Raw genomic sequence first — 144,179 nt, forward strand, 5'->3', positions numbered from 1 at the left:
TCTTAGGATGTTTACTGTAGTTAGTTGATTAGTTAGCTAGATTTACAGAAAAATTGATTTATTCTTTTATGCAGGATTGTAACTAAAGCAAAGATTGTATAAATATAAGATAAATTTGCTTTCAATTTTTATTTCATAAGATAAAGTTTCAATCAAATATTTTGGTTGCATTTAATGTTGGTCCTACTTTAAATGAATTCCCTTGAGGATTTTGTCCAGTGCCCTAGCCCAATAATGTGAGCCTACTGGGTGTGTACACATGTCCAGGCACATTCCTATGTGCAGCCCCGGAGGCAGCAAAGCCCCTGCCTCCTAGAAACATACGCTCAAGACATGGGCCAACGTTGCCAGATACATGTTGAACAAATCAGTAAATGGAGATATTGTCTACACAATGTCCTTTCTCAGCCACCATGCCCAGAATAGTATTTTGCATTATATTTCCAGGAATGGGAAATACATTTAGGGCACACACAGCCCACCCAGTGCCCCTTGTAACAATAATGCCTTATGTTTGTACCTGTAGTTTCAGCTTTGATAAAGGGCTCTCATACCATTATCTATTTTTAACTTTCCAACAACCACCTTGTAAGAGTTTAGAGCAAGAGTTATCAGGCCCATTTAACAGGCTGAGGTCAAAAAAAGCTCTGCCCAGCACACCCTGACTGCCACCCTGAGGGCCTCTACCTCCCAAACCAAGCACCTGGTCTCTGACCTGTTGTTGCTGTACTTAAGACTGCTCTGACCCTCTCCCAGATCCATAGTGTGATATTTGGCATCCCAAAGCTTTTAGGATGGGGGCAAAGAGAACCTAACCATGCAGGAATTCTGCCAGTAGTGAATAAGAGGATATTAGGGTTCAGTACTGAATGAGAAGCCAGAAACCTGGGTTCTCATTCCAGCCTTAGTCTGCATTAGTTGTGCGACTTTAGAGGGCAGGCTACTTAAACACCTGAACCACAGTTGCATTCAAATTGATTTTTTTTTTGAAATGTATTTTTTTTTTAAGATTTTATTTATTTATTTGACAGAGAGAGACACAGCGAGAGAGGGAACACAAGCAGGGGGAGCAGCAGAGGGAGAGGGAGAAGCAGGCTTCCCGCTGAGCAGGGAGCCTGATGTGGGGCTCGATCCCAGGACCCTGGGATCATGACCTGAGCCGAAGGCAGACGCTTAACGACTGAGCCACCCAGGTGCCCCTGAAATGTATTCTTAGTTCCAGAACAGGCCTAAGGATTCAAGTCTCTTCCCTGCCTTGAATTATGCAAGAGTGTTTGAGTGGCAAAAGAGCTCATGGAAATCTTTTAAACTATGACTCTACAAAAAGTGTGATTATGGATTATTGTCATCCATAAATGTTCATCAATACCTCATTTATGACAAAATAATCAATTCTTCTTTAAGCAAATTTATGTAAGACCCAATCATTTTAATAGTAATAATGAAAATCAAATGAAAAGAAAACCTCCATAGTCCCACCAACCCAACAAATCCGTTCTTTCCTTTGTGTGTGTGTTCTGCTTTGTTCCCTGTTCATAAGCTAATCTGTCTTAATATAATTGTAATCACAGTATATATTATATTGTGACTTCTACATTTATTCATGTTGTTACATCACCCACTACCAAAAACAAAAGAAAGGCAAAATATGTCACCAGTCATTTCTCCTTTTTCACACCCTATGCCCAACCTCTTTGTACAACTGAACAGAGAATAAATGGCCTTGGAGTTAATGTCATATAAAATGAAGATACAGAGAAAGGCCTGGGTGACCTGTCAAACTTCTAATGCAGTCTATTGGCACATTCTGAAATTACAGAAATGTTCTATACCTGTCCTGACCAATTTGGTAGCCACTAACCATATGTGGCTCTAGAGCATTGAGAAGTGTTATAATGCAAACAGGAAACTAAATGTTTAATTTTATTCACTTTTAATTAATTTACATTTAAATAGTTACATGTGGCTTGTGGCTAGTGTATTTCTATAACACAGGAATGGTTAGGCTAAGTCGAGACCTGGCTGAATTTCTGTAATAAATCATAGCATGGTTCCCACTCAGTGCCAAGACCTCTGAGGCCCAGAATTCTGTCCCTAACTAAGCATGCTGGTCCTTTGTCATTTTTTTGGCCCCCCAGGGTCAATTTCCCCTCTTAAGAGCATCCTAATTTCCTACAAACCAAAACCACAATGAGATACCACTTCATAACAGTCAGAATGGCTACAATTAACAACTCAGGAAACAAGATGTTGGTGAAGATGCAGAGAAAGGGGAACCCTTTTACACATTTGGTGGGAATGCAAACTGGTGCAGCCATTCTGGAAAACAATATGGAGGTTTCTCAAAAAGTTGAAAATAGAGCTACCCTACGACCCAGCAATTGCACTACTAGGTATTTATCCAAAGGATAGAATCATAGTGATTCAAAAGGGCAGATGCACCCTGATGTTTATAGCAGCAATGTTCACAATAGCCAAACTATGGATAGAGCCCAGATATCCATCAGTGGAGAAATGGATAAAGGAGATGTGGTATATGTATACAATGGAATATTATTCAGCCATCAAGAAGAATGGAATCTTTTGCAACGTTGTGGATGGAACTAGAGGGTATTATGCTAAGTGAAATTAGTCAGTCAGAGAAAGACAAACACCAGATGATTTCACTCATATGTGGAATTTAAGAAACAAAACAGATGAACATATGGGAAGGAAGGAAAAATAAAATAAGATGAAAACAGAGAGGGAGACAAACCATAAGAAACTCTTAACTATAGGGAACAAACTGAGGGTTGCTGGAGGAGAAGTGGGTGGGGGGATGGAGTAACTGGGTGATGGACATTAAGGAGGGCACTTGATGCAATGAGCACTGGGTATTACATGCAAGTAATGAATCACTAAATTCTACCTCTGAAACTAATAATACACTGTATGTTAATTAAACTGAATTTAAATTTAAAAAATCTAAAAAAATAAAGCATCCCAATTTCCTTTGGCTACCTACTACTTCAGACAGTCTCCATGAGGCAGTAAACCCAGGATCTCATCTCCCAGTAGAGTGAAAAGGCACAACTAGAGAATGGGTATGTACTCCAAGCCCACCTAATCAGATGGCTCCTTTTAGGATTTGGAATATTTAGAATCCAGAATGACTCAAGTTGCCCATTGCAGTGGCAGCAGTGGATCAGATGTTGCTAGCCACATGGCACAGACTACAGTATTCACCTTTTTGGGCATCTCTAACTCCCCCCGTCCTGCTCATTCCCAAACCTAGTTTTCAACCTCCATCATACCTCCCATAAATTCCTTTTTGCACAAATTAGTGACACACTGTTGTTTGCAAAGTAGGAATTCTAACAGGTCATAAGGATGAGATGACAATGGGTCTGAGAGTGCTCACTATGTATGCTGAACCCAGGATGTGTTTCAAGTGCTCCCTCATTGACATTCTTCCCTTGGTATGGTCCAGTCACCCAGAAACTAATATCATAGCTATTTATGCTTGCAACCTAAAGCATATTGAAGACAAAAGGTGCCACAGCTTTTGTTCCCTTTATGTGAAATAGGGCTGTCAATTTCTAATCTTAGCATGACCATTGTCTGTCTAAGAACCTGATGTCCACGGAAGGATGTACCTGGTGTACATAGATGATCCAGGTTCAGAGAAACACATCTTGACCTCCAAAATGTTCTCACATGAACCACAACACCCCAACACTTGCATATAAACACCCTTTTCTAAATTTTTTTTCAGTCTTTTTTATTATGTTAATCACCATACATTACATCATTAGTTTTTGATGTAGTGTTCCATGATTCATTGTTTGCGTATAACACCCAGTGCTCCATGCAGAATGTGCACTCTTTAATACCCATCACCAGGCTAACTGATCCTCCCACACCCCTCCAATTTAGAACCCTCAGTTTGTTTTTCAGAGTCCATCGTCTCTCATGGTTCGTCTCCCCCTCCGATTTCCCCCCCCATTCTTCCCCTTCTGCTATCTTCTTCTCTTTTTTTTAAAACATATATTGTATTGTTTGTTTCAGAGGTACAGATCTGTGATTCAACAGTCTTGCACAATTCACAGTGCTCACCATAGCATATACCCTCCCCGATAAATCCCACTTGGTCGTGGTGAATAATCCTTTTAATGTACTGTTGGATCCTATTGGCTAGTATGTTGGTGAGAATTTTTGCATCCATGTTCGTCAGGGATATTGGTCTGTAATTCTTTTTCATGGGATCTTTGTCTGGTTTGGGGATCAAGGGAGTGGTGGCCTCATAAAACGAGTTTGGAAGTTTTCCTTCCATTTCAATTTTTTGGAACAGTTTCAGAAGAATAGGTATTAATTCTTCTTTAAATGTTTGGTAGAATTCCCCTGGGAAGCCATCTGGCCCTGGGCTTTTGTTTGCTGGGAGATTTTTGGTGACTGTTTCAATTTCCTTAGTGGTTATAGGTCTGTTCAGGTTTTCTATTTCTTTCTGGTTCAGTTTTGGTAGTTGATACATCTCTAGGAATGCATCCATTTCTTCCAGGTTATCGAATTTGCTGGCATAGAGTTGCTCATAGTATGTTCTTATAATTGTATTTCTTTGGTGTTGGTTGTGATCTCTCCTCTTTCATTCATGATTTTGTTGATTTGGGTCATTTCTCTTCTCTTCTGGATAAGTCTGGCCAAGGGTTTAACAATCTTGTTAATTCCTTCAAAGAACCAGCTCCTAGTTTCGTTGATCTGTTCTACTGTTCTTTTGGTTTCTATTTCATGGATTTCTGCTCTGATCTTTATTATTTCTCTTCTCCTGCTGGGTTTAGGCTTTATTTGCTGTTCTTTCTCCAACTCCTTTAGGGGTAGAGTTAGGTTGTGTATTTGAGACCTTTTCTTGTTTCTTGAGAAAGGCTTGTATTGCTATATACTTTCCTCTTAGGACTGCCTTTGCTGTATCCCAAAGATTTTGAACAGTTGTGTTTTCATTTTCATTGGTTTCCATGAATTTTTTTAATTCTTCTTTAATTTCCTGGTTGGCCCATTCATTCTTTAGTAGGATGCTCTTTAGCCTCCATGTATTTGAGTTCTTTCCGACTTTCCTCTTGTGATTGAGTTCTAGTTTCAAAGCATTGTGGTCCGAAAATATGCAGGGAATGATCCCAATCTTTTGGTACCGGTTGAGACCTGATTTGTGACCTAGGATGTGATCGATTCTGGAGAATGTTCCATGGGCACTAGAGAAGAATGTGTATTCTGTTGCTTTGGGATGGAATGTTCTGAATATATCTGTGAAGTCCATTTGGTCCATGTGTCCCTTAAAGTCTTTATTTCTTGTTGATCTTTTGCTTAGATGATCTGTCCATTTCAGTGAGGGGCGTCTTAAAATCCCCCACTATTATTGTATTGTTGTCGATGTGTTTCTTTGCTTTTGTTATCAATTGCCTTATATAATTGGCTGCTCCCCTGTTAGGGGCATAGATATTTACAATTGTTAGATCATCTTGTTGGATAGACCCTTTAAGTAGGATATAGTGTCCTTCCTCATCTCTTATTACAGTCTTTGGTTTAAAATCTAATTTGTCTGATAAAAGGATTGCCACCCCAGCTTTCTTTTGGTGTCCATTAGCATGGTAAATGGTTTTCCACCCCCTCACTTTAAATCTGGGGGTGTCTTTGGATCTCAAATCAGTCTCTTGCAGACAACATATCGATGGGTCTTGTTTTTTTTATCCAATCTGATAGCCTGTGTCTTTTGATTGGGGCATTTAGCCCATTTACATTCAGGGTAACTATTGAAAGATATGGATGTAGTGCCATTGTATTGCCTGTAAGGTGACTGTTACTGTATATTGTCTGTGTTCCTTTCTGGTCTATGTTGCTTTTAGGCTCTCTCTTTACTTAGAGGACCCTTTCAATATTTCTTGTAGGGCTGGTTTCGTGTTTGCAAATTCCTTTAGTTTTTGTTTGTCCTGGAAGCTTTTTATCTCTCCTTCTATTTTCAATGACAGCCTAGCTGGATATAGTATTCTTGGCTGCATATTTTTCTCGCTTAGTGCTCTGCATATATCATGCCAGTCCTTTTTGGCCTGCCAGGTCTCTGTGGATAAGTCTGTTGCCAATCTAATGTTTCTACCATTGTAGGTTACATATCTCTTCTCCCGAGCTGCTTTCAGGATTTTCTCTTTGTCTCTGAGACTTGTAAGTTTTACTATTTGATGTCAGGATGTTGACCTATTTCTATTGATTTTGAGAGGGGTTCTCTGTGCCTCCTGGATTTTGATGCCTGTTTCCTTCCCCAAATTAGGGAAGTTCTCTGCTATAATTTGCTCCAATATACCTTCTGCCCCTCTCTCTCGTTCTTCTTCTTCTGGGATCCCAATTATTCTAATATTGTTTCGTCTTATGGTATCACTTATCTCTCAAATTCTGCCCTCGTGATCCAATAGTTGTTTCTCTCTCTTTTTCTCAGCTTCTTTATTTTCCATCATTTGGTCTTCTATCTCACTGATTCTCTCTTCTGCCTCATTTATTCTAACAGTTAGAACCTCCATTTTTTATTGCACCTCATTAATAGCCTTTTTGATTTCGACTTGGTTAGATTTTAGTTCTTTTATTTCTTCAGAAAGAGTTTCTCTAATAACTTTCAGGCTTTTTTCAAGCCCAGCTAGTATGTTTAAGATCATCATTCTGAACCCTAGTTCCGACATCTTACTAATGTCCGTATTGATTAGGTCCCTGGCAGTTGGTCCTGCCTCTTGTTCTTTTTTTTGAGGTGATTTTTTCCATCTTGTCATTTTGTCTAGAGGAGAATAGATGAATGAGAGAACAAAATGCTAACAGGGTAACCATGTCCCCAGAAAATATACACTAAACAAATCAAAAAGACCTGAAACCAGGGGGAAAGAAAGGGAAAGAAAGAAAAAAGAAGAAAAAAAAAAAACAGAAAAAGATAAAAACAAACAAAAACAAAACAAAACAAAACAAAAACAGAATATGATCAAATATGATCAGGCTGGTGCATAGATCAGTGCCACACACTAGATTTTGGGCATATTTTGGTCTGTTAGAAATGCCTCCCAAAATTTTAAAGAAAGAAAAACTTATATATATACAAAAATAAGGATTAATACAATGAAGGGATGGAATATGACTGTAAAGATGAAAATTATAAAAGATTTTATAAAAGGAATTGATAAGAAGTTGGTTGAAAAAAGAAAGAAGAGGATTTAAAAAAAAAATGAGAGAATGTGATCAGGTAGGAGACTAGGAGAAAGCCATACACTAGAGATTTAGGGTATATTTTGATCCGTTAGAAGAAACTGTATCTCAAAATTTTAAAGAGAGAACAACTTATATATATATGCCAAAAATAAGGTTAACTACTATGAAGGGATAGAATATGAGTCTAAAAATGAAAAACAAAAAATGGTTTTTAAAAAGCGATTGTTAAGATGTTGGTTTAAAAGGGGAAAAAGAAAAATTAAAAAAAGAGACGGTTAAAAAAATTAACTTTGAAAGACTAAAGAATCATGGGAAAAAAGCCATGAATTCTATATGCAGTATTCCCCTAGCGCTGTAGTTCTGCCATTCTTAATGATTGGTAAACTTGGTCTTGGCTGGCTGTTCTTGCTGATCTTCTAGGGGAGGGGCCTGTTGCCACAGTTCCCAAATGTGTTTGCTGGAGGTGGAATTGCCCTGCCCTTGCCGGGTAGGGCTAAGTAATCTGCTAGGGTTTGCTCTCAGGAGCTTTCATTCCCTGCAAGCTTTCCGTACAGCTTTGGAGGACGAGAGTGAAAATGGTGGCCGACTGATCTCCACCCTAGAGGAGCCGAGAACTCAGGGCCCCACTCCTCAGTGCGCCCCCAGAAAAAAGTAGTCAATCACTCCTGTCTCCCCAGTCTCCGGCCGCACTCCCTGCTCACCCGGCCTGTGACCAAGTGTTTCTATCTCTGGCACATGACCCCATGTGGAGTCTCCAAACCCAGCAGATCCCTGTGGTGCGCTCCCGCGCTGCTCCTCCCAGGGGAGGAAGGGGAGTCTCCCCAGATCTGCTGCTTGTTGGGTCCCTGCTGGAAGAGCAGTGGCCTGACTGTGCTGCGGATCCCGGTTTATGGCAACCCTGAGCTGAGTGCCCACTCCTCGGCTCTGTCTCTCAGCCGGCTTCCCTGCTCCGATACCTGGGAGCTCTGCTACACTCAGGTACCCCCAGTCTTTCTGTGACCCCGTTGGTCCTGAGACCACACTGTCCCAGCGAGGTTTCCACCTCCCGCTTATCCACCGGAGCGACGTCCCTCAGTGGAGCAGACTTCTAAAAGTTCCGATTTTGTGCTCTGCTGCTCTATCACTTGCCAGTAGCGGCTGATGGAGGCCCCCTCTCCCGCCGTCTATTTTCCCGAATATCGCCTCGGGTTCACTTCTCCACACGTCCTACCTTCCAGAAAGTGGTCACTTTTCTGTTCACAGAGTTGTTGCTATTGTTTTCTTCAATCTCCTGTTGAATTTGTAGGTGTTCAGAATGGTTTGATCCCCATCCAGCTGAATTCCTGGGACCAGATGAAATCCAGGTCTCCTACTTCTCCGCCATCTTGCTCCTCCCACCCCCGCATATAAACATCTTAACTAGGCACAGAAACTCTATATCTGGGGCTGGCAGGAGCAATTTTTAAAATATTTTTACTCATTCATTTTATTTTTTAATTTAAATTCAATTAGTTTTTGATATAATGTTCAATGATTCATTAGTTGTGTATAACACCCAGTGCTCATGATATCACATGCCCTCCTTATTTACCCATTCATTTTAAAGATTTATTTATTTATTTATTTGAGAGAGTGGGGGGGGGACAGAAGGGGAGAATCTTCAAGCAGACTCCCCACTGAGCACAGAGCCCCACATGGGGCTCAACCCAGGGCTCCACAGGGGGCTCCACGGGGGGGGCGGGGCTTGGTCCCACAACCCATGAGATCACAACCTGAGCTGAAATCAAGAGGGTCAGTTGCTTAACTGACTGAGCCACCCAGGCACCCCGGAGGGATCTCTTAGAAAGCTTTTATGTCTGCTCAAATGCTCAAAGAATAAGCCAGAACCAAAGTACTAGCCTCAAAGTATACCCTCAAAGGACTTGAGTGATCAGAGAGGCAGAGCATTCCCAGCACTCCATTTAACTCATTTCATTAGTGTGACATAACCCAGCAAAGTGAGCAGCTTTGCTTTTGATAGTCTGACACTTTGTGCTGATTACCAACAGTGCAACCATGAAATGGCACTATGGGGAACACTTTTTAACCTATTTACCTAATTAGCCCATTATAAAGTGTAATGTGATTTCTTGCCGTATCCTGTCATTAGTTTTATGAGAATCTTTAAGAAATGACAGAGTCAGAAGGGAAAAGGAAGAGGCATATTGTGCTCAACTCCATATGCTTCCCAAGTGGCCCACACTGTCCTTGAATTTAACATGGTGCACGTGAAGCACCCCAGAGCTCAGCACAAAGCTTGACTGCTTTTCAGAATTGTGGGAGAAGGTCCCCCAAGCAATTTACATGCTCATGAAGATGATGTATAGAACCTAACCACTGCATATTCCATTCCAAAATAGCTTTGGGGAAATGAGCACTGATGTAGCTGTAAGGAATTAAGGTTTCAATCTCAGATGTGTCTTTGACTAGTGAAATGACCCATTTCACTTAACCCCTTGAGCCTCAGATGAATCTTCAGTTGCACAATGGGAATAAAAATACTCAGCAAGTCTAGTTATGGGCCTATAGCATCGTGACAAGCCCATGAGATAATGGATGTGGAAGTGTTTATTATAGTAATCACTAATATGTATTGAGTGTTTGCTGCATGCAAGACATCCTTGAGATGATTTCTCAATTACACAATTAAAATGATCAAAAACTCTCATTTATTCTGTTTTTTTCAGAGACAACTTTCTAAAAGCAACATCCTCAGAGAAGTCTTCTCTGATACCCTCCAAAATAGGTATCTTTTGCTACTTTCTCATAGCATCCCTTCTTTCTCTTTTTAGCCCTCAAAACACATATAGTTATAACTTGTGGTAAGGATCTGACTTATTTAACTCTTTTCTCCCCCATAAGACTATAAATTCCATGAGGGCAGAGACCATGTCCATTTTGTTAACCCAATTCCTTAACATAAACTCTACCACATAAACAGTGTTCCATAGCTATGGATTGTGTGGGACTGATGAATAACAGACCTGTACCCCTGACACAAATAATACATTATATGTTAATTAAAAAATTAAAAAGACATAATAAAGCACAATCACAGTTTATTAGAAAAAAAAACAAACAGTGCACCATAAATGCAGAAAGGGCAACTGCCTGCCTTTTAGAAGAGAGTACTTTCTGGAGGCCCATGTCACTGCAGATGGACTGTCTATATTTAAAAATAGAGCTGCAAAGCTATAGAGTGCCTAAACTAGCACCTTTCATTCCAGGTACTCTGTGCATTGTGGACAGAGCTTCAAAGAGGATTCACTCTATTGACTGGAGACTATACTAATAGGAAAATCAAATTAATGCTTTTAAGTTATGTTAATTATTTTATTTACTATTAACACATCTCACTATTATATATTGCAATATGTGATATTAGTCATCTTAGAATTAACACAAGGTATGGGGCACCTCGGTGGCTCAGTCAGTTAAGCGTCTGCCTTCAGCTCAGGTCATGATCTTGGGGTCCTGGGATTAAGCCCACATCAGGCTCCCTGCTCAGTGGGGAGTCTACTTCTCCCTCTCCCTCTGCCCCTCCCCCCATACATGCTTGCTCTCTCTCTCAAATAAATCAATAAAATCTTTTTTTTTTTATTTGAGAGAGAGAATGAGAGAGAGAGAGAGAGAGCACATGAGAGGGGGGAGGGTCAGAGAGAGAAGCAGACTCCCTGCTGAGAAGGGAGCTCAATGTGGGACTCGATCCTGGGACTCCAGGATCATGACCTGAGCCGAAGGCAGTCGCTTAACCAACTGAGCCACCCAGGCTCCCCAATAAAATCTTTTTTAAAAATAGAATTAACTCAAGGTATGAACAGCCTAGCATTGTCCTTCTTTCATTCACACAACACAGATTAATCAATTGCCTAGTATGTAGTAGGTGCTGTGATGGTCCCTTGTTAATATTTATAGAAAGAAGGACTAAACCTTATTCTTAGAGTTTTGAATAATAATTTGAGCACCAATACTGCATACCTCATACCATCCAATGCCAACCCCATTCTCCTAAGTGCCCTTGATAAGAGCACTAAGTACAACATTGTTCTGTAGGAGGCATAGAGCCATAATGAAGAAAGCTCTGATCTGGCATGGAGTTGGCAGGTTTGGGTTAGGTCCTGCCTCCAACACTGGCTCTCTAAATGAGTTATCTGCTCCAATAATTCCCCTCACTAGCCTCAAATTCTTCAGTCAACAATGAAGAACTTGGACTATAGTTTCTCTAAAGCCCTTTCAGCTCTAGCATCTATGACCTTCTCTCTGTCCCCTACACTCAGCATTGTGTTTGTTGCAAGGCACCTGTCATACAGGAAAGCCTGATCCCCCACAAATGGATCAGCACTCCTACCAGGATGTTAACACTGGTTACCTGAGGGGAGGAGGAGAATTAAAATTAATATTATTGTTATATTTAATCATATATGTTATAATACATAATATGTACTATAATATTATTATATATACTAGTATCATCATCATAGAAAGATAAAACATTATGCCAAACTGAAAAATACACATGGTATAATATTAAATAAAGTGCAGAAAATAAAATTGCATCAATTCCAATACCACAAAAGAGTAAATATTGCAAATAGGTGTATCAGCCTTACATTGTTGGCTATGCCATTGTGCAAGCAACAGAAACCAATCAGGCTAATTTAAAAAGAAAAACAATTAAATAAGAGAATATTGGGAAATTCATTGAAAAACTCAGGGGCTTGAAGAACTAAGATTGGAAGCAAATTAAACATTTCCCAAATCACACCACAGAATGGCTTGCCCCACCCACTGACCCTGGACACCAGACCCTGGACATCACTGCCACTGTTGCTGCCCCTGAGAACCGTTCTTGCTAAAACTGCCAAAGCTTCCACAGAGAGGGTGCCCCTGGATCCACCTCATGTGTGCGTGGGAGCGTCTGACTGGCAGAGCCCAAGACACATGGCTGTGCTCTAGCTGCAAGGGAGGTGGGAAAGGCAGAAGCTGATGTGTTCAGTTTCGATGGTAGCATGCAGGGCCTGTTTCATAAGGTGGGGGACAGCCCATACAGCAGAAGGGAGCTTAGATGTTGGCTGGGCAATGAGAATAACCAGTGTGGATTGCATAGGCATATGAGAAAGGCCAGAGGGTCAAGGGAAAAATGGCAGCATTTATTTGACTAATTAATGAGAATGGGGAAAAGAGCTTGGGAAGATGGTGGAGTAGGAGGAACCTGAGCTCACCCCATCCCATGTTTTCAACTAGATATCATCCACATCCAAGTCAATAAATCAGAGAGCTATCCAAAGACTGGCAGAACAAACTCCACAACTAAATATAGATAAGAAGCTGCATCTGAAAGTTTAGGAAGGCCAGAAAAGCAGAGGTAGGCTGCCCATAGGAGGGAGGGAGCTGGGCACACACAGAAGGCAGAGAAACAGGCTCTCACACCAGGTAGCTCACATGGGGGAGAGTAATCTCCGTAATATTTGGCTTTAAAACCAGAGGGTCTGAGTTCTGTGAGTTTAAATAACCGGTGGGACTTGGAAACTAGACCTTTAAAAGTCAGTTGACTCAGCACTGGACAAGCAAAAAGGCATGTGAGAGCTGGTTTGCCGCCCTTAAAGAGACAGCAGTCTGCAAGGAAAGGTAGCATAACCCACCTACACTGTTGGTGGGAATGTAAGCTGGTGCAGTCACTCTGGAAAACAGTATGGAGATTCCTCACAAAGTTGAAAATAGAGCTATCCTATCACCCAGCAATTGCACTATTTATCCCAAAGATACAAATGTAGTGATCCAAACGGGCATCTGCACCCCAATGTTTATAGCAGGACTGTCCATAATAGCCAAACTACGGGAAGAGTCCAGATGTCCTTTGACAGATGAATGGATAAAAAGATGTGTGTGTGTGTGTGTGTGTGTGTGTGTGTATACACACACACACATATATATACACAAACACAATGGAATTATGCAGCCATCAAAAAAATGTGAAATCTTGCCATTTGCAACATGGAACTATAGGGTATTATGCTAAGCTTAATAAGTCAATCAGAGAAAGACAATTATCATATGATCTCACTGATACGTGGAATTTAAGAAACAGGGCAGAGGATCATAGGGGAATAGAAGAAACAATGAAACAAAATGAAACCAGAGAGGGAGACAAACCATAAGAGACTCTTAATCATATGAAACAAACTGAGGGTTGCTGGAGGGGAGGAAGGTGGAGGGATGGGGCAACTCGGTGATGGACATTGGGGAGGGTATGTGTTGTAATGAGCACTGGGTATTATTTAAGATTGATGAATCACAGACCTGTATCCCTGAAACAAATAATACATTATATGTTAACTTTAAAAAATACATCCAAATATATGTTTATCCAGTTTTTGAAAGAAAGAAAGAAAGAAAGAAAATGATGACAGAGTTTGCAAAACTACTGAGCAGGGAGCTTCATCTTTCTGAATCTGATGATTATACTTTTTGACATATCATTTATGCTTTTTTTAATTCATTAAATTAATGGGTCTATTAGTAATCATAAATTTTAAATCAACAAGACTTTTATCTGTAACCATATGTGAATTTTGGTGGATTCAGAAAAATAGAATGTATACATTGGAAAAAAAAAAAAGCCCCATGTGCTTAATGAATTAATTCAATAAACAATAAATATTATTCAGATTATATATATATATATATATATATATATATATATATATATATATGTCAAGGACTTGTCCACTCCAACCCTGCTGGCCTTGGCCCTGCACTCAGGTCAAATTTTATTAAAGTCCTGAGAGTACCCTGTCCAAGCACTTGGTGCATAGCCACCCCAACCTGCACACATCCATCTTGCTGCACTCAGCTGGATGCCCCCAGCCATGTTGCAGTCTGCACACACCGCCAGGTAAAGAGCTGCCACAGCTTGCCACCTAGTAACCACACAGGGCCCAGCTGCCACTCCGCACCCAGCCACATCCCATCAGCCACCATTGCACACTGTGCCCAGCCTCATGCCCCCAGCCACCCAGGTGTACAGCCCTCAGCTGCCACAGGGCTTCTGGGATCCAGCATAAGACCCAGCACAAATTTTGATAACATAGACACTCTGCTCCCAAGTTCCCCAGTGGGCATGCCCTTCCCAGAGCTGGCCTGACTGGGTCCCACTAACTCCACAGAGAACAAGCACACCCCACAACAGTCTGTCAGAGCAGATGACTTAACTGAAAGGAAAACTGACTCGGACAAAACAGCAGGATGTAAGCAACACACAAAGGATACTGTCCTGAAGGGCCAGATCCTGGGGAACAGAGGACACTGCACTGCAAGGCAGTCCAGGACCTTTTCTTCATAAAATCACTACTTTTAAAAGCAAAGGATACAGCTGACTTTCTTTTTCTGTTTTGCTTTGTTTAGGTTTTTTTTTTTTAATCTTATGTTAGTCACCATATATTACATCATTAGTTTTTTTTCTGTTTTTCTTTTAATTTTATTATGTTATGTTAGTCACCATACAATACATTATTAGTTTTTGATGTAGTGATCCACTATCCATTGTTTTCGTATAACACCCAGTGCTCCATGCAGTACATGCCCTCCTTAATACCCATCACTGGGCTAACCAATCCCCCCTCCCCTCTAAAACCCTGTTTGTTTCTCAGGTCCGTAGTCTCTCATGGTTCATCTCTCCCTCCAATTCCCCCCCTCCCCCGCCAATTTTTCCCTTCCTTCTCCTAATGTCCTCCATGTTATTCCTTATGTTCCACAAATAAGTGAAACCATATGATAATTGACTTTCTCTGCTTGACTTATTTCACTTAGCATAATCTCCTCCAGTCCCATCCATGTTGATGTAAAAGTTGGGTATTCATCTTTTCTGATGGCTGAGTAATATTCCATTGTATATATGGACCACATCTTCTTTATCCATTCATCTGTTGAAGGGCATCTCGGCTCTTTCCACAGTTTGGCTATTGCGGACATTGCTGCTATGAAATTTGGGGTGCATATGGCCCTTCTTTTCACTACATATGTGTCTTTGGGGTAAATACCCAGGAGTGCAATTGCTGGGTCATACGGTAGCTCTATTTTTAAATTTTTGAGGAACCTCCACACTGTTTTCCAAAGTGGCTGTACCAACTTGCATTCCCACCAACAGTGTAAGAGGGTTCCCCTTTCTCCACAACCTCTCCAACATTTGTTGTTTCTTTCCCTGTCCATTTTTGCCATTCTAACTGGTATAAGGTGGTATCTCAGTGTGGTTTTGATTGGGATTTCCCTGATGGCTAATGATGATGAACATTTTTTTTTATTTTTTTATTGTTATGTTAATCCCCATACATTACATCATTAGTTTTAGATATAGTGTTCCATGATTCATTGTTTGTGCACAACACCCAGTGCTCCATGCAGAACGTGCCCTCCTCAATACCCATCACCAGGCTAACCCATCCTCCCAACCCCCTCCCCTCTAGAACCCTCAGTTTGTTTTTCAGAGTCCATTGTCTCTCATGGTTCTTCTCCCCCTCCGATTTCCCCCCCTTCATTCTTCCCCTCCTGCTACATTCTTCTTCTTTTTTTCTTTCTTAACATATATTGCATTATTTGTTTCAGAGGTACAGATTTGAGATTCAACAGTCTTGCACAATTCACAGCGCTTACCAGAACACATACCCTCCCCAGTGTCCATCACCCAGTCACCCCATCCCTCCCACCCCACCCCCCACTCCAGCAACCCTCAGTTTGTTTCCTGAGATTAAGAATTCCTCATATCAGTGAGGTCATATGATACATGTCTTTCTCTGTTTGACTTATTTCGCTCAGCATAATACCCTCCAGTTCCATCCACGTCGTTGCAAATGGCAAGATCTTATTCCTTTTGATGGCTGCATAATATTCCATTGTATATATATACCACCTCTTCTTTATCCATTCATCTGTTGATGGACATCTTGGCTCTTTCCACAGTTTGGCTATTGTGGACATTGCTGCTATAAACATCGGGGTGCACGTAGCCTTTCGGGTCCCTACTTTTGTATCTTTGGGGTAAATACCCAGTAGTGCAATTGCTGGATCATATGGTAGCTCTATTTTCAACTTTTTGAGGAACCTCCATACTGTTTTCCAGAGTGGCTGCACCAGCTTGCATTCCCACCAACAGTGTAGGAGGGTTCCCCTTTCTCCGCATCCCTGCCAACATCTGTCATTTCCTGACTTGTTAATTTGAGCCATTCTGACTGGTGTGAGGTGGTATCTCATTGAGGTTTTGATTTGGATTTCCCTGATGCCGAGCGATATTGAACACTTTTTCATGTGTCTGTTGGCCATTTGGATGTCTTCTTTGGAAAAATGTCTGTTCATGTCTTCTGCCCATTTCTTGATTGGATTCTTTGTTCTTTGGGTGTTGAGTTTGATGAGTTCTTTATAGATTTTGGATACTAGCCCTTTATCTGATATGTCATTTGCAAATATCTTCTCCCATTCTGTCAGTTGTCTTTTGGTTTTGTTGACTGTTTCCTTTGCTTTGCAAAAGCTTTTTATCTTGATGAAGTCCCAATAGTTCATTTTTGCCCTTGCTTCCCTTGCCTTTGGCGATATTTCTAGGAAGAAGTTGCTGCGGCTGAGGTCGAAGAGGTTGCTGCCTGTGTTCTCCTTTAGGATTTTGATGGAGTCCTGTCTCACATTGAGGTCTTTCAACCATTTGGAGTCTATTTTTGTGTGTGGTGTAAGGAAATGGTCCAGTTTCATTCTTCTGCATGTGGCTGTCCAATTTTCCCAACACCATTTGTTGAAGAGACTGTCTTTTTTCCATTGGACATTCTTTCCTGCTTTGTCAAAGATTAGTTGACCATAGAGTTGAGGGTCCATTTCTGGGCTCTCTATTCTGTTCCATTGATCTATGTGTCTGTTTTTGTGCCAGTACCATACTGTCTTGATGATGACAGCTTTGTAGTAGAGCTGGAAGTCTGGAATTGTGATGCCGCCAGCTTTGCTTTTCTTTTTCAACATTCCTCTGGCTATGCGGGGTCTTTTCTGGTTCCATACAAATTTTAGGATTATTTGTTCCATTTCTTTGAAGAAAGTGGATGGTATTTTGATGGGGATTGCATTGAATGTGTAGATTGCTCTAGGTAGGATTGACATCTTCACAATATTTGTTCTTCCAATCCATGAGCATGGAACGTTTTTCCATTTCTTTGTGTCTTCCTCAATTTCTTTCATGAGTATTTTATAGTTTTCTGAGTACAGATCCTTTGCCTCTTTGGTTAGATTTAGTCCTAGGTATCTTATGGTTTTGGGTGCAATTGTAAATGGGATCGACTCCTTAATTTCTCTTTCTTCTGCCTTGTTGTTGGTGTATAGGAATGCCACTGACTTCTGTGCATTGATTTTATATCCTGCTACTTTACTGAATTCCTGTATGAGTTCTAGCAGTTTTGGGGTGGAGTCTTTGGGATTTTCCACATAAAGTATCGTATCATCTGCAAAGAGTGAGAGTTTGACTTCTTCTTTGCCGATTTGGATGCCTTTGATTTTTTTTGTTGTCTGATTGCTGTGGCTAGGACTTCCAATACTATGTTGAATAGCAGTGGTGATAGTGGACATCCCTGCCGCGTTCCTGACCTTAGGGGGAAAGCTGTCAGTTTTTCCCCATTGAGAATGATATTCGCTGTAGGTTTTTCATAGATGGCTTTTATGATATTGAGGTATGTACCCTCTATGCCGATACTCTGAAGAGTTTTGATCAAGAAAGGATGCTGTACTTTGTCAAATGCTTTTTCTGCATCTATTGACAGGATCATATGATTCTTGTTCTTTCTTTTGTTAATGTATTGTATCACGTTGATTGATTTGCGGATGTTGAACCAACCTTGCAGCCCAGGGATAAATCCCACTTGGTCGTGGTGAATAATCCTTTTAATGTACTGTTGGATCCTATTGGCTAGTATTTTGGTGAGAATTTTTGCATCCATGTTCATCAGGGATATTGGTCTGTAGTTCTCCTTTTTGATGGGGTCTTTGTCTGGTTTTGGGATCAAGGTAATGGTGGCCTCATAAAATCAGTTTGGAAGTTTTCCTTCCATTTCTATTTTTTGGAACAGTTTCAGAAGAATAGGTATTCATTCTTCTTGAAATGTTTGATAGAATTCCCCTGGGAAGCCATCTGGCCCTGGGCTTTTGTTTGTTGGGAGATTTTTGATGACTGCTTCAATTTCCTTAGTGGTTATAGGTCTGTTCAGGTTTTCTATATGTTCCTGGTTCAGTTTTGGTAGTTGATACATCTCTAGGAATGCATCCATTTCTTCCAGGTTATCGAATTTGCTGGCATAGAGTTGCTCATAATAGGTTCTTATAATTGTTTGTATTTCTTTGGTGTTGGTTGTGATCTCTCCTCTTTCATTCATGATTTTGTTGATTTGGGTCATTTCTCTTTTCTTTTTGATAAGTCTGGCCAGGGGTTTATCAATCTTGTTAATTCTTTCAAAGAACCAGCTCCTAGTTTCGTTGATCTGTTCTACTGTTCTTTTGGTTTCTATTTCATGGATTTCTGCTCTGATCTTTATTATTTCTCTTCTCCTGCTGGGTTTAGGCTTTATTTGCTGTTCTTTCTCCAGCTCCTTTAGGGGTAGGGTTAGGTTGTGTACTTGAGACCTTTCTTGTTTCTTGAGAAAGGCTTGTATTGCTATATACTTTCCTCTTAGGACTGCCTTTGCTGCATCCCAAAGATTTTGAACAGTTGTGTTTTCATTTTCATTGGTTTCCATGAATTTTTTAAATTCTTCTTTAATTTCCTGGTTGACCCATTCATTCTTCAGTAGGATGCTCTTTAGCCTCCATGTATTTGAGTTCTTTCCGACTTTCCTCTTGTGATTGAATTCTAGTTTCAAAGCATTGTGGTCTGAAAATAGGCAGGGAATGATCCCAATCTTTTGGTACCGGTTGAGACCTGATTTATGACCTAGGATGTGATCGATTCTGGAGAATGTTCCATGAGCACTAGAGAAGAATGTGTATTCCGTTGCTGTGGGATGGAATGTTCTGAATATGTCTGTGAAGTCCATTTGGTCCAGTGTGTCATTTAAAGTCTTTATTTCTTTGTTGATCTTTTGCTTAGACGATCTGTCCATTTCAGTGAGGGGGGTGTTAAAGTCCCCCACTATTATTGTATTGTTGTCGATGTGTTTCTTTGCTTTTGTTATTAATTGCCTTATATAATTGGCTGCTCCCACGTTAGGGGCATAGATATTTACAATTGTTAGATCTTCTTGTTGGATAGACCCTTTAAGTAGGATATAGTGTCCTTCCTCATCTCTTATTACAGTCTTTGGTTTAAAATCTAATTTGTCTGATATAAGGATTGCCACCCCAGCTTTCTTTTGGTGTCCATTAGCAGGGTAAATGGTTTTCCACCCCCTCACTTTCAATCTGGGGGTGTCTTTGGGTCTAAAATGAGTCTCTTGCAGACAGCATATCGATGGGTCTTGTTTTTTAATCCAATCTGATAGCCTGTGTCTTTTGATTGGGGCATTTAGCCCATTTACATTCAGGGTTACTATTGAAAAATAGGAATTTAGTGCCATTGTATTGCCTGTAAGGTGACTGTTGTCTATGTTCCTTTCTAGTTTACATTGCTTTTAGGCTCTCTCTTTGCTTAGAGGACCCCTTTCAATATTTCTTGTAGGGCTGGTTTCGTGTTTGCCAATTCCTTTAGTTTTTGTTTGTCCTGGAAGCTTTTTATCTCTCCTTCTATTTTCAATGACAGCCTAGCTGGATATAGTATTCTTGGCTGCATATTTTTCTCATTTAGTGCTCTGAATATATTCTGCCAGTCCTTTCTGGCCTGCCAGGTCTCTGTGGATAGGTCTGTTGCCAATCTAATGTTTCTACCATTGTAGGTTACATATCTCTTCTCCCGAGCTGCTTTCAGGATTTTCTCTTTGTGTCTGAGACTCGTAAGTTTTACTATTAGATGTCTGGGTGTTGACCTATTTTTATTGATTTTGAGAGGGGTTCTCTGTGCTTCCTGGATTTTGATGCCTGTGTCTTTCCCCAAATTACGGAAGTTCTCTGCTATAATTTGCTCCAATATACCTTCTGCCCCTCTCTCTCTTTCTTCTTCTTCTGGGATCCCGGTTATTCTAATGTTCTTTCGTTTTATGGTATCGCTTAACTCTCGAATTCTGCCCTCGTGATCCAGTAGTTGTTTATCTCTCTATTTCTCAGCTTCTTTATTTCCCATCATTTGGTCTTCTATCTTCTGCCTCATTTATCCTAGCAATTAGTGCCCCCATTTTTTATTGCACCTCATAAATAGCCTTTTTGATTTGGACTTGGTTAGATATTAGTTCTTTTATTTCTCCAGAAAGCGTTTCTCTAATAACTTCCATGTTTTTTTCAAGCCCAGCTAGTATCTTTAAAGTGATTACTCTGAACTCTAGATCCGACGTCATACTAATGTCCGTATTGAGTAGGTCCTGGCAGTTGGTACTACCTCTTGTTCTTTTTGTTGAGGTGATTTTTTCTGTCTTGTCATTTTTTCCAGAGGAGAATGGATTAATGAGAGAACAAAATGCTAACAGTGTAACAACGTCCCCAGAAAATATACTCTAAACAAATCAGAAAAGACCTAAAGCCAGGGGAAAAGAAAGGGAAAGAGAGACAAAAGAAAAAGAACAAAAAGGAAAAAGATAAAGATAAAAACAAACAAAAACAGAACAAAAGAAAAAAAAACAGAATATGATCAAATATGATCAGGCTGGTACATAGATCCGTGCCACACACTAGATTTTGGGTGTATTTTGGTCTGTTAGAAGAAAGTGCCTCCCAAAATTTTGAAGAACGAAAAACTTATATATGTACAAAAATAAGGGTTGATATGATGAAGGGATGGAATATGATTGTAAAGATGAAAATTATAAAAAAATTTCATAAAGAATTGATAATAAGTTGTTTGAAAAAAGAAAGAAGATTTAAAAAAAGGGAAAAAAGAAAAAGGGAGAGAATGTGATCAGGCAGGCGAGTAGAACAAAACCATACACTAGAGATTTAGGGTATATTTTGATCTGGTAGAAGAAACTATCTCAAAAGTTTAAAGAGAGAACAACTTATATATATATTCCAAAAATATGGGGAACTACTATGAAGGGATAGAATATGACTCTAAAAATGAAAAATAAAAATGTTTTTTTAAAAAGGGATTGATAAGATGTTGGTTGAAAAAGGGAAAAAGAAAAATTCAAAAAAAAAGAAGACAGTTAAAAAAAATTAACTTTGAAAGACTAAAGAATCATGGTAAAAAAACCATGGATTCTATGTGCATTATTCTCCTAGCGCTAGGGTTCTGCCGTTCTCATTGATGGGTAAACTTGGTCTTGGCTGGCTGTTCTCGCTGATCTTCTGGGGGCAGGGCCTGTTGCTGTGGTTCCCAAATGTCTTTGCCGGAGGCAGAATTGCCCCACCCTTGCTGGTCCGGGCTAAGTAATCTGTTTGGGTTTGCTCTTGGGAGCTTTTTTTCCCTGCAAGCTTTCCGTACAGCTTTGGAGGCTGAGAGTGAAAATGGTGGCTTCCCAATCTCTGCCCCGGAGGAGCCGAGAACTCAGGGCCCTACTCCTCAGTGCGCCTCCAGAGAAAAGCAGTCAGTCACTCCCATCTCCCCGGTCTTCGGCTGCACTCCGTGCTCACCCAGTCTGTGACCGAGCGTTTCTATCTCTGGCACCCGACTCGGTGTGGAGTCTCTAAACCCAGCAGATCCCTGTGGTGCACTCCTGCCCTGCTCCTCCTGGGGGATGAAGGTGAGTCTCCCTGGATCTGCCGCTTGTTGGGTCCCTGCTGGAGGAGCAGTGGCCCGGCTGTGCGCCGGATCATGGTTTATGGCAACCCTAAGCTGAGAGCCCGCGCCTTGGCTCGGTCTCTGCAGCTGGCTTCCCCACTCCAATACCTGGGAGCTCTGCTGCACTCAGGCACCCCTGGTCTTCCTGTGACCCCGAGGGTCCTGAGGCCACACTGTCCCACGAGGGTTCCACCCCTCGCTTAGCCACTGGAGTGACGTCCCTCAGCGGAACAGATTTCTAAAAGTTCTGATTTTGTGCTCCGGGGCTCTATCACTTGCCGGAAGCGGCCGACGGAGGCCCCTCCCCCGCTGTCTATCCTCTCGAATATCACCTCGGATTCACTTCTCCGTATGTCCTACCTTCCAGAAAGTGGTCGCTTTTCTGTTCAGAGAGTTGTCCTTATTCTTTTCTTCGATCTCCTGTTGAGTTTGTAGGTGTTCAGAATGGTTTGATCCCTATCCAGCTGAATTCCTGGGACCAGACGAAATCCAGGTCTTCTACTCCTCTGCCATCTTGCTCCGCCCCGTAGCCTGTGTCTTTTGACTGGGGCATTTAGCCCATTTACATTCAGGGTAACTATTGAAAGATATGAATTTACTGTCATTGTATTGCCTGTAAGGTGACTGTTACTGTATAGTGTCTGTGTTCCTTTCTGGTCTATGTTGCTTTTAGGCTCTCTCTTTGCTTAGAGGACCCCTTTCAATATTTCTTGTAGGGCTGGTTTCGTGTTTGCAAATACCTCTAGTTTTTGTTTTTCCTGGAAGGTTTTTATCTCTCCTTCTATTTTCAATGACAGCCTAGCGGGATATAGTATTCTTGGCTGCATATTTTTCTCATTTAGTGCTCTGAATATATCCTGTCAGTCCTTTCTGGCCTGCCAGGTCTCTGTGGATAAGTCTGTTGCCAATCTAATGTTTCTAACATTGTAGGTTACAGATCTCTTCTCCCAAGCAGCTTCAGGGTTTCTCTTGTCTCTGAGATTCATAAGTTTTACTATTAGATGTTGGGGTGTTGATGTATTTTTATTGATTTTGAGAGGGGTTCTCTGTGTCTCCTGGATTTTGATCGGTGTTTCGTTCCCCAAATTAGGGATGTTCTCTGCTCTAATTTGCTCCAATATACCTTCTGCCCCCCTTTCTCTCTTTCTTCTTCTGGGATCCCAATTATTCTAATGTTGTTTCATCTTATGCTTTCACTTATCTCTCGAATTCTCTCCTCGTGATCCAGTAGTTGTTGATCTCTCTTTTTCTCAGCTTCTTTATTTTCCATCATTTGGTCTTCTATATCACTAATTACCTCTTCCGCCTCATATATCCTAGCAGTTAGAGCCTCCATTTTTTATTGTATCTTATTAATAGCCTTTTTGATTTTGACTTGGTTAGATTTTAGTTCTTTTATTTCTCCAGAAAGGGTTTCTCTAATATCTTCCATGCTTTTTTCAAGCCCAGCTAGTATCTTTAAAATCGTCATTCTGAACCCTTGCTCCGACATCTTACTAATGTCCGTATTGAACAGGTCCCTGGCAGTGGGTACTGCCTCTTGTTCTCTTTGTTGAGGTGATTTTTTCTGTCTTGTCATTTGTCCAGAGAAGAATAGATAAATGAGAGAAGAAAATGCTAACAGGGTAACAACAACCCCAGACAAATATACACTAAACAAATCAGAAGAGACCTGAAACTGGGAGAAAAGAAAGGGAAGGAAAGAAAAAAGAAAGAAAAAGAAAAAGAAAAATATATAACAAACAAACAAAAAACACCCCAGAATATGATCAGATATGATCAAGCTGGTGCATAGATCAGTGTCACACACTAGATTTTGTGCATATTTTGGTTTGTTAGAAGAAAGTCCCTCCCAAAATTTTAAAGTAAGAAAAGCTTATATATGTACACAAATAAGGGTAAATATGATGAATGGATGGAATATGACTGTAAAGATGAAAATTATAAAAGATTTCATAAAAGGAAATGATAAGAAGTTGGTTGAAAAAAGAAAGAAGAGGATTTAAAAAAAAGAGAGAGAATGTGATTAGGCAGGAGACTAGAACAAAGCCATACACTAGAGATTTAGGGTATATTTTGATCTGTTAGAAGAAACTGTATCCCAAAATTTTAAAGAGAGAACAACTTATATATATATATATATATACACCAAAAATAAGGGTAACTACTATGAAGGGCTAGAATATGACTCTAAAAATGAAAAATAAATAAGTTTTTTTTAAAAAGGCGATTGATAAGATGTTGGTTGAAAAAGGGAAAATTAAAAATTAAAAAAAGAAATAGAAAAAGAAAATTTTAAAAATTGACTTTGAAAGTCTAAAGAATCATGGGGAAAAAGCCATGAATTCTATGTGCAGTATTCCCCTAGTGCTGGAGCTCTGCGGTTCTCACTGATGGGTAAACTTGTTCTTGGCTGGCTGTTCTTGCTGATCTACTGGGGGAGGGGCCTGTTGCCATGGTTCTCAGATGTCTTTGCCAGAGGCGGAATTGCCCCGCCCTTGCCAGGGCCAGGGTAAGTAATCTGCTCAGGTTTGTTCTCCGTAGCTTTTGTTCCCTGCAAGCTTTCCATACAGCTTTGGAGGAAGAGAGTGAAAATGGCGGCCTCCCAATCTTCGCTCCAAAGGAGCTGAGAATTCGGGGCCCCACTCCTCAGTGAGCCCCCAGAGAAGAACAGTCAATCACTCCCATCTCTGCTGTCTCTGGCCGCACTCCTGTGCTCACCTGGCCTGTGACCGAGCTTTTCTATCTCTGGTACACGACCCCGTGTGGAGTCTCCAAACCCAGCAGATTCCTGCGGTGCACTCTGGTGCCGCTCCTTCTGGGGGAGGAAGGGGAGTCTCCCCGGATCTGCTGCTTTTTCAGTCCCTGCTGGAAGAACAGTGGCCCGACTGTGCCATGGATCATGGTTTATGGCAACCGCGAGCTGAAAGCCCACTCCTCGGCTCTGTCTCTGCAGCCGGCTTCCCCACCCCATACCTGGGAGCTCTGCTACACTCAGGCACCCCCGGTCTTTCTGTGACCCTGAGGGTCCTGAGACCACACTGTCCCATAGAGGGTTCCACCCTTGCTTAGCCACTGGAGCGATGTCCCTCAGCAGAGCGGACTTCTCAAAGTTCCGATTTTGTGCTCCACTGCTCTGTCACTTGCCAGTAGCGGCTGACAGAGGCCCCCTTCCCCGCCGTCTATTTTCCCAAATATTGCCTTGGATTCACTTCTCCACACGTCCTACCTTCCAGAAAGTGGTTGCTTTTCTGTTCAGAGAGTTGCTGCTATTCTTTTCTTCGATCTCCTGTTGAGTTCATAGGTGTTCAGAATGGTTTGATACCTATCTAGCTGAATTCCTGGGACCAGACAAAATTTAGGTCTCCTACTCCTCCACCGTCTTGCTCCTCCCCCATCTAAATGGATAAAATCTTAAAAAAAAAAAAGAAAAAGAAAAATGATGCCCCTTTCCTGTGAAATATTGAAAGTTGTTTGGGAGGAATGGCAGAGAATAGTAGTCTCTCCATTTTGCCATCGCCAAGAAGGGTCTCTTTTTTTTAAATTTATTTTTATTTTTTATTTTATTATGTTATGTTAGTCACCATACAGTACATCATTAGTTTTTGATGTAGTGTTCCATGATTCATCGTTTGTGTATAACACCCAGTGCTCCATTCAGTACGTGCCCTCCTTAATACCCATCACCTGGGTAACCCATCCCCCACCGCCCTCCCCTCTGAAACCTTCAGTTTGTTTCCTGTAGTCGATAGTCTCTCATGGTTCATCTCCCCTTCTGATTCCCCCCCTTCTTTTTTCCCTTCCTTCTCCTAATGTCCTCCATGCTATTCCTTATGTTCCACATATAAGTGAAACCATATGATAATTGTCTTTCTCTGCTTGACTTATTTCACTTAGCATAATCCCCTCCAGTTCCATCCATGTCAATGCAAATGGTGGGTATTCGTCCTTTCTGATGGTTGAATAATATTCCATTGTATATATGGACCACATCTTTATCCATTCGTCTGTTGAAGGGCATCTCAGCTCCTTCCACAGTTTGGTTATCATGGACATAGCTGCTATGAACATTGAGGTGCAGGTGCCCATTCTTTTCACTGCATCTGTATCTTTGGGGTAAATACTCAGTGTAATTGCTGGGTCCTAGGGTTGCTCTATTTTTAACTGTTTGAAGCACCTCCACACTGTTTTCCAAAGTGGCTGTACCAACTTGCATTCCCACCAACAGTGTAAGAGGGTTCCCTTTCTCCACATCCTCTCCAACATTTGTTGTTTCCTGCCTTGTCAATTTTAGCCATTCTAAGTGGTGTAATTTGGTATCTCAATGTGGTTTGATTTGAATTTCCCTGATTGCTAATGGGACTCTTCATTTCTACAACCTTCCAGGCCCATTGAGGCAGAGAATGCCAAATGACTATGTAACCAGAAATTCAGTTTCAATAAATGCTTTCCTTTCCTCAGGGTTTTTGGTTTCATGAGAAGTTGGTCTTAGTTATGGCTTATGTGGAGGACTTGGAATATATGAAATAGTATCAGTTCTGAAGTTAATCTAAAGTTAATCTTCCAACAAAACTCTACTAAGAAGTCATGGTGGCCAACATTTATAGACCAGAATGAACCAATTTCATATGTGACACTTAATGAAGATTGCTAGGGATAGTGCAATTGGGATTTTATATGGAGTGTTAATATTTTATGTACTTACAAGAACAGCTGATAATTAGCATACAAGTAGATCCAAAACTGTGTGTGTTGAGGCTGATCCAGGAGATTGCTTATGTGGGAGTCAGGTCACCCTGTGTTGTGCCCTGATTATTTTCCAAATCCAAATAACCCTCATTGTGCAGATGTGTTGGACATGTCACTTGGCCTTGTCTGTGTCATAAAAGAGTTTATGAAACACATTGAAAAGATGGCACTATGTTGCTGTGTTGTAGATATATTGCATAGGTATGGGCAGGGTGATGGGGAAGGATTACCATTACCGATCAGTTTATGAAGGAAAGCCGGCCTCTGACATGTTCTACAATTTCCTGTAATTAGGGAATATGTGGGGTGTTGATCAACTTTGTCTTTTTAAGTAAAATATAGATGTGTGGGCCTTGTGCCCAGAAAATACAGCTGGTCTCAATATAATACAGGACAATTTCCTATTAACATGGACAACCTGCATTTGAATATGCAGATATAATCTTAATAATAATAATTACAGTTTTTGTTCTACCCATCTATTAGTTCATTCATTAATTCAATATTAGATATTTACTAAATACTAAACTAGCAAATGGTAGTTAGATGTATGCATCAGTCAGCATAGGCTAAGTTAATGCTACAGTAAAAAAAATGGTCCCTAAAATTTCAGTTCATTTTAAGTTCATGTCCATCATGGGCTGACTGTGGCTCTCCTGCATCATCTTCATTCAAGGACCAAGGCAGAAAGAGCAGCTTTTATCTGATACATGCTGGCTTCATGAACTATGACAAACCATGTTATGACACTCAAAGTTCTGTTCAGAAGTTGGTACTGTCATATCACTAGTCAAAATAAATCACAATGCCCCCAGATGTCAGTGGAGTGAGATGTATAATCTCCTATAATTCCCTCTCTTTGGTAATAGAAGCATGAATATTTCGAACAGACAATACAATTTACATTACTGTAAGCGGCAGGAGTTTGGACAAAGAATCCCCAATGACAGAAAGATTAGTTTTGGTTTGGCTTATTTCGCAAGGATACTTCATGGAATGAGAAGAACTTAAATGGATCAGCTAAGAAGTGAGTTTTATCAGAAGCATTGCTCTGATTTTTTTTTTTTTTTTTTTTTTTTTGCCAAAATAGTGGCTACTCCCAGCTCTGATTCTTCCCAGCCCTGATTTCCAGGGTTTACCAGGACTGGGCTTTGTGGAAGCACAAATATTTTGTTCTTATTGCACAGCAGCAGATGGGGAGCTGAAAACTTTTGAAAACAATTTTTTTTTTTCCTGACATTTGCAAGTCAGATGCTGAGTTTGCTACTCTACTGGGACTGTATCTTTTGATTTCATTTATGCAAAGTTTTCGTACTTGCAAGCAATTCACTACTAAAGGAAGTCATGAATTCTTATACTACCAAATTTAATTAAAGTTGTTCATTGCTGATATCCAGTGTAAAAATGGCAAACTTTATTAGTCGTCCTATAGAAAAAGTGATGACAGCACTTTTTTTTTTTTTATAGCATGAATGGGATTTTATTTATACTTCATGTAAAACAAAGTAGCCAGTATAATTAGACAGTAATTTGTAACTTCCAATGCAGACATTTTAGGAGCAGTAGTATCAAAAGTGAGTGCTAATTAGAGAGCTGTTAGAGAAAATATATAAGTGGTAACAGATTGACAAACTATACCAAACAGCAGGCTATTTATAACTCCATGCTGTTTTTAAATTCTATTTTGTTTAATAGTCTTTGGACAACTCATAAGAGGGGAGAGATTCACAACTTGACTTGCAGTTTAATTTCTGTAAATACAACTAAACCTTGCAGACATGATTGCAATGCAGCTAGCTGTGATAATTGAAAAGGTATTATTAACTAGATGACTTTCTGACTGTGTCATTTGAGATTCTAATATCTTTTGTGCTTCATCTCCCCAAGAGAGGATAAATGCAAGCATTATTTAATTATGTTTTTTTACAATAAAGGGCACTTTAATCAGCAACCTCTCAGGAGCTCTTGCCGTGTAGTCATTTATTCAAACAATGAAAAATCAAGAAATATTCATGTGAAAGGGAATGGATAGTGAGTCACAGGCACTCACTTGGGTTGCTGTTGACACTGTGGACACTTGACCTCTGGTTTCATTAGCAAAGCTGAAAATGATTTGTTGCCAACTATATAGACTTTTTTTGGATTTCTTAGCAAAAACAAGAAAAAAAATAGTCCTTATTGGGAAAGGAATCATAATTTGAAATAGTTAATCTCTTCTCCCATGGTCATCTCCCATGAAAACAACTGCCAGGATCCATGGGGTAGTGGAGAGAAGTGAATATGTGTAAGAAGGGAGAAAGCCATGTATGATAATTGCTTTTTAAAAAATTGAGATAAATGTCTGTTCATATCTTCTGCCCATTTCTTGACTAGATTATTTGGTTTTTGGGTGTTCAGTATGGTAAGTTCTTAATAGATTTTGGATACTAGCCCTTTATCTGATATGTCATTTGAAAATATCTTCTCCCATTCCATAGGCTGCCTTTTAGTTTTGTTGACTGTTTCCTTTGCTGTGCAAAAGTTTTTATCCTGATGAAGTCCCAATATTTCATTTTTGTTTTGGTTTCCCTTGCCTTTGGAGATGTGTCTAGAAGAAGTTGCTGTGGCCAAAGTCAAAGAGATAGCTGCCTGTGTTCTCCTCTAGGATTTTGATGGATTGCTGTCTCACATTTGGGTCTTTCATCGATTTTGAGTTGATCTTTGTGTATGGTGTAAGAGAATGATACAGTTTAATTCTTTTGCATGTGGCTGTCCAATTTTCCCAGCACCATTTACTGAAGAGTCTGTCCTTTTTCTTTTTCTTAAAATTTTTTATTGTTATGTTAATCACCACAAATTACATCATTGGTTTTTGTTTTGTTTTTTAAATTTTTTATTGTTATGTTAATCACATACATCACATAGTTTTTTTGTTGTTGTTGTTTGTTTGTTTGCTTTAAGATTTTATTCCTTTATTTGACAGAGAGACACAGCGAGAGAGGGAACACAAGCGGGGGAGTGGGAGTGAGAGAAGCAGGCTTCCTGCCAAACAGGGAGCCCGACGCGGGGCTCAATCCCAGGATCCTGGGATCATGACCTGAGCAGAAGGCAGACGCTTAATGACTGAGCCACACAGGCACCCCAAGATGTAGTGTTCCATGATTCATTGTTTGTGCATAACACCCAGTGCTCCATACAGAACGTGCCCTCTTTAATACCCATCACCAGGCTAACCCATCTGCCTACCCCCATCCCCTCTAGAACCCTCAGTTTTTTTTTCAGAGTCCATCGTCTCTCATGGTTCATCTCCCACTCCGATTTCCCCCCTTCATCCTTCCCCTCCTGCTATCTTCTTCTTTTTTTTCCTTAACATATATTGCATCATTTGTTTCTGAAGTACAGATCTGTGATTCAACAGTCTTGCACAATACACAGCACTCACCATAGCACATACGCTCCCCAATGTCTATCACCCAGCCACCCTATCCCTCCCACGCCCCCCAACTCTAGCAACCCTCAGTTTGTTTCCTGAGATTAAGAATTCCTCATATCTGTGAGGTGATATGATACATGTCTTCCTCTCATTGACTTATTTCACTCAGCAAAACACCCTCCAGTTCCATCCACGTCATTGCAAATGGCAAGATCACATTCCTTTTGATGGCTGCATAATATTCCATTGTATATATATACCACCTCTTCTTTATCCACTCATCTGTCGATGGACATCTTGGCTCTTTCCACAGTTTGGCTATTGTGGACATTGCTGCTATAAACATTGGGGTACACGTACCCCTTCAGAACCCTACATTTGTGTCTTTGGGGTCAATACTTAGTAGTGCAATTGCTGGATCATAGGGTAGCTCTATCTTCAACTTTTTGAGGAACCTCCATACTGTTTTCCAGAGTGGCTGCACCAGCTTGCATTCCCACCAACAGTGTAGGAGGGTTCCCCTTTCTCTGCATCCCCGCCAACATCTGTCGTTTCCTGACTTGTTAATTTTAGCCATTCTGACTGGTGTGAGGTGATACCTCATTGAACTTTTGATTTGGATTTCCCTGATGCCGAGTGATGTTGAGCACTTTTTCATGTGTCTGTTGGCCATTTGGATGTCTTCTTTGGAAAAGTGTCTGTTCATATCTTCTGCCCATTTCTTGATTGGATTCTTTGTTCTTTGGGTGTTGAGTTTGATAAGTTCTTTATAGATTTTGGATACTAACCCTTTATCTGATATGTCATTTGCAAATATCTTCTCCCATTCTGTTGGTTGTCTTTTGGTTTTGTGGACTGTTTCTTTTGCTGTGCAAAAGCTTTTTATCTTGATGAAGTCCCAATAGTTCATTTTTGCCCTTGCTTCCCTTGCCTTTGGTGATGTTTCTAGGAAGAAGTTGCTGTGGCTGAGGTCAGAGAGGTTGCTGCCTGTGCTCTCCTTTAGGATTTTGATGGAGTCCTGTCTCACATTGAGGTCTTTCAACCATTTGGAGTCTATTTTTGTGTGTGGTGTAAGGAAATGGTCCAGTTTCATTCTTCTGCATGTGGCTGTCCAATTTTCCCAACACCATTTCTTGAAGAGACTGTCTTTTTCCATTGGACATTCTTTCCTGCTTTGTCTAAGATTAGATGACCCTAGAGTTGAGGGTCCATTTCTGGGCTCTCTATTCTGTTCCATTGATCTATGTGTCTGTTTTTGTGCCAGTACCATACTGTCGTGATGATGACAGCTTTGTAATAGAGCTGGAAGTCCGGAATTATGATGCCGCCAGCTTTGCTTTTCTTTTTCAACATTCCTCTGGCTATGTGGGGTCTTGTCTGGTTCTATACAAATTTTAGGATTCTTTGTTCCATTTCTTTGAAAAAAGTGGATGGTATTTCGATAGGATTGCATTGAATGTGTAGATTGCTCTAGGTAGCATTGACATCTTCACAATATCTGTTCTTCCAATCCATGAGCATGGAACGTTTTTCCATTTCTTTGTGTCTTCCTCAATTTCTTTCATGAGTATTTTATAGTTTTCTGAGTACAGATTCTTTGCCTCTTTGGTTAGATTTTTCCTAGGTATGTTATGCTTTTGGGTGCAATTGTAAATGGGATCGACTCCTTAATGTCTCTTTCTTCTGTCTTGCTGTTGGTGTATAGGAATGCCACTGACTTCTGTGCATTGATTTTATATCCTGCCACTTGACTGAATTCCTGTATGAGTTCCTGCAGTTTTGGGGTGGAGTCTTTTGGGTTTTCCACATAAAGTATCATATCATCTGCAAAGAGTGAGAGTTTGACTTCTTCTTTGCCGATTTGGATGCCTTTTGTTTCTTTTTGTTGTCTGATTGCTGTGGCTAGGACTTCTAATACTATGTTGAATAGCAGTGGTAATAGTGGACATCCCTGCCGCGTTCCTGACCTTAGGGGGAAAGCTCTAAGGTTTTCCCATTGAGAATGGTATTCGCTGTGGGTTTTTCATAGATGGCTTTATGATATTGAGGTATGTACCCTCTATGCCTATACTCTGAAGAGTTTTGATCAAGAAAGGATGCTGTACTTTGTCAAATGCTTTTTCTGCATCTATTGAGAGGATCATATGTTTCTTGTTCTTTCTTTTGTTAATATATTGTTTCACATTGTTTGATTTGTGGAGGTTTACAAACCATGCAGCCCAGGGATAAATCCCACTTCCTCTTGGTGAATAATCCTTTTAATGTACTGTTGGATCCTATTGGCTAGTATTTTGGTGAGAATTTTTGCATCCATGTTCATCAGGGATATTGGTCTGTAGTTCTCCTTTTTGATGGGGTCTTTTTCTGGTTTGGGGATCAAGGTAATGGTGGCCTCATAAAATCAGTTTGGAAGTTTTCCTTCCATTTCTATTTTTTGGAACAGTTTCAGAAGAATAGGTATTCATTCCTCTTTAAATGTTTGGTAGAATTCCCCTGGGAAGACATCTGGCCCTGGGCTTTTGTGTTTTGGGAGATATTTGATGACTGCTTCAATTTTCTTCGTGGTTATAGGTCTGTTCAGGTTTTCTATTTCTTCTTGGTTCAGTTTTGGTAGTTGATACATCTCTAGGAATGCATCCATTTCTTCCAGGTTATCTAATTTGCTGGCATAAAGTTGCTCCTAATACGTTCTTATAATCGTTTGTATTTCTTTGGTGTTGGTTGTGATCTCTCCTCTTTCATTCATGATTTTGTTGATTTGGGTCATTTCTCTTTTCTTTTTGGTAATTCTGGCCAGGGGTTTATCAATCTTGTTAATTCTTTCAAAGAACCACCTCCTAGTTTCGTTGATCTCTTCTATTGTTCTTTTAGTTTCTATTTCATTGATTTCTGCTCTGATCTTTATTATTTCTCTTCTCCTGCTGGGTTTAGGCTTTATTTGCTGTTCTTTCTCCAGCTCCTTTAGGGGTAGGGTTAGGTTGTATACTTGAGACCTTTCTTGTTTCTTGAGAAAGGCTTGTATTGCTATATACTTTCCTCTTAGGACTGCTTTTGCTGCATCCCAAAGATTTTGAACAGTTGTGTTTTCATTTTCATTGGTTTCCATGAATTTTTTTAATTCTTCTTTAATTTCCTGGTTGGCCCATTCATTCTTCAGTAGGATGCTCTTTAGCCTCCATGTATTTGAGTTCTTTCCGACTTTCCTCTTGTGATTGAGTTCTGGTTTCAAAGCATTGTGGTCTGAAAATAGGCAGGGAATGATCCCAATCTTTTGGTACCGGTTGAGACCTGATTTATGACCTAGGATGTGATCGATTCTGGAGAATGTTCCATGGGCACTAGAGAAGAATGTGTATTCCATTGCTTTTGGATGGAATGTTCTGAATATGTCTGTGAAGTCCATTTGGTCCACTGTATCATTTAAAGTCTTTATTTCCATGTTGATCTTTTGCTTAGACGATCTGTCCATTTCAGTGAGGGGGGTGTTAAAGTCCCCCACTATTATTGTATTGTTGTCGATGTGTTTCTTTGCTTTTGTTATTAATTGCCTTATATAATTGGCTGCTCCCATGTTAGGGGCATAGATATTTACAGTTGTTAGATCTTCTTGTTGGATAGACCCTTTAAGTAGGATATAGTGTCATTCCTCATCTCTTATTACAGTCTTTGATTTAAAATCTAATTTGTCTGATATAAGGATTGCCACCTCAGCTTTCTTTTGGTGTCCATTAGCATGGTAAATGGTTTTCCACCCCCTCACTTTCAATCTGGGGGTGTCTTTGGGTCTAAAATGAGTCTCTTGCAGACAGCATATCGATGGGTCTTGTTTTTTAATCCAATCTGATAGCCTGTGTCTTTTGATTGAGGCATTTAGCCCATTTACATTCAGGGTAACTATTGAAAGATAGGAATTTAGTGCCATTGTATTGCCTGTAAAGTGACTGTTACTGTATATCGTTTGTGTTCTTTTCTGGTCTATGTTGCTTTTAGGCTCTCTCTTTGATTAGAGGACTCCTTTCAATATTTCTTGTAGGGCTGGTTTTGTGTTTGCAAATTCCTTTAGTTTATGTTTGTCCTGGAAGCTTTTTATCTCTCCTTCTATTTTCAATGACAGCCTAGCTGGATACAGTATTCTTGGCTGCATATTTTTCTCCTTTAGTGCTCTGAATATATCCTGCCAGTCCTTTCTGGCCTGCCAGGTCTCTGTGGATAGGTCTGTTGCCAATCTCATGTTTCTACCATTGTAGGTTACATATCTCTTGTCCCGAGCTGCTTTCAGGATTTTCTCTTTGTGTCTGAGACTCGTAAGTTTTACTATTAGATGTCGGGTTGTTGACCTATTTTTATTGATTTTGAGAGGGGTTCTCTGTGCTTTCTGGATTTTGATGCCTGTTTCCTTTCCCAAATTAGGGAAGTTCTCTGCTCTAATTTGCTCCATTATACCTTCTGCCCCCCTCTCTCTTTCTTCTTCTTCTGGGATCCCAATTATTCTAATGTTGTTTTATCTTATGGAATCGCTTATCTCTCGAATTTGCCCTCATGTTCCAGTAGTTGTTTATCTCTCTTTTTCTCAGCTTCTTTATTTTCCATCATTTGGTCTTCTATCTCACTGATTCTTTCTTCTGCCTCATTTATCCTAGCAGTGAGCGCCCCCATATTTGATTTCACATCAGTAATAGCCTTTTTGATTTTGACTTGGTTAGATTTTAGTTCTTTTACTTCTCCAGAAAGGGTTTCTCTAATAACTTCCATATTTTTTTCAACCCCAGCTAGTATCTTTAAAATGATGATTCTGAACTCTAGATCTGGCATCGTACTAATGTCTGTATTGAGTAGGTCCCTGGCACTTGGTACTACCTTCTGTTCTTTTCGTTGAGGTAATTTTTTCCGTCTTGTCATTTTGCCCAGAGGAGAATAGATTAATGAGAGAACAAAATGCTAACAGGGTAACAACGTTCTCAGAAAATATACTCTAAACAAATCAGAAAAGACCTGAAGCAGTGGGAAAAGAAAGGGAAAGGGAGGAAAAAGAAAAAGAAATAAAAAAGAAAAAGAAAAAGATAAAAACAAACAAAAACAGAACAAAACAAAACAAAAAAAACAGAATATGATCAAATATGATCAGGCTGGTATATAGATCAGTGCCACATACTAGATTTTGGGTGTATTTTGGTCTGTTAGAAGAAAGTGCCTCCCAAAATTTAAGGAAAGAAAAACTTATATATGTACAAAAATAAGGGTTGATATGATGAAGGGATGGGATATGACTGTAAAGATGGAAATTATAAAAAATTTTATAAAAGGAATTGATAAGAAGTTGTTTGAAAAAAGAAAGAACATGATTTAAAAAAAAAAAGGAAAAGGAGAGAATGTGATCAGGCAGGGGAGTAGAAAAAAACCGTACACTAGAGATTTAGTGTATATTTTGATCTGTTAGAAGAAACTATCTCAAAATTTTCAGGAGAGAACAACTTATATATATATGCCAAAAATAAGGGTAACTACTATGAAGGGATAGAATATGACTCTAAAAATGAAAAATAAAAATGTTTTTAAAAATATTGATAAGATGTTGGTTGAAAAAGGGAAAAAGAAAAATTCAAAAAAAAAAAAAGACAGTTAAAAAAAAAATTATCTTTTAAAGTCTACAGAATCATGGTAAAAAAGCCATGGATTCTATGTGCAGTATTCCCCTAGTGCTGGAGTTCTGCCGTTCTCATTGTTCGGTAAACTTGGTCTTGTCTGGCTGTTCTCGCTGATCTTCTGGGGGAGTGACCTGTTGCCGTGGTTCCCAAATGTCTTTGCCGGAGGCAGAATTGCCCTGCCCTTGCCCTGTCCGGGCTAAGTAATCTGCTCGGGTTTGCTCTCAGGAGCTTTTGTTCCCTGCAAGCTTTCTGTACAGTTTTGGAGGTGGAGAGTGAAAATGGCGGCCTCCCAATCTCTGCCTCAGAGGAGCCGAGAACTCGGGGCCCCCCTCCTCAGTGAGTCCCCAGAGAAAAGCCATCAGTCACTCCCATCTCCTCAGTCTCCGTCCGCACTCCGTGCTCACCAAGACTGTGACCGCGCATTTCTATCTCTGGCACCCTACCCCGTGTGGAGTCTCCAAACCCAGCAGATCCCTGCGGTGCGCTCCTGCGCCTCTCCTCCCGGGGGAAGAAGGTGAGTCTCCCCGGATCTGCCGCTTGTTGGGTCCCTGCTGGAGGAGCAGTTGCCCGACTGTGCCGTGGATCATGGTTTATGGCAACCCCGAGCTGAGAGCCCGTGCCTCAGCTCCGTCTCTGCAGCCAGCTTCCCCGCTCCGATACCTGGGAGCTCTGCCGCACTCAGGCACCCCTGGTCTTTCTGTGACCCCGAGGGTCCCGAGACCACACTGTCCCATGAGGGTTCCACCCCCCGCTTAGCCGCCGGAGTGACATCCCTCAGCGGAGCAGACTTCTAAAAGTTCCGATTTTGTGCTCCGTGGCTCTATCACTTGCCAGAAGCAGCAGACGGAGGCCCCTCTCCCGCCGTCTATCCTCCCGAATTGCGCCTCAGATTCACTTCCCCGCATGTCCTACCTTCCCAAAAGTGGTCGCTTTTCTGTTCAGAGAGTTGTTGCTATTCTTTTCTTCGATCTCCTGTTGAGTTTGTAGGTGTTCAGAATGGTTTGATCCCTATCCAGCTGAATTCCTGAGAGGAGATGAAATCCAGGTCTCCTACTCCTCCGCCATCTTGCTCCCCTTCCTCTCTCTTGTTGTTTTTGTTGAGGTGATTTCTTCCATCTTGTCATTTTGTCCAGAGGAGAATAGATGACTGAGAGACAAAATAGTAACAGGGTAACAATGTCCCCAGAAAAATACACACTAAGTAAATCAGAAGAGCCCAGAAACTGGGGGAAATGAAAGGGAAAGAAAGAAAAAAGCTAAAAAAGAAAAAGAAAAAGATAAAAATGAAAACACGAAAACAAAACAAAACAGAATATGATCAAATACGATCAGGGTGGTGCATAGATTAGTGCCACACACTAGATTTTGGGTGTGTTTTGGTCTTTTAGAAGAACGTGCGTCCCAAAATTTTAAAGAAAGAAAAACATATATGTACAAAAATAAGGGTAAATACGATGAAGTGATGGAATATGAATGTAAAGATGAAAATTATAGAAGATTTTATAAGAGGAATTGATAAGATAAGACATTGGTTGATAAAAGAAAGAAGAGGTCTTCAAAAAAAAAAAAGGGTGGGGAGAGAATGTGATCAGGCAGGAGACTAGAACAAAGCCATACACAAGAGATTTAGGGTATATTTTGATTTGTTAGAAGAAACTGTAGCCCAAAATTTTAAATAGAGAACAACTTATATATATATACCAAAAATAAGGTTAACTTCTAGGAAGAGATAAAATATGACTCTAAAAATGAAAAATACAAAATTTTTTATAAAAGAGATTGATAAGATGTTGGTTGAAAAATGGAAAAAGAAAAATTAAAAAAAAGAAAGAAGTATAGTTAAAAAAAATTAACTTTGATGATCAAAACTCTTCAGAGTATAGGCATAGAGGGTACATACCTCAATATCATAAAAGCCATCTATGAAAAACCTACAGCGAATATCATTCTCAATGGGGAAAAACTGAGAGCTTTCCCCCTAAGGTCAGGAACGCGGCAGGGATGTCCACTATCACCACTGCTATTCAAAAGTCCTAGCCACAGCAATCAGACAACAAAAAGAAATCAAAGGCATCCAAATCGGCAAGGAAGAAGTTAAACTCTCACTCTTTGCAGATGATATGATACTTTATGTGGAAAATCCCAAAGACTCCACCCCAAAACTGCTAGAACTCATACAGGAATTCAGTAAAGTGGCAGGATATAAAATGAATGCACAGAAGTCAGTGGCATTCCTATACACCAACAACAAGACAAAAGAAAGAGAAATTAAGGAGTCGATCCCATTTACAATTGCACCCAAAACCATAAGATACCTAGGACTAAATCTAACCAAAGAGGCAAAGGATCTGTACTCAGAAAACTATAAAATACTCATGAAAGAAATTGAGGAAGACAGAAAGAAATGGAAAAACGTTCCATGCTCATGGATTGGAAGAACAAATATTGTGAAGATGTCAATCCTACCTAGAGCAATCTACACATTCAATGCAATCCCCATCAAAATACCATCCACTTTCTTCAAAGAAATGGAACAAATAATCCTAAAATTTGTATGGAACCAGAAAAGACCCCGCATAGCCAGAGGAATGTTGAAAAAGAAAAGCAAAGCTGGCGGCATCACAATTCCAGACTTCCAGCTCTACTACAAAGCTGTCATCATCAAGACAGTATGGTACTGGCACAAAAACAGACACATAGATCAATGGAACAGAATAGAGAGCCCAGAAATGGACCCTCAACTCTATGGTCAACTAATCTTTGACAAAGCAGGAAAGAATGTCCAATGGAAAAAAGACAGTCTCTTCAACAAATGGTGTTGGGAAAATTGGACAGCCACATGCAGAAGAATGAAACTGGACCATTTCCTTACACCACACACAAAAATAGACTCCAAATGGTTGAAAGACCTCAATGTGAGACAGGACTCCATCAAAATCCTAAAGGAGAACACAGGCAGCAACCTCTTCGACCTCAGCCGCAGCAACTTCTTCCTAGAAACATCTCCAAAGACAAGGGAAGCAAGGGCAAAAATGAACTATTGGGACTTCATCAAGATAAAAAGCTTTTGCAAAGCAAAGGAAACAGTCAACAAAACCAAAAGACAACTGACAGAATGGGAGAAGATATTTGCAAATGACATATCAGATAAAGGGCTAGTATCCAAAATCTATAAAGAACTCATCAAACTCAACACCCAAAGAACAAAGAATCCAATCAAGAAATGGGCAGAAGACATGAACAGACATTTTTCCAAAGAAGACATCCAAATGGCCAACAGACACAAGAAAAAGTGTTCAATATCGCTCGGCATCAGGGAAATCCAAATCAAAACCTCAATGAGATACCACCTCACACCAGTCAGAATGGCTCAAATTAACAAGTCAGGAAATGACAGATGTTGGCGGGGATGCGGAGAAAGGGGAACCCTCCTACACTGTTGGTGGGAATGCAAGCTGGTGCAGCCACTCTGGAAAACAGTATGGAGGTTCCTCAAAAAGTTGAAAATAGAGCTACCATATGATCCAGCAATTGCACTACTGGGTATTTACCCCAAAGATACAAAAGTAGGGACCCGAAAGGCTACGTGCACCCCGATGTTTATAGCAGCAATGTCCACAATAGCCAAACTGTGGAAAGAGCCAAGATGTCCATCAACAGATGAATGGATAAAGAAGAGGTGGTATATATATACAATGGAATATTATGCAGCCATCAAAAGGAATAAGATCTTGCCATTTGCAACGACGTGGATGGAACTGGAGGGTATTATGCTGAGCGAAATAAGTCAAACAGAGAAAGACATGTATCATATGACCTCACTGATATGAGGAATTCTTAATCTCAGGAAACAAACTGAGGGTTGCTGGAGTGGGGGGTGGGGTGGGAGGGATGGGGTGACTGGGTGATGGACACTGGGGAGGGTATGTGTTCTGGTAAGCGCTGTGAATTGTGCAATACTGTTCAATCTCAGATCTGTACCTCTGAAACAAATAATGCAATATATGTTAAGAAAGAAAAAAAGAAGAAGAAGAATGTAGCAGGAGGGGAAGAATGAAGGGGGGAAATCGGAGGGGGAGAAGAACCATGAGAGACAATGGACTCTGAAAAACAAACTGAGGGTTCTAGAGGGGAGGGGGTTGGGAGGATGGGTTAGCCTGGTGATGGGTATTGAGGAGGGCACGTTCTGCATGGAGCACTGGGTGTTATGCACAAACAATGAATCATGGAACACTATATCTAAAACTAATGATGTAATGTATGGGGATTAACATAACAATAAAAAAATTTAAATAAAAAAAGAAAAAAAGAAAAAAAAATGAATGCACAGAAGTCAGTGGCATTCCTATACACCAACAACAAGACAAAAGAAAGAGAAATTAAGGAGTCGATCCCATTTACAATTGCACCCAAAACCATAAGATACCTAGGACTAAATCTAACCAAAGAGGCAAAGGATCTGTACTCAGAAAACTATAAAATACTCATGAAAGAAATTGAGGAAGACACAAAGAAATTGAAAAACGTTCCATGCTCATGGATTAGAAGAACAGATATTGTGAAGATGTCAATGCTACCTAGAGCAATCTACACATTCAATGCAATCCCCATCAAATACCATCCACTTTTTTCAAAGAAATGGAACAAATAATCCTAAAATTTGTACAGAACCAGAAAAGACCCCGAATAGCCAGAGGAATGTTGAAAAAGAAAAGCAAAGCTGGCGGCATCACAATTCCGGACTTCCAGCTCTATTACAAAGCTGTCATCATCAAGACAGTATGGTACTGGCACAAAAACAGGCACATAGATCAATGGAACAGAATAGAGAGCCCAGAAATGGACCCTCAACTCTATGGTCAACTAATCTTTGACAAAGCAGGAAAGAATGTCCAATGGAAAAAACACAGTCTCTTCAACAAATGGTGTTGGGAAAATTGGACAGCCACATGCAGAAGAATGAAACTGGACCATTTCCTTACAGCACACACAAAAATAGACTCCAAATGGTTGAAAGACCTCAATGTGAGACAGTAGTCCATCAAAATCCTAAAGGACAACACAGGGAGCAACCTCTTCGAACTCAGCCGCAGCAATTTCTTCCTAGAAACATCACCAAAGGCAAGGGAAGCAAGGGCAAAAATGAACTATTGGGACTTCATCAAGATAAAAAGCTTTTGCAAAGTAAAGGAAACAGTCAACAAAACCAAAAGACAACCGACAGAATGGGAGAATATATTTGCAAATGACATATCAGATAAAGGGCTAGTATCCAAAATTTATAAAGAACTCATCAAACTCAACACCCAAAGAACAAAGAATCCAATCAAGAAATGGGCAGAAGACATGAACAGACATTTTTCCAAAGAAGACATCCAAATGGCCAACAGACACATGAAAAAGTGTTCAATATCGGTCAGCATCAGGGAAATCCAAATCAAAACCTCAATGAGATACCACCTCACACCAGTCAGAATGGCTCAAATTAACAAGTCAGGAAATGTCAGATGTTGGCGGGGATGCGGAGAAAGGGGAACCCTCCTACACTGTTGGTGGGAATGCAAGCTGGTGCAGCCACTCTGGAAAACAGTATGGAGATTCCTCAAAAAGTTGAAAATAGAGCTACCATATGATCCAGCAATTGCACTACTGGGTATTTACCCCAAAGATACAAAAGTAGGGATCCGAAAGGGTACGTGCACCCCGATGTTTGTAGCAGCAATGTCCACAATAGCCAAACTGTGGAAAGAACCAAGATGTCCATCAACAGATGAATGGATAAAGAGGATTTGGTATATATATACAATGGAATATTATGCAGCCATCAAGAGGATGAGATCTTGCCATTTGCAACGACGTGGATGACGACGTGGATGGAACTGGAGTGTATTATGCTGAGCGAAATAAGTCAAACAGAGAAAGACATGTATCATATGACCTCACTGATATGAGGAATTCTTAATCTCAGGAAACAAACTGAGGGTTGCTGGAGTGGGGGTGGTGGGAGGGATGGGGTGACTGGGTGATGAACACTGGGGAGGGTATGTGCTCTGGTAAGTGCTATGAAGTGTGCAAGACTGTTCAACCTCAGATCTGTACCTCTGATACAAATAATGCAATATATGTTAAGAAAGAAAAAAAAAAAAAAAGAATGTAGCAGGAGGGGAAGAATGAAGGGGGGAAATCGGAGGGGTAGACGAACCATGAGAGACGATGGACTCTGAAAAACAAACTGAGGGTTCTAGAGGGGAGGGGGTTGGGAGGATGGGTTAGCCTGGTGATGGGTATTGAGGAGGGCACGTTCTGCATGGAGCAGTGGGTGTTATGCATAAACAATGAATCATGGAACACTATATCTAAAACTAATGATGTAATGTATGGGGATTAACATAACAATAAAAAAATTAAAAAAAAATTAACTTTGAAAGTCTAAAGAATCATGGGAAAAAACCCATGAATTCTATGTGTAGTATTCTCCTAGCGCTGTAGTTCTGTCATTCTCTTTGATTGGTAAAATTGGCCTTGGCTGGCTGTTTTTGCTGATCTTCTGGGGGAGGGGCCTCTTGCAGTGGTTCTCATATGTCTTTGCTGGAGGTGGAATTGCCCCGCCCTTGCCAGGTCTAGGCTAAGTAATTTGCTCAGGTTTGGTCTCCATAGCTTTTGTTCCCTGAAAGCTTTCCGTACAGCTTTGGAGGATGAGAGTGAAAATGGCAGTCTCCCAATCTCCGCTCTGGAGGAGCCAAGAACTCAGGCCCTACTCCTCAGTGAGCCCCCAGAGAAAAGCAGTCAGTCACTCCTGGCTCCCCAGTCTCCGGCCGCACTGCGTGCTCACTTGGCCTGTGACTGAGCATTTCTATCTCTGTCACCCGAACCCGTGTGGAGTCTCCAAACCCAGCAGATCCCTGTGGTGTGCTCCCATGCTGCTCCTCCCAGGGGAGGAAGGGGAGTCTCCCCGAATCTGCCACTTGTTGGGTCCCTGCTGGAAGAGCAGTGGCTCGACTGTGCCCCAGATCACAGTTTATGGCAACCCCGAGCTGAGAGCCCACTCCTCAGCTCCGTCTGTGCAGCTGGCTTCCCCACTCTGATACCTGTGAGCTCTGCCACACTCAGGCACCCCCGGTCTTTCTGTGACCCTGAGGGTCCTCAGACCACACTGTCCCAGCGAGGGTTCCACCCCCTGCTTAGTCACTGGAGCGATGTCCCTCATTGGAGGTGACTTCTAAAATTTCCGATTTTGTTCTCTGCTGCTCTATCACTTGCCAGAAGCGGCTGATGGAGGCCCCCTCCCCTACCATCTATCTTCCCAAATATCACCTCGGATTCACTTCTCCGCACGTCCTACCTTCCAGAAAGGGGTCGCTTTTCTGTTCAGAGAGTTGTTGCTATTCTTTTCTTCAATCTCCTGTTGAGTTTGTAGGTGTTTAGAATGGTTTGATCCTTATCCAGCTAAATTCCTGGGACCAGACGAAATCCAGGTCTCCAACTCCTCGCCCAGGGTCTGTCTCATTTTATAGAACCCCCCTTAATATTTCTTGTAGGGCCAGCTTAGTGGTTACATATTCTTTCAGTTTATGCCGGTCCTGGAAGCTCTGTATCTCTCCATCCATTCTAAATGAAAGCCTTGCCAGATAAAGTATTCTTGGCTGCATGTTCCTCTCATTTAGTACCCTGAATATGTCTTGCCAGGCCTTTCTGGCTTGCCAGGTCTCTGTGGATAGGTCTGACGTTACTCTGATGTTCCTCCCTCTGTACGTAAGGAATCTCTTCCCCCAACTGCCCTTAAGATGGTTTCCTTGGTTTTAAGATTTGCAAGTTTTACTATTGCATGCCGGGCTGTTGGCCTGTTTTCCTTGATCTTGGGAGGGGTCCTCTCTGCCTCTAGGACACGAATGTTTGTTTCATTCCCCAGATTAGGGACATTCTCAGCTACCATTTGCTCAAATATATCTTCTAGTCCTCTCTCTCTCTCCACCCCATCAAAGACCCTAATAATTCTGACACTGGAACGTTTCATGGTCTCACTTATTTCTCTGATTCTATTTTCATGTTTTTTGAGTTGTTTTTCCCTGGCCTCCTCTTTTCCCTTTTTGCCTATTAATTGGTCTTCTAGATCACCAATTCATTCTTCTGCCTCAGTTACCTTAGCTGTTAGATTATCTAGATTAGATTGGATCTCATTGATAGGATTTTTAAGTTCTGCCAGTTCAGCTTTCATTTCTGCCCTTAGAGAGTCTATGTTGCCATTAATTGATTTCTCCATTCTAGCTATTGTCTTCACAATTGCTACCATGAATTCCATTTCTGACATCTTGGTTATATCTGTATCCATTTGTAAATGTGTGGCAGAAGTCACAGTCTCTGAGTCTTTCCTATTTTGGGGGTTCCTCCTCCTAGTCATTCTGTTGAGGGTGGTTGAGGGAATGTACAGAGTCCAAATTATTGAACAGAACCCAAGTAAGTTGCACCTGTTTTCTAGGGACCTTAGGGTTGCTGGTCTCTTGTTCTCCAGCCTGTCTTCTGGGGGTGGGGCCTGCTGGGCTGTTACCCAGGCAACCCTGTTTGGGCAGAGTTGCCCTGCCCTTTGTGGCGCGAATGGGCTCAGTGAAAATCGTTTTGGCGGGGCTTTTGTTCCTGGTGGCTTTTTGTGTCTCTTTGGAGAGTCAGAGCAGAAGAGATCATTTCCAACCCTCTGCTTCAAAGCAGAGAGATTTCAGTCTGTTCTTCAGTGAGCTCTCCAGGCCACACCATCTCCATTTCTGTTTGTGCTGCTATAAACTGCAGCGTCCTAGGTTGTGCGCCCCTTAGCTGCGCTCCCAGTCCTTGCCTCCAGGTCGGGGCACATCTCTGCCCTTTGTGCTTCTAAAACCACCAGCCACCCCCAGTTCACACAGGTGGTCCCACCACTCCAGGTTTCAGTCCAGGGGCCTGCCGTAAAGTCCTTTCCGTGTCTCTACCAGTCTGCAAGTCTGTTCTCGGTCCCCAGTGCGGTAGGCTTTTGTGCTCTTGTGTTATTTCACCTTTCAGTGCCAGCGCTTATGGCAACTCCCTCCCCCTTCTGTTTATCTTCCAATATCTGCCCATGGAATCAGGGCTCCCTGCTTCACACCTTGAAACCAACCGCCTGCGAAATTCTGTTTGTAGAGGTCCAGATCTATCTTCTTACATGTCAGGCTGATTTCTTGGGTGTTCAGAGTGGTCTGGTAGATATCCAGCTCAATTCTGGGGTCTGGTTGGTATAAGGTACCCTACTCCTCCACTCCCATTCCCAATTTCTTGTCCAGGCTACACATGCTTCTTTATCAGAACCTCTCCAAAATCTACCATTAGGTAATGCTGGACCATAAGAGGCCTCTGGATCCTGCCTGAGTCCCTTTGCTAGCATCCATCCATTCCTTTAGGTCAGTGGAAGCCCTTGCCTGATTGTTATGTATTTTGAAAATCATTCCTAGGTACAAAGAAGGTACCCAGGAAATAATTGTTGAATTAAATGTTCTATGGATAGAGGTCAACAAGGGTGGTATTTTAAGTGAAAGCATACTCTCTTTTAGCTTCCACTGGGAATATCTTCCCTCCTTTATCTCTGCAAGTCCAAATCTTACTCATTTTTTTCATAACCCAGATCAAACAGCCAAAAATAAGACCTAGATAGGATCAGCTATAATCCAGCTTCCTCATCTAAAAAATGAGGAAACTTAGTCTTGGATCCAGGAAATGACTCAGTCAAAGAGCTAGATATTCATAAGGCATTTCTGACCCTACCCACCAGCTGTATGACCAAGGGTCCTTGAAAGTGCTCCCTCTCTCCAGTCTGAACCCTTGAAGTTCCCAGTTTATTTGGTGCTTCCTATAGTGTGGGCATGTCCAGAAGAGTTTACATGGATTATAGCATCCCCACGTGGTAGGTTCTGCTATTACCCCCATAAGGAAACTGAGGCTTATGGAGTTTAAGTTATTTGCCGAACATATGTAGTGGATAATTTGTAGAACTCTTAACTGTGCTTCAGATTTTCTTTTTTAGTTATAGTTTTCCTTGTGCCATAACTCCTCTAGACTTTAAGGGCCTGGTATTCTCTCAGTATCACCTTTCTCCCCTGGCATAATAATAGGTGGATACTTAGTAGGTGCTTAGCAATATTTGTTGAGTGAAGGAATGGACACATGAATGTGAAGATGGGGTGTATTCACAGTTCACATTTACTTGGAAAGGTGGGGAGAGAATAGGCAGATGTTATAGTTTTGGATGTAAGCTAAAGAGCAATTCATGAGTGCTTACAGTGAAACCAGAATGGCTGTCACTAGATAAGAGGGTATTTCTCTAGTCCTGGGGCTAAATATCATCTTTGCAAGTTTGCACGGCTTTTCCCAAACCTTTCCTGAAAATTCTGCTTGGCAGCAAATCTAACTGAACTTTCTCTTAGTTACTGGGAGCTTTCACACAGATTTGCCATGTAATTCACCCAGAAAACTCCATCATCTTTATCTGCATCAGAGGGCAAATTTTCCCACCTGCTTATCCAGAGCTGTTGCTAAGTATCTAAGTAGAAACTTGAAGTTTTCTGCACAGTTACTATAGACTACCTGCCTGTCTTTTAAGATAGTAGTGTGACAATTTGAGGAGACACTGCACAGTTTCTTAGCAATGTCACCTCCACTGTGACCTGCCAAAGCTATTTATATGTGAATGAGAACATAATTCAACATCAACAGTTTAATTTTAGTTCTCCTGGAGGGAAAAGGCCCCTGCAAAACACTACTTCTGGCAACTTTGCCTGTAGGTTTTGATTTTATTTAAGTGGATATCCAATGTTAACAGGGTACATTGATGAGCCCACATTTGCAAATTCAATCCACAGACATAAAACATCAGCAAACTATCATGAGGGAGGCCTTTGATTCTAGAAAATTGCCATATTCAGTTGGCAAATATGCATTCTTTTTCAGTTGCAGGAGATCGTCTACATTTTAGCAGAAATGCTCTCAATTTACACAAGAAAGAATAATTTAAAGACGTCTTGTGTCAATAGCAACTTTATAAGCATAGAGGCATTTAAAGGAAAGCACAGCCTGTGTACAATACCTGGAGTAATTCTGAACCTTGGTAGAAAACCTGAGTTTTTTTAAAAGCCAAATTAACTGATTGCAGGTGTTCTCTAAATATAAGTAATACAGACTGTCCTTGCATTCAAAGTCATGAAATCTTAAAAAACAAAACGCAAATGTTGGCCATGGAATTGCGAATGAAGGTGGTATTATTTGGTCTTTCAGTGTAAAATACTTGCCTTTTTCCTTTCTCATTTGTCTGTCCTTCCTTCATCCTCCATCCATCCTTCCACTCACTTGCCTACCCATCTAACCCATTCACTTACTCATCCGTTCATCCACCCATCTGTCCATCTGCCTGTCCATCCATTTATATGTCCATCTATCCATCCATCCATCCAAGCAGCATGTGTTGCATTGAAGACTCTTCTCATCCAGGCACCATTCCACATGGTGGGTTGATGAAGACACACAAAACCCTATTCTCATGAAATTTCATTCTGGGGTATGAAGGTGTAGGGAAGGTGTGGGGTATGAAGGTATGCAGATAAGAAGCAAGCAAGTAAGTAAGTAAGTAAATAAATAAGCTAATTTCAGAGTGAAAAGGGCTATGAATAGAAATTAAACTTGTGTCTTATGAGAAAGTGACTTGTGGGTGGGGTGGCACTTTAAATGGAATGAACAGAGGAGAATATTTGGAGGAGATGGACTTTTAACCAATATCTGAGTGACAAGAATTATGCATTATTAAAAGTTCCGAGGAAAGTGCCTTCCAAGTAGAGGTCAAGCCAAGTGCAAAGGCCCTGATTTGAGATTGTGCATAGCTTCTTGAAAGAAACTGACTGAGTGATCTAAGAGTTAAAAATGTGGAGTTTATGAGGAGAGAGGAAATACAGCAGAGGAGTAGGGGACCCTATTTGAACTGGTCCCCGGAATTGAGCTGGATATCTACCAGACCACTCTGAGCACCTATGAAATCAGCCTGAGATGTAAGAAGATCTGAATCTCTACAAACAGAATATCGCAGGCTGTTGGATTTGAGGTGTGAAGCGGGGAGCCATGATTCTGAGGGCAGATATCAGAGGATAAACGGCACTGGAGGGTGCCTGGCCATGGGAATCCTAACCGCCAGTGAGCGACAACCTTGCTCGCTGGGGACGGGGCACAGACTCGCAGACCGGTAGTGGCAGGGAAAGGACTTTAGGACAGCCCCCGGGGTGGAAACCTGGAGTGGCGGGGTCACACGTGCGAACTGGGAGTGGCTGGCGGTTTTAGAAGCACAAAGGGCAGAGACGTGCCCCGACCTGGAGGCAGGACTGGGAGCGCTGTGGAGGGGCGCACAACCCAGGATGCTGCAGTTTATAGCAGCACGGACAGAAATGGAGACAGTGTGGCCTGGAGAGCTCACTGAAGAACAGACTGATATCTCTTTGCTCTGAGGCAGAGGGTTGGAAACGATCTCTTCTGCTCTGACTCTCAGAAGAGATGCGGAAAGCTGTGAAGGAAAGCCGCCAGAGAACAAAAGCCCCCAAAACTGATTCCCACTGAGCCCATCCCCTGCCACAGGGGGGCAGGGCAACTCTGCCCAAACAGGGTTGCCTGAGTAACAGCACGGCAGGCCCCTCCGCCAGAAAACAGGCTGGGAAAACAAGAGGTCAGCAACCCTAAGGTCCGTAGAAAACAGGTGCATCTTGCTTGGGTTCTGGTCAATAATTTGGACTCTGTACATTCCCTCAACCACCCATCAACAGAATGACTAGGAGGACGAACCCCCAAAATAGAAAAGACTCAGAGATTATGACTTATGCTGCAGATTTACAAATGGATACAGATATAACCAAGATGTTGGAGATGGAATTCAGGCTAGCAATTGTGAAGACAATAACTTGAATGGAGAAATCAATTAATGGCAACATAGAGTCTCTAAGGACAGAAATGAAATCTGAATAGGCAGAACTTAAAAATGCTATCAATGAGATCCAATCCAATCTAGATAATCTAACAGCTAGGGTAACTGAGGCAGAAGACCGAATAAGCGACCTGGAAGTCAATATAATAGATAAAAAGGGAAAAGAGGAGGCCAGAGAAAAACAACTCAGAATCCATGAAAATAGAATCAGAAGAATAAGTGACACCATGAAGCATTCCAATGTCAGAATAATTGGAATCCTGGAGGGAGTGGAGAGAGAGAGGGGACTAGAAGATGTATTTGAGCAAATCATAGCTGAGAACTTCGCTAATCTGGGGAATGAAACAAACATTCGAGTCCTAGAGGCAGAGAGGACCCTTCCCAAGATCAAGGAAAACAGGCCAACACCCTGGCATGTAAGAGTAAAACTTGCAAATCTTAGAACCAAGGAAACCATCTTAAGGGCAGTTAGGGGGAAGAGATTCCTTACGTACAGAGGGAGGAACATCAGAATAACGTCAGACCTATCCACAGAGACCTGGCAAGCCAGAAAGGCCTGGCAAGACATATTCAGGGTACTAAATGAGAAGAACATGCAGCCAAGAATACTTTATCCAGCAAGGCTGTCATTTAGAATGGATGGAGAGATACAGAGCTTCCACGGCAGCAGAAAGTAAAAGAATATGTGACCACTAAGCCGGCCTTGCAAGAAATATTAAGGGGGGTTCTGTAAAAGGAGAAAGACCCCAAGAGTGATATCCAACAGAAATTTACAGGGCAATCTATGAAAACAGCGTCTTCACAGGCAACATGATGACAATTAATTCATATCTTTCAATAATCACTCTCAACGTGAATGGCCTAAATGCTCCCATAAAACGGCACAGGGTTGCAGATTGGATAAAAAGACAGGACCCATCCATACGCTGCCTACAAGAGACCCACTTTGAACCTAAGGATACATCCAGACTGAAAGTGAAGGGAAGGAGATCCATCTTCCATGCCAGTGGACCTCAAAAGAAAGCTGGGGTAGCAATTCTTATATCAGACAAATTAGATTTTAAACTAAACTCTGTAATTAGAGACGCAAAAAGACACTATATCATTCTTAAAGGGTCTATCCAACAAGAAGATCTAACAATTGTAAATGTCTATGCCCCCAACATGGGAGCAGCCATCTACATAAGCCAACTGTTAACCAAAATAAAGAGTCATATTGATAACAATGCGTTAATTGTAGGAGACCTCAATACTCCACTCTCAGCAATGGACAGATCATCTAAGCAGAAAATCAACAAGGAACAAGAGCTTTGGATGACACACTGGACCAGAAGGACCTCATAGATATATACAGATCATTCCACCCTAAAACAACAGAATACTCATTCTTCTTGAGTGCACATGGAACTTTCTCCAGAATAGACCACATACTGGGTCACAAATCAGGTCTCAACCAATACCAAAAGTTTGAGGTTATTTCCTGCATATTCTCAGACCACAATGCTTTAAAACTGAAACTCAATCCCAAGAAAAAAATTGGCAGAAATTCAAACACTTGGAAGCTAAAGACCACTCTGTTCAAAAATGTTTGGGTCCACCAAGAAATCAAAGAAGAACTTAAACAATTCATGGAAACCAAGGAGAATGAAAACACATTGGTCCAAAACCTATGGGATACTGCAAAGGCGGTACTAAGGGAGAAATACATAGCCATCCAAGCCTCACTCAAAAAAATAGAAAAATCCCGAATTCACCAACTAACTCTACACCTTAAAGAACTAGAGAAAAAGCAACAAACGATGCCTAAGCCATGCATTAGAAGAGAAATAATTAAGATTAGAGCAGGATCAATGAATTAGAAACCAGAAACACAGTAGATCAGATCAACGAAACTAGAAGTTGGTTCTTTGAAAGAATTAATAAGATCGATAAACCACTGGCCAGACTTATCCAAAAGAAAAGAGAAAGGACCCAAATTAATAAAATTATGAATGAAAGGGGAGAGATCACGACTAACACCAAGGAAGTAGAAACAATTATTAGAAATTATTATCAACAACTATATGCCAATAAACTGAGCAATCTGGATGAAATGGAGACCTTCCTGGAAACCCATAAGCTGCCAAGACTGAAACAGGAAGAAATTGACAACCTGAATAGGCCAATAACCACTAACGAGATTGAAGCAGTGATCAAAAACCTCCCAAAAAATAAGGGTCTGGGGCCTGATGGATTCCCTGGGGAATTCTACCAAACATTCAAAGAAGAAATAATACCTATTCTACTGAAGCTGTTTCAAAAAATAGAAACAGAAGGAAAACTTCCAAACTCATTCTTATGAGGCCAACATGACCTTCATCCCCAAACCAGGGAAAGACCCCATCAAAAAGGAGAATTTCAGACCAATATCCCTGATGAATATGGATTCCAAAATCCTCAACAAAATCCTAGCTAATAGGATCCAACAATACATTAAAAGAATCATCCACCACGACCAAGTGGGATTTATCCCCGGGATGCAAGGGTGGTTCAACATTCGCAAATCAATCAATGTGATAGAACACATTAATAGGAGGGAGAAGAACCATATGGTCGTCTCAATTGATGCAGAAAAAACATTTGACAAAATACAACATCCTGTCCTAATTAAAACTCTTCAGAGTCTAGGGATAGAGGGAACATTCCTCAAGTTCATAAAATCCATCTATGAAATACCCACAGTGAATATCATCCTCAATGGGGAAAAGCTGAGAGCCTTTCCCTTAAGATCAGGAACACGTCAAGGATGTCCACTCTCGCTACTATTGTTCAACATAGTACTAGAAGTCCTAGCAACAGCAATCAGACAACAACAAAAAAATAAATGGTATTCAAAATGGCAAAGAAGAAGTCAAACTCTCTTTCCACAGATGTCATGATACTTTATGTGGAAAACCCAAAAGACTCCACCCCCAAATTACTAGAACTCATATAGCAATTCAGTAATGTGGCAGGATACAAAATCAATGCACAGAAATCAGTTGCTTTCTTATACACTAACAACGCAACTGTAGAAAGAGAAATTAGAGAAACTATTCCGTTTACAATAGCACCAAAAACCATAAGATACCTCGGAATAAACCTAACCAAAGAGGTAAAGGATCTATACTCTAGGAACTACAAAACACTCATGAAAGAAATGGAAGAAGACACAAAAAGATGGAAAAATATTCCATGCTCATGGATCGGAAGAATAAACATTATTAAAATGTCTATGCTACCCAGAGCAATCTATACCTTCAATGCCATCACAATTCCAATGTCATTTTTCAAAGTGCTAGAACAAATAATCCTAAAATTTGTATGGAATCAGAAAAGACCCTGAATCACCAAGGAAATGTTGAAAAAGAAAAACCAAGCTGGGGGCATCATGTTGCCCGATTTCAAGCTATATTACAAAGCTGTGATCACCAAGACAGCATGGTACTGGCACAAAAACAGACATACAGACCAATGGAACAGAATAGAGAACCCAGATATGGACCCTCAACTCTATGGTCAAATAATCTTTGACAAAGCAGGAAAAAACATGCAATGGAAAAAAGACAGTCTCGTCAATAAATGGTGCTGGGAAAATTGCCAGCCACATGCAGAAGAATGAAACTTGACCATTCTCTAATACCATACACAAAGATAAACTCAAAATGGATGAAAGACCTCAATGTGAGTCAGGTATCCATCAAAATCCTAGAGGAGAACATAGGCAGTAACCTCTTTGACATCGGCCACAGCAACTTCTTTCAAGATACATCTCCAAAACCTAGTGAAACAAAAGCAAAAATGAACTTTTGGGACTTCATCAAGATAAAAAGCTTTTGCACAGCCAAGGAAACAGTCAACAAAACAAAGAGGCAACCCACAGAATGGGAGAAGATATTTGCAAATGACACTACAGATAAAGGGCTGGTATCCAAGATCTATAAAGAACTTCTCAAACTCAACACCCAAAAATCAAATAATCAAGTCAAAAAGTGGGCAGAAGATATGAAAAGACACTTCTCTGAAGAAGACATACAAATGGCTAACAGACAATGAAAAAATGTTCATCATCATTAGCCATCAGGGAAATCCAAATCAAAACCACATTGAGATACCACCTTACCCCAGTTAGAATGGCAAAAATGGACAGGGAGAGAAACAACAAATGTTGGAGAGGTTGTGGAGAAAGGGCAACCCTCTTATACTGTTGGTGGGAATGCAAGTTGGTACAGCCACTTTGGAAAACAGTGTGGAGGTTCCTCAAAAATTTAAAAATAGAGCTCCCCTATGACCCAGCAATTGCACTCCTAGGTATTTACCCCAAAGACACAGATGTAGTGAAAAGAAGGGCCATATGCACCCCAGTGTTCATAGCAGCAATGTCTGTGGAAAGAGCCGAGATGCCCTTCAACAGATGAATGGATAAAGAAGATGTGGTCCATATATACAATGGACTATTACTCAGCCATCAGAAAGGATGAATACCCAACTTTTACATCAACACGGATGGGACTGGAGGAGATTATGCTAAGTAAATAAGTCAAGCAGAGAAAGTCAATTATCATATGGTTTCACTTATTTGTGGAACATAAGGAATAGGATGGAGGACATTAGGAGAAGGAAGGGAAAAATGAAGGGAAGGAAATCGGAGGGAGAGATGAACCATGAAAGACTATGGACTCTGAGAAACAAATAGGGTTTTAGAGGGGAAGAGGGTGGGTGGAGGGGTTAGCCGGTGATGGGTATTGAGGAGGGCATGTATTACCTGGAGCACTGGGTGTTATATGAAAACAATGGATCATGGATCACTACATCAAAAACTAATGATGTATTGTACGGTGATTAACATAACATAATAACATTTTTTTAAAAAATTTAAAAAAATGTGGAGTTTAGATATATTTACCTGGACAAAGAGGAGAATCAGGGTGGTAGGAATGACTGTCATCTAAGCTCTTTTATCCAGAATTTTACTCTTGGAAACAATTTTTTTCAGGCTTTGGCTATTTTTCTCATTTGGTCACTAGATGGCATTATTGCACCATGTAATTTTGCTAGGTTTCTGTCCATACTTGTGTTGGAGGGTAAGAATGAAATTTTGTCTTTCTGAGACTGGGACTACTATTTCTTGCCATGTTAGGCAGTTTTGCTACTGGGGAAATTCTTTTCCAATTCTTTTTCAAAAGGAAGGTTAATTTTAATTCTAAACCTAGAAGAGGGTTGCCATGGCAGGGGCCTTCAGACTCTGTGATTCTGGAACCCCCAAAACTCCCAAATTTTCTGTCTCAGTGTAGCTGCCAAGTGGCTCACCTCACCCCTATAGCAAAACAGGGTGCTCACATTGGTTTCTGGGGAATGGGAAAGGCTGGAAGGCTCTTTTCTGGGAAAGTAGGAATGGTAGCCACAAAATTAATAAGATAACTGCCTTTCCCTCAATAAACCCTGAGAAGTGGCTGCTATGGAACTTGGAAAAGATTACTTTCACTCTCTGGATTAGATAATTATCAAGTCATATTAATGTCTTTTCTTAAAATTTTTTTATTGTTATGTTAATCACCATACATTACATCATTAGTTTTAGATGTAGTGTTCCATGATTCATTGTTTGTGCATAACACCCAGTGCTCCATGCAGAACGTGCCCTCCTCAATACCCATCACCAGGCTAACCCATCCTCCCACGCCCCTTCCCCCTAGAACCCTCAGTTTGTTTTTCAGAGTCCATCGTCTCTCACGGTTCCTCTCCCCCTCTGATTTCCTCCCCTTCATTCTTCCCCTCCTGCTATCTTCTTCAATTTTTTCTTAACATATATTGCATTATTTGTTTCAGAGGTACAGATTTGTGATTCAACAGTCTTGCACAATTCACAGCACTTACCAGAGCGCATACCCTCCCCAGTGTCTATCACCCAGTCAGCCCATCCCTCCCATCCCACCCCCCACTCCAGCAACCCTCAGTTTGTTTCCTGAGATTAAGAATTCCTCCTATCAGTGAGGTCATATGATACATGTCTTTCTCTGTTTGACTTATTTCGCTCAGCATAATACCCTCCAGTTCCATCCATGTCATTGCAAATGGCAAGATCTCATTCTTTTGATGGCTGCATAATATTCCATTGTATATATATACACCACCTCTTCTTTATCCATTCATCTGTCGATGGACATCTTGGCTCTTTCCACAGTTTGGCTATTGTGGACATTGCTGCTATAAACATCGGAGTGCACGTACCCCTTCGGATCCCTACATTTGTATCTTTGGGGTAAATACCCAGTACTGCAATTGTAGGATAGTATGGTAGCTCTATTTTCAATTTTTTGAGGAACCTCCATACTGTTTTCCAGAGTGGCTGCACCAGCTTGCATTCCCACCAACAGTGTAGGAGGGTTCCCCTTTCTCCGCATCCCCGCCAACATCTGTCATTTCCTGACCTGTTAATTTTTGCCATTCTGACTGGTGTGAGGTGGTATCTCATTGAGGTTTTTAATTTTTTTAAATTTTTTATTGTTATGTTAATCACCATACATTATATCATTAGTTTTTGATGTAGTGTTCCATGATTCATTGTTTGTGCATAACACCCAGGGCTCCATGCAGAATGTGCCCTCTTTAATACCCATCACCAGGCTAACCCATCCTCCCACCCCCCTCCCCTCTAGAACCCTAAGTTGGTTTTTCAGAGTCCTTCGTCTCTCATGGTTTGTCTCCCCCTCCGATTTCCTCCCCTTCATTCTCCCCCTCCTGCTATCTTCTTCTTTTTTTATTTCTTAACATATAATGTATTATTTGTTTCAGAGGTATAGATCTGTGATTCAACAGTCTTGCACAATTCACAGCCCTCACCATAGCACATACCCTCCCCAGTGTCTATCACCCAGCCACCCCATCGCTCCCAGCCCAACCCTACTCCAGCAACCCTCAGTTTGTTTCCTGAGATTAAGAATTCCTCCTATCAGTGAGGTCATATGATATATGTCTTTCTCTGATCGAATTATTTCGCTCAGCATAACACCCTCCAGTGCCATCCACATTGTTGCAAATGGCAAGATCTCATTCCTTTTGATGGCTGCATAATATTCCAATGTATATATATATACCACCTCTTCCTTATCCATTCATCTGTCGATGGACATCTTGCCTCTTTCCACAGTTTGGCTACTGTGGACAGTGCTGCTATAACCATCGGGGTGCACGTACCCTTTCGGATCCCAACATTTGTATCCTTGGGGTAAATACCCAGTAGTGCAATTGCTGGATCATATGCTAGCTCTATCTTCAACTTTTTGAGAAACCTCCATACTGTTTTCCAGAGTGGTTGCACCAGCTTGCATTCCCACCAACAGTGTAGGAGGGTTCCGCTTTCTCTGCATCCCCGCCAACATCTGTGATTTCCTGACTTGTTAATTTTAGCAATTCTGAAGGGTGTGAGGTGGTATCTCCTTGAGGTTTTGATTTGGATTTCCCTGATGCCGAGTGATGTTGAGCACTTTTTCATGTGCCTGTTGGCCATTTGGATGTCTTCTTTGGAAAAATGTCTCTTCATGTCTTCTGCCCATTTCTTGATTGGATTCTTTGTTCTTTAGGTGTTGAGTTTAATAAGTTCTTTATAGATTTTGGATACTCGCCCTTTATCTGATATGTCATTTGCAAATATATTCTCCCATTCTGTCGGTTGTCTTTTGGTTTTGTGGACTGTTTCTTTTGCTGTGCAAAAGCTTTTTCTCTTGAGGAAGTCCCAATAGTTCATTTTTGCCCTTGCTTCCCTTGCCTTTGGCGATGTTTCTAGGAAGATGTTGCTGCGGCTGAGGTCGAAGAGGTTGCTCCCTGTGTTGTCCTTTAGGATTTTGATGGACTCCAGTCTCACACTGAGGTCTTTCAACCATTTGCAGTCTATTTTTGTGTGTGGTGTAAGGAAATGGTCCAGTTTCATTCTTCTGCATGTGGCTGTCCAATTTTCCCAACACCATTTGTTGAAGAGACTGTCTTTTTTCCATTGGACATTCTTTCCTGCTTTGTCAAAGATTAGTTGACCATAGAGTGGAGGGTCCATTTCTGGGCTCTCTATTCTGTTCCACTGATCTATGTGTCTGTTTTTATGCCAGTACCATACTGTCGTGATGATGACAGCTTTGTAATAGAGCTGGAAGTCCGGAATTGTGATGGCGCCGGCTTTGCTTTTCTTTTTCAACCTTCCTCTGGCTATGCGGGGTCTTTTCTGGTTCCACACAAATTTTAGGATTCTTTGTTCCATTTCTTTGAAAAAAGTGGATGGTATTTTGATGGGGATTGCATTGAATGTGTAGATTGCTCTAGGTAGCACTGACATCTTCAAAATATTTGTTCTTCCAATCCATGAGCATGGAACGTTTTTCAATTTCTTTGTGTCTTCCTCAATTTCTTTCATGAGTATTTTATAGTTTTCTGAGTACAGATCCTCTGCCTCTTTGGTTAGATTTATTCCTAGGTATCTGATGGTTTTGGGTGCAATTGTAAATGGGATCGACTCCTTAATTTCTCTTTCTTCTGTCTTGTTGTCGGTGTATAGGAATGCCACTGATTTCTGTGCATTGATTTTATATCCTGCCACTTGACTGAATTCCTGTATGAGTTCTAGCAGTTTTGGGGTGGAGTCTTTGGGATTTTCCACATAAAGTATCATATCATCTGCAAAGAGTGAGAGTTTGACTTCTTCTTTGCCGATTTGGATGCCTTTGATTTCTTTTTGTTGTCTGATTGCTGTGGCTAGGACTTCCAATACTATGTTGAATAGCAGTGGTGATAGTGGACATCCCTGCCGCGTTCCTGACCTTAGGGGGAAAGCTCTCAGTTTTTCCCCATTGAGAATGATATTCGCTGTAGGTTTTTCATAGATGGCTTTTATGATATTGAGGTATGTACCCTCTATGCCTATACTCTGAAGAGTTTTGATCAAGAAAGGATGCTGTACTTTGTCAAATGCTTTTTCTGCATCTATTGAGAGGATCATATGATTCTTGTTCTTTCTTTTGTTAATGTATTGTATCACGTTGATTGATTTGCGGATGTTGAACCAACCTTGCAGCCCAGGGATAAATCCCACTTGGTCGTGGGGAATAATCCTTTTAATGTACTGTTGGATCCTATTGGCTAGTATTTTGGTGAGAATTTTTGCATCCATGTTCGTCAGGGATATTGGTCTGTAATTCTCCTTTTTGATGGGGTCTTTGTCTGGTTTTGGGATCAAGGGAATGGTGGCCTCATAAAAGGAGTTTGGAAGTTTTCCTTCCATTTCTATTTTTTGGAACAGTTTCAGAAGAATAGGTATTAATTCTTGAAATGTTTGGTAGAATTCCCCTGGGAAGCCATCTGGCCCTGGGCTTTTGTGTTTTGGGAGATTTTTGATGACTGCTTCAATTTCCTTAGTGGTTATAGGTCTGTTCAGGTTTTCTATTTCTTCCTGGTTCAGTTTTGGTAGTTGATACATCTCTAGGAATGCATCCATTTCTTCCAGGTTATCTCATTTGCTGGTATAGTTGCTCATAACATGTTCTTATAATTGTTTGTATTTCTTTGGTGTTGGTTGTGATCTCTCCTCTTTCATTCATGATTTTGTTGATTTGGGTCCTTTCTCTTTTGTTTTTGATAAGTCTGGCCATGGGTTTATCAATCTTGTTAATTCTTTCAAAGAACCAGCTTCTTGTTTTGTTGATCCGTTCTACTGTTCTTTTGGTTTCTATTTCATTGATTTCTGCTCTGATCTTTATTATTTCTCTTCTCCTGCTGGGTTTAGGCTTTATTTGCTGTTCTTTCTCCAGCTCCTTTTGGTCTAGGGTTGGGTTGTGTATTTGAGACCTTTCTTGTTTCTTGAGAAAGGCTTGTATTGCTATATACTTTCCTGTTAGGACTGCCTTTGCTACATCCCAAAGATTTTGAACAGTTGTGTTTTCATTTTCATTTGTTTTCATGAATTTTTTAAATTCTTCTTTAATTTCCTGGTTGACCCATTCATTCTTTAGTAGGATGCTCTTTAGCCTCCATGTATTTGAGTTCTTTCCGACTTTCCTCTTGTGATTGAGTTCTGGTTTCAAAGCACTGTGGTCTAAAAATATGCAGGGAATGATCCCAATCTTTTGGTACCGGTTGAGACCTGATTTGTGACCTAGGATGTGATCTATTCTGGAGAATATTCCATGGGCACTAGAGAAGAATGTGTATTCTGTTGCTTTGGGATGGAATGTTCTGAATATGTCTGTGAAGTCCATTTGGTCCAGTGTGTCATTTAAAGTCTTTATTTCCTTGTTGATCTTTGCTTAGATGATCTGTCCATTTCAGTGAGGGGGGTGTTAAAGTACCCCACTCTTATTGTATTGTTGTCGATGTGTTTCTTTGCTTTTCTTATGAATTGCCTTATATAATTGGCTGCTCCCATGTTAGGGGCAGAGATATTTACAATTGTTAGATCTTCTTGTTGGATAGACCCTTTAAGTAAGATATAGTGTCCTTCCTCATCTCTTATTACAGTCTTTGGTTTAAAATCTAATTTGTCTGATATAAGGATTGCCACCTCAGCTTTCTTTTGGTGTCCATTAGCATGGTAAATGGTTTTCCACCCCCTCACTTTCAATCTGGGGGTGTCTTTGGGTTTAAATGAGTCTCTTGCAGACAGCATATCGATGGGTCTTGTTTTTTTATCCAATCTGATAGCCTGTGTCTTTTAATTGGAGCACTTAGCCCATTTACATTCAGAGTAACTGTTGAAAGATATGAATTTAGTGCCATTGTATTGCCTGTAAGGTGACTGTTACTGTATATTGTCTGTGTTCCTTTCTGGTCTATGTTGCTTTTAGGCTTTCTCTTTGCTTAGAGGACCCCTTTCAAGATTTCTTGTAGGGCTGGTTTCGTGTTTGCAAATTCCTTTAGTTTTTGTTTGTCCTGGAAGCTTTTTTATCTCTCCTTCTATTTTCAATACTATATCCGGCCTAGCTGGATATAGTATTCTTGGTTGTATATTTTTCTCATTTATTGCTCTGAATATATCGTGCCAGTCCTTTCTGGCCTGCCAGGTCTCTGTGGATAGGTCTGTTGCCAATCTCAAGTTTCTACCATTGTAGGGTAGAGATCTCTTCTCCTGAGCTGCTTTCAGGATTTTCTTTTTGTCTCTGAAACTCGTAAGTTTTACTATTAGATGTTGGGGTGTTGACCTATTTTTACTGATTTTGAGAGGGGTTCTCTGTGCCTCCTGGATTTTGATGCCTGTTTCCTTCCCCAAATTAGTAAGTTCTCTGCCATAATTTGCTCCAATATACATTCTGCCCCTCTCTTTCTTCTTCTTCTGGGATCCCTATTATTCTAATGTTGTTTCGTCTTATGGCATCGCTTATCTCTCGAATTCTGCCTTCGTGATCCAATAGTTGTTTATCTCTCTTTTTCTCAGCTTCTTTATTTTCCATCATTTGGTCTTCTATATCACTAATTCTCTCTTCTGCCTCATTTATCCTAGCATTTAGCGCCCCCATTTTTGATTGCACCTCATTAATAGCCTTTTTGATTTTGACTTGGTTAGATTTTATTTCTTGTACTTCACCAGAAAGGGTTTCTCTAATAACTTCCATGCTTTTTTCAAGCCCAGCTAGTATCTTTAAAATCATCATTCTGAACTCTACTTCTGACATCGTACTAATGTCCGTATTGAGTAGGTCCCTGGCAGTGGGTACTGCCTCTTGTTCTTTTTGTTGAGATGATTTTTTCTGCCTTGTCATTTTGTACAGTGGAGAATAGATGAATGAGAGAACAAAATTCTAACAGGGTAACAACATCCTCAGAAAATATACTCTAAACAAATCAGAAAAGACCTGAAACCAGGGGAAAAGAAAGGGAAAGAAAGAAAAAAGAAAAAGAAAAAAAGAAAAAGAAAAAGTTAAAAACAAAAAAAAACAGAACAAAACAAAAAACCAGAATATGATCAAATATGATCAGGCTGGTGCATAAATCAGCACCACATGGTAGATTTTGGCTGTATTTTGGTCTGTTAGAAGAAAGTGCCTCCCAAAATTTTAAAGAAAGAAAAACTTATATATGTAGAAAAATAAGGGTTAATACGATGAAGGGTTGGAATATGACTGTAAAGATGAAAATTATAAAAGATTTTATAAAAGGAATTGATAAGAAGTTTTTTGAAAAAAGAAAAGAGGATTTAAAAAAAAAAAGGAAAAAAAGGGAGAGAATGTGATCAGGCAGGAGAGTAGAACAAAGCCATACACTAGAGATTTAGGGTATATTTTGACCTGTTAGAAGGAACTGTATCTCAAAATTTTAAATAGAGAACAACTTATATATATATGCCAAAAATAAGGGTAACTACAATGAAGGGATAGAATATGACTCAAAAAATGAAAAATGAAAATGTTTTTTAATTAAGGGATTGATAAGATGTTGGTTGAAAAAGGGAAAAAGATAAATTCAAAAAAAAAAAATAAGACAGTTAAAAAAATTAACTTTGAAAGACTAAAGAATCATGGGAAGAAAGCCATGAATTCTATGAGCAGTATTCCCCTAGAGCTGGAGTTCTGCCATTCTCATTGATTGGTAAACTTGGTCTTGGCTGGCTGTTCTTGCTGATCTTCTGGGGGAGGGGCCTGTTGCTGTGGTTCCCAAATGTCTTTGCCGGTTGTGGAATTGCCCCGCCCTTGCTGGTCCGGGCTAAGTAATCTGCTCGGGTTTGCTCTCAGGAGCTTTTTTTCCCTGCAAGCTTTCTGTTCGGCTTTGGAGGATGAGAGTGAAAATGGCGGCCTCCCAATCTCTGCCCCAGAGGAGCCGAGAACTTGGGGCCCTGCTCCTCAGTGTGCCCGCAGAGAAAAGCAGTCTATCACTCCCGTCTCCCCGGTCTCTGGCTGCACTCCATGCTCTCCCGGCCTGTGACCAAGCATTTCTATCTCTGGCTCACGACCCATTGTGGAGTCTCCAAACCCAGCAGATCCCTGAGGTGCACTCCTGCGCCACTCCTCCTGGGGGAAGAAGGAGAGTCTCCCCAGATCTGCTACTTGTTGGGTCCCTGCTTGAAGAGCAGTGGCCCGACTGTGCTGCGGAGCACAGTTTATGGCAACTCCGAGCTGAGAGCCCACTCCTCGGTTCCATCTCTCCAGCCATCTTACCCACTCCGCTACCTGGGAGCTCTGCTGCACTGAGGCACCCCCGGTCTTTCTGTGAGCCCGTGGGTCCTGAGACCACACTGTTCCAGTGAGGGTTCCACCCCCACTTAGCCACCTCAGTGATGTCCCTCAGCGGAGCTGACTTCTAAAAGTTCTGATTTTGTCCTCCATGGCTCTGTCACTTGCCAGAAGTGGCGGACGGAGGCCCCCTCCTCCGCCATCTATCCTCCCGAATATCGCCTCAGATTCACTTCTCTGCATGTCCTACCTTCCAGAAACGGGTCACTTTTCTGTTCAGAGAGTTGTTGCTATTGTTTTCTTTGATCTCCTGTTGAGTTCGTAGGTGTTCAGAATGGTTTGATCCCTATCCAGCTGAATTCCTGGGACCAGACAAAATCCAGGTCTCCCACTCCTCTGCCACCTTGCTCCACATCCCCTCCAGTCTTTGTTTTAAAATCTATTTTGTTTCATATGAGTTTTGATACCCCTGCTTTCTTTTCATTTTCATAAAATATCTTATTCCACCCCTTCACTTTCAGTCTCTCTGTGTGTCTATAGATTTGATGTGAGTCTCTTGCAGGTAGCATATAGAAGGGTCTTGGTTGATGTTGTTGTTGTTGTTTAATTAATGCATTCAGCCACCCTATGTCTTTTGATTGGAGCATTTAGTCTATTTACATTTAAAGTAATTATTGATGGGTATGTACTCTTGCCATTTTGTGAATTGTTTTGTTTTGTTTTGTTTTGTAGTTCCTCTCTCCTTCTCTTGGTCTCTTCCTTTGTGATTTGATGGTTTTCTTTAGTGTTATGTTTGGGTTCCTTTCTTTGTATTTTTTGTGAATCTAGGTTTTTGTTTTGTGGTTACCATGAGGTTCATACATATCAACCTTGCATCTATAGCAGTCTATTTTAAGCTCTAGTTGCTTGAGTTCTAACGCACTCTAAGAGTACTACATTTTTATTCCTCCTCTCACAATGTTATGTTTTTGACATCATATTTTACATTATTTTGTTTATATCTAAACTACTTATTGTAGTTATAGTTGATTTTACTATTTTTGTCTTCAACCTTCATTGTAACCTTTTAACTGCCTGATCTTCTGCCTTTACCAAGTATTTGCTTTTACTAGTGATATTTCCTTTTTTGTGTGTTTTCTTATTTCTTGTTATGTCTTCTGTTTTCCTGCTTAAAGAAGATCCTTTACCATTTCTTGGGAAGGTGGTTTAGTGGTGATGAACAACTTTAGTTTTTGCTTTTCTAAGAAACTCTATCCCTCCGTTAATTATGAATGATAACCTTGTCAGATAAAGTATTCTTGGGTGTAAATTTCCTTTTCAACACTTTAAATATATTCTATCACTGCTTTTCAGCCTGAAAAGTTTCTGCAGAAAAAATCAGCTGATAGTTTTTTTTGGTTTCTCTTGTATGTACCTATTTGTTTTTCTCTTGCTGCCTTTAAAATTCTCTCTTTATCTTTAATTTTTGCTATTCGAGTTTAACATATCATGGTATGGATCTCCTCAGGTTCATTTTGTTTGGGACTCCCTTTGATTCCTAGATCTGGATGTTTGTTTCCTTCCCCAGGTTAGAGAAATTTTTAGCCAATATTTTTCTAAATTTTCTGCCCCTTCCTCTCTTACAGGATCCCTATAATATGAATGCTAATATGATTGATGTTGTCCCAGGGTCCCTTAAACTATCCTAATTTTTAAATATTCTCTTTTTTTGTTTGTTTTGACTGGCTGATTTCCACTGTCCTGTCTTTCAGATTATTGATTTATTCTTTTGTATTATTTAATCTGCTGCTGATTCCCTCTAGTGTGTTTTCATTTCAGTTATTGTATTCTTCAGCTCTGACTGGTTCTTTCTTTTATTTTCTAACTCTGTTGAGGTTTTCACTGTGTTCCTCCATTCTTATCTGAAGTTCAGTGAGTATCTTTATGATCATTACTTTGAATTCTTTATCAGGTAAATTATCTCTGTCTCATTAGGCTTTCACCCCCTCCTTGGGTTTTATCTTCTTTCATTTGGAACGTATTCCTTTGTTTCACCATTTTGTTTGACTTTCTGTTTTTTTTTTTTTTTTATGAATTAGGGAGAACAGTTACCTTTCTTGGTCTTGAAGGAGTGGCCTTATGTATGAGTGTCCCCTATGTAGACTGTGTGTGGCTGGTGGCTTTGGCAGGCTGGCTGGAGCTGGAGTGGGTGCAGGCCCAGGGGTGCCCAGTCTATGCCATGCTAGAGTTGCCTTGGCTGGAGCTGGAGTGGGCATGGGCCAGGGAAGTCTTGAGGTACAGCATGCTGGGGTTGTCTTGGGGGGACAACTGGAGCTGGTGTGGGTCAGGGACCTATGGTACACTGAGGTGGCCCTAGAAAGCTGGCTAGAGTACCTGGACCCTTCTCCTTTCCACGTTATTGCAATGTAGGGGGAATGTAAAAAATGGTGCTGACAGGTGCCTCCAACCCTGGAGAGCATTCCAGCAGTTTCCCACTCTTTTGGCAGACACTCTCAAATTAGTAAATATATGCCCTTCACTTATCATCTCATTGCCCTTTAAACTACTGTTTGTTTGTTTTTTGATGTGACTGAGGGCACACAAGTCTTCACATGAGCCCTTCTGTGATATCCCTCCCTACTGCAGGTCACTGTGTTGGGGGTGGGGTTCAGCCTTTACCATATCTCTGTTCTTCCTACCCTTCTTTATGTGGTCCCTCTATCACTTGTATAGTAGCTGTTCAATCAGGTCTCAGTTTTTCTTCAGGAAGAATTGGTCTATATGTGGGTATAGATTTAGTGCATTCATGGGAGGAGGGGAATTCAGGGTCTTCCTACATCACCATGTTGGACTGCCTTCTGGGCATCTTATTTTTAATGTGCACTCCTGGTGATGGTGATCGGTAGTGAGGTTCGATGTCTGTATAGCCTCAGCAGCTCTGACTTTTGAAGGAAACTTGTTTTCACTGTCTTATCTGTCAAACATGCAGTGACTGGGCTTCTGAATGCATTGGCTAGATGGTTTGGTGTCATGAAGGCTTAGCCAACAACTTATAAAATCTACTTTCACATATGATATAACTGCAATTCTTTCTGTGGTGAATGCTTTTATTTCCAGAAAATCAAGACAGACAATAACATTTCTATTTAGACTCATGGAATGCCTCTGGCTCATGACTTTGGCTTTTGGAATTTCTTGTTTAATTTTCAATGATGAGGTTGGGGCTAAAAAGCATAGTTTTCTTTAAAACCTAGTTTTCAACTTTATAAGTTGGTTAAGACTCATAATGACCTCCTTTTCCAAGGATCAGTAATAATGTGGTACATATATTTCATTAAAAGTCCATATCAGAAATGAAAACATATGTTGCTCTGCTTTCTGGTATTCCATTTAGAGGGTATTTTATGAAAGTGTCAGGGAGATGAGTAAAATGTCCTTATCTATATTCAAATTTGCCAGGAAAATCCATTGGCAAAATGGTTTCCAGTAATTTAAAGTAATTTAATATACTGTAAGCGAAAGCCCCTTTTCCCATTTGTTTTTTTAAGTGAGAGGAATATTACCCAAAGATTGCATTAATGTGATTGTTAAAAAGCTTCCATATATCTCCAGGGCGCCTGGGTGGCTCAGTTTGTTAAGCGACTGCCTTCAGCTCAGGTCATGATCCTGGAGTCCTGGGATCGAGTCCCACATCGGGCTCCCTGCTCAGCAGGGAGTCTGCTTCTCCCTCTGACCCTCCCCCCTCTCATGCTCTCTCTATCTCATTCTCTCTCTCAAATAAATAAATAAAATCTTTAAAAAAAAAAAAAGTTTCCATATATCTCCAGAAAGACCAATGGCTACTGAGGGATTTTGCCTTTGGTCCAGGGAATGCATTTGACTTTTAGTGTTTTATAAAGGTCAAGAAGATGTCTAGATGGGTTGCAAGGATCTGAAACCTGTCCATTCCAGGCTCTCTTAACTCCAGGCTGAGAAGGAGGGAAGTGGCCAATACCAGCAAAGGATGACTGGAGATGCTTCTGGTGACAACTGAAGAGTTGGTTCTTCAGTGGAAGAGAAGACTCTGGAATCAGTCTGGGTTTGGATCCTGGTACAACACATACTGAGTATGTGCCTTTGGGAAAATTATCTAACTTGCTGTGTATCCACTTTCTTATCTGTAAAATGTGCATGATGATAATATAGTACCAGTTTCTGTACGACTGTTGTGTACATTCTGTGCAAAGGTACATCAAGCTGTGTATCCAGTAACAGTCAGCTGTCACTTTTATTATGTTTGGAGCTGTCGGCCCTCTTGCCACTTCCCAGTGAACCTCACAAGTGTTCAACTCACAACTTTTACAATGTACAAATAAGTTGTTGATTTATTCAGTTTCTTTCTACACATGGGTGGCTTTTATAATAAGACAGAAAGGTAGGTTTACTTAGTGTAGAAGTAATAATAATTTAAAAGAAGCTCCTGGAGTGGGCAGGTTGGGGTGGGCATTTCATGAGGTGTCTGAGATTATGTATGTGATTTGGATAGATAGATTGGAGTGGAAACTTGATGGACAAAAGCCCCTGTAGCCAAACAACTCATCCCACCAACTATCCTGGGGATACAGTATTCCATTAAGATGTGCAGATTAGCTGAGAACATTGCAGCAGCAGGAAGCAGTCATCCTGATGAGCCAAGCACCACCTAGCAGAGTCCTGGGAGAATGTGGTGGTGGATGTGTTTTGTGGGGAAGAAGCACAGAGACACAGGTGTTGCTGAGCTCAAGGAAGCCAGTGAACTGGGTAGGGCAGTGAGGGCCATGGTCACCGCTGTAGCTCCACAGCCCACGTACTTGGCTTGCAGCAGGTACCAAGTAACCATCTGACGACAAGGCAGGGCTCCTCCACTCATCCTTTCAGCACTCCTCAGGTCTTAAGGACTCCTTTTCCTCTACTCCTGACATTTCTTTATCCTAAATATTCAGTAAGTCTCAGTTTAGCCAAAGCTTTGCCAGCCTTATAAAATAATTAGAATCTGAATGCCTTGAACATGGATATGTTGGCCTCCATTCCTGTTCTCTGGCACAGCCAGGCTTCACTCTTCCCCTCTCCTGCTCAGCCCTGTAAGAACTTAAATTTCGTCCCTTGGGAAGATATGATTTCCTTCAGGGAATCTTCTCTGTTGCATCTGAGTCAAGCATTTCTCTGTAATTCTATTTATTTATTTATTTGAGAGGGGAAGGGCAGAGGAGAGGGCAAGAGAGAATTTTTATTTTATTTTATTTATTTATTTGACAGGGAGAGAGACAGAGAGAGAGCACAAGCAGAGTGAAAGGCAGAGGGAGAGGGAGAAGCAGGGTCCCTGCTGAGCACAGAGCCTGATGCAGGGCTCGATCCCAGGACTCTGAGATCATGACCTGAGCCAAAGGCAGACACTTAACCAACTGAGCCACTCAGGTGCCCCAGGAGAGAGAGAATCTTAAGCAGGCTTTACACCCAGTGTAGAGCCCGACCCCATCCTGAGATCATGACCTGAGCTGAAATCAACAAGAGTTGGATGCTTAACCGACTGAGCCACCCAGGCACTCCAAGCATTTCTCTGTACTTCTATAGCCCTCTACATTTCCCCAACACATTGCTTCCCACCCAATATTTTTTTTTCTGTTTTATTTGGAAACAGGAATAGATTCAGAGATGTTGCAAAAATAATACAGAGGCATATGCTTCACTCAGCTTTCACCAATGATAATATTTTATATAACTATAGAACATTCTCAAAACTAGGACATTGACATTATCATATAATTAACTATTAGATTGTAGATCTCACTCAGATTTCACCAATTCTTCCATACACTCATTTGTGTGTATGTTTTTGTGCATAGTTCTATGACATTTTGTCACATGTATAGTGATAAAGATTCTCTCCTTAACCACATCCTAGTCAGGCTTCTCTGAGTTCTTTTCAACAAGGCCCCTTCTTTGGACAAAGATGTCCTCAAGAGCCCAGTTTTAACAAGAATCCTGCTAAATTAGTTTGGCCAGAATCCCCCACCCTGCATATCTGATCACCCTTGATAGCTTACCAAATTCCTTATCTCCACCGTCCCCCAGGTAATGTTTGATCATCCAGGCCTGACTTCAGCAAGAATTCCCCTTAACCATGATACTTCCTCTTAGAAATTTTCTTTTACTTTTATTATGTTATATTAATCACCATATATTGCATCATTAGTTTTTGATGTAGAGTTCCATGATTCATTGTTTGCGTATAACACCCAGTGCTCCATGCACTACGTGCCCTCTTTAATACCCATCACCAGGCTAACCCATCCACCCACCACCCTCCCCTCTAGAACCCTCAGTTTGTTTTTCAGAGTCCATACTCTCTCATGGTTTGCCTCCCCCTTCGATTGCCCCCCTTCATTTTCCCCTTCTTGCTACCTCCTCCTCCTCCTCCTCCTCCTCCTTCTTCTTCTTCTTCTTTTTTTTAACACATAATGTATTATTTGTTTCACAGGTACAGGTCTGTGATTCAACAGTCTTAAACACTTCACAGTGCTCACCATAGCACATACCTTCCCCAATGTCTATCACTCAGCCACCCTCCCACCCCCACCACTCCAGCAACCCTCAGTTTGTTTCCTGAGATTAAGAATTCCTCATATCAGTGAGGTTATATGATACATGTCTTTCTCTGATTGACTTATTTTGCTCAGCATAATACCCTCCAGTTCCATCCACGTCATTGCAAATGGCAAGATCTCATTCCTTTTGATGGCTGCATAATATTCCATTGCATATATATACCACCTCTTCTTTATCCATTCATCTGTCGTTGGACATCTTGGCTCTTTCCACAGTTTGGCTATTGTGGACATTGCTGCTATAAACGTCAGTATGCACATGCCCCTTCGGATCCCTACATTTGTATCTATGGGGTAAATACCCAGTAGCGCAATTGCTGGGTCATATGGTAGCTCTATTTTCAACTTTTTGAGGAACCTCCATACTGTTTTCCAGAGTGACTTCACCAGCTGGCATTCTCACCAACAGTGTAGGAGGGTTCCCCTTACTCCACATCCCCACCAACATCTGTCATTTCCTGACTTGTTAATTTTAGCCATTTTGACTGGTGTGAGGTGGCATTTCATTGAGGTTTTTATTTGGATTCCCCTGATGCCAAGCGATTTGAGCACTTTTTCATGTGTCTGTTGGCCATGTGGATGTCTTCTTTGGAAAAATGTCTGTCCATGTCTTCTGCCCATTTCTTGATTGGATTCTTTGTTCTTTTGGTGTTGAGTTTCATGAGTTCTTTATAGATTTTGGATACTAGCCCTTTATCTGATGTTATTTGCAAATATCTTCTCCCATTCTGTCAGTTGTTTTTTGGTTTTGTTGACTGTTTCCTTTGCTTTGCAAAAGCTTTTTATCTTGATGAAGTCCCAATAGTTCATTTTTGCCCTTCCTTCCCTTGCCTTTGGCGATGTTTCTAGGAAGATGTTGCTGTGGCTGAGGTCGAAGAGGTTGCTCCCTGTGTTGTCCTTTAGGATTTTGATGGACTACTGTCTCACATTGAGGTCTTTCAACCATTTGGAGTCTATTTTTGTGTGTGGTGTAAGGAAATGGTCCAGTTTCATTCTTCTGCATGTGGCTGTCCAATTTTCCCAACACCATTTGTGGAAGAGACTGTCTTTTTTCCACTGGACATTCTTTCCTGCTTTGTCAAAGATTAGTTGACCATAGAGTTGAGGATCCATTTCTGGGCTCTCTATTCTGTTCCATTGATCTATGTGTCTGTTTTTGTGCCAGTACCATACTGTCTTGATGATGACAGCTTTGTAATAGAGCTTGAGGTCTGGAATTGTGATGTCACCAGCTTAGCTTTTCTTTTTCAACCTTCCTCTGGCTATTCGGGGTCTTTTCTGGTTCCATACAAATTTTAGGATTCTTTGTTCCATTTCTTTGAAAAAAGTGGATGGTATTTTGATGGGGATTGCATTGAATGTGTAGATTGCTCTAGGTAGCATTGACATCTTCACAATATTTGTTCTTCCGATCCATAAGCATGGAATGTTTTTCCATTTCTTTGTGCCTTCCTCAATTTCTTTCAAGCGTATTTTATAGTTTTCTGAGTACAGATCCTTTGCCTCTTTGGTTAGATTTATTCCTAGGTATCTTATGGTTTTGGGTGCAATTTTAAATGGGATTGACTCCTTAATTTCTCTTTCTTCTGTCTTGTTGGTGTATACGAATGCCACTGATTTCTGTGCATTGATTTTATATCCTGCCACTTTACTGAATTCCTGTATGAGTTCTAGCATTTTGGGGTGGAGTCTTCTGGGTTTTCCACATAAAGTATCATATCATCTGCAAAGACTGAGAGTTTGATCTTTGCCGATTTGGATGCCTTTTACTTCTTTTTGTTGTCTGATTGCTGTGGCTAGGACTTCTAATACTATGTTGAATAGCAATGGTGATAGTGGACATCCATGCCGTGCTCCTGACCTTAGGGGGAAAGCTCTCAGTTTTTCCCCATTGTGAATGACATTCACTGTGGGTTTTTCATAGATGGCTTTTGAGACATTGAGGTATGTTCCCTCTACCTTATATTCTGAAGAGTTTTGATCAAGAAAGTATGCTGTGCTTTGTCAAATGATTTTTTTTGCATCTATTGAGAGGATCATGGTTCTTGTTCTTTCTTTTATTAATGTATTGTATCACGTTGATTGATTTGCGGATGTTGAACCAACCTTGCTGCCCAGGGATAAATCCCACTTGGTCATGGTGAATAATCATTTTAATGTACTGTTGGATCCTATTGGCTACTATTTGGTGATAATTTTTGCATCCATATTCATCAAGGATATTGGTCTATAATTCTCCTTTTTGATGGGTCTTTGGTTTGAGGATCAAGGTAATGGTGGCCTCATAAAACGAGTTTGGAAGTTTTCCTTCCATTTCTATTTTTTGGAACAGTTTCAGAAGAATGGGTATTCATTCTTCTTTCTTTTTTTTTTTAATTTTATTATGTTATGTTAGTTGCCATACAATACATCATTGGTTTTTGATGTGGTGATCCACGACCCATTGTTTCGTATAACACCCAGTGCTCCATGCAGTACGTGCCCTCCTTAATACCCATCATGGGGCTAACCAATCCCCCCTCCCCCCTCCCCTCTAAAACCCTGTTTGTTTCTCAGAGTCCATAGTCTCTCATGGTTCATCTCTCCCTCCAATTCCCCCCCCCCATTTTTCCCTTCCTTCTCCTAATGTCCTCCATGCTATTCCTTATGTTCCACAAATAAGTGAAACCATATGATAATTGACTTTCTCTGCTTGACTTATTTCACTTAGCATAATCTCCTCCAGTCCCATCCATGTTGATGTAAAAGTTGGGTATTCATCCTTTCTGATGGCTGAGTAGTATTCCATTGTATATATGGACCACATCTTCTTTATCCATTCATCTGTTGAAGGGCATCTCGGCTCTTTCCACAGTTTGGCTATTGCAGACAGAAGCTTTTTATCTTGACGAAGTCCCAAAAGTTCATTTTTGCTTTTGTTTCACTAGCTTTTGGAGATGTATCTTGAAAGAAGTTGCTGTGGCCGATGTCAGAGAGGATACTGCCTATGTTCTCATCTAGGTTTTGATGGATTCCTGTCTCACATTGAGGTCTTTCATCCACTTTGAGTTTATCTTTGTGAATGGTGTTAGAGAATGGTCGAGTTTCATTCTTCTGCATGTGGCTGTCCAATTTGCCCAGCACCATTTATTGAAGAGACTGTCTTTTTTCCTTCTTTGTCAAAGACTATTAGACCATAGAGTTGAGGGTCCATATCTAGGTTCTCTATTCTGTTCCTTTGGTCTATATGTCTGTTTTTGTGCCAGTACCATGCTGTCTTGGTGATCACAGCTTTGTAATATAGCTTGAAATCGGGCAACGTGATGCCCCCAGCTTTGTTTTTCTTTTTCAACAGTTCCTTGGCGATTTGGGGTCTTTTCTGATTCCATATAAATTTTAGGATTGTTTGTTCCAGCACTTTGAAAACTATCATTGGAATTTTGATCGGGATGGCATTGAAGGCATAGATTGCTCTGGGTAGCATAGACATTTTAACAATGTTTATTCTTCTGATCCATGAGCAAGGAATATTTTTCCATCTCTTTGTGCCTTCTTCCATTTCTTTCATGAGTGTTCTGTAGTTCCTACACTATAGATCTTTTACCTCTCTGGTTATGTTTATTCCCGGGTATCTTATGGTTTTTGGTGCTATTGTAAATGGAATCGTTTCTCTAATTTCTCTTTCTACAGTTGCGTTGTTAGTGTATAAGAAAGCAACTGATTTCTGTGCACTGATTTTGTATCCTGCCACATTACTGAATTGCTGGATGAGTTCTAGCAATTTGGGGGTGGAGTCTTTTGGGTTTTCCACATAAAGTATCATGTCATCTGCGAAAAGAGAGAGGTTGACTTCTTCTTTGCCAATTTGAATACCTTTTATTTCTTTTTGTTGTATGACTGCTGTTGCTAGGACTTCTAGTACTATGTTGAACAATAGTGGCGAGAGTGGGCATCCTTGACGTGTTCCTGATCTTAAGGGAAAGGCTCTCAGCTTTTCCCCATTAAAGATGATATTCGCTGTGGGTTTTTCATAGATGGATTTTATGAACTTGAGGAATATTCCCTCTATCCCTATACTCTGAAGACTTTTAATCACGACAGGATGTTGTATTTTGTCGAATGCCTTTTCTGCATCAATTGAGACGACCATATGGTTCTTCTCCCTCCTCTTATTAATGTGTTCTATCACATTGATTGATTTGCGAATGTTGAACCACCCTTGCATCCCGGGGATAAATCCCACTTGGTCGTGGTGGATGATCCTTTTAATGTATTGTTGGATCCTATTAGCTAGGATTTTGTTGAGGATTTTGGAATCCATATTCATCAGGGATATCGGTCTGAAATTCTCCTTTTTGAAGGGGTCTTTGCCTGGTTTGGGGATTAAGGTCATGCTGGCCTCATAGAATGAGTTTGGAAGTTTTCCTTCTGTTTCTATTTTTTGAAACAGCTTCAGTAGAATAGGTATTATTTCTTCTTTGAATGTTTGGTAGAATTCCCCAGGGAATCCATCAGGTCCTGGACTCTTGTTTTTTGGGAGGTTTTTGATCACTGCTTCAATCTCGTTAGTGGTTATTGGCCTATTCAGGTTGTCAATTTCTTCCTGTTTCAGTCTTGGCAGCTTATAGGTTTCCAGGAAGGCCTCCATTTCATCCAGATTGCTCAGTTTATTGGCATATAGTTGTTGATAATAATTTCTAATAATTGTTTCTATTTCCTTGGTGTTAGTTGTGGTCTCTCCCCATTCATTCATAATTTTATTAATTTGGGTCCTTTCTCTTTTCTTTTGGATAAGTCTGGCCAGTGGCTTATCGATCTTATTAATTCTTTCAAAGAACCGACTTCTAGTTTCATTGATCTGATCTACTGTGTTTCTGGTTTCTAATTCACTGACCTCTGCTCTAATCTTAATTATTTCTCTTCTAATGCGTGGCTTAGGCATCGTTTGTTGCTTTTTCTCTAGTTCTTTAAGGTGTCGAGTTAGTTGGTGAATTCGGGATTTTTCTATTTTTTTGAGTGAGGTTTGGATGGCTATGTATTTCCCCTTTAGGACCACCTTTGCAGTATCCATTAGGTTTTGGACCAATGTGTTTTCATTCTCATTGGTTTCCATGAGTTGTTTAAGTTCTTCTTTGATTTCCTGGTTGAGCCAGACATTCTTGAGCAGAGTGGTCTTTAGCTTCCAAGTGTTTGAATTTCTGCCAAATTTTTTCTTGTGATTGAGTTCCAGGTTTAAAGCATTGTGGTCTGAGAATATGCAGGGAATTATCTTAATCTTTTGGTATTGGTTGAGACCTGATTTGTGACCCAGTATGTGGTCTATTCTGAGAAAATTCTGTGTGCGCTTGAGATGAATGAGTATTCTGTTGTTTTAGGGTAGAATGTTCTATATATATCTATGAGGTCCATTGGTCCAGTGTGTCATTCAAAGCTCTAGTTTCTTTGTTGACTTTCTGCTTAGATGATCTGCCCATTGCTGAGAATGGAGTATTGAGGTCTCCTACAATTAATGTATTATTATCAGTATGACTCTTTATTTTGGTTAACAGTTGCCTTATGTAGATGGCTGCTCCCAAGTTGGGGGCATAGATATTTACAACTGTTAGATCTTCTTGTTGGATAGACCCTTTAAGAATGATATAGTGTCCTTCTGTGTCTCTAACTACAGTCTTTAGTTTAAAATATAATTTGTCTGATATAAGAATTGCTACCCTAGCTTTCTTTTGATGTCCATTGGCATGGAAGATGGATCTCCATTCCTTCACTTTCAGTCCGGATGTATCTTCAGTTTCAAAGTGAGTCTCTTGTAGGCAGCCTATGGATAGGTTCTGTCTTTTTATCCAATCTGCAACCTTGTGCCGTTTTAAGGGATCATTTAGGCCATTCACGTTGAGAGTGATTATTGAAAGATATGAATTAATAGTCATCATGTTGCCTGTGAAGATTTGTTTTTATAGATTGTCCCTGTAAATTTCTGTTCTATATCACTCTTGGGGTCTTTCTGCTTTTATAGAACCTCCCTTAATTCTCTTGCAAGGCTGGCTTAGTGGTCACATATTCTTTCAGTTTCTGCAGGTCTTGGAAGCTCTGCATCTCTCCATCCATTCTAAATGAGAGCCTTGCCAGATAAAGTATTCTTGGTTGCATGTTCTTTTCTTTTAGTACGCTGAATATGTCTTGCCAGGTCTTTCTGGCTTGCCAGGTCTCTGTGGATGGGTCTGACGCTTTTCTGATGTTCCTCCCTCTGTACGTAAGGAATCTCTTCCCCCTAACTGCCCTTAAGATGGTTTCCTTGTGAGTTTTACTCTTACATGCCGGGGTGTTGGCCTGTTTTCCTTGATCTTGGGAGGGGTCCTCTCTGCCTCTAGGACATGAATGTTTGTTTCATTCCCCAGATTAGGAAATTCTCAGCTACGATTTGCTCAAGTATATCTTCTAGTCTTCTCTCTCTCTCCACCCCCTCAGGGATTCCAATAATTCTGACATTGGAATGTTTCATGGTGTCACTTATTTCTCTGATTCTATTTTCATGGATTCTGAGTTGTTTTTCCCTGGCCTCCTCCTTTCCCTTCTTGTCTATTAATTGGTCTTCTATATCACTAATTCCTTCTTTAGCCTCACTTACCCTAGCTGTTAGATTATCTAAATTAGATTGGATTTCATTGATAGGATTTTTAAGTTCTGCCAGTTCAGCTTTCATTTCTGCCCTTAGAGACTCTATGTTGCCATTAATTGATTTCTCCATTCTAGCTATTATCTTCACAATTGCTAGCCTGAATTCTATCTCCAGCATCTTTGTTATATCTGAATCCATTTGTAAATCTGTGGCATAAGTCATAGTCTCTGAGTCTTTCCTATTTTGGGGGTTCATCCTCCTAGTCATTCTGTTGATGGGTGGTTGTGGGAATGTATGGAGTCCAAATTATTGACCACAACCCAAGCAAGATGCATCTGTTTTATAGGGACCTTAGGGTTGCTGGCCTCTTGTTTTCTCAGCCTGTCTTCTGGGGGAGCAGCCTGCTGTGCTGTTACTCAGGCAACCGTATTTGGACAGAGTTGCCCTGCCCCCTGTGGCAGGGAATGGGCTCAGTGAAAACTGGTTTTTGGGGGTTTTGTTCTTTGGTGGCTTTCCCTGGTGGCTTTCCACATCTCTTCTGAGAGTCAGAACAGAAGAGATCGTTTCCAACCCTCTGCCTCAGAGAAGAGAGATCGCAGTCTGTTCTTCAGTGAGCTCTCTAGGCCACACTATCTCCATTTCTGTCTGTGCTGCTATAAACTGCAGCATCCTGGGTTGTGCACCCCTCAGCAGTGCTCCCAGGACTCACCTCCAGGTCAGGCATGTCTCTGCCCTCTGCCCTAAACCACCAGCTGCGCCCAGTTTGGATGCATGGCCTCACTGCTTGGGGTTTCCGTCCAGGAGGCTGCCCTAAAGTCCTTTCTGGTAGTTACCATTCTGTGAGTCTGTGCCAGGTCCCCAGCCCAGGAGGCTATCACTCACCAGCTGTGTAGGATCCCAACAGCTTGGCTCCCTCCCTCTTCCGTTTATCCTCTGATATTTGCCCATGGAATCTCGGCTCCCTGATTTGTACCTCAAAACCAACCACCTGCAATATTCTGTTTGTAGAGATCCAGATCTATCTTCTTACATCTCAGGCTGATTTCTTGGGTGTTCAGAGTGGTCTGGTAGATATCCAGCTCAATTCAGGGGACCAGTTGGAATAAGATCCCCTACTCCTTGGCCATCTTTTCCTCCACACTTAGACTTGTATTTTGAATTTATAATAGGACAGTTAAAAGGAAAATGGACTATTTTTGAACCTATAGCCAGATGCTCTTGGTGCCCTACATTATTTCTTCTCTGAATTCCTCTCTTATGCCCAAGGCTGCTTATTACTGGTCATGTCTAGAGTAGGGCAAGTCAGAAGTGCTGGAGAATTAATTGTGCTAGAAGTGGGCCAAAGTGACAACAGAGAAGAAGTTGGGGGGCTGGTGGGATAGGAGTTCCAGCCTCCGGTTCCTCAGGTGAAATTATCTGAGGCATGCTCCATTTGGTCCAGCAGAGAGTCCCTAGCAGGTTGATCCCAGTTACCCCAGTGTTTGATAACATAACCTTTATTGGCTTTCTTCCTTTTCTATCCTACCTGCTCACTCTCTGATTTCTGTTTCTCTCATAAGTAAAGGGGGGAAAAGGAAGAAGACATAAAGGAAAGATCATGAAGACCACATGTTTCATGGGAGTGAGGCTATTTCTTAGCATATTGAAAGTGTGGGAATAGTTTTTAATTGCACAAACTGTGTTTATGTTGAAATAATATACCCACTTCACTTTACATATTTACATTATATTTTTTGTAGGCATTTGAATTTTCAAGCTGTTTTAATAGAATAATAAAGGAATGAATAAAAAAATAAAAATATCTAAATTGCTTCTCACTGTTCTTAAGCTTTCCTGTAGCTTTCTGAGCTTTAAGAATGCTTCTGGGATGGAAATACAGGCTATAATTTGGAATCCAGTTGGAACCTCCTCTTTTGTAGAATTTATACCAAGACCAGTTTTCTGTTGCATCTAAACAAATACTGAGAGAATGACCTAACAGTCACTAGAGTTTCAGGGCATGGGGTGTTTATTCATGTCTGTTGTGTTTAATTATGTCATGGTAGATGTATGAGCCTTTAGAATCATAGTCTCGCCTTATTTTCTGATCAGTGAGTTGGATGTTGAGCACTTTGAAGCCCTTCCTGGAAGGCTGCTGGATCTGGGAGAGATCATTTCATAGGGCCTGGGACTTTAGAGTTTGTGAGCTGTAGAGAATGAAAAAAAATAATAAGAAGAAAATATAGCTGTAATTCTGGACCAGAATATGTCCCCCTTTTCACTATATTTTCCTAGAGGCAATTAAATGATTTGAGATTAGCTAAAAATAAGTATCTATGTTAAAGGTACAGTCTTAAAGTAGGGAGGTGGCCTCAGATACACCTTAATGATCACAACAATTAATGTGTCTCTCTGTATTTGGATACTTAGGTGACCATGTGTATATCTGGAAACCCTTAAGAATGGCCAATATCTTTTTCTTTGATGCCTTCACCATTATTTGTTTCCCAGGCCAAGTAGGTATATGTCCAATTTGTCAGAGGGTGAAACATTAAGTTGCATCTAAGCTCAGTAAACAAGTGCTGAGATTGATTGATCATGTCTTCTATGGGTGGAAGAGTAGCCACTTGTGTACTACACATTTGCCATTTCTGCCCAGATAGAAGTGGCACATTTTGAGCAGCATCTGATACCTGATACTGTTGTTTAGTTAAGATACTCCTGGCCCACAACATGTGTGTGTTTAAGGAAATTAACTGTCAGCATTTAAACATCATAAAATTTTACATTAAAAAAAATCTAGATTTCTGGCTTCTGATGAAATTTTAGAAGATCTGGTGGGATTAAGTCCACATGGTCTGGTGGCAAAAATCGCCAAGGTTAAGGAGGAGCTGTGCCTTTCTAGTTCACCTCAGGGCTCTCTGCTCCATATGATTTTCTCAAATTTGTATTTGCTGATTCTCTGTGAGCATTTGATCTTGTGAATACAGACCCATGCTCATGCAAGGACTATTTCTAACATGTTTACTCTCCTCCAATAAAAGGCAGCATGGCCCAGCTAAGATGGCACCGACTTTGGAAACAGAAGATTTGATTTCACATTTAGGGCTGGTGTAATTTTCAGAAATTCACAGAAACTCTCAATTCCTGTCCTCTTAGTTGTAAAATGAAGAGTCATCCCTTAGACAGCTGTTTTTCCAAATTGATTTGTAAATCAATTGTAAATTGCTCTGCATAGGGTCACAGATTAGTAGTGATAACATTAAAAGCCACAATAACTTATTTTACATATAATAAAAACAGTGAAGAAAACCTAATTGTTTTCATAATTTCTTTCAACCAGAAGGGCTTTTTTTTTTTTTTTTTAATTCAGCCCCAAGAATGGAAGGAAGATAAGCAGAAAGTATACAGAAAGTATAAAAGTTTGTTAAGGAACTTGTGTATTTTTTGAAACAGGAACACAGTGGAAGGTTTTTACCTTTGCCATTAACAAGCACAAGGAGACAATAATCGGAGGCAGCTGAGGTGGGAGCCCCTCCCTGGGCCTGATGCAGGCTTTTGCCATTGTAATGTATTTACAGCATTCTGGTTGTCTGTCTGTCAATCCAACAAGCCTTGGTTACTGGGCAGTTTATTATTCAGGCAAATAAGAAAAGTGCATATAGTCTCAGGATATGTATGAAATTTCATAGACCCTAAAGGAAATCTGACTCTGGCTGAGTGAGAATGGTAACATTCAAAGAAATGGATGACATTGACACTGGTTTTGTTTTATCTATTAAAAACAAATGATTTGAAATTGTTGTTTTTGTAAGTAAAAAATGGTTGAATATTGGCAATTTCATGTTTCCAACTCAGTCTATGCAGGCTGCTGTAACAAAATGTCATAGAGTGGGTGTCTTTTAAACAAAAGAAATATATTTTTTACATTTTTAGAGCCTGGCAGATTTGGTGTCTGGTGAGAGCCCACTTCCTATTTCAAAGCAGCTGTGTTATTGCTATGTCCCCACATGGTGGAAGGAGTGAGAGATCTCTCTGGGGTGTCTTTTATAAAAGTACTAGTCCCATTCATGAGAGCTCCACCCTCATGACCTAATCACCTCCCAAAGACCCTATCTCCTAATACCATCTCATTGGGAATTAGGATTCCAACATATGAATTTTGAGGGAACACAAACATTCAGTCGATAGCACACTGAATATTAAAATAAAAACTAAGTTAAACAACCAAGGGCTGACTTTGACATATTGGGCTAGGGTGACCTGGGAAGAAATCAGTCTGAATCAGATTTGGTCTCTGCCCTCTAGATGCTGTCAGAAACAATCCTGCTCAAGGCCAGCCATGAAAAGGACCATGACTAAGCTCAGCAATCACAGTGGCAGAGAGGTTAATCTTGTCTGGGACAATCTGGGAAAGTCTGTTGGAGGAAGTGAACTTGAAAGCAGAGCAAGAGTGTGGGGTAAAGCTGGATGATGGAAAACACATATTTCTCCTTTAAATCTTATTATTGGCCACTAAATACATTCATTTCTGCTGTCTGGCTTGGCAATGCCTAAGTCCACAGGGCCTTGGGAACATCTGGAAGAAAATAGAAACAGCTTCAGTCAAATATCCTAGATGTTAAGTCTGTGTGGGAGAACATTTTAAAGTTTGTCAACATATGGACATATGGACATTTACAACTGGAAATTTTACAATTTACAACTGGAAATTGGGCAGTTGGAGTTTCCATGACCTCTGAATTGCAGTACCTCCAGGAAATGGTTCCACAGAGAAGACAACCCTTTTTTAAATGCCTCGAGGAGCCCGAGCCTGTAAAATAGGCAGACACAGACAAACTGCAGCAGAAAAAATGAAACACAAATAGGAAATGAGTATTCTATCAAGCAGCAATGCCAAGGTCTGGGGATGAATTGCCTAATATATAGGCAGCCAAACGTGGGGCTGCAGAGTCTCTAGGTCTTTGAGAAGAAAATGTTTTTTGTTTGTCTTATTGAAGTGTAATTCACATATGGTGTTTTGTTATTTTCAGGTGTACAATACAGTAAAAATTGAGGTGAACTACAATGACCAGGGAGGGGGTACAGACAGAAAAATAAATCACATTCCTCTGTCGATTATAGAGACAAGTGTATACAGAATATAAACAAATTCACATTTCCACTTGCTTCCTTTCCCCCCCAACATTTAATCTTTAGGAGCTGGCAGCATAGAAGGGAACTTAGCTTTGTTTTTATCTCACAGTCTGAGATGTGGCTGTGACTTAACTTTTTCATTTTGATTATAACTAACAATGACTCATGTTCATTTCTATCTCAGCAGCCAGGAATCACTTTGATAGTATCTTCATTTTTTTGTACGTTTTCCCTGGGCGTTGTTACCAGAACTCTAGCAAGAATGGTAATTTGTTAGAGCATGAGAAAAATGTCTATAAATCCTTAGGGACTTGTCATATTAGAAAGGATTTAACTGCATGATATGGGCAAAAAGTTGTAGAATCAATGATAAAAATAAATAAGGAACAGCAGGTGGTCTAAATTGATATTGACATTGCACAATGCCAGCTATCTCTAACCCTATTATCCCTGCCCTAACCCTAGAGGGATGCTGAGGATCACTTATATTGTGTCGAGAGAAGAGTTTGAAGAGCATCAGTTTTGAATATGTTATATATTAGTTTCTTTTGTGCATCTAGGTGGAAATAGATGTCCCCAAAGCTATAATTCTTGTTTTAGCTTCAGGTTTCTTAAAGATGTGGAGATTTTCTTTGCTTGGAAACAGAGGGGGGATTTCAGACAAAGTGAGGCTATCATTGATAATGTGCTTAGTGTCAGTCAAAATAATCTGTCATGGGAATTCTAGGCGATTGGCTTTTTTTGCAAAAAATTAAAATTTCCAGTTGTAAAGAATGATGGTGCAGAGAACCTGAGGAAGGATTTCCCTGATATTTTTAGAAAGGAATGTATAATTCTAGTCATTCATTAATACCCTCTGAAATGAAAGCCCTGACTAGATCTGCATGGGAGGATGTTGATTAGGAATCTCTGGGCCCTTTTGGGCTGGCTGTGACATCAGTATGAACTGCACAACTCCATGGCCTGGGTATGGCTTTGTGTCAGCTTTTCTGCTTTCATATGTTTAATTGAGGAGTAACCTGCTGGAAACGCAAAGATTTAGCTTGGCCATTGGGAATTTAGAAAGTATTTTTATTTCTGTGATGCCCTTCAATCCTGATCCTTTGTTGTCTGTTCAATTGTAAAGCAGACTATTTCATCTACTGGGAGCTGGAAACAAACTTGCCTGTTGCATTTGATAGCAGTTCAAAATTAGTGGCGAATTGGATTTGAAATTAGGTGGTCGTCATGTGAATGATCAGACTTCACAAACAGATTTTTCATGCAAAGTAATGAACTTTCTGTTGGATTTCCAAGATGGGGCTGAGGCAATTCATCCCCAGACCTTGGCATTGCTGCTTGATAGAATGCTCATTTCCTATTTGTGTTTCATTTGTGTCTGTGTCTGCCTATTTTACAGGCTCGGGCTCCTCGAGGCATTTAAAAAAGGGTTGTCTTCTCTGTGGAACCATTTCCTGGAGGTACTGCAATTCAGAGGTCATGGAAACTCCATTCTGTCCTTTGGATGCAAAGAAATGGACTTCAAGCATCCTGCCACAAAGAAGTCTTATGAGAAAAACAAACAGTAATATGGATGAAAATCAAAATTTCTGGAAGCACAGATCATTTAGATTCTTCTTCCTGTGCTATTTTTTTTTATTGTGATATATGGTGAATTAACCTTTCTTCTGCATTTTTACCATTACTACTTGATGCTGACACTCATTGAAGTTTAGTGTGGTTAATGGATGAGATTGTGTAAATCCTCAGAGAAGTTGTCTGTGAGCAGTTTAGGCAGCCAAACGTGGGGCTGCAGAGTCTCTAGGTCTTTGAGAAGAAAATGTTTTTTGTTTGTCTTATTGAAGTGTAATTCACATACGGTGTTTTGTTATTTTCAGATGTACAATACAATGATTCAGCAATTCTGTACATTACTCAGTGCTCATCATAATAAGTGTACTCTTAGTCTCCTTTATCTATTTCAACCATTCCTCTACCCACCTCCTCTCTGGTAACCATTAGTTTGTTCTCTGTATTTAAGAGTCTGCTTTTTTGTTTGTCTCTTATTTTCTTTCTATGTTTCTTAAATTCCACATATGAATAAAAACATGGCATTTTTCTTTCTCTGTCTGATTTATTTCACTAGCATTATAACTTTTACCCACTAGGTCCATCCATGTTGTTGCAAATGGCAAGATTTCATTCTTTTTTAAGGCTAAGTAGTAGTCCATTGTGTGTGTGTTTGTATTTATCCATTTGTCTATGGATGGACATTTGGATTGCTTCCATATTTTGGCTATTGTAAATAATGCTGCAATAAACATAGGGGTGCATAAATCTTTTTGAATTAGCATTTTTGTTTTCTTTGGGTAAATACCCAATTGTAGAATTACTGGATCTTATGGTAATTCTAATTTTAATTTTTTTAGTAAACTCCATTTTGTTTGCCACAGTGGCTGTACCAGTTTGCATTCCCACCAACAGTGCCTGAGGTTTCTTTTTTCTCCACATCCTTGGCAACACTTGTGCTTTTGATCTTAGCCATTCTGACAGTTGTGAGAAAAAAAAAATGTTTTGTTTTGTTTTGTTTTTGCAGTGTGTGTATGTATATAGAAGGAGAGGAGAAATTACAGGTATTTTTTGAAGAAGCAGGGGGAATTGCCCTCCCCAGTCTGTGAGCAGTTTCAGACCTGCTTGAGAACACACAGCACTCCTCTCTGGCTCCATGTTTATACCAGAAGTGTTAGATCAGAGTGGTTATTTTGGGGGCCCATTCTGGTCTTATTTCCTAAAAACTGAAATTAATGTTTAAGGGAAAGTGCTGGAGACTCTCAGAAGTTACTGGTGGCCAAGTCAGGCGAAGGAGAACTAGCCAATGGCAGACTCAGAAAGGATTTAAGGTAGAAGAGGAGTCAAGCACTTTGCCCCAGGGTCTGTGTCAAAGCATCAGGCTGCCCACCCCTAATCTATAACCTTAAGCCCAGAATGATGCCAGCCACACAGTATGATTTCATAACTGAAGAATAAAATATGATTAAGAAACTCATTGAGGAGATATTTTCCTTCAAGTCCTAACCAGTGTTTTGGCAATAATGATATTATTATTATTATTATTATTATTATTATTATTATTATACATTACTAAGAAACTACTCTGGGCCAGGTCCTGAGCTAAGTATTTTACCTGCATTATCTAGTTTAATCTTTATCCTCCTAAAATCTATAAAATTAGTGGAAGCCATTTTTTTCTCTCCATGATGAGATGGAAGCTTAAAAAGTTTTGAGTCACTAGCCTAAGGTCACATAACTGATATATAAAGAACTAGTAGGAACCAGGACTTCAGAGGCCATGCATGCTCCTAATTATCACACTCTACTGCCATGTCTTGAAGTTCCTACTGGCGTTGCTCATGCCCAGTGATTTCCACTTCTCTGTGATGCAACTACATGAGGGCATGTTCACTGCTATGGCCCCAGAATCTGGTGCAGTTCTGGGGACAAAGAACATATTCATTAATGCCTATTGACTGGACGTTAGGGGAATGCAGATCCCTGTTGCACAACAGGAGGCTCCCATTGACTGTGGTTGTCCTGGAAGATCCTGCCCATCTGCCTTAGTTCAGGGATATATCTCTCCCTATAAGAGACACTGTTGATGTCCCTCCCAGAACCCTTTTAATTGGCCAGCTCACCCATTCCCCATCAGCTGTGTGTGTTGGACAGTAATGGCTCACACCTACACCCCTTTCAGCGGGACTATTCTCAGCTGACAGAAGCTATCTTGCCTGATGATGTCTGGAAAGTTAGGTACTGGCCCCTCTTACCATCCCTCACAGAGTGGGACCTAGCAAACATCTGTGTTAAGACACAAGACAGAAAAAAATCACCTCAAAAAAAAAGAACAAAAGGCATACCGACTGCCAGGGACCTAATCAATATGGACATTAGTAAGATGTCGGAACTAGAATTCAGAATGACGATTACAAAGATACTAGTTGGGATTGAAAAAAGCATGGACGATATTAGAGAAACCCTTTCTGGAGAAATAAAAGAACTAAAATCTAACCAAGTCGAAATCAAAAAGGCTATTAATGAGGTGCAATCAAAATGGAGGCTCTAACTGCTGGGATAAATGAGGCAGAAGAGAGAATCAGTGAGATAGAAGACCAAATGATGGAAAATAAAGAAGCTGAGAAAAAGAGAGATAAACAATTACTGGATCACAAGGAGACAATTCAAGAGATAAGTGACACTATAAGATGAAAAAATATTAGAATAATTGGGATCCCAGAAGAAGAAGAAAGAGAGAGGGGGGCAGAAGGCATATTGGAGCAAATTATAGCAGAGAATTTCCCTAATTTGGGGAAGGAAACAGGCAACAAAATCCAGGAGGCACAGAGAACACCCCTCAAAATCAATAAAAATAGGTCAACATCCCTACATCTAATAGTAAAACTTATGAGTCTCAGAGACAAAGAGAAAATCCTGAAAGCAGCTCGGGAGAAGAGATATGTAACCTACATGGTAGAAACATTAGATTGACAACAGACCTATCCACAGAGAACTGACAGGCCAGAAAGGACTGGCATGATATATTCAGAGCACTAAATGAGAAAAATATGCAGTCAAGAATACTATATCCAGCTAGGCTGTCATTGAAAAGAGAAGGAGAGACTAAAAGCTTCCAGGACAAACAAAAACTAAAGGAATTTGCAAACACGAAACCAGCCCTACAAGAAATCTTGAAAGGGGTCCTCTAAGCAAAGAGAGAGCCTAAAAGTAACACAGACCAGAAAGGAACACAGACAATATACAGTAAGAGTCACCTTACAGGTGATGCAATGGCACTAAATTCCTATCTTTCAATAGTTACCCTGAATGTAAATGGGCTAAATGCCCCAACCAAAAGACACAGGCTATCAGATTGGATAAAAAAACAAGACCCATCGATATGCTGTCTGCAAGAGACTCATTTTAGACCAAAAGGCACCCCCAGATTGATAGTGAGGGGGTGGAAAACAATTTTTTTTAACATATAATGTTTCCTGAGATTAAGAATTCCTCATATCAGTGAGATCATATGATACATGTCTTTCTCTGATTGACTTATTTCGCTCAGCATAACACCCTCCAGTTCTATCCACGTCATTGCAAATGGCAAGATCTCATTCCTTTTGATGGCTCCATAATATTCCATTATATATATACACCACATCTTCTTTATCCATTCATCTGTTGATGGACATCTTGGCTCTATCCACAGTTTAGCTATGGTGGACGTTGCTGCTATAAACATCAGGGTGCGCGTATCCCTTCAGATCCCTACATTTGTATCTTTGGGGTAAATACCCAGTAGTGCAATTGCTGGGTCGTATGGTAGCTCTATTTTCAACTTTTTGAGGAACCTCCATACTGTTTTCCAGAACGGCTGCACCAGCTTGCCTTCCCACCAAAAGTGTAGGAGGGTTCTCCTTTCCCAAATCCCGCCAACATCTGTCGTTTCCTGACTTGTTAATTTTAGCCATTCTGACTGGAGTGAGGTGGTAACTCATTGAGGTTTTGATTTGGATTTCCCTGATGCTGAGCGATGTTGAACGCTTTTTCATGTGTGTGTTGGCCATTTCTTGATTGGATCATTTGTTCTTTGGGTGTTGAACTTAGTAAGTTCTTTATAGATTTTGGATACTAGCCCTTTATCTGATATGTCACTTGCAAATATCGTCTCCCATTCTGTCGATTGTCTTTTGGTTTTGTGGACTGTTTATTTTGCTGTGCAACAGCTTTTTATCTTGATGAAGTCCCAATAGTTCATTTTTGCCCTTGCTTCCCTTGCCTTTGGTGATGTTTCTAGGAAGAAGTTCTTGCGGCTGAGGTCGAAGAAGTTGCTGCCTGTGTTCTCCTTTAGGATTTTGATGGAGTCCTGTCTCACATTGAGTTCTTTCAACCATTTGGAGTCTATTTGTGTGTGTGGTATAAGGAAATGGTCCAGTTTCATTCTTCTGCATGTGGCTGTCCAATTTTCCCAACACCATTTGTTGAAGAGACTGTCTTTTTTCCATTGGACATTCTTTCCTGCTTTGTCAAAGATGAGTTGACCATAGAGTTGAGGGTCCATTTCTGGGCTCTCTATTCTGTTCCATTGATCTATGTGTCTGTTTTTGTGCCAGTACCATACTGTCTTGATGATGACAGCTTTGTACTAGAGCTGGATGTCCAGAATCATGATGCCTCCAGCTTTGCTTTTCTTTTTCAACATTCTTCTGGCTATGCAGGGTCTTTTCTGGTTCCATATAAATTTTAGGATTATTTGTTCCATTTCTTTGAAAAGTGGATGGTATTTTGATGGGGATTGCATTGAATGTGTAGATTGCTCTAGGTAGCATTGACATCGTCACAATATTTGTTCTTCCAATCCATGAGCATGGAACGTTTTTCCATTTCTTTGTGTCTTCCTCAAATTCTTTCAAGCGTATTTTATAGTTTTCTGGTACAAATCCTTTGCCTCTATGGTTAGATTTATTCCTAGGTATCTTATGGTTTTGGGTGCAATTGTAAATGGATCGACTCTTTAATTTCTCTTTCTTCTGTCTTGTTGTTGGTGTATAGGAATGCTACTGATTTCTGTGCATTGATTTTATATCCTGCCACTTTACTGAATTCCTGTATGAGTTCTAGCAATTTTGGGGTGGAGTCTTTTGGGTTTTCCACATAAAGTATCAGATCATCTGCAAAGAGTGAAAGTTTGACTTCTTCTTTGCCGATTTGGATGCCTTTTACTTCTTTTTGTTGCCTGATTGCTGTGGCTAGGACTTCTAATACTATGTTGAATAACAGTGGTGATAGTGGACATCCCTGTCGCGTTCCTGACCTTAGGGGGAGAGCTCTCAGGTTTTCCCCATTGAGAATGATATTCGCTGTAGGTTTTTCATAGATGGCTTTTATGATATTGAGGTATGTACCCTCTATCCCTATACTCTGAAGAATTTTGATCAAGTAAGGCTGCTGTACTTTGTCAAATGCTTTTTCTGCATCTATTGAGAGGATCATATGGTTCTTGTTCTTTCTTTTATTAATGTGTTGTATCACATTGATTGATTTGCAGATGTTGAACCAACCTTGCAGCTCAGGGATAAGTCCCACTTGATCGTGGTGAATAATCCTTTTAATGTACTACTGGATCCTATTGGCTAGTATATTAGTGAGAATTTTTGCATCCATGTTCATCAAGGATATTGGTCTGTAATTCTCCTTTTTGATGGGGTCTTCGTCTGGTTTTGGGATCAAGGTAATGGTGGCCTTGTCAATTTGTGTTAGGTAATTTTTCATCTCTCAGAATTTTGCTTTAATTGCAATTAATGTCAAACATAATTTTAGTTACTGCTTTGAGTTCTGTTGTTCCTTCCTTTATTAGTAATTTTGTTCAGGTTTTGAAAAGCCTGGGAGATTTTACTGGAAAACTCTCAATTCCTATTGGAATTTTAGAATAACTATATCATGTAATGAAGAAAGTGTCATTCACTACTATTCTTTCTAAGGAGGCAACTGGATGTGTTTGGGAGGTATACTTTGATAAACTCCTAAGAGTACAGAGGAGGTGGGACCCTGAAGTGCATGGATATGGGAAGAAGTGTTTTGTATGACTCAAGGGAAGAATTTGTTATTCTAGACATGGAGCAGGAACAGAAAAAGAGAAAAGGAAAGAGAGGCAGTGAGAAGCTGGAAGGGATATATGTGTTGTGAACTTTCCCCATAAATCTCAGAAAAGTCTACTGAAAACATGAAATACTGTGAGTGATGGTGTTTTTTGTGGAAACCAGAGGAAAGCCTGGATTTTGAAACAAATAGATCTGGGGCAAATCAGAGACAGGACACTTGGGTCAGGAGGCAGAAATATCTAGGAACAAGAGTGGCAGCATATCACATAACTCTAGGCCATGGAGTCAGGTTTGGGGGTAAAGTTACCTAGGTCAACTCATCTACATTATAGCTATAAAGTTGTTTTTGTTTCTGGAACAATATAGCTTGAGACATTGCATTCATGCATCTCTTCACTCACACATTCTATCTGATTCTATTTATAAATCACCAACTTTATGCTCAACCTTGAGCTGGATTCTGTGAGGCAGACACTAAAATAAGGGCAGTTTATGCCTCAAGAAACTTAATGTCTCATTGGGGAGGTAAGCTCATGGGAAAGTTTAAAATATTCAAAAGTCGAACCTAGCATATTTTTATACTAATGCAGTGAATTGCTCTTTCACTTCATAGTAGCTTGGATCTGGTTAAAATGCTGATCAAACCATATCTTCTCATAGACATTTTATATTTGTGCATGAAATGAAGGAGAGCATTTGTCCCTAGCCTCCATCTGTGTTGCTATATGGCTTGTATGCCCATAACAGATACAGAAAGATGTAGGGAATTTTTCTCACCAGGACATAACTAGAGACAAACACAGAGCTTCAGGTGCAGAGCTGGGGCAGACTCAGGCCTCTCTCCATTACTACAAGTTCCCATCTTTGCTTGCCAAACACTATGCTGGGCACTGAAGACACAGATGTGTTAAGGTTCATCCTGCCCTAAAGGAACTCAGAGTCTAGGGAAGACTTTTAAAATTAAGAATTTTAATTAATTTCTGGGATAGAAACCAATGCAAACTAGTTTGAGAAAAGGAGAATTTATGAGAAGACTCAAAACCAGGGAAAGGACGAGTGTGTATCAGACCTTGGGATAGCTGGACCCCAGGATTAGGTGTTGACCACATGCCCTTGGCACCTCTTAGCTGGCTGCTCTGTGTGTGGTCTTTGTTTTCATCCACCTTGCCCTGCTCTTGGCATCCTCACACTTCTCAGGTTTGCTACCATAAAATATCAGCCCTTTCTCTTGAATTCCAGTTTGAAACAACCCCAACGGGAGACCAGTGATTGCCTTGGCTTGGATTGGCTATAGATGGGGGCAGCAAGATACCATGTATGGAAGCCTCCCCTTGGTTGGAGAGGAGAAGGTCTAATTCTCCAAAACAGGAGGTGTCAGGTGCAGAAGTAAGGAGAATTTCTGGAGAGACAAAATGAGCTCCTTGCATATAGTTGAGTAGTACTGGGGATATAAAGATGAATAATACATAATCAGTGTCTTCTGGGAACTCAAAATAAGCCTGCATTACAGTATCTAATATGAAAATTGTATGCACAGGGTACAATAGGAGCTCATATGAGGGGCTCTTACCCACTGTAGTCAGGTGAAAGCAGGTTCTTTGGCAGCAGGAAGGGAAAAGAATGATGTCTTAGGTGGAGAGAAAATCTTGGGCAGTGACTCATGGAGAGGGGAAGCTGGGGCTGTTGTTGACAGACAAGAAGTTGGACAAGGCCATTGGGACAAAGTGCCATGGGTCACGTGGGTCAAGATCAGGAGCCTTTTGTTTATCCCATGGACAAAATGGATCAACATTCAAGAGATTTAAACAGGAATAACATAATGAGATTTGGATTTTAGGAAGGACTCACAGGCTGCAGACATAAAGAATAGGTCTAGAAAGAGTTGGGGTCTGGAGAAAAGTAAGGAAGACAAGCCTCTGTCCAGGTGTGGAGTGGTAGCAGCAGGGGCAGGGAGTGAGGTAGACGCATGAGTAGCTTCCAGCAGGTAGGACTGACCCAGGGATAGGGAGGGTGTGGATGAAGTCACAATAAACTCTGTGGCATAGTTTTCTAACTTGTTTGGAATTTGGCTCAACTGGATGTCTCATAAACTTGTGATATATTAAATTTTAATTTTAAATAAATAAATAAATAAATAAATAAATAAATAAATAATATTGTCTAAGTCTCACTCTATATCCATCACTCAAATGGCAGTTTGTTTTTAATCGATAGGAGGAAAATTAAAACTGAGAATATTTGGCTTAGTAACTTGTCCCTGACAACATCACAAGCCAGTGTTCAATGGGAGGATGATTTGAAAGTTACTGGATTCAATGTGACAAACTGGGGGTGGAAACAGTCCTTGAAAATAAGGCTGGGAAAGTAATTCAAAGGTAGACTAAACAGTGCGGTGTTTACTGATGTTTCTTTAACAGATTTTGCCATTTCCATGTATTCTTATTTAAATATTTGTGTTCTCACTTATTTAAATACTTAAAAACTTTTATATAAACTTTATTAAGTTTTATTTAAACTTTTTCCTTAAATATAATCACTATTTTAACTTAAATTTATTTTGAAAGGAAATTTTATAGTACTGCCATAGAAGGAAAATCAGTTTCACTTGCCAAAAACTGAGATAATATAAAATAAGTAGAACGGAAACAAACCAATGTCATCGAATTCTGGCTAAAATAACTCTTCCTTGGTAAAGCTCTGTGCCTGAGGTCCAATAGCCTGCTTTTTAGCAAAAACCTCTCTGAGATGTTAGGAGCCTTTTTTTTCTGGGCATGTAGCTTGACTGCATTTCCCAGCCTCCCTTGCAAGGCGTTGTGTTCAGGTGATTGAGTTCTAACCAGTGGAGTGGGACTGAGCGAGGAATACCTCATCAAGACTTGTCACATAACCACCTTCCACACAATCTTTCACATCCCCTTTCTTTGAATGAAAAGGAGCCAGCAAAATTCTCTAAGACCATAGGAGACAGCAGAGCCACAGGCCAGAAGGAAGCTGGGTACTGGATTCACTGTGTAGAAGGCTACCCAGTAACCATCCTCACTTATAATGACACTGAGGTTAACAGCAGTTCACCTATGTTGACTAAAATACTGCTAAAGATATGCTTGCCCAAACTGAAAATGTCCCCTTGTGTAATAAAAAAGGGCCAAATAAACCTTCAAAGCCAAAGATATTTTGACTCTGTAATTCAATGCGATTTGGTGCCATTTGCCTTTTAACACCATCTTTCATTTAATCCTCTGGAAACCATCAGAGCAGGACATATTATGCCAGACTTCAGAATTAGGACTTACCTGTTATTTTCAAATAATTGTGTACTTCCCTACTTAACATTCTTCAGAACTGACCCATAGACACTGAAGCTTTGGTCATCACAAGGTGAGGCCATATCTGAGTCAGAAGCAGGTGTGTTTGAGAAGGAAGTGGTAGCTGCTTATAACATTTCATGTGCCTTACCACTCCAGATTTTTATATGCTTTCTCCATCCCAACCTCAAAAGGGGCACTACACAATTAGATCTTTGGTTTAAAAACAAAACTCCACTGACAGCAAGATAGATTGGAAGGAGTGGGGACTGGAGTTCCTACTGCAGAGTTGAATCACATCTTTACTTCTTTTTTATTGAGAATTAAATCTAAATTTTGCTATGAAAATGGGCAGCTCATCTTTTCATGTGTCAGTGAGGGGATATTTTAATTTGAACAATATCCACCATAGTCAAATTACACTCTTCCATCACAGGTGAAGTGGTTGAAGTCCATGGATCATGAAAAGAATGTTGGAGATTAATTAGAACTACCACAGTGTGACACACATGCTATAAACTCTTTTTCAAATTACACTTAATTAACATTTGCTTACAGAATCTCCTTTCTCTGCTGAACACCTTGCATTTAAACTATTTCTCTACTCTCCCCGACCCCACTTGTCCATGTCCTTGGTTGCTTTGGAGGCTCCTGTCCAACTTCTTTTCCACTTCATACCTTTTATAGACTCAAAGATAAATGAAGGAACATCATAATTAATATTTCACTGCAGAGACTGCTGAATCCTTTGCTCTCTCACATCTCACTCCATTTTATCTTCAGGGCAGGAACTTGTTCTGGATACCAGCCCACATTTCATGGGATGACATAAAGTTCCAGCCCCACCTCCTCCAGGAAGCCCAGACGTCTCTGGTTTAACTGAGCTCACTTCAAAATCTGGCAGCACCTGCAAGAGAGAATGAATAATATTCTATCTTGTGCTGTGCTGAAATTGTGTCTGGTGTATATATCTACATTATAAGAGCACAGGCTCATGTAGGTCAGGATTGAGTCTTCTATTTTCCTTCAAAGAGTAATCATCTGCAAGAAAACATATGTACCAAACCCAACAATTTTTTTGGGGGGAGGGTTGTTGCACTTTTTTTTTTATTATGTTATGTTAATCACCATACATTACATCATTAGTTTTTGATGTAGGGTTCCATGATTCATTGTTTGCATATAACACCCAGTGCTCCATGCAGTACATGCCCTCTTTAATACCCATCACCAGGCTAACCCATCACCCCAGGCCCTCCCCTCTAGAACCCTCAGTTTGTTTCTCAGGGTCCATAGTCTCTCATGGCTCGTCTCCCCCTTCGATTTCCCCACCTTCATTCGTCCCTTCCTGCTATCTTCTTCTCCTCCTCCTCCTCCTCCTTCTTCTTCTTCTTCTTCTTCTTCTTCTTCTTCTTCTTCTTCTTCTTCTTCTTCTTCTTCTTCTTCCTCTTCTTCTTCTTCTTTCTTCTTCTTCTTCTTCTTTTTCTTTCTTCTTCTTCTTTTTAACATATAATGTATGATTTGTTTCAGAGGTACAGGTCTGTGATTCAACAGTCTTACACAATTCACAGTGCTCACCATAGCACATACCGTCCCCAATGTCTATCACCCCGCCACCCCATTCCTCCCACCCCCCACCATTCCATCAACCCTCAGTTTGTTTCCTGAGATTAAGAATTCCTCATAACAGTGAGGTCATATGATACATGTCTTTCTCTGATTGACTTATTTCGCTCAGCATAATACCCTCCAGTTCCATCCACGTCCTTGTAAATGGCAAGATTTCATTTCCTTTCATGGCTGCATAATATTCTATTGTATATATATACCACCTCTTTGTTATCCATTCATCTGTCGATGGACATCTTGGCTCCTTCCACAGTTTGGCTATTGTGGACATTGCTGCTGTAAGCATCGGGGTGCCTGTACCCCTTTGGATCCCTACATTTGTAACTTTGGGGTAAATACCCAGTAGTGCAATTGCTGGGTCGTATGGTAGCTCTATTTTCAACTTTTTGAGGAACCTCTATACTGTTTTCCAGAGTGGCTGCACCAGCTTGCATTCCCACCAACAGTGTAGGAGGGTTCCCCTTTCTCCAAATCGCTGCCAACATCTGTCGTTTCCTGACTTGTTAATTTTAACCATTCTGACTGGTGTGAGGTGATATCTCATTGAGGTTTTGATTTGGATTTCCCTGATGCTGAGTGATGTTGAGCACTTTTTCATGTGTCTGTTGGCCATTTGGATGTCTTCTTTGGAAAAATGTCTCTTCATGTCTTCTGCCCATTTCTTGATTGGATCATTTGTTCTTTGGTTGTTGAGTTTAAGAAGTTCTTTATAGATTTTGGATACTAGCCCTTTATCTGATATGTCATTTGCAAATATCTTCTCCCATTCTGTCGGTTGTCTTGGTTTTGTGGACTGTTTCTTTTGCTGTGCAAAAGCTTTTTTCTTGATAAAGTCCCAATAGTTCATTTTTGCCCTTGCTTCCTTTGCCTTTGGTGATGTTTCTAGGAAGAAGTTGCTGCAGATGAGGTCAAAGAAGTTGCTGCCTGTGTTCCCCTTTAGGATTTTGATGGACTCCTGTCTCACATTGAGGTCTTTCAACCATTTGGAGTCTATTTTTGTGTGTGATGTAAGGAAATGGTCCAGTTTCATTCTTCTGCAAGTGGCTGTCCAATTTTCCCAACACCATTTGTTGAAGAGACTGTGTTTTTTCCATTGGACATTCTTTCCTGCTTTGTCAAAGATTAGTTGACCATAGAGTTGAGGATCCATTTCTGGGCATTCTATTCTGTTCCATTGATCTATATGTCTGTTTTTGTGCTAGTACCATACTGTCTTGATTATTACAGCTTTATGATAGAGCTTGAAGTCCAGAATTGTGATGCTGCCAGCTTTGCTTTTCTTTTTCAACATTCCTCAGGCTATTCGGGGTCTTTTCTGGTTCCATACAAATTTTAGGATTATTTGTTCCATTTCTTTGAAAAGTGGATGGTATTTTGATGGGGATTGCATTGAATGTGTAGATTGCTCTAGGTAGCATTGGCATCTTCACAATATTTGTTCTTCCAATCCATGAGCATGGAACGTTTTTCCATTTCTTTGTGTTTTCCTCAATTTCTTTCAAGCATATTTTATAGTTTTCTGAGTACAGATTCTTTGCCTCTTTGGTTAGAGTTATTCCTAGGTATCTTATGGTTTTGGGTGCAATTGTAAATGGGATCGACTCCTTAATTTCTCTTTCTTCTGTCTTGTTGTTGGTGTATAGGAATGCATTTCTGTGCATTGATTTTATATCCTGCCACTTTACTGAATTCCTGTCTGAGTTCTAGCAGTTTTGGGGTGGTCTTTTGGATTTTCCACATAAAGTATCATATCATCTGCAAAGAGTGAAAGTTTTACTTCTTCTTTGCCTATTTGGATGCCTTTTATTTCTTTTTTTTTTTTTTAAAGAGTGGTATTCCTTTTATTTATTTTTATTTATTTTTATTTATTTTTAATTTTATTATGTTATGTTAGTCACCATACAATACACCATTTTTTTTTGATGTGGTGACCCACGATCCGTTGTTTTCATATAACACCCAGTGCCCCATGCAATACGTGGCCTCCTTAATACGCATCACCAGGCTATTCAATCCCCCCTCCCCCCTCCCCTCTAAAACCCTGTTTGTTTCACAGAGTCCATAGTTTCTCATGGTTCATCTCTCCCTCCAATTTCTACCCCGCCCTTCATTGTTCCCTTCCTTCTCCTAATGTCCTCCATGCTATTCCTTATGTTCCACAAATAAGTGAAACCATATGATAATTGACTTTCTCTGCTTGACTTATTTCACTTAGCATAACCTCCTCCAGTCCCATCCATGTTGATGTAAAAGTTGGGTATCCATCCTTTGTGATGGCTGAGTAATATTCCATTGTATATATGGACCACATCTTCTTTATCCATTCATCTGCTGAAGGGCATCTCGGCTCTTTTTACAGTTTGGCTATTGCGGACATTGATGCTATGAACATTGGGGTGCATATGGCCCTTCTTTTCACTACATCTGTGTCTTTGGGGTAAATACCCAGGAGTGCAATTGCTGGGGCATAGGTAGCTCTATTTTTAATTTTTTTGAGGCAACTCCACACTGTTTTCCAAAATGGCTGTACCAACTTGCATTCCCACCAACAGTGTAAGAGGGTTCCCCTTTCTCCACAACCTCTCCAACATTTGTTGTTTCTTGCCTTGTCAATTTTTGCCATTCTAACTGGTGTAAAGTGGTATCTCAATGTGGTTTTGATTTGGATTTCCCTGATGGCTAATGATGATGAACATTTTTTCATGTGTCTGTTAGCCATTTGTATGCCTTCTTCAGAGAAGTGTCTGTTCATGTCTTCTGCCCATTTTTTGACTGGATTATTTGGTTTTTGGGTATTGAGTTTGAGAAGTTCTTTATAGATCTTGGATACCAGCCCTTTATCTGTAGTATCATTTGCGAATATCTTCTCCCATTCTGTGGGTTGCCTCTTTGTTTTGTTGACTGTTTCCTTGGCTGTGCAGAAGCTTTTTATCTTGATGAAGTCCCAGAAGTTCATTTTTGCTTTTGTTTTACTAGCTTTTGGAGATCTTTCTTGAAAGAAATTGCTATGGGCGATGTCAAAGAGGATACTGCCTATGTTCTCCTCTAGGGTTCTGGTGGATTTCTGTCTCACACTGAGGTCTTTCATCCATTTTGAGTTTATCTTTGTGTATGGTGTTAGAGAATGGTCGAGTTTCATTCTTCTGCCTGTGGCTGTCCAATTTTCCCAGCACCATTTATTGAAGGGACTGTCTTTTTTCCACTGCATATTTATTCCTGCTTTGTTGAAGATTAGTTGACCATAGAGTTGAGGGTCCATATCTGGGCTCTCTATTCTGTTCCATTGGTCTATACGTCTGTTTTTGTGCCAGTACCCATGCTGTCTTGGTGATCACAGCTCTGTAATATAGCTTGAAATCGGGCAACATGATGCTCCCAGCTTTGTTTCTCTTTTTCAACATTTCCTTGGCGATTCAGGGTCTTTTCTGATTCCATACAAATTTTAGGATTGTTTGTTCCAGCACTTTGAAAAATCTCATTGGAATTTTGATCTGGATGGCATTGAAGGTAAAGATTGCTCTGGGGAGCATAGACATTTTAACAAAGTTTATTCTTCCAATCCATGAGGATGGAATATTTTTACATCTTTTGTGAGTGTTTTGTAGTTCCTAGAGTATAGATCCTTTACCTCTTTGGTTAGGTTTATTCCGAGGTATCTTATGGTTTTGGTGCTATTGTAAATGGAATCGTTTCTCTAATTTCTCTTTCTACAGTTGCGTTGTTAGTGTATAAGAAAGCAACTGATTTCTGTGCATTGATTTTGTATCCTGCCACATTACTGAATTGCTGGATGAGTTCTAGCAATTTGGGGGTGGAGTCTTTTGGGTTTTCCACATAAAGTATCATGTCGTCTGCCAAAAGAGAGAGTTTGACTTCTTCTTTGCCAATTTGAATACATTTTATTTCTTCTTGTTGTCTGATTGCCGTTGCTAGGACTTCTAGTATTATGTTGAACAACAGTGGTGAGAGTGGGCACACTTGATGTGTTCCTGATCTTAAGGGAAAGGCTCTCAGCTTTTCCCCATTGAGGATGATATTCGCTGTGGGTTTTTCATAGATGGATTTTATGAACTTGAGGAATGTTCGCTCTATCCCTATATTCTGGAGAAGTTTAATCAGGAAAGGATGTTGTATTTTGTCAAATGCCTTTTCTGCATCAATTGAGGGGACCATATGGTTCTTCTCCCTCCTCTTATTAATGTGTTTTATCACATTGATTGATTTGCGAATGTTGAACCACCCTTGCATCCCGGGGATAAATCCCACTTGGTCGTGGTGGATGATCCTTTTAATGTATTGTTGGATCCTATTAGCTAGGATTTTGTTGAGGATTTTGGAATCCATATTCATCAGGGATATTGGTCTGAAATTCTCCTTTTTGATGGGTTCTTTGCCTGGTTTGGGGATTAAGGTCATGCTGGCCTCATAGAATGAGTTTGGAAGTTTTCCTTCTGTTTCTATTTTTTGAAACAGCTTCAGTAGAATAGGTATTATTTCTTCTTTGAATGTTTGGTAGAATTCCCCAGGGAATCCATCAGGCCCTGGACTCTTGTTTTTTGGGAGGTTTTTGATCACTGCTTCAATCTCGTTAGTGGTTATTGGCCTACTCAGGTTGTCAATTTCTTCCTGTTTCAGTCTTGGCAGCTTATAGGTTTCCAGGAAGGCCTCCATTTCATCCAGATTGCTCGGTTTATAGGCATATAGTTGTTGATAATAATTTGTAATAATTGTTTCTATTTCCTTGGTGTTAGTCGTGATCTCTCCCTTTTCATTCATAATTTTATTAATTTGGGTCCTTTCTCTTTTCTTTTGGATAAGTCTGGCCAGTGGTTTATCGATCTTATTAATTCTTTCAAAGAACCGACTTCTAGTTCTGTTGATGTGATCTACCATGTTTCTGGTTTCTAATTCATTGATCCTGCTCTAATCTTAATTATTTCTCTTCTAATGCGTGGTTTAGGCATCGTTTGTTGCTTTTTCTCTAGTTCCTTAAGGTGTAGAGTTAGTTGGTGAATACGGGATTTTTCTTTTTCTTTTTCTTTTTTCTTTTTTTTTTTTTTTTTGAGTGAGGCTTGGATGGCTATGTATTTCCCCCTTAGGACCGCCTTTGCAGTATCCCATAGGTTTTGGACCAATGTGTTTTCATTCTCATTGATTTCTATGAATTGTTTAAGTTCTTCTTTGATTTCCTGGTGGACCCAAACATTCTTGAGCAGAGTGGTCTTTAGCTTCCAAGTGTTTGAATTTCTGCCAATTTTTTTCTTGAGATTGAGTTCCAGTTTTAAAGCCTTGTGGCCTGAGAATATGCAGGGAATAACCTCAATCTTTTGGTATCGGTTGAGACCTGATTTGTGACCCAGTATGTGGTCTATTCTGAGAAAATTCCGTGTGCGCTTGAGATGAATGAGTATTCTGTTGTTTTAGGGTGGAGTGTTCTGTAACACCTATGAGGACCATCTGGTCCAGGGTATCATTCAAAGCTCTTGTTTCCTTGTTGATTTTCTGCTTAGATGATCTGCCCATTGCTGAGAGTGGAGTATTGAGGTCTCCTACAATTAACATATTGTTATCAATATGACTATTTTGGTTAACAGTTGGCTTATGTAGATGGCTGCTCCCAAGTTGGGGGCATAGATATTTACAATTGTTAGATCTTCTTGTTGGATAGACCTTTTAGGAATGACGTAGTGTCCTTCTGTGTCTCTACCTACAGACTTTAGTTTAAAATCTAATTTGTCTGATATAAGAATTGCTACCCCAGCTTTCTTTTGAGGTCCGCTGGCATGGAAGATGGATCTCCTTCTCTTCACTTTCAGTCTGGATGTATCTTCAGGTTCAAAATGAGTCTCTTGTAGACAGCATATGGATGGGTCCTGTCTTTTTATCCAATCTGCAAGCCTGTGCCATTTTATGGGAGCATTTAGGCCATTCACGTTGAGAGTGATTATTGAAAGATATGAATTAATTGTCATCATGTTGCCTGTGAAGATGCTGTTTTCATAGATTGTCCCTGTAAATTTCTGTTGCATATCACTCTTGGGGTCTTTCTCCTTTTATAGAACCCCCCTTAATATTTCTTGCAGGGCCGGCTTAGTGGTCACATATTCTTTCAGTTTCTGCCGGTCTTGGAAGCTCTGCATCTCTCCATCCATTCGAAATGACAGCCTTGCCGGATAAAGTATTCTTGGCTGCATGTTCTTCTCATGTAGTATGCTGACTATGTCTTGCCAGGCCTTTCTGGCTTGCCAGGTTTCTGTGGGTGGGTCTGACGTTATTCTGATGTTCCTCCCTCTGTATGTAAGGAATCTCTTCCCCCTAACTGCCCTTAAGATGGTTTCCTTGGTTCTAAGATTTATGAGTTTTACTCTTACATGCCGGGGTGTTGGCCTGTTTTCCTTGATCTTGGGAGGGGTCCTCTCTGCCTCTAGGACATGAATGTTTGTTTCATTCCCCAGATTAAGGAAGTTCTCAGCTACGATTTGCTCAAATACATCTTCTAGTCCTCTCTCTCTCTCCACTCCCTCCGGGATTCCAATAATTCTGACACTGGAACGCTTCACGGTGTCACTTATCTCGATTCTATTTTCATGGATTCTGAGTTGTTTTTCCCTGGCCTCCTCTTTTCCCTTTTTATCTATTAAATTGTCTTCCAGGTCACTGATTCATTCTTCTGCCTCACTTACCCTTGCTGTTAGATTATCTAGATTAGATTGGATCTCACTGATAGCATTTTTAAGTTCTGCCAATTCACCTTTTATTTCTGCCCTTAGAGACTCTATGTTACCATTAATCGATTTCTCCATTCTAGCCAACGTCTTCACAATTGCTAGCTTGAATTCCATCTCTGACATCTTGGTTATATCTGCATCCATTTGTAAATCTGTAGTGTAAGTCATAATCTCTGAGTTTTTTCTATTTTGGGGGCTCCTCCTCCTAGTCATTCTGTTGATGGGTGTTTGAGGGAATGTATAGAGTCCAAATTATTGACCAGAACCCAAGCAAGATGCACCTGTTTTCTTGGGACCTTAGGGTTGTTGGCCTCTTGTTTTCCCAGACTGTCTTCTGTGGGAGGGGCCTGCTACACTGTTGCTCAGACAACCCTGTTCGGGCGGATTTGCCCTACCCCCCTGTGGCGGAGGATGGGCTCATTGGGAATCAGTTTTGGGGTCTTTTGTTCTCTGGAGGCTTTCCCTGGTGGCTTTGCACGTCTCTTCCGGGAGTCAGAGCAGAAGAGACCGTTTCCAACCCTCTGCCTCAGAGTAGAGAGATCGCAGTCTGTTCTTCAGTGAGCTCTCCAGGCCACACCATCTCCATTTCTTTCTGTGCTGTTATAAACTGCAGCGTCCTGGGTTGTGCACCCCTCCGCAGCGCTCCCAGTCCTGCCTCCAGGTCGGGGCACCTCTCTGCTTTGTGCTTCTAAAACTGCCAGCCACTCCCAGTTTGCGCGTCGCAGGTGCGACACCGCTGCTCTGGGTTTCTGCCCCGGGGACTGCCCTAAAGTCCCCTCCCCACCGCTACCTGTCTGCGAGTCTGTGCCCATCCGCAGCGTGCGAGGCTGTCACTCAGTGGCGGTGTAGGATCCCCACAGCCAGGCACCCTCCCGCTGCCATTTATCCTCCGATATCTGCCCGCGGAATCAGGGCTCCCCGCTTCATACCTCAAAACCAACCGCCTGCTATATTTTGTTTTTAGAGATCCAGATCTTCTTACAGCTCAGGCTGGTTTCGTGGATGCTCAGAGTGGTCTGGTAGATATCCAGCTCAATTCTGGGGACCAGTTGAAATAGGGTTCCCTACTCCTCCGCCATCTTTCCTCCTCCCACTGAATTTATATTTTCAAGACAGAGTTACAGCTGCTACACCTTATTATGGAAGCATCCCACCGAAGTTACCCAGATCATAGGTTTCCAGTGATGAGAAACTCAGCACCTCTTAAGGAGTAATTCTCACTTCCTGAATTTTTTTTGCATATCCATTGATTCTAGTTGTTTAACTCTTAAGACCACAAAGAACATGTCCTTCATATTTCACAGATCCCCTTCTTGACCCCACTTTTCCACTCAAGTCATCACTATCAACCTAACATATGTAGTTTTTCTACATGTTCCTAATGGGAAGGTACCTCAGGTCTTACCACCTTCTCTCCTCTGGAGATGTTCTTTGATGCGTCTCCTTATTTGTCATGTGTTTTGAAAGAGGCTGCTGGATTATCATGCTGCAGCTTAATGAAGTGGATAAGAAAATCGGCTCTGAGGCTAGACAGACTAGGTCCAAATCCATATCTTTGTCACCTTAGGCACCTTACTTGGCCTTTCTATGCCCCAGTTTCTCATCTCAAAAATGATGGTACTACTTCCCATTCCATAGAGTTGGGCCTAGAACAGTGTCTGTGATAGAGTTAGTACTGAATAAATAGTTATTATTATTGTTTTGCTGTTACTGTTGTTGTTGTTGCTATTAGCAGTAGTAATAATAGTAGTAGTGGTAGTAGTAGTAGTAGTATGTTCTTCAGTTTGTCTGTAGTATTCTAACTGTAGTTTGATGGGTATAGGTAGAAACATCTGGAATGACTGGATAGAGAAGAGATGAGATTAAAGAATGGTAGCCAATTGACCATGGAGAAGAGCAAGTTACCAAGACTTTGGAGAGCTAAGGCCACGTGGTATAATCCTATTCTGATGGGAGGGATAAGATTACCCTCAAGGAAAGTTAAGTATTTGGCAGCTGTTCATCCAGAGAATAGGTCCTTCATCCAGGGTCTAGGAGCAATTGGGCCTGGATGCTAAGGATGAAGAGATCAGAACTGGTTGTGGTGGTGGGTATGAGCTGCCTCTGGCCATGCGGATGCAGGGCTGGAACAAATTACAATACTAAACTCTGATTTTTGCTGGTGATGGTAGTGACATGGCCAGCAATGCAGAGAGGTTAGCATTTAGAACATGAACAAATAAATTCTGAGGTGTGTCTCTGTTCTGTTTCTGCTACTCTTAGACAACCTAAGCAAATTAAATTAACTTTGAGACCCTGAGCTAGAGTGAGGTCTAAATGTGTGGGCTCTCCCACTAGGAACTTTCTCTCACCAGGGGACGGGGTAATAGGGGTAATGAGTGGCGACAAAATGAGAATGAAGAGCCAATAAGCCTTGGGGGTCTATTCTGGAGAACATGGAAAGGAAAGCAGGGCGAATGATCAGGAAGAGTAGTAGCAGATGCAAGATATGGAAATGGATTAATAATCTTCAGCACAATGGGAAAGGGGCTCATGTAGTCTACTGACTCTGCTAAGTTGGTGCCATCTCATTTGTAGTTTTAGGCAGGGGAGGCCTGTGAAATTCCAAGAACATGCTTTTCCTTTCGCATTTCTATCCTCATTCCTAGTGTCTACATAATCTGTACTTTGATGTCCCAGAGTGGGGCTTGCAAATTTCTGGGCTGGAATTGACATCAGAACTTAAAACCAACAATCTGGCATAAGTCACATTCCCATTCTCTCTAGAGGTGAACCTAAGAGATAAAGATAAAACTCAGCTGCCATAGATGAAGGCTTGAGGTGGGGAGAAGTGTGGGGTGAGGCACTGGTGCTAAGAGTGTAATCGCCCTAAACACTGACATTTATAAAGCCTGGCACATCAGAGGTTCAGCTGGGTTTCGAATATAACCCCTGGTATCAAGAAGGAAATATTTATTGAAATAAACTGCAGGATGAGTTATCAGCATTCACCCCAGGGTATCCACAGGCGTACCATGTCTGGAATTACAGGACTCCTCCCTCCAGCTCCCAGTGACTGGGATGAGACCCCTATGGCTTCCAAAGTTGTGCACGTTACTAACACAAAAATCCACATCTACAGAGGCTGGGCCATTTACTTACAGAACAGGAACAGGTTTCAGAGCTGAGACATAAGGCAAGTGCCCAGCCAAATACCTAGAACCTGTTCCTAGAGCCTGGTCTTTGCAAGGCTGACTGTTGTGTTGGGCTTTCTGTATTACTGGGTCATAGGGGATTAGCACAGAGATGCCAGTGGTTGATCCTGGTGGAGCCTCACCTGGGCAGTGGAAAGAAGGAGGCTGCCTTCCCACAGTTGGGTAAAGAGATGGACATTGTCAACTGTACCATCTGTACCGGGGAGGGAGAGCAGAGGAGACATCTCCAACTCACTCACTGGATAGCAGTTTTGACATTTGCTTTGGATTTGTTCCATTGACTTATAGGACCTTCGTGATTGAAACCGAAACACCACAGACCCTCAGAGTCAAAAAGAACTGGCAAGGTCAATTTTCAATCCTCCCTCTACTATTTCCTCTTGAGTACCCCCTTTCCCTAGCAACATTCCTTGAGTATTTCCTGTAGCAGAAGATTCATCTCTTTGTGAGACAGCCCCCATTGGGAATCTGTGCTTGTTAGAAAACACTTCCTATGCTGAACTGAAATGGAGTTCTGGAGCCAGCTTTGCTAGCTTTCCTTAAAAAGTCCATGAGACTTTGAATAGGTCAGGATGGAAGGACATCAACCTTCCCTTTGCTTTAGATTCTCTGATTTAATCCATAAAATCACTCCTGAAGCTCGTTTGTGTTCTGGTTTAATGGCAATAGATGTCCCAGATGAGGAATGGGTTCTAAACACTTGGCTTTTCTCTAATGGCACATCAAGTAGTTGTTCTTTATGGGTTTCTTGTGTGTTTTATGAATTTAGTAACCATCTGCTTGTAAACCCTGGGTACAGTAAACCACATTCATGTAACTTAGAGCTGCTACAGTCAAATTCCACAGAAAAGGTAGTGTTGGTGCTGGACTTCCAGGGACTTGAACACAGCCTGCTCTCTTGTCTCTTCTTCTCTCTTCACCTTGACTTTATTCTCTTAAACCAGCCATCTTCACTCTCATGGGGAAAACTTTTGCTGACCTCATATTGCTAGACTTTGTTATCTAGGGGGTCACATCTCTTTCCACAGTTCCATTTCTAAAAGTCCTGGGGAAAGACTTTGATTGGTGTGGCTTATGTATCCATCCCCAAACCAACTGTCTGCAACCACGTAGTTTGATTTCTGACCCTGATTACTAATTACAGTTGAGGGGAAACAGTTCTCCAGAAAAGTGGAGGCAATCTACTCTGGACAGACCAAATAATTGTCCCACGCAACCCCCCCCCCCCAGGTATAATCACTGAGAGACTTGCACTTCAGTATCTATATATCTCAAAATTCTTTCTGGTTCTTGTACCCCAGCTGTCTACAAAAATGTGTGTGTATGTGTGTGTGTGTGTGTGTGTGTGTGTGTGTGTGTGTGTGTAAGACAGTCTCAAAGTCAGTGGATATCCTAATAGTTTCAAATTATTGCAAGAAAGGATAAAAGTCCGTTTTCATATACCAATTGTCCTTACTAAGTCCAAAAATAACATGTCTACCATGACTAAGATCAATAAATCACAACCAAGAGTCAGAAAAGAAGCCTAGAAAAATAGACATCATGAAGTCTGTGAACAAGTGTATTATTCTCCTAAATGCTTATTTAATAAGCTAGCTAACTCTTTTTTTAAATAATTTTTATTGTTATGTTAGTCACCATACATTACATCATTAGTTTTTAATGTAGTGTTCCATGATTCATTGTTTGTGTATAACACCCAGTGCTCTGTTCAATAAGTGCCCTCTTTAATACGCATCACCAGGCTAACCCATCCTCCCACCCCCCCTCCCCTCTACAACCCTCAGTTTGTTTTTCAGAGTCCATCGTCTCTCATGGTCCGTCTCCCCCTCCGATTTCCCCCCCTTCATTCTTCCCCTCCTGCTAGCTTCTTCTCCTTTCCTTTTTTCTTAACATATATTGCATTATTTGTTTCAGATGTACAGATCTGAGTTTCAACAGTCTTGCACAATTCACAGCGCTTACCAGAGCACATACCCTCCCCAGTGTCTATCACCCAGTCACCCCATCCCTCCCACCCCACCCCCCACTCCAGCAACCCTCAGTTTGTTTCCTGAGATTAAGAATTCCTCATATCAGTGAGGTCATATGATACATGTCTTTCTCTGTTTGACTTATTTCGCTCAGCATAATACCCTCCAGTTCCATCCACGTCATTGCAAATGGCAAGATCTCATTCCTTTTGATGGCTGCATAATATTCCATTGTATATATATACCACCTCTTCTTTATCCATTCATCTGTTGATGGACATCTTGGCTCTTTCCACAGTTTGGCTATTTTGGACAATGCTGCTATAAACATCGGGGTGCACGAACCCTTTTGGATCCCTACTTTTGTATCTTTGGGGTAAATACCCAGTAGTGCAATTGCTGGATCATATGGTAGCTCTATTTTCAACTTTTTGAGGAACCTCCATACTGTTTTCCAGAGTAGCTGCACCAGCTTGCATTCCCACCAACAGTGTAGGAGGGTTCCCCTTTCTCCGCATCCCTGCCAACATCTGTCATTTCCTGACTTGTTAATTTTAGTCATTCTGACTGGTGTGAGGCGGTATCTCATTGAGGTTTTGATTTGGATTTCCCTGATGCCAAGCGATGTTGAGCACTTTTTCATGTGTCTGTTGGCCATTTGGATGTCTTCTTTGGAAAAATAAGCTAGCTAATTCTTCAGCTCACAAGAAGGTAGTGGGCTCTATGCTAGGCAAAAAATAAATAAATAAAACAGATCTTGTATCTTGAGTGGAATAAACAGGCTAGAAAAGCACCAATAATGACAGAGTGTTACAAGTACTGTGAGATTTTGGGGAGCTAGAAGTGTTATCTGGTTCCTGGGCAAGTAGAAATGGAGAGAGGGTACACTGAGGGATTAGGAAGTGAGAGTTGGTAATACGGGAGGAGGCATAAAAACTATGGCATAAAAGGAGGCATAAAAATTATGTAAACAGGTACAAGAACTAAAATCAGAATAAAACAGTTGAGGCCATGTGTTGGTGCATTTCAAAAAATCCAGAGGATATGACTATAACCTTTTGTATGTAGCTTTCACCAGGGCTGGATTAGGAGCCAGGATATCGAGATATTAATCATAGATCTACCAGAAACCATGGTCCCTTCACGTCCGTGGGCCTCTGTTTAGCCATCTAGAAATGTAATGTCTAAGGGATTCAGATTCTTTGAGTTTGAGAAATGCTCCTAACCAAAATGAATTGATCACACATTTTCTAGCCTACTAGTGTGGAATATGACAACATAAATTCATAAATTCAACAAATATTGGGTGCTGTGTACTGCATGGGATGAGTTTGCAATGTAGGGGTGAGGTCAGACAGGCAGGCAGGCAATTATAAACCAGGGTAATGTTTTAGTGGAGGTAGAGTAGGAATAGAAAAGATGGGTGTTGGCCCATGAAATCAGGATGGATGGGAGCATCAAGGAAGACTTTCTAGGGGAGGTGGCATTTATGTGAGACCTAGCAGATTAGCTGAATTTAACCAGGCAAAGGTAGAAAGTGAGACTACAAGAATGTTCCAGGTAAAAAAGGAGCATCAAATACAATGGAGAAATGAGAGGGCATTGTGTGGTTTGGAGTAGAAGCTTGGCCCTTTGAGGGCCTTTTATTTTATGGAAGAGAGTTTAGACTTTGCCCTGGGTAATGAGGAGAAACAGAAAAAGAAAAATTTATACCCTGAGAAGCACTCCTGTTGATTTCTAATTCCCATCAGACTGTTTCCCTTGCACTCCCATCACTAATCTCCAGGTTTCCACTTGTTCTCACCTGTACCCTGAAGGTGCCTCCTCACAAGTTTCCTTTAATCTCTTCCCATCATCCTTCTCAACCATCCTCCAGAGCACAGACTCACTTTTTTCAACTCATTATTAGGTTTTCTCCATTCTTTTTTTTTATGTTATGTTAATCACCATACATTACATCATTAGTTTTTGATGTAGTGTTCCATGATTCATTCTTTGCGTATAACACCCAGTGCTCCATGCAGAATGTACCCTCTTTAATACCCATCACCAGGCCAACCCATCTTCCCACACCCCTCCCCTCTAGAAACCCAGTTTGTTTTCGGAGTCCATCATCTCTCATGGTCTGTCTCTCCCTCCGATTTCCCCCCACCCTTCATTCTTCCCCTCCTGCTATCTTCTTCTTCTTTTTTTTTTTTTTTTAACACAGAGGTACATATCTGTGATTCAACAGTCTTGCACAATTCACAGCGCTCACCATAGCACATACCCTCCCCAATGTCTATCAACCAGCATCCCATCCCTCCCACGCCCCAACACTCCAGCAACCCTCAGTTTGTTTCCTGAGATTAAGAATTCCTCCTATCAGTGAGGTCATATGATACATGTCTTTCTCTGACTGACTTATTTCGCTAAGCGTAATACCCTCCAGTTCCATCCACGTCGTTGCAAATGGCAAGATTTCATTCATTTTGATGGCTGTATAGTATTCCATTGTAAATAGATACCATATATTCTTTTTTTTTAATGTTTTTATTGTTATGTTAATCCCCATACATTACATGATACCACATTATCTTTATCCATTCATCTGTCATTGGGCATCTTGGCTCTTTCCACGGTTTGGCTATTGTAGACATTGCTGCTATAAATATCGGGGTGCACATACCCCTTCAGATCCCTACGTTTGTATCTTTGGGGTAAATACCCAGTAGTGCAACTGCTGGGTCATAAGGTAGCTCTATTTTCAACTTTTTGAGGAACCTCTATACTGTTTTCCAGAGTGGCTGCACCAGCTTGCATTCCCACCAACAGTGTAGGAGGGTTCCCCTTTCTCTGCATCCCCGTCAACATCTGTCATTTCCTGACTTGTTAATTTTAGCCATTCTGACCGGTGTGAGGTGGTAACTCATTGAGGTTTTGATTTGGATTTACCTGATGCCGCACAATGTTGAGCACTTTTTCATGTGTCTGTTGGCCATTTGGATGTCTGCTTTGGAAAAATGTCTGTTCATGCCTTCTGCCCATTTCTTGATTGGATCATTTGTTCTTTGGGTGTTGAGTTTAAGAAGTTCTTTATAGATTTTGGATACTCGCCCTTTATCTGATATGTCATTTGCAAATATCTTCTCCCATTCTGTCGGTTGTGTTTCCATTTTGTGGACTGTTTCTTTTGCTGTGCAGAAGCTTTTTCTCTTGATGAAGTCCCAATAGTTCATTTTTGCCCTTGCTTCCCTTGCCTTTGGCGATGTTTCTAGGAAGAAGTTGCTGCGGCTGAGGTCGAAGAAGTTGCTGCCTGTGTTCTCCTTTAGGATTTTGATGGACTCCTGTCTCACATTGAGGTCTTTCATCCATTTGGAGTCTATTTTTGTGTGTGGTGTAAGGAAATGGTCCAGTTTCATTCTTCTGCATGTGGCTGTCCAATTTTCCCAACACCATTTGTTGAAGAGACTGTCTTTTTGCCATTGGACATTCTTTCCTGCTTTGTCGAAGCATTAGTTGACCATAGAGTTGAGGATCCATTTCTGGGCTCTCGAGTCTGTTCCATTGATCTACGTGTCTGTTTTTATGCCAGTACCATACTGTCTTGATGATGACAGCTTTGTACTAGAGCTGGATGTCCAGAATGGTGATGCCGCCAGCTTTGCTTTTCTTTTTCAACATTCCTCTGGCTATGCGGGGTCTTTTCTGGTTCTGTACAAATTTTAGGATTATTTGTTCCATTTCTTTGAAAAAAGTGGATGGTATTTGGATAGGGATTGCATTGAATGTGTAGATTGCTCTAGGTAGCATTGACATCTTCACAATATTTGTTCTTCCAATCCATGAGCATGGAACGTTTTTCCATTTCTTTGTGTCTTCCTCAATTTCTTTCATGAGTATTTTATAGTTTTCTGAGTACAGATCCTTTGCCTCTTTGGTTAGATTTATTCCTAGGTATCTTATGGTTTTGGGTGCAATTGTAAATGGGATCGACTCCTTAATTTCTCTTTCTTCTGTCTTGTTGTTGGTGTATAGGAATGCCACTGATTTCTGTGCATTGATTTTATATCCTGCCACTTTACTGAATTCCTGTATGAGTTCTAGCAGTTTTGGGGTGGAGTCTTCCGGGTTTTCCACATAAAGTATCAGATCATCTGTAGAGTGAGAGTTTGATTTATTCTTTGCTGATTTGGATGCCTTTTATTTCTTTTTGTTGCCTGATTGCTGTGGCTAGGACTTCTAATACTATGTTGAATAGCAGTGGTGATAGTGGACATCCCTGCCGTGTTCCTGACCTTAGGGGGAGAGCTCTCAAGTTTTCCCCATTGAGAATGATATTCGCTGTAGGTTTTTCATAGATGGTTTTTATGATATTGAGGTATGTACCCTCTATCCCTATACTCTGAAGACTTTTGATCAAGAAAGGATGCTGTACTTTGTCAAATGCTTTTTCTGCATCTATTGACAGGATCATATGATTCTTGTTCTTTCTTTTTTAATGTATTGTATCACATTGATTGATTTGTGGATGTTGAACCAACCTTGCAGCCCAGGGATAAATCCCACTTGGTCGTGGTGAAAATTCCTTTTAACGTACTGTTGGATCCTATTGGCTAGTATTTTGGTAAGAATTTTTGCATCCATGTTCATCAGGGATATTGGTCTGTAGTTCTCCTTTTTGATGGGGTCTTTGTCTGGTTTGGGGATCAAGGTAATGGTGGCCTCATAAAATCAGTTTGGAAGTTTTCCTTCCATTTCTATTTTTTGGAACAGTTTCAGAAGAATAGGTATTCATTTTTCTTTAAATGTTTGGTAGAATTCCCATGGGAAGCCATCTGGCCCTGGGCTTTTGTGTTTTGGGAGATTTTTGATGACTGCTTCAATTTCCTTAGTGGTTATAGGTCTGTTCAGGTTTTCTATTTCTTCCTGGTTCAGTTTTGGTAGTTGATACATCTCTAGGAATGCATCCATTTCTTCCAGGTTATCTAATTTGCTGGCATAGAGTTGCTCCTAATATGTTCTTATAATTGTTTGTATTTCTTTGGTGTTGGTTGGTTTCATTCATGATTTTGTTGATTTGGGTCATTTCTCTTTTCTTTTTGATAAGTCTGGCCAGGGGTTTAATCAATCTTGCTAATTCTTTCAAAGAACCAGCTCCTAGTTTCGTTGATCTGTTCTACTGTTCTTTTGGTTTCTATTTCATTGATTTCTGCTCTGATCTTTATTATTTCTCTTCTCCTGCTGGGTTTAGGCTTTATTTGCTGTTCTTTTTCCAGCTCCTTTAGGTGTAGGATTAGGTTGTGTACTTGAGACCTTTCTTGTTTCTTGAGAAAGGCTTGTATTGCTATATACTTTCCTCTTGGGACTGCCTTTGCTGCATCCCAAAGATTTTGAATAGTTGTGTTTTCATTTTCATTGGTTTCCATGAATTTTTTTAATTCTTCTTTAATTTCCTGGTTGACCCCTTCATTCTTTAGTAGGATGCTCTTTAGCCTCCATGTATTTGAGTTCTTTCCGACTTTCCTCTTGTGATTGAATTCTAGTTTCAAAGCACTGTGGTCTGAAAATATGCAGGGAATGATCCCAATCTTTTGGTACTGGTTGAGACCTGATTTGTGACCTAGGATGTGATCGATTCTGGAGAATGTTCCATGGGCACTAGAGAAGAATGTGTATTCTGTTGCTTTGGGATGGAATGTTCTGAATATATCTGTGAAGTCCATTTGGTCCAGTGTGTCATTTAAAGTCTTTATTTCCTTGTTGATCTTTTGCTTAGATGATCTGTCCATTTCAGTGAGGGGGGTGTTAAAGTCCCCCACTATTATTGTATTGTTGTCGATGTGTTTCTTTGCTTTTGTTATCAATTTCCTTATATAATTGGCTGCTCCCATGTTAGGGGCATAGATATTTACAATTGTTAGATCTTCTTGTTGGATAGACCCTTTAAGTAGGATATAGTGTCCTTCCTCATCTCTTATTACAGTCTTTAGTTTAAAATCTAATTTGTCTGATATAAGGATCGCCACCCCAGCTTTCTTTTGGTGTCCATTAGCATGGTAAATTGTTTTCCACCCCCTCACTTTCAATCTGGGGCTGTCTTTGGGTCTAAAATGAGTCTCTTGCAGACAGCATATCGATGGGTCTTGTTTTTTAATCCAATCTGATAGCCTGTGTCTTTTGATTGGGGCATTTAGCCCATTTACATTCAGGGTAACTATCGAAAGATAGGAATTTAGTGCCATTTTATTGCATGTAAGGTGACTGTTACTGTATATTGTCTGTGTTCTTTTCTGGTCTATGTTGCTTTTAGGCTTTCTCTTTGCTTAGAGGACCTCTTTCAAGATATTTTGTAGGGCTGGTTTCGTGTTTGCAAATTCCCTTAGTTTTTGTTTGTCCTGGCAGCTTTTTATCTCTCCTTCTATTTTCAATGACAGCCTAGCTGGATATAGTATTCTTGGCTGCATATTTTTCTCCTTTAGTGCTCTGAATATATCGTGCCAGTCCTTTCTGGCCTGCCAGGTCTCTGTGGATAGTTCTGTTGCCAACCTAATGTTTCTACCATTGTAGGTTACATATCTCTTCTCCCGAGCTGCTTTCAGGATTTTCTCTTTGTCTCTGAGACTCGTAAGTTTTACTATTAGACTATTTTTATTGATTTTGAGAGGGGTTCTCTGTGCCTCCTGGATTTTGATGCCTGTTTCCTTCCCCAAATTAGGGAAGTTCTCTGCTATAATTTGCTCCAATATACCTTCTTCCCCCTCTCTCTTTCTTTTTCTTCTGGGATCCCAATTATTCTAATGTTGTTTTGTCTTATGGTATCGCTTATCTCTCGAATTCTGCCCTTGTGATCCAGTAGTTGTTTATCTCTCTTTTTCTCAGCTTCTTTATTTTCCATCATTTGGTCTTCTATCTCACTGATTCTCTCTTCTGCCTCATTTATCCTTGCAGTTAGCACCCCCATATTTGATTGCACCTCATTAATAGCCTTTTTGGTTTCAACTTGGTTAGATTTTAGTTCTTTTACTTCTCCAGAAAGGGTTTCTCTAATAACATCCATGTTTTTTTCAAGCCCACTTTAAAGTGATGATTCTGAACTCTAGATCTGACATCGTACTAATGTCCATATTGAGTAGGTCCCTGGCAGTCGGTACTACCTCTTGTTCTTTTTGTTGAGGTGATTTTTTCCGTCTTGTCATTTTGTCCAGAGGAGAATAGATTAATGAGAGAACAAAATGCTAGCAGGGTAACAACATCCTCAGAAAATATACTCTAAACAAATCAGAAAAGACCTGAAGCAGTGGGAAAAGAAAGGGAAAGAGAGAAAAAAGAAAAGAAAAGAAAAGAAAAAGATAAAGATAAAAACAGAACAAAACAAAACAAAACAAAACAAAAAACAGTATATGATCAAATATGATCAGGCCGATTTACACCCAAAGATCAGTGCCACACACTAGATTTTGGGTGTATTTTGGTCTGTTAGAAGAAAGTGCCTCCCAAAATTTTAAAGAAAGAAAAACTTATATATGTACAAAAATAAGGGATGGAATATGACTGTAAAGATGGAAAGTATAAAAAATTTTATAAAAGGAATTGATAAAAAGTTGTTTGAAAAAAGAAAGAAGTGGATTTAAAAAAAAAAGAAAAAGAAAAAGAAAAGAAAAAAAAAGGGAGAGAATGTGATCAAGCAGGGGAGTAGAAAAAAAACCATACACTAGAGATTTAGGGTATATTTTGATCTGTTAGAAGAAACTATCTCAAAAGTTTAAAGAGAGAACAACTATATGCCAAAAATACGGGTAAGTATTATGAAGGGATAGAATATGACTCTAAAAATGAAAAATAAAAATGTTTTTTTAAAAAAGGGATTGATAAGATGTTGGTTGAAAAAGGGAAAAAGAAAAATTCAAAAAAAAAAAAAAGAGTTAAAAAAAATTAACTTTGAAAAACTAAAGAATCATGGTAAAAAAGCCATGAATTCTATGTGCAGTATTCCCCTAGCACTGGAGTTCTGCCGTTCTCATTGATCGGTAAACTTGGTCTTGGCTGGCTGTTCTGGCTGATCTTCTGAGGGAGGGGCCTTTTGCCATGGTTCCCAAATGTCTTTGCCAGAGGCAGAATTTCCCCGCCCTTGCCCGGTCTGGGCTAAGTAATCTGCTCAGGTTTGCTCTCAGGAGCTTTTGTTCCCTGCAAGCTTTCCCTACAGCTTTGGAGGCATAGAGTGAAAATGGCGGCCTCCCAATCTCTGCCTCGGAGGAGCGGAGAACTCGGGGCGCTCCTCCTCAGTGAGCTCCCAGAGAAAAGCTGTCAGTCACTCCTGTCTCCCCGGTCTCCGGCCGCACTCCATGCTCACCCGGCCTGTGACTGCGCGTTTCTATCTCTGGCACCCAACGCCGTGTGGAGTCTCCAAACCCAGCAGATCCCTGCGGTGCGCTCCCGCACCTCTCCTCCCGGGGGAAGAAGGTGAGTCTCCCCGGATCTGCCGCTTGTTGGGTCCCTGCTGGAGGAACAGTGGCCCGACTGTGCCGCGGATCAGGGTTTATGGCAACCCCGAGCTCAGAGCCTGCGCCTGGGCTCTGTCTCTGCAGCCGGCTTCCCCGCTCCGATACCTGGGAGCTCTGCTGCACTCAGGCACCCCCTGTCTTTCTGTGATCCCGAGGGTCCTGAGACCACACTGTCCCACGAGGATTCCACCCCCCGCTTAGCCACCAGAGTGACGTCCCTCAGTGGAGCAGACTTCTAAAAGTTCCGATTTTGTGCTCCACGGCTCTATCACTTGCCAGAAGCGGCCTATGGAGGCCCCTCCCCCGCCATCTATCCTCCTGAATATCGCCTCGGATTCACTTCTCCGCACGTCCTACCTTCCAGAAAGGGGTCGCTTTTCTGTTCAGAGAGTTGTTGCTATTCTTTTCTTCGATCTCCTGTTGAGTTTGTAGGTGTTCAGAATGGTTTGATCCCTATCCAGCTGAATTCCTGAGACCAGATGAAATCCAGATCTCCTACTCCTCCGCCATTTTGCTCCGCCCTGCCAAGAGTGGGCATCCTTGACGTGTTCCTGATCTTAAGGGAAAGGCTCTCAGCTTTTCCCCATTGAGGATGATATTCCCTGTGGGTTTTTCATAGATGGATGTTATGAACTTGAGGAATGTTCCCTCTATCCATATAGAAGAGTTTTAATCAGGAAAGGATGCTGTATTTTGTCAAATGCTTTTTCTGCATCAATTGAGAGGACCTTATGGTTCTTCTCCCTCCTCTTATTGAAGTGTTCTATCACATTGATTGATTTGCGAATGTTGAACCACCCTTGCATCCTGGGGAAAAACAAACCTGGGGGCATCACGTTGCCTAGTTTCAAGCTATATTACAAAGCTGTGATCACCAAGACAGCATGGGTACTGGCACAAAAACAGACATATAGACCAATGGAACAGAATAGAGAACCAGATATGGACCCTCAACTCTATGGTCAAATAATCTTTGACAAAGCAGGAAAAAACTTGCAATGGAAAAAAGACAGTCTCTTCAATAAATGGTGCTGGGAAAATTGGACAGCCACCTGCAGAAGAATGAAACTCGACCATTCTCTAACACCATATACAAAGATAAACTCAAAATGGATGAAAGACCTCAGTGTGAGACAGAAATCCACCAAAACCCTAGAGGAGAACATAGGCAGTAACCTCTTTGACATCGCCCACAGCAACTAGAACATAGTTCTGAAACTAAATTTTAAGAGTAGGGGGTCTGTGTCCCACCCTTCTACACAGTTACAAGGAATCCTCCAGAATTCCCAGTTTAAGGAAAAGGATATGGCTCTGAGACACTGGATCTGAATGGCCCACAGGGTGAACCTAGACTGAAAAAGAGCAAAAGGATGGAAATGCCTGGGTGAAATGTGTTTATCAGAGGTGGGAGGAGACATTGTTTTGATTGAAGTGATTAGGACAATCTCCTAGCAACCCAATTCTCATTCCCAGGAATGAGAAAAAAACTGTGGGCTTGGGTGAAGGGAAATCGTCATTACCCACACCTGGGAGCCCTGTCAGCAAGAACTCTGCATTCTTCCATTCTAACGGAACATAATTAAAAAAATAAATTTAAAAGGACAAAAACCTCTGAGATATAAATCTGTGCTGAAAACATATTTCACAATTTTCAACCAACATCTTGTTTCATGAATGTAGAAAATTTTCAATATATGAGTGAAGCATTAGGAAAGTGCCATACTCTTACCTGAAAAATAAACCTGTACTGAAAACATCTTTCAGCTAACATCTTGTTTCATAAAGGTAGAAACTTTTTCAAATGTGTGTGTGGAAGCATAAGGAATGTGCTGTATACTTAGAATTAGGGGTTAAACACAGCTAATAAGTCTTTGAACACTACATCAAAAACTAATGTGCTAACTGAACATAATAAAAATAAATTTTAAAAGGACAAAAAAACTCTGAGAAATAAATATGTGCTGAAAACATGTTTCACATAGTTCAACCAACATCTTGTTTCATGAATGTAGAAACCTTTTCAAATGTATGCGTGGAAGTCTAAGAAGAGTGCCATGTACTTAACTCTGAGAAACAACTGCATGCTGACAGGATTTTCAACTAACGTCTTCCTCCATGAAGGTAGCGGTGTTGTGAAATTCTGCGGGCAGATATCGGAAGATAAACAGAAGGGAGAGGGAGCCGCTATAAGCTGGTGCTGAGAAGGTAATGTAACACCGGAGTGCAAAAACGTCCTGCATTGTAGACCTGGCACAGACTCAAAGACCGGTAGCAGCGGGAAAAGGACTTTAGTGCAGCCCCCAGGAGCTGTGGGTGTGCGCGTGTGAACCGGGGGCGGCTTGCGCTTTTAGAAGCACAAAGCCCAGAGAAGCCCCGACCCTGGGATTGACCTCTGAGAGAGTTGCTGTGGGGCGCACCACGGGGGAGGCTTTGGTTTTTAGCAACACAGACATAAACGGAGACTTGTGTGTCCTGGAGAACTCAGTGAAGAGCTGACTACAATTTCTCTGCTCTGGGTCAGAGGTTTGGGTGTCGTCATTTCTGCCCTGACTCTTGGAAGAGATGGAAGAGACGCGGAAAGCCACCGGGGCGGGGGGAAGGCTCAAGAAAACCCAGTTTCTGACAGGAGGCATGGCAACTGCCCAAGCAGGTTGTGTGAGTAACAGCGTGGCATACCCCTCCCCCAGAAGACAGGCTGGAAGAACAACAGGACGACAACCCTAGGGTCCCTATAAAATGGGTGCATCTTTCTTGGGTGATGGTGAATACTTTGGATTCTGTACATTGCCTCAACCACCCCTCAAGAGAGTGACTAAGAGGAGGAACCCCCAACAAAGAAAAGAATCAGAGACTATGGCCTCTGGCAGAGACCTAATGGATATTCATAATAAGATACATATAGTATTATATATACCATATATACATAATAATATCCACCATAATAATAATAATGATGAACATAAAGCAAGATATCAGAGATAGACTTCAGCATAGCAATTATGAAGTCGATATCTAGGGTTGGGAAAAGAACTGGAGACAAAACAGACTCTCTAAAGGCAGAAATGAGATCTAATCAGACCGAACTTAAAAATGCTATGAATGAGATGTAGTTTAAGCTGGATACTCTGACTGCCAGGGTAAATGAGGCAGAAGAACGAATTAGTGAGCTCAGAGATAAGATGATGGAAAAGATGGAAACCGAGGAGCCCTGGGAAAAACAATAAAGCTGAAGAGATTAGACTGAGAGAGATTTATAATGTCATGAAGCTTTCCAGTGTCAGAATTATTGGGATCCCTGAGGGCCTGGAGAGAGAGAGGTCTAGAAGATATATTTGAACAAATCTTAGCTGAGAACTTCCCTAATCCGGGGAAGGAAACAAGCATTCGTGTCCAAGAGGCAGAGAGGACCCCCCTCCCATGATCAAAGAGAACAGACCAACGCCTGGACATATAATAGTAAAACTTGTAAATCTTAGAACCAAGGCAGGCATCCTGAAGGCAGCTGTGGGAAGAGATTCCTTACATACAGAGGAAGGAACATCAGAATAATGGCAGACCCGTCCACAGAGAAAGTGCTGGCAAGACATATTCAGGGTACTAAAGTGAGAAGAACATGCAGCCAAGGATGCTTTATCCAGCAAGGCTGGTTATTCAGAATGGATGGAGAGACAAGGAGCTTCCAGGACCAGCAGAACCTGAAAGAACATGTGGCCAAAAAGCTGGTCCTGCAGGAAATATTAAGGGGGGGGGTTCTACAAAAGGAGAAAGACCCCAAGAGTAATAGGGACCACAAACTTACAGTGACAATCTATAGAAACAGGGACTTCACAGGCCACATGATGACACTAAAATCATTTTTCAATACTCACTCTCAACGTGAATGGCTTAAATCCTCCTATGAAGTGACACAGGGTTGCAGATTGGATATAAAGATATGACCCATCTATATGCTGTCTACAAGAGACTCATTTTGAATGAGACTGATGTATCAAGCTCAGCACCCAAACCAAAAACTACTCTCAAGAAATGCACAGAAGACAAGTACAAACATTTCTCTAAAGAAGACTGAGAGATGAATAACAGACTCATGAAAAAATGCTGAAAAGCACTCATCATCAGGGAACTACAAATTAAAACCACAGTGAGATACTAACTCACACTAGTCAGAATGGGTAAAATGAACAACTCAGGAAAGAATAAATATTGACTAGGGTTCACAGAAAGGGGAACCATCCTACATTGTTGGTGGGAATGCATACTGGTGCTGTCACTCCGGAAAACAGTATGGAGGTTCCTCAAAAACTTAAAAACAGAACTACCATACAACCCAGCAATTTTGCTACTAGGTATTTACCCAAAGGATACAAACATAATGATGCATAGGGGCACAGAAATGTCAAGTATAGCTAAAATATGGAAAGAATCGAGATATCCAACGACATATGAATGGGGATAGATGATGTGGTATCCATGAGATGATATGAGATATATATCTATATCTTTATATCCATGAGACTCTCAACAATATAGAGCAAACAGGGTTGATGGAAGAAAGTGCGTAGGATATGTGCTAAATGGGTGATGGGTGGGAATTTTTTATGATGAGCACTAGGTGTTACAGATAAGAGAAGAATCACTAAATTCTAGTCCTCAAAGCAATATTATCCTGTAGGTTAACTAACTAGAATTTAAATTTAAAAAAAAATGGAGAGACAAAAAGAGAAACTTGGGACTCATGTTCAGTATTTGTGAGCATGGGACAGGTTGGGTCACAGGACCACTGGTAATTTGGCTACAGGACTATCTCGACACCGTGACGCCTAGGGCATTTGACATTGCCCAGCAGAGAAAGTGTGTAGTCGAGCCCATCACTTTTGGGAAAAGAGCTGTCCTCGTTTCTGGGGCAAATGCAAAAGAAGTAAGACATCTCGATTCAGGTATTTCCCATTCCTCTTTCAAATGTAGAACTTAACTCTTTCTGTAGTCATTCCCATATTGTTGCACCATTTCTAACTTGGCCTTGTTCACATCCATGGGTGATGGGGCTGCCACACAGCAAGCACTCAAGGATTGGTGCCAAGTTCCCACTCTGATCCAGTGGTAAGGGAGAGAAATCAGTGTCTGCCATCTTAATCGTGGCATTCCTATTCCTGAGCACTTGCTTGGCTGGCTGGTGTAAGCATAGTGCTCAATAACCAGTTTTCTTCCCTCCCCTGGCTGATCCAGATGCCTTCATTATGAAGAGCAGAGAAGCCGTGCATGTGCAGTATGCTCCGTTAGTGCAGAAAATGCCCTTTCAAGGGTCCCATTCTAAACATCAGTGGCAAGCACCCACATGGTATTGTTGATGGTATTGTCTCTATCCACCGGTGAGACGGGTAAGGACAACAGCCAAGTCCTGAAGCTTTCTCTTTCTGAGAGGAGAATGTAGGCCTCTTGCTTACAGGGCTCCCATATGTAAACAATGGAGAATTCTCTTTGCCCAAGTTCACACGTGTTAGCTATTCTGGAGGTGGCCTGCTTGCTCGGAGACTCTGCTACTCCATCACCACATGATGAGCCATTCTCATCTCTCATCATGTACTTTAACTTTCTGTGCACGCATTTACCCTTTTATTCTTTTTGCAAGGTCTATTTATTTGAGAGAGAGATAGCACGAGTTGGAGGAGGAGCAGAATGAGAGAATCTTTAAGTAGACTTGAGCCTGACGTGGAACTCAATCCCACAACCCATGTGATCATTACCTCAGATGAAACCAAGATTTAGGTGCTTATCCCACTGAGGCAGCTACACGCCCTGACGCTTTTATTCTTATCTGAAATTAGATTAACTCACGGTTCATTTCAGAGCCCATGTCACAGAGCAACAAATTCTGCTTTAAAGTGGGGACTCACGCAGAGGTCTTAGGACTGAGGGTCAATGGGCCCCTCAAAGTTAGGTTCCAGAGCTCTGTGGATGTTAGGAGGCCCAAGACATTTGAATGTACCCCGCAAAGCATGACCACCTTACAATGAGCCTGGCCTCCTGGCAGGAGGCGGTGCCACTCCGCCCTCCGGCAAAGACCCCTGAGAAGCAGCACAACAAGCCCCTCCTCCAGTAGACAAATTGGAAGAACAGGTGCACAGCAAGTTTACAGACCACACAACACCATAAAACCCCAGTGCTAGGGGAAAAATAGTACATAGACTTTGAGGGTTTTTTTTCTCTTTCAGTTCAAAATTTCCTTTTCTTTTTTTCTTTTTTCCCTTTGCAACTAGTTTCTTATTTTATCAAATCTTTGTTTTTAAGTCATTTTTAACTTTCATTTTTTACATTTACATGTTACATATATACTTTTCATTTTTGGTTTCCATTCACTCTATCCATTTTTAGTTTTCTATATACATATTTTTTACAATTTTGGGATTTATTGTCTTCTAACAGGCCAAAATACGCTCAGGACCAACTAGGTCAACCAGTTTTGTCCACACTCTCTCTCCCCTTCCCCTCGTTTTCTTTTCTTTTTCCTTTTTTTTTTTTTTTTTTTGGTTTATGACCTCTTCAATTTGTCTAGTGTGTATTTTGCTTAGATTGTTGTTGATATGTTTGATTCTGCTCACTCGTTCTTCCATTCTTCTTTGGCCAAATATCTAGAAGGAGGCGTTCACAACAAAAGAAAGAACCAAGAGTATTACTCTCTGCCACAGATCTAATTGATATGGATTTAAGTAAAATGTCAGACCTTGAATTCAAGATATCAATTATAAAGTTATTAAGTGGACTGGAAAGAAAACACAAACACTCTAGAGGCTCTCTTAGTGCAGAAATGAGATCTAATCAGGCTGAAATTAAAACTGCACTGTGATGGAGCTAAATTGGATGCTCTAACACCTAGGGTAAATGAAGCAAAAGGCAGTCAATGACAGAAGGCAAGTAGATGGAAAGGAGGGACGTTGAGGGAAAGAGAGAAAAGGAACTAATACGCCATGTGAAGAGGGTTCAAGAGATAAGTGATGCTTTAAAATGAAATAACATCAGAATTATTAGCGTGCTTGAATGCGGAGAGAGAGAGAGAGAGAGCCATAAGTTATATTGGAACAAAACATAGTTGAGAACTTCCTTAATCTGGGGAAGGAAATCGGTATTGATTTCCAAGGGGTAGAGAGGACGCCTCCCAAAACCACGAAAATCATATAATGGTGAAGCTTGCAAATTTTAGAGATAAAGATAAAATCCTGAAAGCAGCTTAGGACTAGAGGTTACCAACCTAGAGGTTATCTGCCCTCTAGAGGGCAGAACATTAGACTGACATGAGACCTATCCACGGAGTCTTTTCTGGCAGGCATAATATAGTCTTTTCTGGCAGGCATAATGAGAAAAGCATCCAGCAAGGCTGTCATTCAGAATGAAAGGAGAGAAAGAGAGCTTCCAGGACAAACAGAAACTGAAAGAATATGTGACCAGCAAGTAAGAAATATTAAGGGAGATTCAAAGGTAACAAACAAGAAAGAAACAGAAAGCCTTCAGAAACAGGGAGTAGGCAGTAAATTCATATCTTTCAATAGTTACTCTGAATTGTAAAAGGTCTAACTATTCCAATCAAAAGACAGACTGGATATCAGATTGGATAAAGAAGGAAGACCTTTCCATATGCTACAAGACACTCATTTTGAACCTAAAGACACCTTGAGATTGAAATTGAGGGGGATGGAGAACAATTTACCATACTAATGGACCTCAAAAGAAAGCTGGGGTCACCATCCTCATAGTAAACAAACTAGATTTTAAACTACTGTAGAAAGATATAAAGAGGGACAATTAATGGGTCTACCCATCAAGATCATCTAACAATTTTAAATATTTATGCTCCTAACTTGGGGGTAGCCAACTATATCAACCAATTAATAACCAAATTAAAGAAACACATAGAATATAAAACAACAGCCGTAGGGGACTTCAACACCTCACTCACTGCCATGGACGGATCATCTAAGCAAAACCTCAACAAGGAAATGAATGTTTTGAATGACATGTTGGACCAGTTGGATTTCACTGATATATACGGAGCCTTCCATCCTAAAGCAAGTGCACATGAACATTCCCTGCATAATTTCAGACCACAATTCTTTGAAAATGGAACTCAATCACAAGAAGAAATTTGGAGGGAACTCAAACACTTGGAGGTTAAAGAATATCCGGCTAAAGAATGAATGGGTCAACTAAGAAATTAAAGAAGAACTTAAACAATTCATGGAAATTAAGGACCTGAAAACACAGCTGTTCAAAGTCTTTGGGATACAGAAAAGGTGGCCCTAAGAGTGAAAGACATTACAATACAAGCCTCTCTCAACAACTTAGAAAAATAACAAATTCAAAAGGAGCTGGAGAGAGAACGGCATACAAAGCCATCCAGCAGGAAAAGAGAACTAATAAGGATCAGAGAGAGGTCTAATCAGGAATTGATGCTGTATTTTGTCAATGCTTTTTCTGCATAAGTTGAGAGGACCATAAGGTTCATCTCTCTCTCCTCTTATTCATGAGTTCTATCACACTGATTGATTTGTGAATGTTGAACCACCCTTGCATCCCGGGAGAAATCCCACTTGGTCGTAGTGGATGATCCTTTTATTTTATTTTTTTATTTTTATTTTCTTTTTAATTTTATTATGTTATGTTAGTCACCATAAAATAAATCATTAGTTTTTGATGTGGTGATCCACGATCCATTGTTTTCGTAGAACACCCAGGGCTCCATGCAGTACATGCCCTCCTTAATACCCATCACTGGGATAACCAATCCCCCTTGCCCCCCCCCTCAAAAAAACCCTGTTTGTTTCTCAGAGTCCATTAGTCTTTCATGGTTCATCTCTCCCACCGATTTCCCTCCCTTCATTTTTCCCTTCCTTCTCCTAATGTCCTCCATCCTATTCTTATGTCCCACAAATAAGTGAAACCGTATGGTAATTGACTTTCTCTGCTTGACTTATTTCACTTAGCATAATCTCCTCCAGTTCCATCCATGTTGTTGTAAAAGTGGGGTATTCATCCTTTCTGATGGCTGAGTAATATCCTATTCTTCTTTATCCATTCACCTGTTGAAGGGCATCTCAGCTCTTTTTACAGTTTGGCAATTGCAGACATTGGTGCTATGAACATTGGGGTGAATATGGCCCTTCTTTTCACTACATCTGTGTCTTTGGGATAAATTCCCAGGAGTGCAATTGCTGGGTCATAGGGTAGCTCTATTTTTAATTTTTTGAGGAACCTCCACACTGTTTTCCAAAGTGGCTGTACCAACTTGCATTCCCACCAACAGTATAAGAGGGTTGCCCTTTCTCCACAACCTCTCCAACATTTGTTGTTTCTTTCCCTGTCCATTTTTGCCATTCTAACTGGTGTAAGGTGGTACCTCAATGTGGTTTTGATTTGAATTTCCCTGATGGCTAATGATGATGAACATTTTTTCATTGTCTGTTAGCCATTTGTATGTCTTATTCAGAGAAGTGTCTTTTCATATCTTCTGCCTATTTTTTGACTGGATTATTTGTTTGCTGGGTGTTGAGTTTGAGAAGTTCTTTATAGATCTTGGATACCAGCCCTTTATCTGTAGTATCATTTGCGAATATCTTCTCAAATGGGGATATTCTGTGGGTTGCCTCTTTGTTTTGTTGACTGTTTCCTTGGCTGTGCTTTTTACCTTGATGAAGTCCCAAAAGTTCATTTTTGCTTTTGTTTCACTAGCTTTTGGAGATGTATCTTGAAAGAAGTTGCTGTGGCCAATGTCAAACAGGTCAATGTCCTCCTCTAGGGTTTTGATGGATTCCTGTCTCACATTGAGGGGGAGTCTTTTGGCTTTTCCACATAAGGTATGTCATCTGCGAAAAAATGCAGTTCGACTTCTTTGGCAATTCGAATACGTTTTATTTCTTTTTGTTGTCTGATTGCTGTTGCTAGGACTTCCAGTACTATGTTGAACAAGAATGGCGAGACGTGTTCCTGATCTTAAGGGAAAGGCTTTCAGCTTTTCCCGATTGAGGATTATATTCGCTGTGGGCTTTTCATAGATGGATTGTATGAACTTGAATGTTCCCTCTATCCCTATACTCTGAAGAGTTTTAATCAGGAAAGGATGTTGTATTTTGTCAAATGCTTTTTCTCCGTCAATTGAGAGGACGTTATGGTTCTTCTCCCTCCTCTTATTATTGTGTTCTATCACATTGATTGATTTGCGAATATTGAACCACCCTTGCATCCCGGGGATAAATCCCACTTGGTCGTGGTGGATGGTCCTTTTAATGTATTGTTGGATCCTATTAGCTAGGATTTTGGAATCTATAATCATGAGGGATATTGGTCTGAAATTCTCCTTTTTGATGGGGTCTTTGCCTGGTTTGCTCAGTTGCCTGTGAAGACGCTGTTTTCATAGGTTGTCCCTGTAATTTTCTGTTGCATATCACTCTTGGGGTCTTTCTCCTTTTATAGAACCCCCTTAATATTTCTTGCAGGGCCGGCTTAGTGGTCACATATTCTTTCAGTTGGCATATAAGATCGATAAACCACTGGCCAGACTTATCCAAAAGAAAAGAGAAAGGACCCAAATTAATAAAATTATGAATGAAAGGGGAGAGATCACGACTAACACCAAGGAAATAGAAACAATTATTACAAATTATTATCAACCACTATATGCCAATAAACTGAGCAATCCCGATGAAACCTATAAGCTGCCAAGACTGAAAAAGGAAGAAATTGACAACCTGAATAGGCCAATAACCACTAACGAGATTGAAGCAGTGATCAAAAACCTCCTAAAAAACAAGAATCCAGGGCCTGATGGATTCCCTGGGGAATTCTACCAAACATTCAAAGAAGAAATAATTCCTACTCTACTGAATCTGTTTCAAAAACGAGAAACAGAAGGAAAACTTCCAAACTCATTCATTGAGGCCAGCATGACCTTCATCCCCAAACCAGGCAAAGACCCCATCAAAAAGGAGAATTTCAGACTGACATCCCTGATGAATATGGATTCCAAAATCCTCAACAAAATCCTAGCTAATAGGATCCAACAATACATTAAAAGGATCACCCACCACGACCAAGTGGTGCTGGGCAAATTGGACAGCCACAGGCAGAAGAATGAAACTCGACCATTCTCTAACACCATACACAAAGATAAACTCAAAATGGATGAAAGACCTCAGTGTGAGACAGAAATCCACCAGAACCCTAGAGGAGAACATAGGCAGTATCCTCTTTGACATCGCCCATAGCAACTTCTTTCAAGATACATCTCCAAAAGCTAGTAAAACAAAAGCAAAAATGAACTTCTGGGACTTCATCAAGATAAAAAGCTTCTGCACAACGAAGGAAACATCAACAAAACAAAGAGGCAACCCACAGAATGGGAGAAGATATTTGCAAATGACACTACAGATAAAGGGCTGGTATCCAAGATCTATAAAGAACTTCTCAAACTCAACACCCAAAAATCAAATAATCAAGGAAAGATGGGCAGAAGACGTGAAAAGACTCTTCTCTGAAGAAGACATACAAATGGCTAACAGACACATGAAAAAGCGTTCATCATCATTAGCCATCAGGGAAATCCAAATCAAAACCACACTGAGATACCACCTTACACCAGTTAGAATGGCAAAAATGGACAGGGAGAGAAACTACAAATGTTGGAGAGGTTGTGGAGAAAGGGGAACCCTCTTACACTGTTGGTGGGAATGCAAGTTGGTACAGCCACTTTGGAAAACAGTGTGGAGGTTCCTCAAAAAACTAAAACTAGAGCTACCCTATGACCCAGCAATTGCACTAATGAGTATTTACCCCAAAGATACAGATGTAGTGAAAAGAAGGGCCAGATGCACCCAAATGTTCATAGCATCAATGTCCGCAATAGCCAAACTGTCGAAAGAGCAGAGATGTCCTTCAACAGATGAATGGATAAAGAAGATGTGGTCCATATATACAATGGGATATTACTCAGCCATCTGAAAGGATGAATACCCAACTTTTACATCAACATGGATGGGACTGGAGGAGATTATGCTACGTGAAATAAGGCAAGCAGAGAAAGTCCAATATCATATGGTTTCACTCATTTGTGGAACAGAAGGAATAGCATGGAGGACATTAGGGAAAGGAAGGGAAAAATGAAGGGGGGGCGGGGAATTGGAGGGAGAGATGAACCATGAGAGACTATGGACTCTGAGAAACAAACAGGTTTTAGAGGGGAGGCGGGAGGGGGTTTGGTTATCCCGGTCATGGGTATTAAGGAGGGCACATACTGCATGGAGCACTGGGTGTTCTACGAAAACAATGGATCGTGGATCACCACATCAAAAACTAATGATGTATTGTATGGTGACTAACATAACATAATAAAATTTAAAAAATACATATTTCTTCCAGGCCCGGCTTAGTGTTCACATATTCTTTCAGTTTCTGCCGGTCGTGGAAGCTCTGCATCTCTCCATCCATTCTAAATGACAGCCTTGCTGGATAACGTATTCTTGGCTGCATGTTCTTCTCATTTAATACTCTGAATATGTCTTGCCAGGCCTTTCTGGTTTGCCAGGTCTCTGTGGATAGGTCTGACGTTATTCTGATGTTCCTCCCTCTGTACGTAAGGAATCTCTTCCCCCTAACTGCCCTTAAGATGGTTTCCTTGGTTCTAAGATTTGCGAATTTTACTCTTACATGCCAGGGTGTTGGCCTATTTTCCTTGATCTTGGGAGGGGTCCTCTCTGCCTCTAGGACACGAATGTTTGTTTCATTCCCCAGATTAGGAAAGTTCTCAGCTACGATTTGCTCAAATATATCTTCTAGTCCTCTCTCTCTCTCTCCACTCCCTCCAGGATTCCAATAATTCTGACACTGGAACGATTCATGGTGTCAGTTATCTCTCTGATTCTATTTTCATGAATTCTGAGTTGTTTTCCCCTGGCCTCCTCTTTTCCCTTTTTATCTATTAAATTGTCTTCCAGGTCACTGACTCGTTCTTCTGCCTCACTTACCCTCGCTGTTAGATTATCTAGATTAGATTGGATCTCACTGATAGCATTTTTAAGTTCTGCCAATTCAGCTTTCATTTCTGCCATTAATTGATTTCTCCATTCTAGCTATTGTCTTCACAATTGCTAGCCTGAATTCCATCTCCAACATCTCTGACATCTTGGTTATATCTGCATCCATTTGTAAATCTGCAGCATAAGTCATAAGTCATAATCTCTGAGTCTTTTCTATTTTGGGACTTCCTCCTCCTAGTCAATCTGTTGATGGGTGTTTGAGGGACTGTATAGAGTCCAAATTATTGACCAGAACCCAAGCAAGGTGCTCCTGTTTTCTAGGGACCTTAGGGTTGTTGGCCTTTTGTTTTGCCAGCCTGTCTTCTGTGGGAGGGGCCTACCACACTGTTACTGGGGCAACCCTGTTTGGGCAGAGTTACTCTGCCCCCCTGTGGCAGGGGATGGGCTCACTGGGAATCAGTTTTGGGGGCTTTTGTTCTCTGGCAGCTTTCCCTGGTAGTTTTCCGCATCTCTTCCAAGAGTCAGAACAGAAGAGATCGTTTCCAGCCCTCTGCCTCAGAGCAGAGAGATCGCAGTCTGTTCTTCAGTGAGCTCTCCAGGCCACAGTCTCTCTGTTTCTGCCTGAGCTGCTATAAACTGTTGCATCCTGGGTTGTGCGCCCTTCCGCAGCTCTCCCTGTCTTGCCTCCAGGTCGGGACATGTCTCTTCCCTTTGTGCTTCTAAAGCCAGCAGCCGCTCCCAGTTCGCACGGGTGACCCCGCCGCTCCGGGTTTCTGCCCCAGGGGCTGCCCTAAAGTCCTTTCCCCACCGCTACCGGTCTGTGAGTCTGTGTCCTGTCCCCAGCGGATGAGGCTGTCACCGGTGGTGTAGGAACCCCATGGCCAGGCACCCTCCTGCTCCCATTTATCCTCCAATATCTGCCTGCAGAATAACAGCTCCCTGCTTCGTACCTCGAAACCAACTACCTGCGATATTCTGTTTGTAGAGATCCAGATCTTCTTACATCTCAGGCTGATTTTGTGGGTGCTCAGAGTGGTTTGGTAGATATCCAGCTCAATTCCTGGGACCAGTTGAAATAGGGTCCCCTACTCCTCCACCATCTTTCCTCTCTGTTTCTCCAAATCTGTCTTATTTCATTAGCACAACACTCTAGGTCTATATGTCACAACTATATATACATTTCTATGTATGCCACAATTCCTTTATCCATTCTTCACTTGATAGAGAGTTGAGCTCTTTCTATAGTTTGGCTATTGTTGATAAGCCTGGTATAAACCTCGGGATGACATTGCCTCATTGAGTCTATATTTTTGTATCCGTTGGGTAAGTACCTAGAGGTGCAATTGCTGAGTTGTAGGGTTGTTCCGTTTTTAACTGTTTGAGAAATTTCCACTGTTTTCCAGTATGGCTGTCCCATTTTGCATTCCCACCAACAGTCTCAGTCGTTTCCCCTTTCTCCACATCCTCACCAACACCTGTTGTTTTCTGTGTTGTTAATTTTAGCCATTTTGACTGGAGGGAGGCAATAACCTCTTGTAGTTTTGATTTGTATCTCACTGATGATGTGTGATGTTGAGCATCTTTTCATGGGTCTCTTGGCCATCTGGATTTCTTCTTTGGAAAGATCTATTCATGATATTTTGCCCATTTTTTAAACTGGATTACTTGTTTTCTGAGTGTTCATTTTATAAATTCTTTATATATTTTGGATCTTACCCTTTATTAGACAGGTAATATGCAAATATCTTCTCCTATCCCAAAGGTGGCCTTTTAGTTTTGTTGATTGTTTCCTTCAATGTTCAGAAGGTTTTCTTGTGATGAGGCCCAAATACTTTATTTTTAATGTATTTTCCTTTTCGCAGGAGACATAATTATTAAAATTTTTGTACAGCCAAAGTCAAAGAAGTTACCGCCTGTGTTCTCCTCTAAGATTTTAGCTTAGTGGTTTGGTTTAGTTTAGTTTTTTACTAGAATATAGTGTTTCATTGGTTGCATATAACACCCAGTTCTCTATCAAGTGCCCTCCTTAATGCCCATCACACAATGACCCCATCCCCCAAACTCCTCTCTTCCAGCAACCTTCAGTTTGTTTCCTAGAGTTTCCTAGAGTTAAGACCTCCTTAATGCCCATCAATGAATTATCCCATGCCCCCACCTGCCTCCCTTCCAGCAAACCCTCACTTTGTTTCCTACAGTTCTCTTATTGTTTGCCTCACTGTTTTCATCTTATTTTATTTTTCATTCCCTTCCCCCATGTTCATCTGTTTTGTTTCTAAAATCACACATATGAGTGAAATCATATGTATTTGTCTTTCTCTGACTTATTTCACTTAGCATAAAATGGCAAGATGTCATTCTTTTTCATAGCTGAGTAGTATTCCAGTGTGTGTGTGTGAGTGTGGGTGTGGGTGAGTGTGTATCACTTCTTTATCCATTCATCTGGTTTGTTATTTTTGTGTGTAAAGGGATAATTTTATTTTTAGTTATTTATTTTATTATCTTATGCTAGTCACCATACAGTATATCATTAGTTTTTGATGATTCATTGTTTGCATATAACACCCAGTGCTCCATGCCATATGTGCCCTCCTTAATACCTATCACTTAGCTAACCCATCCCCCACCTCACTCCCCTCTAAAAGCCTCAGTTTGTTTCTCGGAGTCATAATCTCTCATGGTTCGTCTCCCCTTCTGATTTCCACCCCCTTCATTTTTCCCCCTCCTTCTGATGTCCTCCATGCTATTCCTTAGGTTCTACAAATAAGTGAAACCATATGATAATTGACTTTCTCTGTTTGACTTATTTCACTTAGCATAATCTCCTCCAGTTCCGTCCATGTTGATGCAAAAGTTGGGTATTCAATTTTATGATAGCTGATTAATGGATATCAGCCCTTTATCTGTAGTGTCATTTATAATTGGGACACCATTCAGTGGATTCCATCTTTGTTGACTGTTGCCTTTGCTGGGCAGAAACTTTTTATCTCGATGAAGTCCTAAAAGTTCATTTTTGCTTTGTTTCACTAGCTTTTGGAGATGTATCTTGAAAGAAGTTGCTGTGGCCAATGTCAAAGAGGGTACTGCCTATGTTCTTCTCTAGGATTTCGATGAATTACTGTCTCACAGTAAAGTTTTTCATCCATTTTGAGTTTATCTTTTTGTATGGTGTTAGAGAATAGTCAAGTTTCATTCTTCTATATACAGCTGTCCAATTTTCCCAGCACCATTTGTTTAAGAGACTGTCTTTTTCCATTGGATAATTTTTTCCTGCTTTGTTGAAGATTATTTGACCATAGAGTTGGGCTCTCTATTCTATTCCATTGATCTATGTGTCTGTTTCTGTGCCAGTAGCATGCTGTCTAGGTGATCACAACTGTGTAATACAGAGATTCGGGATCTTTTCTGGTTCCATACAAATTTTAGAGTTTTTCGTCCCAGCCCTTTAACAAATGCCAGTGACATTTTATTCAGGATGCCCTTGAAAGTATAGATTTCTTGGGCAGCATACACATTTTAACAATATTTATTCTTCCGATCCAGGAGCATGGAATATTTTTCCATCCTTTTATGTCTTCTTCAATTTCTTTCATAAGTGTTCTGGTAGATTTATTCCAAGGTATCTTATGGTTTTTAGTGCTATTGTAAATGGAATTGATTCCTGAATTTTTCTTTCTACAGTTACATTGTCAGTGTATAGAAAAGCAACTGATTTCTTTGCATTGGATATTGTATCCTGCCACATTCCTGAATTACTGTATGAGTTCTAGTAATTTGGGGGTGGAGGCTTTTGGATTTTCCACATAAAGTATCATGTCATCTGCCAAGAGAGAATTTGACTTCTTCTTTGCCAATTCGAATAATTTTTTATTTCTTTTTGTTGTCTGCTCTTGCTAGGACTTCTTGTACTATGTTGCACAGTAGTGGTGAGAGTGAGTGTCCCTGTCGTGTTCCTGACCTTAAGGGAAAGGCTCTAAGCTCTTCCCTAGTGAGAAGGATATTTGCTGTGGGCTTTTTGTAGATAGTTTTTATGAACTTGAGGAATTTTCCCTCTATCCCTACACTCAAGTCTTTTAATCAGGAAAGGAGGCTGTGTTTTGTCAAATGCCTTTTCAGCATCAATTGAGAGGACCATATGTTTCTTCTCACTCCTCTTATTAATATGTTCTATCACATTGATTGATTTGCAAATGTTGAACCACCCTTGCCTCCCAGGGATAAATCCCACCTGGTAGTGATGGATAATCCTTTTATTGTACTGTTGGATCCTATTAGCTAGGATCTTGTTGAGAATTTTGGCATCCATATTCATCAGGGATATTGGTCTGAAATTCTCTTCTTTGATGGGGTCTTTGCCTTGTTTGGGGATCAAGGTAAAGCTGGCTTCATAGAATGAGTCTGGACGTTTTCCTTCTACTTTTATTTTTTGAATCAACTTCGGGAGAATAGGTATTATTTCTTCTTTGAATGTTTGGGAAGAATTACCCATGGAATCCATCAGGTCCTGGGCTCTTGTTTTTAGGGAAGTTTTTGATCACTGCTTCCATCTCGTTACTGGTTATTGGTCTAATCCGGTTGTCAATTTTTTCCTTTTTCCTTTTTCAGTCTTTTCTGGAATGCATCCATTTCTTCCAGTTTGCTTAATTTATTGGAATATAGTTGTTGATAATAATTTCTGACATTTGTTTCTATTTCCTTGGTGTTAGTCATGATCGCTCCCCTTTCATTCATAATTTTTATTAATTCGGTCCTTACTCCTTTCTTTTGGATAAGTCTGGCTAGTGGTTTATTGATCTTATTAATGTTTTCAAAGAACCAGGTTCTAGTTCCGTTGATGTGTTCTACTGTATTTCATTGATCTCTCCTCTTATCTTAATATTTTCTCTTCTCATGCGTGGCTTAGGGTTTATGTATTGTTCCTTCTCCAGTTCTTTAAGGTACAAAGACAGTGTGTGCATTCTGGATTTTTCTTTTTTTTTTTTTTTAAGATTTTATTTATTTATTTGAGAGAGAGAGAATGAGAGACAGAGAGCATGAGAGGGAGGAGGGTCAGAGGGAGAAGCAGACTCCCTGCTGAGCAGGGAGCCCAATGTGGGACTCGATCCCAGGACTCCAGGATCATGACCTGAGCCAAAGGCAGTTGCTTAACCAACTGAGCCACCCAGGCGCCCTGGATTTTTCTATTTTTTTGAGTCTGGCTTGGATGGCTATGTATTTCCCCCATAGAACTACCATTGCAGTACCCCATAGGTTTTGGACCGATTGTTTTCGTTCTCACTGGTTTCCATGAATTGTTTAAGTTCTTTGATTTCCTGGTTGAACCAAGCATTTTTGAGCAGGACGGTCTTTAGCTTCCAAGTGTTTGAATTTCTTCCAACAATTTTCTTGTGATTGAGTTCCAGTTCCAAAGCACTGTGGTCTGAGAATATGCAGGGAATAATCTCAATCCTTTGGTATTGGTTGAGACCTGATTTGTGACCCAGTATTTGGTTTATTCTGGAGAAAGTTCCACCTGGCCTCAGGAAGAATGAGTATTCTGTTGTTTTAGGGTGGAATGTTTTGTATATACATATGAGGTCCAGCTGGTCCAGTGTGTCATTCAAAGCTCTTGTTTCTTTGTTGATTTGCTGCTTAGATGATCTGTCTATTGATGCAAGTGGGGTGTTGAGGTCTTCCACAATTATCAATGTGTCTCTTTATTTTGGTTAACATGCTTCCTTGTTTCTATAGATTGTCTCTGTAAATTTATGTTTATATCACTCTTAGGGTCTTTCTCCTTTTATAGAACCCTCCCTTAATATTTCTTGCATGGCCGGCTTAGTGGTTACATATTCTTTCAGTTTCTGCCAGTCCTGGAAGCTCCATCTGTTCTGAATGACAGCCTTGCCAGATAAAGTATTGTTGGATGCGTGTTCTGAATATGTCTTGCCAGCCCTTTCTGGCTTGCCAGGTCTCTGTTGACAGGTCTGACATTATTCTGATATTTCTTCCTTGGTATGTAAGGAATGTCTTCCTCTTAACTGCCCTTAAGATGGCTTCCTTGGTTCTAATATTTGCGAGCTGTTCTATTACATGCTGGTGTATTGGTCTGTTCTCCTTGATCTTGGGAGGGGACTTCTCTGTCTCTAGGACACGAATGCTTGTTCCATTGCCCACATTAAGGAAGTTCTCAGCTACGATTTGCTCAAATACCACTTCTTGTCCTCTCTCTCCACCCCCTCAGCGATCCCAATAATTCTGACATTGGAATGTTTCATGGCGTCGTTCATTTCTCTAATTCTGTTTTCATGGAGTCTAAGCTGTTTGTTCCAGGTCTCCTCCTGTTCCTATCAGTTTGAATTCTAGATCACTAATTCATTCTTCTGCCTTGTTTTTCCTTGCTGCTAGAGTATCCTGTTTAGACTGCATCTCGTTGATAGCATTTTTTAAGTTCGGCCTGATTAGCTCTCATTTCTGCCCTTACAGAATCTATGTTGCCGTTAATGGTTTTCTCCAGCCTAGCTATTGTCTTCATAACTGTTATCCTGAAGTCTATTTCTGACATCTTGCTTATATCCATATCCATTAGGTCTGCGAGAGAGGCCATTGTCTCTGATTCTTTTCTTCGTTGGGAGTTCCTCCTCCTAGTCATTCTGTTGAGGGGTGGTTAAGGGAATGTAGAGTCGAAAATATCACCCACAATCTGGGCAAGGTGCACTCTGGGAAAATTCGGTGTGATCAGAAGCCACCACGAAGACAACCCAGCCAAAATGAAACCCAAGAATTAGATTTATAAAGTTAAGTAAAAAGAAAAGAAAACGAAGGGGAGGGGAAGCAATTATCTCTTAATGTGTGTGAGGTTGGGTGTTTCAGTTCTTCTTGGTATATGTTGTTCTCTTTATTAGAGAACACTACTTCCCAGAGTTACAGGGAAATTAAAACTAGTATATATATAAAAGTAGTATTAAATAGGGAAAAAAGGACTACATTGAAGCTTATATATATAGAAAAAAGAAAAAGAGGAAAAAAGTTTAAGTGTGAAACAGTAGGACTTAAAAAGTTACTATGGAAATATGTTGGATTAAAGATCTAGTTGAAATGATTAGTAGGTAAAAAGAAAAAACAGAAAAAACATGAGAAAATAAAAACATTGTATCTAAGAAATACACAGGCCGTGATGCAACACTAGGAGGTCAGTATACTATTTTACCATGGTATTGGGGTTTTACAGTTTTATGGAGACCTTCGTGTTATCGTCTTCTTATTCTTCCAGCTTGTTTTCTGGGGGAGGGGGCTGCCACATTGTTTTTTAAGCAACACTGCTTGGGCGGAGTTGTCCAGCCCCCTATCAAGGGGCTGGGCTCTGTGGAAACCGGTTTTGGGGGCTTTTGTTCTCTGGCGGCTTTTCGCGCCTTTTCAGAGGGTCAGGGCAAAGGAAAATGTCCTCAGCCAGAACTCCGACCCAGAGGAGGGAAGCCATAGTCTACTCCTCTCTGAACTCTCCAGAGCACAGAGTCTCCCCCCATGTAAGCACCGCTGAAAACTACAGCCTCCCAGAGGCAGTGCACACCCCCAGCAATCCTCTCAGCCGTTGACCCAGGCACCCTCTTGATTCTGCCTTCTGTGCCTTTAAAACCGCGAGTGATCCCTCTCTGGGTAGACAACGGCTGCAGGGCAGCAGTGGTGGCAGATGAGGTGACAGCCAGCCCCCCCCCCCCCGCCCCCGGGTACGCATGCACAGTTCTGCACAAGCGGCAGCCCCAGTCCTGGCATTTGCCCCTTATTCTCCTGGATTCTGTTCGAACGTTGTTAGCGGTCACCACCACAGCTCTGCAACCTATCACTGGTCCCCAGGTGCAGGAGGTTTTTGCACTGGTGTATTACTTTCCAGTGGCTAGGTTCTGATTGGCGCTTTCCCCTTCTGTTTATCCTCTGATATCTGGCCGCACCCTCTGTACCTCTTGACTGAAATTCCTCTGCCCCCATAGAGATCCAGGACGTATAATCTTACATCTCAGGCTGATTTCGTGGGTGTTCAGACTGGCTTGGTTGATACCTGGCTAAATTCAGAGGACCTTTGAAATGGAGTCCCCCACTCCCCCTCCATCGTGCTCTCCTCCTCCATTCATCTGTTGATGTACATCTGGGCTCTTTCCATTGTTTGGCTATTGTGGACATTCCTGCTCTAAGCACTGGGGTACATGTGCCTCTTTGAATCAGCACTCTTGTATCTTTCAGATAAATACCTAGTAGTGCAATCACTGTGTTGTAGGCTAGTTGTATTTTTATGGTTTTTAGGGACCTCTATAATGTTTTCCAGAGGGGCCGCACCAGTTTGCATTCCCAACAACAGTGTAAGTGGGTTCCCCTTTCTCCGTATCTGTACCAAGAGCTGTTGTTTCCTGAGTTGTTCATTTTAGCCATTCTGAGTGGTGTGAGGTGGTATCTCATTGAAATTTTAATTTATAGCTCCCTCGTGCCAAGTGACATTGAGCATTTCTTCATGTGTCTGTTAGCCATTTCTGTGTCTCCTCTGGAGTCCTGTCTGTTCATGTCTTTTGCCCATTTCTTGACTGGAATTTTTGGGTTTTGGGTGTTGAGTTTGAGAAGTTCTTTACCAGTTTTAGATACTAGCCCTTTATCTGGTAGTCATTTGCAAATATCTTCTCCCATTCCATATGCTGCCCTTTAGTTTGGTTGACTGTTTCCTTTGCTGTGCCAAAGCTTTGTATTCTGATTAAGTCCCAATAGGTCATTTCTGCTTTTGCTTGCCTTGTCTTGGAGCTGTGTCTAGCAAGAAATTGTTGCAGCCTAGGTCAAAGAAGTTGCTGCCCCTCTTCTCCTCCAGGATTTTGATGGATCCCTGTCTCAAATTTAGGTCATTCATCCATTTGGAGTTTATTTTTTGTGAATGGTCCAGTTTCATTCTTTTGCATGTTACTTAACATAGTCCTGGAAGTCCTAGCCTTTGCATCTAGTTGAAACTGCACTGTGCTTAAAACCTTATGTCAAGTAACATATTCTCTTCATTAAGAAATGAGTGTTGTAATGTGATATAAGTGATATAATGTGTAGAACAACTAGGAAAAATCCTCCTGAAAACTATACTCTGCTTAAAGCATCCTTGGATTAACATCTTTTCATTTTGAACTTTATGTGAAGACACCTTAGCCAAAAAACTTCTTGAAATTACTCTGTCCTTAAAGCATTGGTTAAGTAACAACTTTTTCACATATATGTTCATAAACTCATGCATATAATCCCTAGAAATTGGCCTTGGACTTCATTCCTTGAAACTATAATGTCTTTAACCATCTTCAAGAAACTTCAGAGTTTTATAAAGTTAAAAACTGTTTCATACCTGTAGTTTTAACACAATGAAATGGCACTGTGCATACATTCTTGAAACTACACTGTTCTTATCCAAACTCCAAGCAACATCTTCTTTTTCGTAGAATGTAAGTGTTCTATCTTATGTGGATAAGAAAAAGCCATTTGTTGAACTCATAACAACACTGTGTTTAAACCACTTGTCGAGGAATGTCTTCCTTTCTTGAATATATAGTGGCTTTTTTTTAAAAATTATGTGTAGAAGCATTATGAAAAGGCCTGTGTTTATCTACTTGACACTACTCTACTTAAATCGTCTATCAAGTAATGTGTCTTTCACTCAGATGGAAGTGTTTTTAACTTATGTGTATATATATATAAGGGAAACTCCTTGGAAATACATTGTGTTTAAAGTGTCCCTGAAGTAACATCTTTGTTTCATTAAGACACAAGTTTTTGTTTTTTTTTGTGTGTGTGTGTGTGTTTTAAAGATTTTATTTATTTGACAGAGAGAGAGATAGTGAGAGCAGGAACACAAGCAGGGGGAGTGGGAGAGGGAGAAGGTGTTTTTTAAAGATTTTATTTATTTGACAGAGAGAGAGATAGTGAGAGCAGGAACACAAGCAGGGGGAGTGGGAGAGGGAGAAGCAGGCTCCCCGCTGAGCAAGGAGACCAATGTGGGGCTCGATCCCAGGACGACTGAGCCACCCAGGTGCCCCAAGACACAAGTTTTTGTGTGTGTTATGTGGTAGGGGGATCCAGAACTTGCAGTGTCCTTTGAATATGACTAGATCAACATTGAAGTCTTTAGGACAACTAGCAAGAGGATTTGGAGTAAGGAAAAAATCTGCATAGTTGGAGGGAGGGAAGGAAACAAACTGCACAGTTGGAGGCAGAAGCGAGGTTCAGAGCCCTGAGATGGGGGATTGGGAAGCCATGTAGCACCGTCGGGGAGGAAGCTCTGTTCACAGAACAAATTCAGGAAGAGGTAGCAAGTTGGAATGAGTGCAGCAGGTTGTGACCACACAATAAGCTACAGCGAGGAGATCCTTTGGGTCAGGGAGAGCTTGCTGCCTTTCCTGGAGAGCATTTGGTGAGATTTGAATGAGATCATATGAGATTGGGACTGGGTTCTCACAAGATTTGGAATGAGATCTGGTGAGATTTGGCTAGAAATCTCATGAGATGTGCGTGAGACCTCATGAGATTTGGACTAGATATGGCGAGATTTGGAAGAACTCTCATGAGAATTTGAGTTCTCATGAGATTTCGAGTGAGTTCTCACATGATTTGGACTAAGATTTCATGAGATTTGTGTAGAAATCTCGTGAGATGTGCATGAGTTCTCAGGTGATTTGGATGTAGACTGCTAAGATTTGGAAGACATGTCACAAGATTTGTACTGAGTTCTCACGAGATTTGGACTGAGATTTCATCTTGTGAGATGTGTGTGAGTTCTCCCGTGATTTGGACATAGTTCCTGTAAGATTTGGAAGACATCTCATGAGATTTGGAATGAGTTCTCATGATATTGAGACTGAGATCTGGCAAGATTTGCATGAGTTTTCATGAGATTAGGATGATTTCTTTTGACATTTGGACAAAGATTGGCAAGATTTGAATGAGATCACACGAGATGTGGCTAGAAATCTCACAGGATTTGGAAGAGATCTCAAGAGATTTGGAGTAAGTACTCATGAGATTTGGGTAGAAATCTCATGAGATGTGCATCAGATATTACGAGATTTGTACTGAGACAAGAGAGATTTGAGTGAGATCATACAAGACTTGGACTGTGTACTCACGAGACTAGACTCAGATCTTATGATTTTATCTAGAAATCTCATGAGATGTGTGTGAGATCTCACAAGATTTGGGAGAGATCTCATGAGATTTGGACTGAGATATGAGATTTGGACTGAGATCTCATGAGCTTGGGTAGAAATTTTGTGAGATGTGTGTGAGTTCTCACGTGATACAGACATAGTTGGAAGACATCTCATGAGATTTGGACTGAGATCTAGCGAGATTTGAATGAGTTCTCTCGAGATTTGTACAGAGATTGGTGAGATTTGGATGAGATCTCAGGAGATGTGGCTAGAAATCTCAGGTGATTTGGAAGAGATCACACCAGCTTTGGACTGAGGTCTGCAAGATTTGAATGGGATATTACAAGATATGTGTAGAAATCTCACAAGATGTGTGTGAGATCTCACAAGACTTAGAGGAAATCTCATGAGATTTGTACTGAGATTTCAAGATATTTGGACTGAGATCTCATGAGATTTGGATAGAAATCTCATGAGATGTGCGTGAGCTTTCATGTGATTTGTACGTTGATCTGGCAAGATTTTGAAGGTATCTCATGATTTGGATTGAGTTCTCAGGAGATTAGGATGAGTTTTCTGAGATTTGAATGAGATCATATGAGGTTTGGACTGAGTTCTCATGAGATTTGGAATGAGATAGTTTGAGATTGGGAAAGAAATCTCGCATGATGTGTGTAAGATCACGAGATTTGGACTGAGATCTAGTGAGATTTTGATGGGATATTACAAGATTTGGACTAAGAACTCATGAGATCTGGGTAGAAATCTAGCAAGATTTGTGTGAGATCTCATGGGATTTGGGAGAGTTATCACGAGATTTGGAAGAGATATCATGAGATTTGGACTGAGATTACAAGATATTTTGACTGCAATCTCACGAGATTTGGGTAGACATCTCATGAGACATGCGTGAGTTCTCATATGATTTGGATGTCAATATGGCAAGATTTTGAAGATATCCCATGAGATTTGGACTGAGTTCTCAGGAGATGTGGATTAGTTGTCTTGAGATTTGGGAAGAGATTGGCGAGATTTGAATGAGATCATATGAGATTTAGACTGCCTTCTCACGAGATTTGGCTAGAATTCTCACGACAGATGTGTGAGTTCTCACTAGATTTCGACTGAGTTCTCAAGAGATTTGGATTGATTTCTCACGAGATTTTGCTAGAAATCTCATGAGAAGTGTGTGAGATATCACAAGATTTTGATTGAGATCTCACAAGATTTGGACTGAGTTCTGGAGAGATTAGGATGAGATCTTATGACATTTGGACTGAGTTCTCACAAGAGTTGAACTGAGATCTGGGGAGATCTAGACTAAGGTCTTACAAGATTTCAGTGGAAATCTCACGTGATGTATGTGAGATCTCATGAGATTGGAGTGAGGACGGGTAAGATTTGGATGAAATCTTACGTGATTTCAACGGAGTTCTCACAAGATTTGGTCTAAGATATCACAAGATTTTGGTAGAAATCTCTTGATGTGCAGTGAGATATCAGGGGATTGGACTGAGGTCTAGCAAGACTTAGATGATACCTCATGAGATTTGGACACAGATCTCATGAGGTTTGGATAGAGTTCTTAAGAGATTTGGACTGATCTCATGAGATTTAGCTAGAAATTTAGCAAGATGAGAGTGAGCTATCTTGAGATTTGCATTGTGATCAAGCGAGATTTGAATGAGATATCACGAGATTTGGAGTGAGTTCTCATGATATTTGGACTGAGATCAAATGAGATTTGGAATAAGATCTCATGAGATTTGGGTAGAAATCTCATGAGATATGTGGTGAGATCTCACGAGATTTGTTCTGAGGCCTCTCCAAATGTGGACTGAGTTTTCATGAAATTTAGCAGAAATCTCACGAGATGTGTGGGAGGACTACTGAGATTGGACTGAGTTCTGGTGAGATTTGGATGAGATCTCATGAATTTGGATGAATTCTCTCAAGATTTGGACAGATATTGGGGAGATTTGCATGAGATCATAGTTTTGACTGAGTTCCCACAAGATATGGAATGAGATCTGACGAGATTTGGAAGAGATCTCATGAAGGATGTGTAGAATTCTTATGAGACGTGTGTGAGATCTCACGAGATTTGGAATGAGATGTGCGAGATTTGGATGAGACATCATGAGATTTGGACTGAGTTCTTATGAGATTTGGACTGAGATCTGGTGAGATCTGGACGAAGATCTCATGAGATATTTGTAGAAATCTCACGAGATATAAGCGATATCATGAGATTGGACTGAGGACTGCTGAGACTTGAATGAGATCTCACGAGATGGGGACTAGGGTCTCACAAAATTTTGATGGAGGTCTGGTGAGATCTGGATGAGAACTCATGTAATTTGGGCTGAGTTCTCATGAAATTATGTCTAAGATCTCACGAGATTTGGGTAGGAATCTCTCAAGATATAGGTGAGTTCTTAGAGGATTGCACTAAGGACTGGCAATACTTGGATGAGATCTCATGAGATTTGGACTGAGTTCTCACAAGATTTGGACTGAGATCTCATGAGATTTGGAATAATATCTCATGACTTTTGGGTAGAAATCTTGTGAGATGTGCGTGAGGTCTCATGAGATTTGGACTGAGCTCTCACAGGTTTAGACTGAGTTTTGGCGAGATTTGGATGAGATTTCATTAGATTTGGACAAAGATTGGTCAGATTTGAAACAAATCATACGAGATTTGGGTTGAGTTCTCATGAGATTTGGAGTCAAACCTGATGAGCATTGGTTAGAAATCTCATGAGATTTGTGTGAGATTTTACTGGATTTTTTTCTGTGATTAGGGGAGATTTGGAAGAGATCTCATGAGATTTGGACTGGGACCTGGTGAGATTTGGAAGAGATCTCACCAGATTTGGACTGAGTTCTCACGATATTTGGACTGAGATCTGGTGAGATCTAGCCTAAGATCTCACAAGATTTGCTGGAAATCTCGTGAGATGTGCATGAGATATCATGAGATTTAGACTGAGATCTGGTGAGATCTAGACTAAGAGCTCAGGAGATTTGGGTGGAAATCTCGTGATATGTATGTGAGATCTGGCAGGATGTGTGTGAGATTTCATGAGATTAGGACTGAGATCTCACAAGATGTGGACTGAGTTCTCACAAGATTTGGACAGAGTCAACGAGATTTACCTAGAAACCTCATGAGATGTGCATGAAATATCTCATATTTTGGATTGAGATCTGGTGAATTTGAATGATCTCAGGAGATTTGGAGTGAGTTCTCATGAGATTTGAATGAGATCTCATGAGATTTGGGTAGAAAATTCTGGAGATATTGTTGAGATCTCAGCAGAGGACTGGTGAAACTTGGTTGAGATCTCATGGGATTTGGACTCAGTTCTCTTGAGGTTTGGACTGAGATCTGGAGATCATATGGAATAAGATCTCACGAAGTTTGGGTAGAAATCTCGTGAGATATGCGTGAGATCTCATGATATTTCGACTGAGTTCTCTCAAGATGTGTACTGACTTCTCATGTAAGTTGGACTGAATTTCATGAGATTTACCTAGAACTCTCGTGAGATGTGTGTGAGATATCATGGGATTTGGTTGAGATCTGGCAAGGTTTGATTGAGATCTCAGTAGTTTGGACTGAGTTCTGGTGAGATTTGGACTGAGATCTAGTGAGATCTAGACTAAGATCTCACGAGATTTGGGTGGAAATCTCACAATATATCTGTGAGATCTCCTGAGATTGAACTTAAGCCTGGTGTGATTAGGATGAGATCTCCCAGAATTGGACTGAGTTCTCATGAGATTTGCTCTAAGATCTCACAAAATTTGGGTAGACATATCTCAAGATGTAGATAAGATCTCAGGGCATTGGACAGAGGACTGGTGAGATTTGGATGAGATCTCACAATATTTGGACTGAGTTTTCATGAGAGATGGACTGCGATCTCATGAGATTTGGAATAAGGCTCACAAGATTTGCATAGAAATCTCGTGAGGTGTGTGTGAGATCTCACAAGATTTGGACTGGTTTCCTTTGAGATGCCGACTGAGGTCTCACCATGTTTGGACTGAGTCCACAAGATTTACCTTGAAATCTCGTGAGATGTGTATGAGATATGGCATTTGAATTGCGATCTGGCAAGATTTGAATGAGATCTCAGGAGATTTGGACTAAGTTCTGGCGAGATTTGTATGAGATCTCATGAAATTCACAATGAGTTCTCATGAGATTTGGAATGAGATCTGGTGAGATCTAGACTCATGCGATTTGGGTGGAAATCTCATGACATGTATGTGAGATGTCATGAGAGTGGACTGAAGACTGGCAAGATATGGATGACATCTAACGAGATTTGGAATGAGATCTCATGAGTTATAGAATAAGATCTCATGAGATATGGGTAGAAATATCGTGAGATGTGCATGAGATCTTATGAAATGTGTCCTGAGATTTCTCGAGATTTGGATGAGTTCTCACAAGATTTGGGCTGAGTTCCATGAGATTTACCTAGAAATCTTGTGAGATATTCGTGAGATATCATGGGGTTTGGATGAGATCTGGTGATATTTGAATGAGATCTCAGTAGATTTAGACTGAGTTTTGGTGAGATTTGGACTGAGATCTGGTGAGATCTAGACTAAGATCTCATTAGATTTGGTTGGAAATCTCTCAAGATGTCTGTGAGAGCTCATGAGATTGGACTGAAGCCTAGCCTGATTAGAATGAGATCTCATTAGATTTGGACTGAGTTCTGGCGAGAATTGGATGAGATCTCATGACCTTTGTACTGAGTTCTCACGAGATTGGACTGAGATCTGGTGAGAGCTAGAGTAAATCTCACAAGATTTGGGTGGAAATCTCATGAGATGTATGTGAGATATCATGAGATTGGACTAAATCCTGGTAAGATTTGGATGAGATCTCACAAGATTTAGACTGATGTCTAAGATCACACGAGATTTTGGTAGAAATCTCTTGAGAGGTAGGTGAGATCTCAGGGGAATGGACTGAGGACTGGTAAGACTTGGATGAGATCTCATGATATTTGGACCGAGCTCTCATGAGATATGGACTGCGATCTCATGAGATTTGAAATAGGATCTCATGAGACTGCATAGAAATCTTGTGACATTTGGATGAGATCTCATGCATTTTGGACTGAGTTCTCATGAGATTTGGACTGAGATCTGGTGAGATCTAGAGTAACATCTCATGAGATTTCAGTGGAAATCTCATGAGATGTATGTGAGATCCAATGAGATGGACTGTATCCTGGCAAGATTTCTGTGAGATCTCATGAGATTTGGATTGAGTTCTCACGAGATTTGGTCTAAGATATCACAAGATTTTAGTAGAAATCTCGTGATATGTGTGAGAGATCTCATGAGATTTGGACTGAGTTCTATGAGATTTACCTTGAAATCTCGTGAGATGTGTGTGAGATATCTCAGGTTTTGCATTGAGATCTGGCAAGATTTATTTATTTATTTATTTATTTTAAGATTTTTTATTTATTTATCTGAGAGAGAGAATGGGAGACAGAGAGCATGAGAGGGGGAGGATCAGAGGGAGAAGCAGACTCCCCGCTGAGCAGGGAGTCCGATGCGGGACTCGATCCCGGGACTCCAGGATCGTGACCTGAGCCGAAGGCAGTTGCTTAACCAACTGAGCCACCCAGGCGCCCCAAGATCTGGCAAGATTTGAATGAGATCTCAGTAGATTTGGACTGAGTCCTTATGAGATTTGGACTGAGATCTGGGTAGCTAGACTAAGATCTCACGAGATTTGAATGGAACTCACACGAAAAGTCTGTAAGATCTCATGAGATGGGCTGAAGCCTGGCGTGATTAGGATGAGATCTCACGAGATTTGGACTGAGTTCTCATGTGATTTAGTCTAAGATCTCATGAGATTTTGGTAGTTGTGAGATCTCAGCCTGAGGAATAGTGAGATTTGGATGAGATCTCAAGATATTTGGACTGAGTTCTCAAGAGATATGGACAGGGATCTCATGAAATTTAGAATAGGCTCTCACACGATTTGGATAGAAATCTCATGAGATGTGTGTGAGGTCTCATGAGATTTGGACTGAGATCTGGTGAGACCTAGACTGATATCTCATGAGATTTGGGTGGATATCTTGTGAGATGTATGTAAGACCGCATGAGATTGGACTGAATCCAGGCAAGGTCTGGATGAAATCTAATGAGATTTGGACTGAGATCTCGTGAGATATGGAATATCACGATATGTGGGTGGAAATATCTTGAGATGTACATGAGAACTCACGAATTTTGGCCTGAATTCTCTCAAAATGTGAACTGAGTTCTCATGAGATTTGGATTGAGTTCCTAGAGAATTACCTAGAAATCACATTAGATGTGCTTGAGATTTAATGAGATTTGGACTGAGATCTCATGAGATTTGAATGAGCTCTCTGGAGATTTGGACTGAGTTGTCAAGAGATTTGAATGAGAACTCATGAGATTTGGACTGAGTTCTGGTGAGATTTAGATGAGATCTCATGAGATTTAGCCTGGTTCTCATGAGATTTGGAGTGAGATCTGGTGTGATTTAGACCTAGGTCTGATGAGATTTGGGTGGGAATCTGGCAAGATGTGCATGAGATCTCATGAGATTTTGACTGAGATCTGGCGAGATGTGGACTGAATTCTCATGAGATTTGGACTGAGTCTATGAGATTTAGCTAGAAATATGAGATGTGCATGAGATTACATGGGATTCAGATTGAGATCTGGTGAGATTTGAATGAAGTCTTAGGAGATTTCGACAGAGTTCTCATGATTATTGGACTG

This window comes from Halichoerus grypus, chromosome 15 (assembly GCF_964656455.1).
Source record: "Halichoerus grypus chromosome 15, mHalGry1.hap1.1, whole genome shotgun sequence".
In the NCBI taxonomy this organism is placed as follows: Eukaryota; Metazoa; Chordata; class Mammalia; order Carnivora; family Phocidae; genus Halichoerus; species Halichoerus grypus.